The sequence below is a fragment of the Hemicordylus capensis genome, chromosome 4 (genome assembly GCF_027244095.1).
Source record: "Hemicordylus capensis ecotype Gifberg chromosome 4, rHemCap1.1.pri, whole genome shotgun sequence".
In the NCBI taxonomy this organism is placed as follows: Eukaryota; Metazoa; Chordata; class Lepidosauria; order Squamata; family Cordylidae; genus Hemicordylus; species Hemicordylus capensis.
The window spans coordinates 54075268-54219446 of NC_069660.1; the positions used below are offsets into that span (position 1 = coordinate 54075268).

The window sequence follows — 144179 nt, forward strand, 5'->3', positions numbered from 1 at the left end:
CCTAAGAGCCTATCTAGACGCTGCATGATGTTCGCAACCTTCGCACCAGCCAGGGAAGTCACCGTGCAGTCAACACGTGGGTCACAAACCCATCTCTCTATACCTCTAATGATCGAATCACCCACTACAAGGAGGCCCCCACCCCCCAGAGGAGTATCCCCTGTGCGAGAGGATATGGGCTCATCATGGAAGGGGTCCCGTCCAAAGGAGCATTTCCCTCTTCCTCAGACTGATGTCCTCCTTGCCCGAGACCTTCATTCTTCCTGACAGCAGAGGAGCTACCAGCCCTGGAGTGGGATACCTCTACCACATCCCTGAAGGTCTTGTCCATATGCCTCTATGAGCTTCTCCAGATCTGCCACCTTGGTCTTAAGGGAATGAACTTGCTCCCTAAGAGCCAGGAGCTCCTTGCACCGAGCACACACCCATGACATGGGGCAAATAGTCATACATGTGGCACTCTGTGCAATACACTGGGAAGTGCCCCCTCCCCAGCTGACTTTCTACCTTCATACTGTTTTTGTTGGCCATTTACAGTATTTAGAGATAGTTTATCAGAAAGATAGGTCTTAGCTGTAATGTTGAGTTATTTAACTGTCCAAACAGCCTTTCCCAAGAATATGAGGGAGGGATTTGTACTTACGTTCTCTTCTCCACCAGGCTCCTTGTGATCATCAGGGCTTGTTCCAGGCTCCCCTGCACACCTCCCACTAAATTCCTACAAAACTCCAATGTCCTGTTTGCTATGCTCTCGGGAATTCATCTCTTATGTAGAGAATAGTCTTCCAACTGAGACACAGGTTGTGAATCAAAGGAATGAAGGGCCTCCCCCAGCCCTAGCTGACTCCACCTCCTCTAGGCAGGGACAAACTAAAACACTGGAGTTTGCTAGTCCTGACAAATGCTAAACCTGGCAAATCTCTCTCTCTCAGAGAGAGAGAGAGAGAGAGAGAGAGAGAGAGAGAGAGAGAGAGATTTATCCCTTAAAGAGAAAACAGCCCCTGAAAATCTCCCCTCCTCCTGTTAGTTAGTTTGAAGGGCGGGGGGGGGGGGAAGGCTAGATGTTTAGAAAAGCTTGCTCACCTCCTGAAGCTGTCTGCTCTTCACAAAGTAGTCTTCCAACTCTGGACAACAGGACCTCAGGACTCCACAAAGGGCTGCAAAATCTCATCCTCTGAGACAGCGTGTTTGGAAGCAGGAGGGTTGCAGGGATTAGTAGAGGGAGAGGTGTCCACCAGAAGAGTAGTTTTGTGGGGCCAGCTTCCTATGGATACTAGGCAAGCTGGATAGCTCAGTAGGACTGATTCAGAGTGACACGAAAAGCTGGACACCCCCAGTTGAAATGGCGGGTGCACAGCAGATCGTCCAAGCTGTTAGTGATTTCAAGTGCTTTGTAGGTTGCAAGAGAGCACAAGGAGTGCTCAATGGAATCCCAAGTGTAGCACACGATGGCGTATACAAGGCAGCACTGGTTGGAGTCCTGAGTGAGAGGCACAGGGGAGCACTTGTTGGAGTCCCAGGAAGAAAACCCAAGGGAGCACACTGGATCATGTAACTGGGGATACTCATATCCAAATTCATATCCTGGGGCAGAACTCCTACTGCCCTAATTTCCTGATCAGAAGCACCAGGATGGACCTTCATGGAATGCATTGTTGCTGATTACTCTTCCTGAATGTAACAATGTGCCTTCTGTAAGCAAGGCTATTTGTGATTAAAAAAATAAGAGTATGCAGGTGTGTGAAAGAGTATCTGTGCCTGGACAGGCTCTCCAGTAATCCTATCAATCATTTCAATAGATACACCTCTGGGTCTACGTTACTGACTCATCCTCTTTGTGATATGGAGACCACTGCTTCACTACTGTATTTACTTTTCTTCCTGCAGTTCACTCTGAGTGCAGAGTGGCCTTGGTAAAAAGTTAACCTTATTTAACTTCTGGGGTCTGCTTAGATGGGGCGTGCATCTGAACCCCATTCCAATTTGCTTTGTTTGCAGCCAAATCTAGGGGTGACCATTGCCAACTAAGTGACCTGTCCCCATGCGTACCATAAACAGAGAGCACACATTGCTGTGAAGCTCCTGAGCATATCCAAAGTGCAATCTCCGAGCCTGGAAATGCCACTGCAAACAGGGAGGCTACTGGGAGCCGGACAGAATAAGCACAGCTAGCTAGCAACAAGCCCTTTTTCATGATCACGGAGAAAGGGCTCCATGCTGCAGGGGAAGAAGCCTTAAAACGTTTATTATCCCCCACAGACAATCCTGGTCTTCTTGATGGGTGAGTGGATTGCTCGCCCAGACATTTGCTGGCTGCTACTGGCAGCCAGGAGGTTTGGGGGCCCGGAGGCCCCCAGAACTCCCATAATGCATGTGCAAGTACGTGGTGCATTATGGGGAATTTCCTGACATCGGGTGGAAGCCCTGCAGTCTCCCAGTCCCAACAGCAAGCAGCTGGGGCTGGCAGATAATCAGCAAAATGGGGTTAAGAGACACTCGCTTTCCTAACCCCGTTTAAGAGGGTGGCTGGCTTGGATGGTTTGCCGCTGAAGTGCCACCAGGATTAGGCCCAATCCCGGCAGTTCCGGGCAAGACTGGGCTTGGATTTGTTAGCCCGGTTTTGCCTGCACGTGAGAACAGCCTCTGTGTCTGTGCTCAAGTCTAGCAAGGCAAGAGCTCAAAGAAAGAGGCCAAAAACCTAGGAGGAAAACCTGGGTAGAAGTGATTGTGTGAAAGCAAGGTAGGAGGAAAAGCTACCCAGGTTTTCCTCCTAGCTTGCTTCCACACAATCACTTCTGCCCAGGTTTCCCTCCCACCTTGCTTCCACACAACCGGAAACTGGGAGCACACAGAGCTCTCACACCTGGGCAGAACAAAGTTTTTGATTGTGTGAATGACCTCAAGTAGTCAGTTCTACATGATCTAGGGGTTGGGTTTGAAGGGTTTACTTTACAGGCACACACTAAGATACTATCGTGCTTGTTTTATCGCACACACACGCTCCAGTTACTGGGTGTGCTCTAAACATGGTGAATGGTGTAGAGTCGACAGATTGATATGAATAGAGACATGGGGAAATGGAGTGAGATGGGCCAATGTACCAAAATTACCAGTCTGAGCAGTAGAGCTGAACTTGGTTGCTCATTTCATACAGTTGCAAAGGGTCAACAACATCAAGACACCGCTTCTGTGCAATGTGGTTTAATAGCACAGCTTCAGTCTAGCCCCTGTAAGGCTTTATTGTCCATGTAATTTGATCCCCACCCCACCCCGCAGTTGCTTCTGGATAGCATGCAATAAAGAGTGGGCACATTTGGCCACATTTAAATATGAATTCTGCACTACAGCAACTTTTCACTTAAACCTGTTATACTGAACTATTAAATATACATATACATATACTCCAGAACTGACCATTTGTGTTTCTTCAGGAATTTCTGGGAATAGTTTTTGGCACTGCATAATGCTGTATCACATGAACTTCTCAAGGGATGTACAATAAATTATGTTACGGGTGGAAGTACTAATATGCTTCAGGGAAATTTGAAATCATATTATTACACAGCCTTCACTTTCCTATGTCCTTTTGCCTTATGGGTATAATATGAAGAAAATTACCTCAATTCCAAAGTTGGCATCTACAGACAACTCACTTGCTTGTTATCCTACTAGAAATATGTCTAGTAAAATAAAATATCATTGCCTAGAAAGAAGGATTTTGCCAGAAAATAACATTTCCTGCAAGTCAAGACAGACCTCCTTTGTAAAGTAAAACCTTATTGACCAGAAAGCAGAAATTTGCTAACAAATAACTTTCCTCACAAGAAAAGGCTGCTTTGGTCTTTAAGGGAAAAACCTTATAACACCCAGTTTCATTCTGTCACCCTTCTGTGGTCAGCTATAAATAGTTGAGCCAAGGCTTCATGAGGTCACTCTTGCTGCACCTGTATCCTCAGGGTTACTGACCTGCCACGGCACCCAGAGTTTTCAGCCAGCCAATTCCAAATTTTGCACATGCTCTCTTAGAGTGCACCCAGACCACTATTACGACATACAGTCCAAGCCAGTGAATTGCATGAGGAGGTGGGGTGCAATCTACACATTATATGATCTGTTACCATTTAGCACTCCACTTCAAAGTATTTTCCTAGGAAATCTGTTACTTCATTATAGAGGTACAAACCTTTCCACAACTAATCTGTAGTTGCTTGCACTATCTTCCTAGTTTGCCTTTTCCGCTTTCATTTTCAGAGGGGTTCCACCCCCCACCCCCCTTTTCTACATTTATCTTTCTATGGTGAATTCAAAATTTATTAATGGCTTTAAAAAAGAAAACAAAAAAATCCTCCAGCCTGCAATTCCAAGAGGAAAAATCACATGTGTAATATAGGAAACACATATCCTATATAATAAAAGGCTAAGTGAGTGGCCGTGGCTTTGGAACGTTGGGGATCTGCGTCCCTGCCTCCCTGGGCTGTTCTGGGCCTGCGCAAAGCGCAGGCCCAGAAGAGCCCAAGGGACACAGGACCTCAGACACCAGTGTCCCACAGCCACGGGCGGCCATTAGCCGGTGTGTGGTGGCGGGGGAAAGTGGCCGAGGCGGCGGCGGAGCCGCCGCCTCAGCCATGAGCTGCGGCACGGCGAGAGGAGGCCGAGGCAACCAGAAGCGGCCGCCCTGAAAAAGGCGAGGGCAATGGCGGCGGGGGAAGACCGAGACGGGGGACAGGGAAGCTGGGCGAGGTGGCGGCAAAGCCGCCAACGAGGCCCCCGCCCGCTCACAGCCGTCGCCGCCTGCTCACCCGCCCTCCCAGCTGCCCAAAATCACCTTCCCCGCTCCCCCCCCAAAAAGATTAAGGGCCAAAATGGCCCATGAGAAGGTCGCCGCCCCCGCCTATCGCCCTCCCAGCTGTTGAAGACCACCTTACCCGCTCCAGCCCGAGGGAAAAGAGAGGAGCTCACGAGCAGAGCTCCTCTCTGTGCTAAGTCACTGCTCAAACTGCCGCTATGGACGCAAAGGACGCCTATTGCGTCCATTGCAACAGTATAGGCAGCAGCTTAACACAGAGAATAGCTCTGTTTCTGAGTTCCTCTCTTCTCCTTCGGGCTGGAGCGGGTAAGGTGGGCTCCGGCAGCTGGGTGCGCAGGAGGGCGATAGGCGGGGGCGGCCACCTTCTCATGGGCCATTTTGGCCGTTATTCATCCACCCCCCCCCCAAAAAAAGTAAAAGCAAAATAAGGAAGAACAAAAACAGAGAACAACAACAAAACAAAAAACAAAAAGAGAGAGGGGACAAGGGTGGGGGGAGAGACAGAAAGAGAGAGAGAGAGACAGAAAAGACGGGATAGAAAGCTAGCGCCCGTTATCATAACGGGCTTAAAAATACTAGTTCTTCAACAAGCTCTTAAGAATTCTTTTTTAATTCTACTTGACTTTCAATTGCTGAGTTTTAAGAGGTTTTAAATTGACACTGTGCTGGATTTAACAATTTTGAATCTTTGAATTTTTTGTATCTTCTTATGCTAGGAAAGGTTTCACTATCATAAAAACAATCCCATGTACAAAGATATTTTATGTGAACTGAATGAAATTCAGAAATCAACTCAGCCTTTGGCTTTTCTCCTTTAATTTTTGTGGGTTAAAAAAAAAAAAACTATTGTAAAATTTGTGGTGGAGTTCTCTACCATATTATTGTTCACCACTTTGAAAAAAGACTCCATTTAAAAAGTGGGTTATGAACATATTAAATAAAATACACTCATACATAAAGATACTGGGACAGTGAGGGACAAAACTGAAATGAAATGCAACCAGTGCCCTGCATAAAGAGCAGCTTGGCAGGGCAGACACCCAATCCGGCTTTCCTTATCCACACCTCACGGCTTCTTTTCCGAGGTCTTTAGCTGATCTTTCCTGAGCGTATCAGCTTCCCTGAAGAAGTGGAGTTTTGGCCAAGGCATGGAACAACGCAGATCCCCATCAACTGCAGCACTTCCTCATGAATGGTGGGACCTGCATCTGTAACAGGAAAGGAGGATGTCTGTTCTTTCTGTTACAGATGCAAGCCCCACCTTTCATTCCAAAAATACCAAGCTTTACTTACAACTTGCCATTTTATTTATTTGTTACAATATTTACATTCCATGTTTTGGGGAGGGGGGTTTGTTTACCAAATGCACGTTTTCTGTACCTGTATACTCATTGTATGAGTGTTCAACACAGTGTCTGAACAGGGCTCCAGAGTCCCATAAATGCTAGAAAAGGTTTAAAGGCGAATATATGCACCCTTCAATGCACCCTTACTTCCTAGTTGCTTATTGTGGTGTTCATGTAACCAACTAGGGCCCCCGTTATCACTAGCGTTGGGGCATATTAGGAATTGTTTTACCAATATTATGCACTTGAGCAGATGTTCAGGGAAACAGTAGCCTAGTAAAATTCATCTCACCACATGGCTGGATGCTACAGATGATTAATTTTTCCAAGTGGTTACCTGCATGTTATGAAAAGTGATCAGGAATGAACAGAGAGCCTGTATAGAGTGCTGAACATGGACTAGAAAAACCTGGATGAAAATCCTCACTTACCCTGAAGCTCACTGGGAGACCTTGGGCCAGTCACTCTTCCTCGCCTTCACCTGTATCACAGGGTTGTTGTGAGAATAAAGTCCCCATAACAATAGTGATAAAGTCATCTTAAGCTGATCTTAATTTTAGTCCGACTCTTATTCTTATTTTGGTTATTTGGAACTAGTTTTATGTTGCATCTTTATTTTAGTGATAGTAAGGTTTTGTGAGTTTATTGGCTTAATGTTTAAAGTTACTGTGAACCACCTTGAAGGTCTCAGTAAATTAAACATTATAAATAACTTTTTAAAATGGGAGGCAATTCCATGCGTGCAGTTTGGCAACACAGCAAGTAAGGTGGGTGCTAACTGAGCAAAGAGGCACCTTTCAAAGTGGTGATTCTCTTTAAGAAGCGGGAGAGCAACTAGCCCCATTCAATGTCAGCACAACAGCCCTCCAGTGGTTGCAGCTGGTATCCACCTTATGGTTTTTGTTTTGTTTTTAGACTGTGAGCCCTTTGGGGAGAGGGAACCATCATCTCATTATTTTTCCTATGTAATCTATTTTGAGAACTCTTTTGTGGAAAAGTGGTATATAAGTAGTTGTCGTCATCATCATAGTAATGCAAGACAAAATGTGTGGCAAGGTCTTCAGCTGCTGCAATGATTCTCTTCAACAGTGCATACATTAGGCAGGGATGGAGAGTGAGAAGCAAAGTGTATTTGGATATGGGACAGCAGGGGATCTACATTTCTCAGGTCACTGAGGCCAGGGTATCGCATACAAACCGTCTGAGGACCAAGGAGATTATCCAAAAGGAGACATCCATGAACTAAATAGTTCGCTTATTAAACCTGAGTTGTAAAAATTGTCTGTATTATCAAGGAGCCTATTGTAAGCACACTGTGAGCTATGTAGATTTACATGTTTCTTTAAGAGAAGATAAGTATTAGTAGCACAGTAACAGTGCAGTTAAGATTGGGTGTAAGGCACCTGAACCTGACGATGGGAATTACGTGCAGATCACAGTCTGCACTGATGTCCAAACAGCACAGACCTGGTGCCTTCTTCTGCCCAATCTTGCAGAGATATCTTCATGCTTCCATGAAGGAAAGTGTTGTGCCCTCACCTTCCTTCAATTCTCCAGTCAAACAAGCTCTTTCAGCTGCTTCACTGTCCAGTTTGCAGATCAGAACTGGAATGGCTCCATGGCTCTGGGAAACCATATTCACAGCAGCTTGTAACTTCGAGAGCACACCTCCAGTAGTATCATGTGGTACCACCGATGTGCGCACAGGTGGCTCCATATTTCCAGAAGGGTCAACGATAATGGAATCCACAAGCCTAGCACCTGTTCCAGAATAAATACATGATTCAGAACTGGCATCACAAGGAAGCACACCTCAGAATTCAATATGCAAAAGCTAGCCCTAAAAAACAAGAATGCTGCAACATAGAAATAACCATTAATCTTTAAATTTCACAAATGTATATTATCTTTCAAAGACAACCACCAAAAATGATAACCCCTGCTCACTTGGTAAAGAGGCACCTTTTAATGTGGTGATTCTCTTTATTTAGCAGGGGGAGAGTAACTGGCCCTATCCACCCCCAGCACAGTATCTCCAGTGACTGTTGCTGGTGTTTATCTTATGTTTCTTTTAGATTATGAGCCCTTTGGGGACAGGGATCCATCTTATATATTTATTTATTTATTTATTATTTCTCTATGTAAACTGCCCTGAGCCATTTTTGGAAGGGTGGTATAGAAATCAAATAAATAATAAATAATAATGATGCTGATGATGCATATTACTCAGCTTAGAGCCCCTTCTCCAATCACTCTTTAAAAACATAAATGTATTCTCATAAATCACACACTTGTAAGAGGACATCTTTTTATTATTATTATTATTATTATTATTATTATTATTTCTTGTTTACACAGTCAGACAGGTGTTATTGACTGGTTTGTTTTATCCAGACATCGAGTCCTTCCCAAGGACCTGGGATGCCAGAATTTTATTGTCAATGGTTATAGATATCGTCGCAGAATATAGGCTGTTCCCAGTAAAGCTGCTTTTTGTAATTGGCTGATGGTGATTTCTGTGGCCCCTATGGTGTTGAGGTGCTCTTCAAGGTCTTTTGGAACTGCACGCAGGGCAACTTTATTTGTTAGCCACCCCATAACAAATTGTTCTCTGGGTGGCTCACAACACAAAAGCAAAAACACCCAATAAAAACACAACACAAAGCAAACAACAACAAATACAGTATAAAAACATTTTTAAAACTTCTTTAAAATCCATTTCAAAAATCACATTTTAAAAATCAAATTTAAAAAGCCTGAGTGAACAGAAAGATCTTCACCTGGCATCTAAAAGAACAAAGTGATGGTGCCAGGTGAGCCTCACTGGGGAGGCTATTCCATAAACAGGGTACAAATGTTAGGTACAAGAGCTGCAACACTCATTTCTGATAAAGACAATGATTAAGTTATCCAGCGCTCATCTGAGATCTCATTATTCACTGGTCATCATAAACTGGTCATCAGCATTGTACATTTCTGACATTACCATTGCAAGGCAAATCCTTACTGACTGACAATTATAGGCTGAGCTGAAAGGGACAGGAAATATTTTCAATAGTGCCAAAAAGCTCCACCACAACAATTCTGGTGATTTCTCAGGAGGTTGTTGCAAAAATGTTTGAATGACAGTGATCCCTGACTAGCTAGGCTTTCTCCTGTGAGCAGTAAATAAAGTATTGCTTTCACTCTAAATGGATTTTATTTGTCCTTCGTGATATCAGCACATAAGCTAATCTGATTGGCTATATAGTCCAATACATTTGTGGTGGCAGTCAGGCTTGAGGGAGGACTAGGCCACAATTAGAATAACTGCTTGGAGAGTGGGCTTCTCCAAATAACGAAGAAAGCTTGGGAGGATAGGGGCAGAATTTACTGGACAAGAGAGGAGTAGGGGAGGTGTGTGTGTGTGTGAGAGAGAGTTCAGTTCTTCCCTGGAGGCCTCTGAAAGATCAGCAACTACTGTAGGAAAAAGGGAGACTAACACCTTGGGCTGAGAATTTCTTTACTGGAAGTTCCTTACCTGGAAGTAAGTTGGAAGGATAGGGACCAGTTTAGCTAGACAAGTCGGGAATTTATTTTTGTTTAAGCACTTGGATCTGACTGCATGGTTCTTGTAGTTCCTGGGGAAAGGTTTTACTTGAATGGAAGCAGCGACTGTTGATGTCTCTATAATTTTTTTATCATCCAATTATTAATAAATCATTGCTGATGTTATTATAGAGTGTCAGTCCTTATTGGGTCCTGCCCTAGTAGGGTTGCTATATTCAAGCTCTCCAAATCTGGGCACCTCAATTTGCATGCTATGCAAATTAGCTTGCAAATAATTTGCATGTTGTGCAAATTTATTTATTTATTCATTTATTTATTTGCTTTTTATACCGCCCTTCCAAAATTAACTGATGCGCTTTCCAGTTGACTTGTATTTGCTGTGGATATCAATAATAGTCGGGGAGGATCTCTTTTCCTGACCATTTATCTGAGCATTCAACACCCAGACTTTATATCCCAACACTTTCTTATATACAAATTCAGTTTTTAAACCTTGTCTAATTAGCTGCGTACAGAGCTGTCATGGATTCCTCACCAACTGCAGACTATCATCCCACTCCATTTTCCAGTACCAGAATATGCTATTTATTGGTGAATAAATACACTATTTATTGGTTTAAATATGCTAATTTACTATTACATTTATTGGTGAAGATACCAGATAAGATTGGTGAAGACACCAAATCAAAGCTCATGCTGAAGAGCAGTGCTGAGTTCATTTTTGTCACCACTAAATTCTACAATTGTTCCTACAAAACTGGTGCTAGGGATTAAGGCTTTCATGCTTGAGCCTTATCACGGTCACCATTTCCATAAAATGAACAAAATGTAACTCCAAAATGACTCCTTTTGATTTAGAATATTAGTATGGGCTGGACAAGAGCAGGAAGCAGGGAGAATTCATGGTGGCTTAAAGCAAAATTAAAACACACACAAAATAAATAGAAAATAAATATCTATAGAAAATAAACTACACTAAGTTTGAGATACATAGCAGCAATAGAACAAAAAATACAGTAAGCTTTTCAGTTAAGGCTGCAATTATATGCACACTTACCTGGGAGAGAATCTGATAGAAACCAGTGATATTTACTTCTAAGTAGGCGTGCATAGAATGCATTGCACTATAAAGCCATAAACCTTAAACATTACAATACACAGGTAGGCAGTGATTTGCATCAAAATCAAGCTATCCTCTCAACTGCCCTATAGAGATGCTCTGCTAATGTGGAGGAGGGGGGACTTATTGGCTATATTTGCATGTAACGGGGGACTGGAGTTTCAGGGGCCTGAGGTTTCCTTACTGTTACATCTGAATGTGTGCAACTCTGGTCCCGTCCCTTCTGTAACCTGAGGTTTCACTCTGGAGACTCCGGTTTGAACCCTTCGTTTGTAGTGAGTTTTGCTGCTCAAAACCAAAGGTCCACAGAGCCTCTTTTGTGTCCAAATACAGCACTGGAGGCTGCATTTGGCCGGACTGGAGTTGAGGGAGGAAGCTCATTCCTCTCTCCCAACGTGATTGGCTGCATCGGCTATCCTTCAAGCAAGAAGGAAGTCCGCACAGCCAGTTCCCCCTCCTCTCTGCAGTCTTGCTGAATGCGGTCTTGCTGACCAATTGCTACTTTTGCAGTGAAAAGGAATTTGAGAGAACTTTCTGTTCATCTCTACAAGCTTCTAAATCTTCATCTAAATCATCAGCATCTCCTAGTTTATAGGCCATTCACTGAATGCCAGTCAGGCCATGTTTTGGTCACTATCTAGTCAGTTATGCTTTAGTATTCTCATGCAGAGGTGCACTTAGGTAATCTTGGAGCATGGACCTAAAGGCATTTGGAGGCCCCCCTTGCTGCCTCCCCCTGCAAGTTAAGCATCATCCCCCTACAGATGTATCAAACACAGTATTTTTAATATGTGGATTCTTGAGGGCATAAACAGCAATTGAGCTCACAAGAATGTAAGAATATAAAACAGGTATATTTACGCAAATATGCATTAGCAGAAACATTTCAACATGCAACTTTACATATTCCCATCCAACATATTTCTTTCCCCATTCCTCCTTCGGTCTCTAAAGCTCCCAGCACAGGTCATAATCACACTCTGCAGCCTGGCACAGTGTGGGTCAGTGGCGACCACACACCCCAGGACAGACTAAAGAGGATTTGGGGCCCCCAGGGCTGTGGAGGCCTTGGACTTCGACCCCAAAGTCCAGCGGTAAGAGCACCACTGTTCTCATAGTCTTTTTAAAGCCCATGTTTCTTTGTAAATCTTTCAGTCCAATGAAAAATGACATTAATCACATCACTGACCTTTGCAGGTTATTTTTTCAAGCTAAAAAGCAACTGTGGGGAGGGGATTAGGACTGAAGTGAGGGGAAATGCGTTTTAAACTCTTTACCTCTGTACCACATTCCCCTCCTCCAAGGTAAATAGAAACTGTGAGGGGGCACAGTCATCAAGACCAGAGCATAGGAGGTAAAGAATTAAAGACACCACAACCTTGGAGCTGCTGTTTCCTCTTGGAAAACAAAAATGCATAGGCTAGTGATGTGATTACTATCACACTGTCAAGCTTTGATCTGGTTCTGTGACAGGCCACACCTAGGAGTGTCTGACTGTGGATTAATAAGGGTCAAATGGAATGGAGGAAGTAGACATAGCCAAGATAGACAAGGGCCAATTGGGAAGACAAAGCCAGAGACAGAAGATGTGGTTGAAGACAGATGAGCAGTCAAAGACTGATTTATGCAGATGAGATAAGGCAGAGCAAAGCAGGGTGAGGTGGGATATGTCTGTGCTACTGTAAGTTGAGTTACATTGTGAAGACCAAGGAATCAAGCCTGGAGAAATTCTTAAATGGGGCTTTGATTCCTTAGGTCACCTGGGTTGAAGAGCTGCAGTACTGGTCCTGGCCATTATAAAGGTAGCACTGCAATGCACCAGAAAGCAGGCTAACTCACTCTGCCTGGCAGCTGCTATGGCAATGCAGGAGGCAAGGTGCCTGAGCCAGTGTCCTTAGTCCATGGCCTTTGGTGCATTATACACATATAGTTTGGACTATAGTTTGGTCTAAGACCTTGGACCTTAAGCTCAAAAGAAACTGCACATTGGAACTGCTTAAATATATATCTAAAGCTGGATTTCATGTATTCTACATGTAAGTATTTTACACTGACTACAAAAATGTGTGCATAATCACTAAATTTATGGCTGGTTTGGAGACTGGCTTGTTTTGCCCATGGTGTTGCCATATACTGGGGAAATTGTGATATGCCTACATTTTGCATACCTGGAGTGTCAGGTGGACAACTGTAAATTCCTTTCACATCTGTGAGAAACACAACTCGCCTAGGAGAAAATTCCTTAGCTAGAACCTGCAGGAGGAAAAAAATGAACATCAACATTTATGAGGCTGCCTTGTGCAGTCAGCCCATTTGCCAATCTAGTCTAGTTTTCAGGAGCTCCCAGAGCTGGAGCTGGATGCCCTCCATTTTGTGCAGGGCTGCCCGATATGAAAAGCTACCAGGATTACGGATTGGAACATCTCCCTGGACAGTAAATGGTTCCCAGGCTCCAAGGTGACTCCTCCCATGCAGGCTGGCCATTGACTGCCTTCAAGAGGTTTGCAAGAACTTTACTTCAATAGAAAGCAGGCTAGGACTTTGCTTTGACAATGATAGTCCAATGATAGACAATGATAAGCCAAGAGCCAAGGCTCTGGCTCCTGGCTTAAACTCCCGCTTCCTGGCTCCCACTCAAGAGCTGCCTACAACTTGGTTCCGACTGATTGGTAGCTAACCCGGATGGATTTTCGGCACTCTATTACAAGACTGGTTAAACCAATAACTCAGTTAATGAATGAAATAATACACTGTCATAGTATACCTACCACATGGCAAGAAGCCTATATTACATTGATTCATAAAGAGGGACAAGATCCAACACACCCTGAATCTTACAGACATATTTCACTATTGAATGTGGGTTATAAACTCTTTGTGGCAATTTTGGCAGCAAGACTGAAGAGATTTTTAACAGATATAATACATCCTGATCAGACTGGATTTGTTCCAAAGAGATATATGAAAAATAACTTAATATATTTTGAATGCTATTGAGAATATCACTGCAGAGGGAAATAAGGCAGCGATGGTTTTTCTTGACGCTGATAAGGCCTTTGACAATTTGGAATGGCAATTTATGTTAACAGTGCTTGAAAAGATGAACTGTGGGTTAAATTTTATTTCCTGGATTCAGAATATTTACTGGGAGCAGACAGCAAAAGTAATAGTGAATGGGGCAATATCTAAGACATGCACTATAATGAAAGGAACAAGAATGGGGTACGCATTTTCTCCTTTATTGTTTATTCTGGCTTTAGAATCATTAGAGCAAGAGATATGGCAAGAAGAAAGAATTTTAGGAATTAAGATGGCCAGGCAAGAACATAAGATAAAGTTATATGAAGATGATGTGGTACTTACAATTGTCCAACCAAAGGTCTCACTAGACCATGTAATGGAGAAAATTCAGCAGTATGGGAAGGTTTCTGGATATAAATTGAATAACAGTAAGACGCAGATGATAACATGGAATATTAAAGATGAAGAGTGGAAAGAATTGGAAGAAAGAACAGGAGCCCAGTTCAGTGTTAAACCAGTAAAATATTTGGGGATTAATGTAGCGGCAGCTAATAAAGACTTATTCAAAAACAATTATTCACTGACATGGAAGAGTATAATGGCTGATCTGAATAGATGGAAAAAGTTAAATCTTTCATGGCTGGGAAGAGTATCAGCGGTTAAAATGAATGTTTTACCTAGGATTAACTTCTTATTTCAAATGTTACCAATAAGAATTGAAGAGAAGTCATTAAATGCAAAGACAGATCAACTCTTTTATTTGGGCAAATAAAAAAACTAGAGTGAAATTCAAAATCATGCAAGATGCAAGAGAATGTGGAGGACTGGTTATCCCAAATTTGAAATTATATTATAATGCCAGATGTTTAACATGGATTACAGAGTGGATTAAAACTCCATATGGATGGATTACAAATATGGAAGGGTCAGATATGATCAATGGCCTACATAGGTTTTTGTGGACAGATATAAAGAAAACGAATGTAGAAATTAAAAATCACCCTATTAGGAACAGTTTAATGAAGGTATGGGATAAGTACAAAAAAAAAGGATAAGGAAGGAATTCAGGTCGACGTATATAGACTATATTGAGAATCTTTGTAATTGCTGGGTTTGATTGTCTTGTTTCTTGTTTCTTCTTTTCTTTTTCTTCTTTCTCTTTGTTTATATCTTTCTTAAAACAATAAAATAATATTGCAAAAAATAAAATAAAATAAAATTTTAAAAAAGAGAGGACCTTCCTGCCCATGAGATCTTTTATGTGGAGATGCCAGAGATGCAACTTGAGACTTTCTGCAGACAAATAATGCATCCTACCACTCAGGTATGACTAATCATACATAAGATCTGAAGGTCACTTCTCATATTACATTTATTCTACATTGTGCTCCAGTTTCTGAAGAGCCATTAACAATTATTGCTAAAATGGCTACATATTTATCTTTCTCAGAGAGAAGTGCCAGAACTGTAAAATCTGACTCATAAGAACCTAAGAACAGCCCTGCTGGATCAGGCCCAAGGCCCATCTGTAGTTAAAGAGTAATTGCTAGGCCTGTGCACATATTCGACTTCGAAGCAGTGAAGCCAAATCATTTGAACCTCGCCCCTGACTCTGTGTGAAGGAAGCCGCTCCCACACTTGCTTCCATACAGAGTGGCCCATGCACAGCACTAGGCAAGGCTGTTAAAGAGAGCAGAGCTGCGGGAAGCCATGGTGATATTATGGAAGCCATATGATGGTTCAAGAGGAATACTGGGAAATGTAAAGCTCTATGGGGAAAGCACTAGGAAGGACTATATTTCCCAACATTCCATGCACACTATCCTGCATGAATTCACTGGGGCTTCCCATAGCTTTTCTCCCTTTTAATAACTCTGCCTGGTGCTGTGTGCAGAAGCAGGGGGAGTGGCTAGTTTCACATGGCCAGGTGCAAATTGGCACTCTGAAGTTGAACTATCTCTGTATATTGTCATTTTCATAAAAGATTGACCCAAGTTCAGCTAAGGAAATGACATGCACAGTATATTTTACAAAATGTAAACAATATGTGTAGCATCTATATATTTAATTCTCTTGGGACTATGCATGCCCAGGATTTGGTGGCAGAACTCTCGTGACACGCTGTGAGAGTTTGGGACTGAGGGAAATGTCGCTTGGGGGTTGGAGGAGCCTGGAGGAGGAGGCCGAGGGGGTGCCGCTCCAGCGGCTGGGGGCAGCTAGTGAGGGGTGGCAAGAGGAGAAGAGGCGGCACAGCTGAGAGGAGCCGGGCTGGGTGGGTGGCGGGCTCCTGAAAATGGCAAGGCGGAGGCTGGCGCAGCAACTGGGGCTGTTGTGGCGGGCATGGGGGCTGAGAGGGGGGGAGCGGTGGAGGAGGTGGCGGGACCTAGCAAAGGAGGCGGCCAGCGGGCAAAAATGATGGGGAATAGATTGGGGCGGAAGGGAGGGGGAAGCAGTGAGGAGAGACTAGCGGCGCAGATGCTGTGCACTGGTTCAGCTAGTTGCTTATTAATGAGGCTAATTAATTGCTTCTTTTGGTAGTTTTGCTTAGGAACATACAACCAGGCAATCTGAAATCATCTTCTTGTCTCTTTTTGGCTGGTTCCTATGTTGGAGAACATTTGGCCCAATTAGGAATCTGGAACCCAGATGGATTTGCTTAGACACGGGTAGACTATTCACAGCTGGGTTGTTCAGGGGCAGAGCTGTAATTGGACACATGGGTTCAAAGAAACTGTGCGCAGCTGCTGCTGGGACTACCACATTCGCCACAACGGGTGCCCAGCGGTGGCCCCCTGCGCCCCTTCTCTCTTCACTGTATATGAAGCACCACATTTATACCTGCTGTGCGTGTGCGCATGGTGGCAGCAGCCATCATGCTGTGCCTACCACAACTGAGTGGTAGGCACGGCACTCAGTCGCCGTGCCAACTACTGAAATGGCTGCCGTGCATGCATGGTGGCCAACTGAGCAGCAGGAGCAGGGTAGCCTACTCTGGGCTGCTCTGTCAGGAAGGCTGTCACAGTTCATGCCACCACCACATGTGTGGTGGGGAGAGAAGGGGAGCTGCTGGCGGGGGCAGCCCAAACACGGGCCACCTATTCCCTCCCTATGCTACTGGGGTTGTTAAAGTATTATCAAGCCCAGTTTGACGATCCTGAACAAAAAATTCTCATTCTGAAGTATCCACTACGACGACGACGACTATTTATATACCACTCTTCAACAAGATTCTCAAAATGATTTGCATAGAAAAATAAATAATACATATCTTTTGGAGAAATCTGATATTTGTGATATAATATTTTATGTGTATTGTTTCATTTTTATAATTGTTAACCACTTTGGGTGTCCTGTATTTGGAATGGAAAAGCAAGATAGGAAAATATATACAGCTTCAAAGACTACTGAAAGATTAGGCCTGGAAACCACTCATTTCTTGGAAGAAAAGGTGGGGGGCATAAAAATCCAGGCATTTCCCATTTAATCCATAAGAGAATATCTTTGCAAGATGCTTGGCATATATTAAAATTGGGATCAAATTGAGAATAGACAATGGCTAGCAATGAAAATGTCCAACAAGGTTTGGAATTCTCCAGTAAGGCAATACCCAATGCTATTATTGCTAAGAATGAATGTGAACCCCGCCCTCCCCATCTCTCACCTCAGTTATTGTATCTCCGGATAAAATACAGCAGTGCTGTTCCAAGTCCAGGGCACAATCACCATGTAAAACTGGAACATAACCAGAGTGCAAAACATCCTTCACTGCAGCAATGCCATCTTCACTAACATTCTTGAATGCTGTTTTCCAGGTTCCAAAAGGCTATTAGAAAGACAGCAAGGGCAAACAATTCTGTTTGTTTTGATCATCTAAATCAGTATGCAGTGCCCAAACAATCATTCAGAACATGCCTGTGTTAGATCCAACTTCAAACAGAGAAATGAAACTCCATCGTTGTCCCAAAAGATCACTATTCGCTAACAAGCAATCTACCCACAGGTTTCCCAGGACCTGCTGAGGAGTCTCAACCCAGTACTTGAATTACCACAAGTTAAGAACTTCATATTCATCTAACAATATGAAGCTTGTGATCAAACCATTCCATACTTAATGAATAAAGACACTTTACAAGACAGAATGCCAAAACTGAAATAATTATTATGTATAAATTAAGGGGGCTATTCCCACGATCAGGAAAAATCGGGCTAGGAAAGCCTAGCCCAATTTTTTCCAATCGTCAGAACCACTGGGTTCGGCTGCAAGCCCGGTGGTTCTAGAGCGGGTAACCTGCTCAAGAACCCCTGCCCCAAAACCAGGTTTGCGGAGGGAGCGCTCAGCAAACCTGGTTTCCTAGATCGTGAGTAGCCACGGCGCGACTTCGTGCTGTGCCCACTTACCCCGGAGGGGAAACAAAAAGCTGCCTCCTGACTCCGGGGGTCTCCCCAGTATGCCCTGCACGCTTCCTCATACTGGGGCTTCCAGGCGCCACGCAGCCCCCGAGCTTCCCAGCACCCGCCGGCTCCGTCACGGAGCCGGCAATCGTGTGGGTGGCCGATCCGGCCGCCCAGAGCTCCCTCCACACTCGTCTGCAGGGAGAGCGACTTAGCCCGCTCTCCCCGCAGTTTGGGAAAAAGCAGGTCTCACGGACCATGAGACCCACCTCTAGGTATATGAAAACCAGGGATTCATGTTTAATCAATTTAATATGCAATTGCTAATTAAATAAGTTGCTTAATCAGCATGAGCCTGTGTTAATTGGTGGCACTTAAATTAATGCTGGCAGTTAGTTACCTTGTCTTTTAGAATGTTTTGGTTCTTATATGTTACTATAATTACATGACACAAAAAAAATTAAAGATGGCGAAGCTATTCTCAGAATCACTGAAAAGCAGGCTAAGGGAGCTTAGCCCACTTTCCAGGGATCATGGGAACCACCGGGCTCAAAGGTGAGCCCGGTGCTTCCAAGGCTGCTAGCCTGCCTAATTACTCCTCCCATTAGATGAGCGCTCCATTAACCTCATCTTTTTGCTTGTGTGTTGCCACGGTGTGCAGCAACACACAAGTAGACCCCTGACCAGGAGGCTGCAAACAGCCACCCAGGCTCAGGGGTCTCTCCAGGATCCCTCACGCGGCTCCTGATCCCCGCAGCCCCCACCGGTTCCATGACAGAGCTGGCAGTCGTGTGGGCAGCTGATCTGGCCGCCCAGGGCTGTCTCTTGATCATCTGCGGGGAGAGCTCTCCCAGCAGAAACCCCTCCGGAACCTGCATATGAGCAGTTCGTGATCTGTTACACAATCGGCCCCCGGCCACGTCTTTGCTGTTATAACTGAGCTCTTCCACCTCCTTGCAACAATAATGTAATCAATTTGATTTCTATGCACTCCATCTGATGATGTCCATGTGTATAGGTGCCACTTTGGTTGTTTGAAGAATGTGTTAGCAATGAAGATATCATTGGCTTGGCAGAAGCTAAGAAGTCGTTTTCCTGCTTCGTTTCTCTTTCCTAGGCCATATAGGCTGACTGTGTTTTCCTCCTTGCCTTTTCTAACTTTGGCATTCCAGTCTTCAACCACCAGCATTATATCTTGTTTGCATGTTTTGTCAATTTCAGACTGGACTTGAGCATACAACTCATCAACTTCCTCTTCTTCTGCATTAGGGCATAGACTTGAAGAACTATTGTGTTAAAGGGTTCTCCACAAAATCTAATTGAGACTAGGCAGTCACTGACCGCATTGAACCCAAGTACTGTCATTGCTATATCCTTCCTGACTATGAAAACAACACTGTTCCTTCTTTGGTTTTCATGTACTGAGCAGTAAACGGTATGTTTTTCTGAATGAAAGTGTCCCATTCCAGTCTATTTTAATTCACTGATGCCCAAGATGTCAATCTGTAATCGATTCATTTCATCTTTCACTGTGTCGAGCTTTCCCATATTCATGCTTCTTAAGTTCCACGTTCCCATTGTAATTCTGTCTACGCAGCTTCGGATTTTCTTTTCCCATACAGCAACATCAGCTGCTAGACGTCCAAAAGACTTTAGTCTAACCGCGTCATAATCACCATCGGTACTCTGAGAGATCCTCAGCGATTCCTCAGTAGCATGTTGAGTACCATCCCACCTGAGGGGCCCAGCATCCGGCACTACATCGACAATCATTCCATCTTGTCTATCCATGTGCTTTTCTTGGTAAAATATAGGAGTGGTTTACCATTGCCTTCTCCCACGCAGTTTGAAATGATGCCTTTGTCGTTGTCACTGAAGTGATCGTCTGCCTCTAGCACCTTCCTGTATCGCTGCTGCCCAATATAGGTGCCTGCTTGCTTTAGCTGAACAGCTGGGATGACCTTCGTGCTTTGGGTGACCCTACTGGGAGTATACCTCCCGGCGTACTTCGCTCACCCCTCCCAGTAACACCCCCCGCCACGATGAGGCAGCATAGCAGGACTTGGGGGGGGACTTGCAGGGTGGGGGGACTTGCTTGTGGGGGGACTTGCGGGGTGCATTCATTTATTACATTTTAATCTCAACCTTCTCCCAATAAATACGGGGTGGCATACCTGGTCTCTCCCATTTTATCCTCACATCAATTTTGTGAGGTAGGATAAGAGGCAGTGATGGGTCCAAGTTCGTCCAATGAGTGCCAGGGCTGAGTGGGAATTTCAACCTGGGTTTCTCAAATCCTAGACTGACTCTCCCACCACTACATCACACAAAATAACAGGATGTTTCAACAGTTGATTTCGGGCAGCTTTAAGATTTGCATCTACCATAAGAACACTCCATGTTTTCCTTTCCGCTCAAATGCTTCTACCATGGTAGTTTCTTCTCTAGGACGGCATCGTAACCTCACATAGAAAGGAGCCAAACAACAGGTGTCCTTACCGAAATGCCCACTGCTGGAACTCCACAGCTTACCAATTGTTCCGTCACCAGATGGTTCAGCTGAGAAAAGGGAAAAAAAGTGACTTTGAAACCTAAAAAGCTTTCCTGTCTCAGTTTTCTGTACAGTACTCAGTTTGTAATAAATATTAGTTTGGTAACAACGATCTGGACAAGAGGGAGCAGGGGGCGGGGTGGAAGAATGGAAAAGCAACAAAACCAGACATGTGCATTGCTGGATCCATTTCAGTTTCATATGGAACATCTGGAGGCACCAGATTACCTTACTTTGCATTTGATGCCGTTCTTATGCTGCTCCCACTCCCAGACATACAACAGACCAGGCCAATCATCAAGAATGGTCTATAGATACGATCTAGCTCTGAAAGCAAACTGGCTTAAGCTGATCTTTTCTGTTTTCAGTCATCAGGACATTTTAGAGCATAATGACCAGAACAGTGGTGGCCAACCTTTTTTTTTGGCAAGTCTGCCTAGAGATGTGAAGGACTGGAAAAAGACAGAAAGAAAAACAGATTTTTAAAGGTTTTTTTCTAGGGGAAAAAAGTGGTTTTTTGCAGGCCTTCCCATCTCTAAGAGGCTGTTCTCACAAGCAGCTAAGACCGGGCTAGGGCAGTTAAGCCTGGACTTGGCTGCCTATGAGAACCGGCAGAAGCTGCGTAGCTTCTGGCAGTGCTGCAGTGGCAAACCAGCCTACAGAGCCTACTGGGTAGTTGAGGTTAAGGGTGAAGCACACCCTTATCTTGGGCTAACTACTCATGTGCAAGCGCCAGTTGCTCCTAGCTGCTACTGGCAAAGGAGCAGGCTCCTGGCTATTGACGGCGGGATCCCCACAAAGCACTGTGCACTCACACAGTGCATTGTGGGATTTCCAGGGGCTGGGATGACATGTCCCAACTCCCGCACTGTTTGGGACAGCAGTGGGCTACCTGGGCATGTGATCCGTGTGCCCTGACTCTTCCAGATCCAGCAGCCAGATAGTCTGCAGGGAACGCAAGCTTCTGCTGCCTTCCCCACCACCCACCCTAAAGCCCTCTCACGTGATCATGAGAAAGGACTCGAAGTCTGCCAAATGTCAAGTACCAGGTGATTTTGCTCCACTGAATGGGGAGTTGGAGTGGGCCCTGGGACAAAAAGTGAAGATGGACCCCTGCTCCTTCAGGCAGGAGGGGGAGAACAAATCCAGTGGGAGACACTCTCTCCCTCTGGGGACCAGGGACATTTGTGCCCCCCGCCATAACTATGCCCCTGCTCCACTGCATACTACAGTAAACATCCACTCACTCACCCCACACCAAATCCATTGGGGTGGTTTTGATTCTAGTCTTCTGAGCTGGAAAAGCAGGCAGCAATGTCAATCTAATTTTGCCACATCCAGGCCCATATGCTCTTGGTCCAGGTATGCCACGAATTACCACTGTCTGTGCCACTAGTCCATGCACCCTTGTTTCTGGCTGGCTACCCATGGGACAAAACCTATTGGTCTCTTAGACTGCATGGAGGATACAACAATTACAATAATGATGTTTGTACTGGACAGAAATTTCTAAATATTTAAATTTTACAAAATATATGCAGAAACATTAGAAATTGCTGTGTATAAACAATCAGCCATTCAGCCGGCGTTCTAATACAGCAACAGTGGTCCCTCTAATTTTTTTTATCTCTGTGCGGAATGAGTTTTATTCTGGGCGGCAGTATCAAGGCAGTGTGTGCGCATGTGCATTCAGGGTGCGGCCCTTTTAATCCAACCTTAGCGGGATCTAAAAGTAACTAAGCGGACATCCAAAAACTTGTGAGTGGGCACACATTAGCACACCTTAGAGGGAACAGTGTAAAGCATCCGTCCTTTTAGAGTTTCAACTTCACAGATAGCCTTGAAACATGGGATAACAGAAAATGAGCAGCAAGCTTGCTGGACCCTGAATCCAAATATTTCACTGGGAGATTGTGGCAAGGTTAATGGCTGGGTTCAGACAGCATGCTAAACTATGTCTTAGCACTACTAGCATGAGCCTTGGATTTAAACACCTTCCCCTACGCTTTCACACTTGATGAGAGAACATTTGTAGCTGTTTGTAGTTTCAAACAGATCAATACTTGTTGTTGCACCCAAACCTGGCAAATTCCAGTTTGTTCTAACCACAGTTTGTAAACAAGCCAAGATGACCAGCTTGTTCATAAAATGTGGTTAGAACCACCTGGAATTTGCTGAGAATAATGACAAATTGAAGTTTAAAACACACACACACAAACAAAAGCTGCAAATTTCCTCCCCTCATATGTGGAGAGGGAAGCAAGTGAGTAGGAGGCTCATACTAGTAAGCTGACCATGACTTAATCATGGCTTAGCATTTTATCTGAACTTAGCCCATCTCTCTCTGTCTCAGATCCATCACAATGAGAATAAGTGTTTTGTTACATCACAGAGAAAACATTTATTTACTGGCTGTTGTCTGAAAGCAAACAGATCTCAAGATGGCCTAGTGATCTCCAATATCCTGCACAGATGCCAAGCCAATTGGGGGTTAGGATGGATGAGGTTTCAGCCATGCTCTTTAATGCCAGCTTGGATGTAATGTGACCGTGTATGACGTGGGAGAAGCCATGCCAGGTACAGGCATAGATTGAACCAGAGACATCACGTGGTTGTCTGAGGCTGGACTATGAACTATTGCTGAATGGCTGGAAATGCCTTGGACACTACTCAAGGTAGCATCACTGCTATAATATGATGCAACATTGTCAGTCAGCACCATCCCTGACATCCTGTCCTGCTCATTAGAGCTGGAAAAGTGGATGCTTTGTTTTACAGGCCAAAAAATAAAATAAAAAATAATCACAATCTTGGAGCTCTGCATAGAACTGGATTTCAAGAGCAACTGCCACTCCCTTCTCTATTCTCTTAAAAGAAAAGGAGAAAGTGCTTTGCAAATATCAAACTTTGCAACTCCTGCTGAAGGCACCTAAATAGAAAATACCATCTGGATATTCCAGCTAGGAGAATGAAGTGGCCAGAGGAAATACACTGCATGAAATATAGCCTGCCTGAAAAGCAATTTAAAGTAGCATTTAGGTATCTACACTGCTTTAGGTTTTAAACTTGGTTGCAACTGGAATTCTGATTTTTAGACTTGTTTTTATATGGCTTTGCTGCCTACTTTTATGTTGTTCTATAGTGATTTATTTGCTGTAGTGAGTCACCCTGAGCAGCATTGTTGGAGTGTGTGTACACAAAAAGTAAGGTTGTGCTGTCGAGTCGGTGTCGACACCTGGAAACCACAGAGCCATGTGCTTTTCTGTGGTAGAATACAGGAGCGGGTTTACCATTGCCATCTCCCGCACAGTATGAGATGATAAGGCTCTCAAAACGAGCAGTGTGGAGAGCCGTAAGGGCTTTGGCAGGGAGAGTGGGTCAAGCCCGCTCTCCCCACACATGAGCATCTGCCTAGCCCTGGTTGGCCGGAGTGGCCACCCACATGATTACCGGCTCCATCATGGAGCTGGTTGGGGCAGTGGAGATTGGAGGCCGCCTGGCCCTTGGAAGTCCCAGAATGTCCCACACAAGTATGCGGGGCATTCTGAGGAGACCCCCGAGGCTGGGAGGCTTGTTGTAGCCTCCTGGTTGGGGGTTTCCTCATGAGTCACTGCTGCACAATCAAAAGAATGGGATTAGCGGAACACTCGCACCACTAACCATGTTTTAGGGGAGGGGTACTTTGGAGGGCTAGCAACCAGGAGCCACATGGCTCCCGGTGCTGTACACGACCTCCCCAAACTGGGCTAGGCAACCTTAGCCTGGTTTGGGGAGGTTGTGAGAATAGCCTCAATGCCTTTCAGCCTATATCACTGCTACCTGATATAGGTGTTTCCCATAGTCTGGGAAACATACCAGTGGGCAATCAAACCAGCAACCTCTTGCTCCCTAGGCAAGTTACTTCCCTGCTGCACCACATAGAAATAAATGATACTTTCCATGGTTATCAACCTTGCACAGACTACTATCATAATGCATGACTAGCACATGCGGTCAACTTATACTAAATAATGTGCAGTGAGTTACACAACATACCTACTGGTTAAAACCACCAATAACACAACTGTATATGTGGCTTCGTAGCATTACTGCAAAAACACTGGAAGGATGTCCATGCATAAGGATGGCATAACAAAGTGGGAATTGTTTCTGAATCAGAAGCTGGATTGAACCTGAGATTCACAGGGCATATTACTGATATAAATTAGCCCAGGAGAGGCACCAGGTACTTAATTGTGTTGAAAGTTATTAACTCTCTAAGCATGTCCTCAGCAACATTTTGCTGTCCTCAGCAAATCAAGAATTTCCCCACTAGCCCAGTGTTTTCCATTCAGTCTCTCAGATTAGGTACATCTTGAACCAGAGAGCATTTTGTGATTAAACAGGCAGAGAGGAAGAAGAGGTGTCCCTTCCTCACCCCTTGTTACTGGGATGGGGAGAAAGGCTGGAGAGAATAAAACAAGAGTTATTTATCTCTGCAAACTATCTGGAATGAGATAAGCTGTTCTGGTTTAAAACCACTAAGCAATCAGCATGTCTACAGAATGAAGACGTTCTTCGGTAACAGAGCTGGAAGCATTCTTCAAGGAACACATTTGCGGCAATTGATTTCACAGATTTGCGAGGTCATCCTGCTTAACATCTGCCTAACACACGCTTTCATCACATCCATTTGCCAGACTTCTATGTCTCTTCCATAAGGGGCTGCAGCAGGAGGTGTGGAACAGCGTGGAATTGGACAAGTGTTTCAAGAACACTTAGAAGGATGCTGAAGGAAGATATTAGAGAGTGGTTGCTGAGTACCTTGGTGACAGAAAGCCTGGTCAAACATAGCCCTCGTCTCAAGCTGTCACTTGCAGCGAATCCTGCCAATGTTCCAGAGGCAACGCCATGTTCTTTTGCTTGGAAATGTCCAAAGGACCTGGAACAGAAAAAGAACGTTGGATATGCTGAAGAGAGATGCCGATTCTCGTCACAGGTGCCTCACTAGCCATCCACACGTTAGATTGTGTTTCTGGAACACTACTGCATACCCTCAAAAAACACCTGTGCTAGTGTACAAAAAGCTTAATTTTGTGCCAGCATTCATGCAAGTAACTGTCCACAGGCAGAGAGCTGGCAAAATGGCGTTCAAGCCATGAAATGTGAATTTCCATCTTTTTCAATGACATACAATAGTATATTGTCAATTCTTCTTACCACACACTGTAATAAAATATATGCGCAAATAAGTAAAAAATACAACACTATACAAGACAAGTGGGAACCCATAAAAATTTAGAAGGAGGAAAGAAGGGCAGGGCAAAGAAGAGATCTTTCTTCCTTTAACTCACTCTCACAGAATTGCATTTGTGTTTCTTGGTTCCTCCAGTCAGTTCTGGGAACAGCCACTGAAGGCCCTCTTCCTGAACGGGAAAGCAGGTCTAATTCCAGAGACAGCCACAGCAGCTCCTGGCTTCACCAGAAGGAGTCTGACAGATCTCACTAGTCTCAACAGAGTTGGCTATGGAGATATCTGCTTCTATGGCAATAAAGCCCAGCTCCAGAAGTGGTGAGTCTCTTGAGCAGGGTGGGAATGGGCTTGGTGCATCACATCCTCTGGGGCCAATTCCCTCCACCCAGGATCTTTTCACTGGTGAGAGGAAATTAATTCACTGGAAAAAGGGATCTATTTTGGGGAAATGGAGGTGAAAGAAAATGGGTTTTAAGGGCACATAACTTCCAAGGCCAATTCTCTTGTCCCTTGCAGTTATTTAAACTGAAGAAGCAGACTTCCTTTAAACCTACACTCACCATTAAAAGAAAAGATGGTACTGTTTCTCTGAATATTCCCTGAAGGGCCAACTGTCCTCTGCAAAAAGCTTTTTCAAAACATAATCTTCGGCAGGGGGCAGTTAACCATTCAGGGAATATTCAGAGAAATAGTTCCATCTTTCTAAACATGGTAAATTATCAGTCAGATCCCTGGAGATAATTTTATTCTGAAGCGTTCAAAACTATCTTTAATAAAACACTGACCAGTTCAGTTCTTATTTCTTTTCGCATCAAGCATCTGTGTCTCTAATGCGGTCAAGCATGCAAAGAACTAAAGCTGTGCCTTGATAACATTTTCTATTGACCAGGCTGTACTTGAAGGCATCTGCAATTAGAATGCAGGGCCAAAGCAACATGCCGTAGGGGCCACATGAAGCATCCACAGACAACATGTTGTTGTTTTAAATTGTACTGCAGCTGTGCTACATAGGGAGGCCCTCTGAATTTGAGCAGGGCTGTGGTGTGTGTGAGGGGTGGGGTGGAGGTGTAATGGCCCTTCATTCAAATAGCCTCAGGCTATTTTTTGGGATCGAAATCCCTTTAACCTCATTGTTTTGCTCCTGTGTCACTGTGGCATGTAGCAACACATGAGTAGACCCCCGACCGGGAGGCTGCAGCCAGCCTCTCCGGCTCGGGGGTCTCTCCAGGATGCCCCGTGCACTCGCACAGGGCATCCTGGGATTTATGGGGGCCATGTGGCCTCCGATCCCTGCAGCCCCCACTGGCTCCTTGACAAAGCTGGCAGTCGTGTGGGCAGCCGATCTGGCTGCCCAGGGCTACACTCTGATCTTCTGCGGGGAGAGCAGCCTTAGCCCGCTCTCCCCGCAGACCCGACAGAAGCTCTTCTCATGGATCGTGTCTGAGCTAAGCTTGTTCTGAGGAGCATCACATTCGGGCACCATCCAGACATGTAAGAGGGCTTTTCAGTGGCAACACTCTGACTTTGGAAGTCTCTTATGATGACCTTCCATTGTCAGGCAAAGACCTTTCAGTTATTGTGCTGGGGAACTGCTGTCTTAACCTGCCTGATGCTTCTGCTCTGTTTTTAGCTTTTTAAAATGCACTTTCTTCTTTTCAATCAACTTTGCTAGCTGGTTTGCAAGGCTTTTACTTGACAAAGTGAGATATATAGTGAATATATCTATATACACATAATTAAGCCTTTATTGTTCCAATTGTCTTCCATTGTTCCTTTTGTTTTCCAAAAGGAAAGCTGCATTTTTTTTCTTAAAGGGGAAAAAGAATCTTACAGCTTAGAAGGAAAAAGAAAAATGCAAAAGTGGTGGAAAATTACTATATAGCAAGGCCATTTCCAGCACACCTTTTTATTCAATTTTTGTCCAGTACAGAAGTGTGGATCATGGGAGTGTGTAAACAGAGGAAGAAACACTCCTGAGGCACAGAGGAATCTGAAGAAGAAAAGGCTTGTCTCCTATTCTTTTGAAGAGTGTAAGAAAAAAGCAAGAATAAAGAGTTATTGCTATTTACAGAGATACCCAAATGGTCTGATCTGGCAACCTAGACTGTGGGCTTGGGCAATACTCATACAGAAAGATTAATCCACAGGGACACGTAAATAAGGCAGACAAACACTGGAAATAGGCATGATGATATAGATATCAAACACAGGCAAAATTAAGATGGGACAGGTAGTAGAAAACAAATGATTTGTGTGTTGCGATGGAAAACACAAATGGCTTCAGGAAGCAGGTGGAGGCCATGGTGGACTCAGATGGTTTAGTTGGCCAGAAGGTGTAAATCAACCCATGAGAAAGGCAAAATAGGGGAACAATGTGGGTCCCCTTTTGTGGTCCTGTTTCAATGGGTGCAAATCCAAGTCTTTGAAGTAAAGATAATAGCATGCAAACGGTTTTCCGCCTTGGACATTAATGAAGCCCAGCAGTCTCCTGTCAATCTCTTTTATTGGTGGATCAGGTATCCCCAGATGGTCCAGGAGGCCGCCTGTGACATGTTTATCTTCATGACAGTGAATGGATAATCTCACATTGCCTTAGGCTGGTCATGTGCTTTTTAGATTCATTCAGCATATTTTCCATGCATATCTCAGTATATCTTGTATCCTTGAACTTCTCTCTTTTCATCCAGCAACTGCTTTCTAAACTGAGGGGAGTAAACCCAGTTTGGCCCAAGTGGGTCCATTCCTGATTTGACCAGTGAGAAAAGGGTGCACAGTGGAGACACCTAGTGCAACAGTTGCAGCGGGACCCTGGCTGATGACATATTTATGTTCCACGTAGGCTATCTTGTATCCAACAATTCTAAGACGACACCCTTCAGTCTCTGGGGGACCAGTGGGGTCTCCAGGAAAGGATTAGCTCACTCTTCATGGAACCAATACTCTGCAACATTGAAGCTCACTCTTTTGGATGATGTCATTAGCCACAGGCAAAGAAGAAATTTATATCATAGTAACAGCCACAAGACAGTATCCTTAGAGCAGATCCAACAACATGACCAATTGCTATGGCTTGATTTCAACATGCAACTATTCTCCCCCACCCACTTCAAGGGGACTTTGGGCTTATTAACAGCACACACACACCCATGCCACATAGAAAACAGCTTTTGAAAAATGAGGGAACAGTTGCAAACAGTAGATTGTGATACAGCCTGAAGGAAGGCTCCTGTTCAAGCGGCGGAGGAAAGAAAAAAATCCCAATAGCCAGCCTGAGCTTTCATCATACGTAAAGCAGCTCTTTCATTATGTCAGGACTTACGTTCTTTTAAATTAATTTCATTAATGTTCATTTTAAAAAATCAGTTCCATGTTCATATTGGAAACATTAAATATGACTGTGGTTTTAAATTGTTTTAAGGTTTTCATTTTACTTTGTTTTATGTTGTTGTAAACCACCCATAGATGGAGGTTTGTGGAGTCTAATAATTTGAGAAAAGAAAAGAAAAGAAATATGAATTTAGTGGACATTCTAATTACAAGTTTACAACATTTTTTATTTATTATTTTATTTATTAACATATTTTTATACCGCCCAAAACTTACGTCTCTGGGCGGTTTACAACAAAATAAAAACAGAAAGTAAAAGATCAATTAAAACAAAAATGAAAAGTTTAAAACATTACAACAATTTAAAATTTTTAAAAGAATATTTTAAAACAGCATTAAAATAATTTAAAATATTAATTAAAAGCCTTTTTAAAAGCTGTCAGAGATGGGGAGGCTCTTATTTCACTAGGGAGTGCATTCCAAAGCCTCGGGGCAGCAGGGGAGCATCACACTCACACACATGTATTGTAACACACATAGCTCTATTCACACATTATGTTGTGTACACATCAAGTCTGTGTACAGTGTTGACACATTCAGATCTGCTCACATGTAGGTTTGGTTTTTTTAAACACATAATGGCTAGTGTTATGTACATGGTACGCTTCCTACCTGCACCCTGAACATAAGAACATAAGAACAGCCCTGCTCAATCAGGCCCAAGGCCCATCTAGTACAGCATCATGTTTCGCACAGTGGCCCACCAGATGCTGCTGGAAGCCTACAGGCAGGAGCTGAGGGCATGCCCTCTTTCCTGCTGTTACTCCCCTGCAACTGGTACTCAGAGGCATCCTGCCTCTGAGGCTGGAGGTGGCCTATAGCCCTCAGACTAGTAGCCATTGACAGACTTCTCCCCCATGAAGTTATCCAAACCCTTCTTAAAGCCATCCAGGTTGTTGGCTGTCACCATATCTCGTGGCAAAGAATTCTACAAGTTGATTATGCATTGTGTGAAAAAGTACTTCTGTTTGTTAGTTCTAGATTTCTTGGCAATCAATTTCATGGAATGACCCCTGGCTCTAGTGTTATGGGAGAGGGAGAAGAATTTCTCTCTATCCACTTTCTCCACACCATGCATGATTTTATAGACCTCTATCATGTCTCCCCGCAGTCGTATTTTTTCTAAACTAAAAAGCCCCAGGTGATGCAGCTGTCACGCCCTCAATCTCAGATAGCAAGGAGGAAAGGGAAGCTGACAGCCTTTCAGCCGATGCAGGAGTGCCTGAGGGGCAGAGCCCGGCTGTCACTTCCCAAGAGACGGCTGAGGAAGGTCCAGCTGATGTTTCAGAGCAGGCACAGCAGTCTGAGGCAGCAGAGACAGCGACGGACAGACGAGATGAGCTATGCAGGCAACCCCCACTGACTCCACAGCAAAGGCGTGTCACAAGGCGAAGAGCACAGCTGGAAACTATCAGGAGGAGTAAACGCCTCTTGCAGACGGCTGATAAGCCTTGAATCCCTGCCAACTGAGTGTTATCAGCTTGGACTATAAAGCACGTCAACAGCTTTCTGTTAACTGCTGGAAGACAACATTTGTCAACCCTCGTGTCGACAGCTTTCAGCCCAAGCCTGATATAGAGAACTATTCTGAGCCATGTTTCATTTCTGCAGCCCAGTTTGTATTGTGGACTATCTTCCTGGACTTCCTTTCTAGGTGGCCAGATTGCTGACAGTAGCCTTGCCTCATAAGAAAGGTGCTCTAGGCCCCTGATCATCTTGGTTGCCCTTTTCTGCACCTTTTCCAGTTCTACAATGTCCTTTTTGAGATGTAGTGACCAGAATTGTACGCAGTACTTCAGGTGTGGCCGCACCATCGTTTTGTATAAGGGCATTATAATATTTGCCGTTTTATTTTCAATCCCCTTCCTAACGATCCCTAGCATGGAATTGGCCTTTTTCACAGCTGCCGCACATTGAATAGACACTTTCAACGAGCTGTCCACCACAACCCCAAGATACCTCTCCTGGTCAGTCACCGACAGCTCAGATCCCATCAGCGTATACTTGAAGTTGGGGTTCTTCGTCCCAATGCCCATCACTTTACACTTGCTAACACTGAACCGCCTTTGCCACTTTGTCGCCCACTCACCCAGTTTGGAGAGATCCCTTTGGAACTCCTCACAATCTGTTTTGGATTTCACTACCCGAAAGAGTTTGTTATCATCTGCAAATTTGGCCACCTCGCTACTTACCCCTACTTCTAGATCATTTATGAATAAATTAAAAAGCACTGGTTCCAGTACAGATCCCTGGGGGACCCCACTTCTTACTTCCCTCCATTGTGAAAACTCTCAATTTATACCTACCCTCTGTTTCCTGTCTTTCAACCAGTTAGCAATCCACACATGTTCTTGTCCCCTTATCCCATGACAGCTAAGTTTCCTCAGGAGTCTTTGATGAGGAACTTTGTCAAAAGCTTTTTGGAAGTCCAGGTATACTATGTTAACCGGATCACCTTGACCCACACACTTGTTGACACTCTCAAATAACTCCAAAAGGGTCCTGCAAGGAGCCTCTAAAAGGTTCCTGCACCCTGCATTTGAGGGGTCTTTTTAAAATGAAGGCATGTACAGCTATTCACACAAAAACATGTACACGTGTACCAGCATGCATGCACGATATAATGTCTGAACAGGAATTTTTGTGTACTTATCATTGTGTTGAATGTTGAACATAATGTACAAATAACTGTACAGTGCACACACTATATACATATTATCCATGAGTTGAACAAAATGTGTGAAAAAAGCTAGAGTAACTTATACTAGATAATATAAAAGGTCAGGAGAAACCTTTACACAGGGATGCTACTTTTAGTGCCAGTCAGTTATTGTGTGTGTATGTTTATTCAGTGTAACATCAACTCAGACTGAGAAACTCTGCCTTGAATCTTAGTGTGGCCAACCCCTCATAAACAACAGGACTCCTGTGTCATTAGCAACACCAGCAAGATTAGAGAGATAAAGGATAAGGGAGATAAAGATTTGAAAACTCATTTGAAAGAAGTCACAACCGTATTTGTTTTTTTTAAATTTAAAAAGTCAATAAACCAGATCCTTAAAATTCTGAAACTTCATAAAACCATAGGGCATGCACATTTGTTAACAGGTGGCAATTTGTTTCTGTAAAAGCAGTGATCCATGGAAGAGGAGAGGCTCTGAAGCAAGTAGTCAGCAAACTGTTCTATTCCTAACCCCTGCTGGGTAAAGATAATCCAAACCGCTCCTGGCATTCCTGAGGGAGAAGTCCCACAGAGGCTGCCCTTTCACACTGCCAGCAGTAGTATTTGTTTACCATCAACACCAATACCCTTTCTGTGCTGCCAGCTCTAGTAAACATTATTTTGCCACAGGCCTTTGGTGTATGCATTTTATTGGGAACCCATCATGTACTGTTGTAATTGGACCAGTAACCACCATGCTGGCATGTTTAAAGGGTGAATTGGGTGACTGGTGTAAATTACTCCTGGAAATGTTTATCACCTCTTTACATAGTTATTTATAAAAGAGTCCTCAGGCCCTGCAGCTTCTGCTTTTGAACAGATTGGTGTATCACCTTATTTGTTTGTTTATTTATGCATTTCTATCCCACTCCTCCTCCAAGGAGAGGAGAGACCAGAGAGACCTGAGTTCAAATCCCCATTCAGCCATGAAACTCACTGGGTGACTCTGGGCCAGTCACTTCTCGCTCAGCCTAACCTACCTTACAGGGTTGTTGTATCCTCACAACAACCCTGTGAGGTAGGTTAGGCTGAGCAAGAAGTGACTGGCCCAGAGTCACCCAGTGAGTTTCATGGCTGAATGGGGATTTGAACTCAGGTCTCTCTGGTCCTAATCCAACACTCTAACCACTATACCACATGGGCTCACCTTGGTATGCCTGGCTTTCTAGAAAAGAGCAATGATTTCCCTTCAATTACTGATTTAGAATCAGTCATATTCTCATGGAATCTGCCAAATATGTAATTTTTTTCCTATCACAATGAATAAAAAGCTACAGATTCCATTGCCTGTAACAAATAAACATTCATTTTAATCAGCCCTGCACAACATAAGGCCCGGGGTGCAGATCCCGGGGGATTTTTTTGCTGCCCCAAAGTATTGTGGTGCTTGAGTTAAGGTACAAAATGCCACCTTGCCCCATGGACCTGGTGGTGGTCAGCTCTCTTTCAAAACTGACCTTTGAAGGCATTGAAAGTCCATGGGGGACAAGGGAGAGGAAAAGTTGCTAGAAGCTTCCTCTTCCCTCCTCATGGTGTGGGTAACTAATACTTGCTTTCATTAATATTTTTAATAATGTTTAATGTAATAATTAATGTGCTGAAAATTAATGTGCTGAAAATTTACCTCCATCACTGCCTACCACGTCATGGTTGGTTCTGGCACACCAGGGTATTTGACTTGTGCACCCCTGATTTAATTAATGCACAAAATTGTAGATAACCAGGAGGTCCATGGGGGGGGAGGGCGGAATCCAAGCCACAGTTTAAAAAACTAAGAAGAGTTGCATTTGTTTCTTTGTACTAGCACCCCTTGGTCCATCAAAGACAGTCCTCACTCTATGCTCACCCATACAAAATGTGTACTTTACTAATCCAATGTCAGGGTCAAATGCATCCCAAATAAGTTACAGAAACAACCACCACCCAGGTAGGTTGCCTTGAGCATGACACTAGCTGCAAAAGGAAAACCCCCACAACCTTTCATTAATTATTTCCCTTTGGCAGTAAAGGAATAAAACACAAGCAAAAATAATGAGGTCGGGGTTTGTTTTGTTTTGACATCTGAACATGAAAAACCAGGTGTCAACTATAGTTTGACATCCTCTGCGACTAGGGTAAAAATGACCCCAATGACCCCAATACCAGTAGAGTGCACATGACCCCAATACCAGTAGAGTGCACATAGAAATGTACCACCAAGAATTAGAAATGGTGGTGGCATGAACCACCACAAAGGAACTGACTTCAGTGCAGTTGAGGGATATGTGGAGTATGGAGTTCTAAAAGGTTGAAATCAAAGATTTGTTGATACTAGCCAACCCCGCACAGAGCATCTGTGTGCTCTTTGGGGCCACAGTTACCTCTTCTCCCCCACCTTCTGCCCCAGTCTCCACTTCCAGGCCTAGCCACCTCTCCTCCCCACCGCCATTTCTGCCCCCCCCTTTCTTCCCCCACTCCTGGGCCTTGCCTCCGCAGCTGGGCTGGGCTGGGCCCTCTGCTGCCTCTGGCCTCTGCGGCCAGCCTGCCGCTGCCACAGGGACCAATCCTCCCGGGTGCGCCTCAGCCAATCAGGCCCATCAGCCGCCCAGCCAATCAGCTGGGCGCTGGGACGCACATTCCAAGGCACACCCATGAGAATTAATATAATTTGATTTTTTTTTACTTCTCTTGATCAATTTTATCCCACAGTTTGGATGAGGATGAAGGCTATTACAAACTCTGGACTTTGGGGCTTCAACATCATGACCAATCTTCTCCTCCACCTCTGGTCACACAAACATACTTTTCTTTTTTTTGTTAAGCAAAAAACAAAACCAAACCATTTTGATTAACATCCAGCTGGAAGTAAAATTCTGGAGAACTCAAAAACGTGCTTTTGACATTCTTGTTGGTCCTGATATAGGTATTTTCCCTATTGTACCTTTGGGATTAAATAAAGGTATTGTCCCTATTGTACCTTTGGGATTAATTTTAATGTTTACTTTCCAAAAGTGACTGTCAGTAACAGCGGCGCTTATTGCTTCATTCTGAAAGGAATGGGAACCAGGAATTTATTGCTGAGAAAGCTACTCTGTCCCACTGATTTCAGCCAACCCAAGAACACATCTCTCTTAGACCTTTCCCTTGAGAAGCTTCCACAAAGAAGCCTTCAGATTGTTGCAGACAGCCCATAAACTTGCTGATTAGATATCAGACTATTAGACTAATGTTGCCAGCTATTTTTTAAAAGCCTTAAAAAAAATCAGCAGCATAATCAATTACTGAGACAATGTAGCTATTTAAACACAGACATTTTTCCTACCAGGGACCACACAGACAGAGTCCGTCATCTAAAGGTTCTGCTAAGGCACTGATTTATGCCCAAGCACAGCAGGTGCCCCTAGAAGAGGTCTCACACTGACACTGCTGGGGGAAGCTAGCCCATCAGATGTGCCAACATTCGAACTTTTTAAGCCCCTAAGGGAGGATTCTATTTTCATTGTGGCCTTGAAGTTGCCTTTCAGTCATGGGAAGGAAAAAAGAGATGGTGCAGACCAGAGACAAGGGGCCCTTGTGTGGACTGGCAAGATTCTTGTGGAGACTGGGCAAGCAGGGCCTTCTCACTTCTCAGAAAACCTTAATTACTTCTAGTAAGGCTGACAATGTATAACAGCAGAGTTTGTGTGTATGTTCGTACACACACACACACACACACACACACACACACACACACACACACACAGAGAGTCTGGCATCCTAACTAACAAAGGACCAGTGTTGCTGCTAAGTTCCAGAGTACCAGCTGTCATGAACCCAAAGTCTGACATGGAGGAATCCCAGGATGAGAGCTGAGCTGGACACCAGACGCTTTCGAGGTGAAGGGGTTGTGACCCCTGAGCCTGACTGACCAAGAGGACTCACAGGATGAGGCAAGCTTCAAGGGGCCCTCACCCCCACCAATGGAAATGCCAGCACCCGCTGACTCCCTCAATACACCCTCACCTGTGTCCTCTGTATTGGAAGATGAACCCAAAGCATCCAAATTCCCACCAGCAGCCACTCAGCTACACTGCAGCCAGCGCTTAAGAAATAGGATGCAGCCCCTTTAAGATATTCCAGGCTTGGGTGGGGCTGCAGTGCTGGCTCTGTATTTAAGGCCTCAATTTGCCTCTACCATTTGCTGAAGCAACTTTGTTGTGGGTGTGTGCTACCTTGAATCTGCTCATAAGAACAGCCCTGCTCATAAGAACAGCATAAAGCCCATCTAGTCCAGGTTCCTGTTTCACACAGTGGCCCACCAGATGCCTCTGGGGAGCCCACAGGCAAGTGGTATGTGCACGGCCCCTCTCCTGCTGCTGCTCCCCCACAACTGGTATTGAGAGGCATTGTGCTTCTGAGGCTGGAGATGGCCCACAGCCACCAGACTAGTAGCCATTGATAGACCTATCCATCATGAATCTGTCTAAGCCCCTTTTAAAACCATCCAAGCTGGTGGCCATCACTACATCCCATGACAGGGAATTCCATAGATTAATTATGCATTGTGTGAAAAAGTACTTTCTCTTGTCAGTCCTAAATTTCCCAACCTTCAGTTTCATGGGGTGATCCCTGGTTCTAATGTTGTGAGAGAGGGAGAAAGATTTATCTCTGTCCACCTCTCCATTCCAAGCATAATTTTATGCACCTCAATCATATCTCCCTTTAGTCACCTCTTTTTCAAGGAAAAGAGCCCCAGATGCTGTAGCCTAGCCTCATAATGAAGGTGCTACAGGCCTCTGATCATTTTGGTTGCCCTCTTCTGCACCTTTTCCTGTTCTACAATATCTTTCTTAATATACGGTGACCAGTTGTATGCTGTACTCCAGATGTGGCCACACCATAGATTTGTATAAGGGTATTATAATATTAGAATTTTTATTTTCAGTCCCCTTCCTAATGATTCCTAGCATGGAATTAGCCTTTTTCACAGCTACCATGCACTTTCAATGAGCTATCCACCATGACCCCAAGATCTCTCTCCTGGTCACTCATCAACATCAGTGTAATGGCTCAGATCCCATCAGCGTATATGTGAAGTTGGTGTTTTTTGCCCCAGTGTGCATCACTTTACACTTGCTTACATTGAACCGATTTGCCATTTTGTCACCCACTCACCCAGTTTGGAGAGAACTTTTTGGAGCTCCTCAAAATCTGTTGTGGATTTCACTACCCTACATAGTTTAGTGTCATATGCAAATCTGGCCACTTCGCTGCTCACCCCAACTTAGTTTATGAACAAGTTAATCAGCACTGGTCCTAGTACCGATCCCTGGGGGTCCGCACTTGCTACCTCCCTCCATTGCGAAAACTGTCCATTTATTCCTACTCTGTTTCCTGTCCTTCAACCAGTTACCAATCCACACATGAACTTGTCCCCTTATTCCATGACTGTTAAGTTTACTCAAGAACTTTTGGTGGGGAACTTTATCAAAAGCTTTTTGGAAGCCCAAGTATACTGTGTCAACCAGATCGCCTTTATCCACATGCCTGCTGACACTCTCAAATAACTCCAAAAGGTTAGTGAGGCAAGACTTTCCCTTGCAGAAGCCATGCTGGTTCTCCCTTCAAGAAGGCCTTTTCTTATATATGCTTAACAATTTTGTCCTTATGTATGCTTTCCATCAATTTACCCAGCACCGAAGTTAAGTTGACCGGCCTATAATTTCCCGGATCCCTTTTTGAAAATCGGAGCCACATTGGCTACTATCCAGTCCTCTGGTACAGAGCCTGATTGTAGGGACAAGTTATATATTTTTGCTAGGAGATCAGCAATTTCACATTTTAGTTCCTTCAGAACTCTTGGGTGGATGCCGTCTGGCCTTGGCAATTTGTTAATTTTTAGTTTTTCAAGACAGTCCCTTGTCACCTCAAATTGGCTCAGTTCCTCAGCCACTAAACCTGAAAAGCTCAATTCCAGAGAGGGTATATGGTAAGTATCCTCCACAGTGAAGACAGATGCAAAGAACTCATTCAGCTTCTCTGCAATCTCCTTATCCTCCTTAATAATCCCTTTCATACCCTTATCATCTAAGGGTCCAATTGCCTCCCTGACAAGTTTTCTACTTCTGATATATTTAAAGAACTTATATGCTCCTCAAACTCTCTCTTTGCATCCCTTATTGTGTCCTTGCATTTCTTTTGCCAGAGTTTATGTTCCTTCCTGTTCCTTCCATTTGGGTATGACTTCCATTTTCTGAAGGAAGTCTTCTTCCCTTCTATAGCTTCCCTGACTCTACTAGCTAGCCACACTGGCGTCCTCCTGGAGTTTGTTGTACCTTTCCTCCTTCTTGGTATACATTCCAACTGTGCTTCTAGTACTGTGGTTTTAAATAAGTCCCATGCTTTCTGGAGTGATTTGACCCTCCTGACTTTCCCTTTCAACTTCCTTCTTGCCAGTCCCCTCATTTTTGAGAAGTTTCCTCTTCTGAAGTCCAACGCATATGTGTTGGACTTCCTTGATAATTCTCCACTCACATATATGCTGAATTGGATCACACTATCGTCACTGCCACCCAATGGTTCTGCAACTCTGACATCTTACACCAAGTCCTGGGCAAGACTCAGGATTAAGTCCATCAATTGCTCTTGATCCTTGTTCTTGGTTTCCCTGACTCCTGACCTTTTGCTTGTTTGCCTGCAACTAATGGACTGATCTTGGCTTCTGACCCTTTACCTGTTTCGACTCTGACTTGCCTGCCCCTAGTGACTGATCTCTGGCTCCTGACCTCTTGCTTGTTTGACTTCCCCTTTACCTGCTCCCAAAGTATGCTTTCTGCCACACCTGACCTGCCCAGGTAGGACACCAGCACCCACTAGGGAAAGCAAATTTTAGTGAGCTCCCCTTCCCACAGAAGTCTTCTGTACCACCCAAAAATATGTCCCTGAGGAGCATGCAGTCCTCATGGACATATTTTCAGGTGGCACAGAGGGCTTCTGGGGGAAGTGGAGATCACTGAAATTCATACACACACAGAGTCCCTGTGCCAGTGCTGTATTAGGCAAATCTATCAGCAGCATCAGTTCATCTCATATAGCACTGATGCTTTGTTAGTTAGGATGTTGACCCTCGAGTGTTATTTAAATGCATTTATTAAAATATTTTCATACTACTTATCCCAATGTTCAAATCAGTTTATAGGGGAATGCAATATACTTAAAACTAAATAAGTCAAAATAAGCCCTTTTGTAAGAAAAGCAGGGAAGCCTATGCAGCACTGGGAAGAGCTTCCTTCCACGGTTTCAGAGTGGATGCCGTTAAGAACCTTGCTCCAAGCTGCAGCTGTCTGCACTTGCCACAAAGACAATGCAGATAATAAAGGCTGCTAAACTGGACCTCAACAACTGAGCCAATGACTCATATGAGGAGAGACAGTCCTGCAAGTATAAAGGCCGGAGTCCCTGCACAAGAGGTTCTATGGCCCAAACTAGATGTGATGTGAGAGTAGACAATGGCATGAATGAAGGGGGTGAACCCTGCTCCATTTCCCCCACCTCCATCCCATGCTAATTCCCTGATGCAAATTGCCTGCTTCAAGCCTCTCTCTGAGTTTTTACCAAAAGGAAAAGGCATCATCAGACAATCCATTCACAGATCTCTTGGGGCTCTAAGTTGCTTATTAGTGTTCTGGATTCTGAACAATGCAGGATTCTGTCTGATCCAACTACATCCTTTGCAATATACTCTAATAATCAGACCTGCATGGTGCTAATTTGCTCTTCCTGGGTTTTGGAGATCCCCTCACATTCATTTGATTCAAGCCCTCAGAGTCTGAGTAACAGCTAGTACTAATCCAATTCAAGCAGTACTTCATTGGTATAAGCACAGCAGGCTTTTCTTTGGGTCCCAGAGTTAGTCACAGTAGAACAGGTAATGGGGTTGTGTCACGAGAATGGAACTGGTGTGGCTGTTTACCCTTTGCATTGAGAATCTGTATCTTTTACCTACCACTTTCCCTGCTACTCTTGGCAATTTCCCATCACAGCTTAAGTTATCAAAAGTCACATAAACTTGCCTGGCACTGCAGTAAAGAGAGGCGGAGGCACTATAAGGAGGGGGGGAGGGGGAGGAGGAGGAGGAGGAGGCTGGTTGGAGGAGGGGCTAAAAACATGCACCTGTTGCTAGTGAGCAGCCAAGGCTTATGTCAGAGTGCCACAAATATTCTCCCTTCACGAGGGCCCCCGACCTTTTCAAGCATGTTTTATGACAGACTGCGCCCATTAAGTGCTACTTGATCTTCTGCTAATGCAGCAATTACAAAAGGACCACAGGGGCTTGCTTCATCTGCTTGTCAATGGGATAAACACCTTTGCTAGGGAAGGAGGTTGCTGAAAAGGTGCGTGCTTCCCATTCTCCCCAATGACCTATTTGGACTTCTTAGGCAATCAAATAAACTGGATTTTAACCTTAGAGTGCTGGCAACCCTATGCCAATAGTGTGATATCCCTCCCTGCTTACCGGGAGGAAAGAAATAAATAAGCTGCTAGGAGATGGTCATACTGTCGTTCTCAACTTAAAAAAACAATTGCTGCAGCAAGCAAGCAAGCGTGCAATTCATAAGCAAATGTTAAACGATTCTAGTAAAGGAGGAGATCCGGTCTTGTGGGAGCAAGCATAAATTGTTCCCTTAACTAAGCAGGGTCTGCCCTGGTTTGCATTTGGATGGGAGAGAGCACTGTAAGACATTCCCCTTAGGGGATGGGGTCACTCTGGGAAAAACGTCCGCATGCAGAAGGTTCCAAGTTTCCTCCCTGGCATCTCCAAGATAGGGCTGAGAGAGACTCCTGCCTGCAGCCTTGGAGAAGCCGCTGCTAGTCTGTGTACAGACAATACTAAGAGCTAGCACGGCACACATTAAATACATGCATATTAATTATTATTATTATTATTATTATTATTATTATTATTATTATTATTTGAAAGATATGAAAGACAAGAAGCTGAAGAATGAAAACACCAAACAGTATCTGATCCAAAAATACCACCTAGATTCAAGGAAAATTAGAGAAGTCCTGGAAATAATAAAGCAGCAAATAACAGCAGTGTCAAAGAAGATTAGCAGATACGAAGCCAGAATCACACAACACAGGCAGAATCTCCAATTCCATTCGAATCAGAGACGTTTCTACCAAAGCACAGAAGAAGAAACTGCAAGAAACGTAGAAACACCAAATAAAGAAGAAACAGTGCAATTCTGGGGGAAATTATGGGACAATCCAATAGATTATAATAAAAAAGCAGGCTGGATGAAAGAGGTCAAAAAATGTAACCAACAAATGCAAGATCTAATAATAACACCAGAATTAATAAGTGAAAGAGCAAAGAAAATTAAAAATTGGACTGCTCCAGGCGATGATGAACTGCATGGCTTTTGGCTTAAACACCTAACAAGCCTTCATAAAAAACTATCAAAACAGTTCAATCACATTTTGCAAGGAGGTGATATTGAACAATGGCTAACAACTGGGAAAACTCATCTCATCATGAAAGACCCAGCAAAAGGTGCAGTTCCAAGTAATTATAGACCGATAACCTGCCTCCCAACCATGTTCAAATTATTAACTGGAATAATAGCAGATGAAGTAATGCAACACTTATTAACTAACAAACAGCTTCCAGTTGAACAGAAAGGAAATTGCCTGAACACCAGAGGCACAAAAGACCAGCTGCTGATTGACAAAATGATTTTAGAAAATTGCAAGAGAAGAAAAACAAATCTAAGTGTTGCATGGATTGACTACAAGAAAGCCTTTGATTCATTGCCTCACACATGGATACTAAAATGTTTAGAAACAACTTGTGTCAGCAAAAACATTGATATTTATAAAAAAAAGCAATAAGCATGTGGAGTAAACAGTTAACAGTCAATGGCAAGACACTTGGACAGGTTAGCATTAGAAGACGCATTTTCCAAGGGGACTCACTATCCCCTCTGTTGTTTGTAATCGCCATGACCCCACTTTCACAAATACTAAACAAAACAGGCCTCAGATACCAAACATCTAAAACATCAAGTCAAATCAACCATCTGCTGTACATGGACGATCTGGAGTTGTATGGAAAGTCCCAGTCAGAAATCGAATCCACTGCTAAACACTGTCCGTATATTCAGTAGCGATATAGCAATGGAGTTTGGACTAGACAAGTGTGCTGCATTAATAATGAAAAGAGGAAAAATAAGAAAAACAGAAGGAATAGAACTGCCCATGGAAGCAAAATCAAGAACCTGGAAGAGAAAGAACATTACAAATACTTGGGCATTCTCCAGGCGGATAACATTGCACACACTGAAGTTAAAAGAAAAATTGGAAGTGAATACATCAGGAGAGTTAGAAAAATCCTCAAGTCCAAACTCAATGGCGAGAACACCATACAAGCCATAAACATCTGGGCTATACCTGTTATCAGATACACTGCAGGAATAATAGACTGGACCCAGGCAGAGCTAGAGACGCTAGATCGTAAGACCAGGAAAATCATGACCATCAATCATGCTCTGCACCCACGCAGTGATGTAGATAGGCTATACCTCTCTCGCAGCTGAGGTGGAAGAGGAATGCTGCAAGTCCATCAAACAGTAGAAGAGGAGAAAAGAGGCCCTGAAGAATATATAAGGGACAGTGAAGAAGATGCACTTCAAATGGTCAATAACGCGAAACTATTCAACACCAATGAAACAAAGCAGGCCTACAAGAAAGAACAAGTCAAGAACCAAGCAGAAAAATGGAGAAATAAGCCCCTGCATGGTCAATATTTGCACAATATAAGTGGAAAATCAGACTTCACCAAGACCTGGCAATGGCTTAAGAATGGCAACTTGAAGAAAGAAACAGAGGGTTTAATACTGGCTGCACAAGAACAGGCACTAAGAACAAATGCAATAAGAGCAAAAGTTGAAATATCCACCACAAACAGCAAGTGCCGCCTTTGTAAAGAAGCAGATGAAACAGTGGAAACCTAATCAGCTGTTTTAAAAAGATCACACAGACTGACTACAAACAAAGGCATGACAAGGTAGCAGGGATGATACACTGGAACATCTGCAAAAAATACAAGCTACCTGTAGCCAAGAATTGGTGGGACCATAACATTGAAAAAGTTGAAGAAAATGAAGATGTAAAAATATTATGGGACTTCCGACTACAAACAGACAAACATCTGCCACACAATAAACCAGATATAACTGTAGTCGAGAAGAAAGAAAGAAAATGTTAAAATAATCGACATAGCAATACCAGCGGATAGCAGAATAGAAGAAAAAGAAATAGAAAAAATCACCAAATACAAAGATCTACAAATTGAAATTGAAAGGCTGTGGCAGAAAAAGACCCAAATAATCCCAGTGGTAATTGGCGCCCTGGGTGCAGTTCCAGAAGACCTTGAAGAGCACCTCAACACCATAGGGGCCACAGAAATCACCACCAGCCAATTACAAAAAGCAGCTTTACTGGGAACAGCCTATATTCTGCGACGATATCTATAACAACAGCAACAACATTGACTATAAAATTCAGCCATCCTAGGTCCTTGGGAAGGACTCGATGTCTGGATAAAACAAACCAGTCAATAACACCTGTCTGACTGTGTAAATAAATAATAATAATAATTAATAAATACTTAGCATTTAGATAATACTTTAGCATTTTCAAAGAACTTCACATGTATTATCTTGTAATCCTTAGAACAACCTTGTTAGGTAGGACAATTTTAATATTACTGTGTTTTGTTTTATTTAACAAATTTCTCTACTGCCCAAAACTTATGTCTCTGGGTGGTTGGTGGTGAGATTCAAACACAGGGGTGTTCATATGAATTTTATTTGCATTCCTGTTTCCTGAAAATCTTGCCTCATATTGTACAGTAATGTTTAAGATGAATTATCAGTACCTCAAAAATGGCAGTTCCTTCTGTATAATACTCTCTATGGTCATGGAAGTCTATTACCACAGAGATGTACCTTCCTAATTTAGTTCCCATTTTCTCATAATAGAGCCACTAAATATTGTTGAACATGTTTTCAGTAATTAAAAATAACATGCATAGTCCACAATTACAAACATTTGAAAATCCAAACAGAGATATGTGCAGGGTCCTACAGGTGAAACTCGGAAAATTAGAATATCGTGCAAAAGTCCATTAATTTCAGTAATGCAAATTAAAAGGTGAAACTGATCTATGAGACAGATGCATTACATGCAAAGCGAGATAAGTCAAGCCTTAATTTGTTATAATTGTGATGATCATGGTGTATAGCTCATGAAAACCCCAAATCCACAATCTCAGAAAATTAGAATATTACATGGAACCAAGAAGACAAGGATTGAAGAACAGAACAATATCGGACCTTTGAAAAGTATAAGCATGCATATGTATTCAGTACTTGGTTTGGGCCCCTTTTGCATCAATTACTGCCTCAATGTGGCGTGGCATGGATGCTATCAGCCTGTGGCACTGATGAGGTATTATGGAAGACCAGGATGCTTCATTAGCGGCCTTCAGCAATTCTGCATTGTTTGGTCTCATGTCTCTCATCCTTCTCATGGCAATGCCCCATAGATTCTCTATGGGGTCAGGTCAGGCGAGTTTGCTGGCCAATCAAGCACAGTACACTGTATACTTTTCAGAGGTCCGATATTGTTCTATTCTTCAATCCTTGTCTTCTTGGTTCCATGTAATATTCTAATTTTCTGAGATTGTGGATTTGGGGTTTTCATGAGCCGTACGCCATGATCATCACAATTATAACAAATTAAGGCTTGACTTATCTTGCTTTGCATGTAATGCGTCTGTCTCATAGATCAGTTTCACCTTTTAATTTGCATTACTGAAATTAATGGACTTTTGCACGATATTCTAATTTTCCGAGTTTCACCTGTACAAGGATTGGATTTTCAAAAAAGATGCTCAGCTTGTTACTTGTAAAAGCTTTGCAAATAAATCCAGAAAAGTTATTAGCCCACTTTCCCACATATAGCAATGTAAGTAATTTGTGGCACACTGACAGCCTGGGGGTGGGGGTGGGAGGAGAAACAACTGACTCTGCTATTACAGTACTCTTAATAATTTTCTTGAACACATGCGCGAGGAAGGCTTAATACGGTGCAAAGACAAGAGATCTCAGCAGCTGAGATAAATGTCCCCACCTCCTAATGGAGTTCATTTCAAAGTCGTCTCACTTCCTGTACCTGCCAATATTCAAGCTCTGTGAGTGGAACAAAGAGGTGACAAAATTTTCACCCCTGTCAAGCCCATCAGGCACCATAGAGTCTGTCATGGGATAAACTGTGGAATTCAAAATGCCAAACTGAGAAGAAGGGCAGTTGGTAATGTTTGTTTCCATGAAGAGAGAGATTGAGGCTCTCCACATGAGCAGTGTGGAGAGCCTGCAGGGGTTTTGCAGGGAGAGCGGGCTTGACCCACTCTCCCCGCACACAAGCAGGCAGCTCGCCCTGGGTGGCCGGATTGGCCGCCCACATGTTTATTGGCTCCATCATGAAGCCAGTTGGGGCAGTGGGGATTGGGGGCCGCCTTGTCCTTGGAAGTCCCAGAATGCCCTGCACTAGTGCACGGGGCATTCTGGGGAGCCCCCCCCAACACTGGGAGGCTTGTTGTAGCCTCCTAGTCGGGGGTCTTCTTGTGAGTCACTGCATTGTGAAGCTGCGCCAGCACACAATCAAAACAATGGGGTTAGCAGAGTGCTAATTCCACTAACCTAATTTAAGGGTGGGGCGAGTCTCCTGCTGGTTCACACACGTGGTAGAAATTGGGCTAGGCTCCCTTAGCCCTGTGCATATGAATAGCCTCATTAGCTAGATAACCCCTGCTAACTGAGTATACACCTTTTAAAGTGGTGATTCTCTTATATTTAGCAGGGGGAGAGCAACTGGCCCTATCCTACCCCAGCACAGCATCTCTCCAGTGGACGTTGCTGGCATCTACCTTATGTTTCTTTTTAGATTGTGAGCCCTTTGGGGACAGGGGACCATCTTATTTATATATTTTTCTATGTAAACCACTTTGATAATCTTGTTGAAGGGTGGTATATAAATATTCATAGTAGTAGTAGATTTCCAGAGAGTCCAAAGCCTCTAATTCAGCATTTCACCCAGCTCTCTAGATCTTTGGCAGCTCTGAATCATTATGAATGATTAAGTACTTTATTTCCATCTTCAGCGATATTCCCCCCCACCCCCCAAGGCTCTACAGTGTATTGCTACATCCACACTGATCTGCATACTAAAAACTGAAAAACTGGTCTAAAAACCTCCATCAGGACAATAAATGCTCTTGCTGTTGACTTGAATGCCTTCAGATGATAGGAAAAAATGTCATATATTCCCTTCAGAGAAAGTAAGGACACATATTAGGCCCTGGGTAACTAAGTGAATGTCTTCTTCATTATGAGCCCCACTGCCCATTGAGGTCGTCTGGAGAGATCTGTCTCCAGTTGCCACCAGCTTGGCTGGTGGCCACACGGGGACGGGCTTTCTCGGTTGCTGCCCCAAGACTGTGGAATGCGCTCCCTACTGAGATACGATCCTCCCCATCTCTGACAATTTTTAGAAAGCATTTGAAAATCCACCTCTTCACCCAAGCGTTTTCAGTTCTTTAAAATTTTAAGGTTTTAATTTGTAGGTAATTTTTAAATTGTTAAATTGTTTTAAATTTTTGTATATGTTTTAACTTGTTTTATGCTATTGTTAACTGCCCAGAGACTAAAGTTTGGGGCGCTGTACAAATTTGATAGATAGATAGATAGATAGATAGATAGATAGATAGATAGATAGATAGATAGATAATAAATAAATATCAGAAAGCTGACTGGTGTTAAGGGGAGCCCTGGGGTGGAATTGCTTTCTATATCAGCTTTCTCTTTCTATCCAGCCTCACAAAGAAAGATCAGGAAACATTCATGTACAAGAGGGCCTCGAGAATACCGGACTAAGTTAGCTATGTTAGTTCTAAACTCCCATTGAATATTCACCAAGTGTCACTGCAAGTGGAGCCAATCAATCAAAGCCTTCTTGCATAATCAAACATGATCTGACCATGCAAAACAACCACAAGTAAATAGCACAACATCCCTTTTCCATACAATGGACATGGGAGAAGGAGGTCAGCCTTGCTGCTATTCATCCTTTTCCCTTGTTTGTTGTGGACAGATGTGCACTCCAGCACAAAAGAGGCAGAGGGCACAACCTCCAAGAAATTAGAGAACTACTACTTCTGCTTCTTCAAGAAGCTAAGCCTGCAATCCTGAACACACTGAGATCATTCACATGATCACAAACTGTGTTCTATCTGGGTTTCGGAGCCTGTGGGGCGATTCTCACAAGTGAGCAGAACTGGGCTATAGGAGCCCAGCCTGGTTTTACTTGCTCATGAGAACCACCGGGCTTGTGAATGAGCCTGGTGGCTCCATAGCGGCAAGCCTGCCCAAATACCCTCCCCCTTAAATGAGGTTAATGGAGCAAGCACCTCATTAACCTCATTTTCACAATCGTGTGTCAGCTGCGGCTGCTCACAGCCACGGTGGACACATTTGGGGAGAGGGGATCCCAGGAATGCACTGTGAACTTGCACAGTGCATTACTGGAGCTCTGGGGAGTGAGGCACCACGCAGCAGCATTTCCCTTTGCCTGGAGTGCCTGAGCGAAGCCTCCACTTGTCTCAGTGGGCGATCTGCCCGCCCGAGGAGGGGTGATTTATCATCTGTGGGGAGAGCGGGTCAAGCCCGCTCTCCCCGCAGAACCCCTTTCGGCTCTACACACTGATTGTGTGTAGAGCCTTGTGTGTGCTTCCAATTCTTGGTTGTGTGGAAGCAAGGTAAGAGGAAAACTTGGGTAGAAGTGATTTTTGTTGAAGCAAGTTGGAGGGAAAGCTCTCCATGTTTTCCTCTTACTTTGCCTCCACACAACCAAAAATTGAGAGCGCACACAGCTCCCAAACCCAGGTAGAACACAGCTCTTGATTGTGTGAATGACTTCACTTGCAGGGATAAGCAAGTCCTTCTTGCTCTGAGGGGGCAGAGAGAAGAGACAGACGCAGCCAGGGAGCTGCCTCCACTCAGCTCCCTTGCTCCAGATCAGGTGCCCGCTCCCTCCCCAACTGCTTCCACAGAGCACCCAGAGCACCCAGGTACCATCTTGCTCTGAGGGAAGAAGAAAAGAAAGAAGTGATCAAGCCTAAAGGGCTCAGCATTAAATATCTAAACATGTTGCTTAATAAGAATGGTTCCTTATTGAAATTGTTATGTAAACCACTTTGGGAGGTTCGCCTGAAAAGGGGTATATAAATGTCATAAATAAGGAGCGGGAGTAAATATGCAGACAGTTACTTTGCACAGGCATGCAAAATGGAGTTGAAATTGGGATCACAAAGCAAGAGGGCTGGATGGCTGCCTGTGCATGTGCAAGTTCACAAAATGCTGCAGGCATTTACATGGCAGGGAGCAATCACTGACCAGCCCACCTAGCTCTACCTGCCTAATGGCCAGCCTGCAGGCAGCACAGCTCTCGTTGATGCCAGAGTGGGGTGGAATGGGAGAGAGGAGCAACCAGATCTGCCAGGAACCAGAGGCAGTCTCTAAACTGTCCCAGGGATGGAGAGGGTGGACTCCAAGAATATGCCCCTAGTCAGGACAAGTTGGAATTTAGCGAGAAAGAGAGCTAATAGTTACAAGGTCAAAGCAAGAGGGGAAAGTGTTCAGTTTGTATGCCACTTGTGCCAAGTGGCTAACAGAGGTCAAACAAAAGGTGGATGCCAAAGTTGGAGGAATGTAATAGCAAGAGAGAGAAAGACTGGACTGGGGGTTCGGTGGGGAGAAGCAGTGACTTCACAGGGCTTGGGGATAATTTATTAAAGGGAGGGGACCTATATTTCAAAACTATTTTTAATGCAACATAGACATGGGATGAGAACGCCACATGCTCCAAACGGACTGACAGGGCGGCTGTTGCTGTTCTCCTCCGAAAGGTTAGCAAGGGAAAGGCACAAAGAGACGAAACCAAGAGGGGGAAATGCTTGCAGCTGGCTCCATGGGCTGGCACGGCCATATACAGGCATGTCCAGTGACAACACTACAGCCCTGTCTGCAGAGTTGCCACGACATTTATAACTAGCATTCTATATCATTGCTCAGAGGGCATTCCATGCAGTCAGTCATTCCTAAGTACAACACTATAGTGGGTCATCCCGCCCATGTTACCATACAGAAGAAAGCAGCAGGCATGGGAATGGAAAGGCTTCCATAATGTCACCCAGCAACATTATACGGGATTACTTCACATCCCCAGTTAGGACTAGGCTGCTGGCCAAATATGATCGGCTCATTTTGACAGATCAATTGACCACCTATTATTTGACCGTGGTCAGCTACAGTCAAATATTTCATGAAGTCAGGAACAGCAAGTGGCAGTCTATTTTAAATTGCATCATGGAGTCCTCTGATATTCATGATGGGATTGAAGGCCCCTTCATCCCCAGCCCTGCAGGAGTCAGAATCAAACACACCATACCTGCCATTTAGGAGCAGGCATCCCAGTCTGTAGCTCTCTTCTGGGCACTTCTGCTCTCACCCTTCTTGAGAAAGTCACATGACATAGCATCTCCCACTAGCCACGTGCTCAAGCCTGTATGAGGGTTTGGGATGGGTGTGATCCACGATTAGGATTTAAAACAAAAAACTTGCAAGGCAAGCTTTATTTAGTCCTACAAAAGTCCATCTGACATCTACCTTAGTCTTCCTTGAGCTTTTCCATATGTCAGCATCAGCGGGTGGCAAAATACTTCGGGAGGAAATCAAAGCACATGGAATAATCCAGATGGCATCCTACCAGCAACCAGATACACTGGCAAACAGAGCAGAGAGGACACACATGAGGCAGCAACAAGGATGATGAGTGTTTGAGACTCACAAACCCTCTGTGGCATCCCCAGCAGGCATGCGGGTGCAGGTGTTTGTCTTAGAAAGATGCTTCTCAGTTGGGTTGTCACGCTGTGAAGCATTTCATAAAGACGGCTCTGCAAAGTCGCAAGCCAACAGACATTCGGAGGGATTTGCTGAAGAACAGGTTCATATTTCTTGCAGTCAGGAAGATGAATAGAAATGCATCTGACAAGGGGTCTTTAGGGCTGTTATCTTAAAATGATAAGGTAATAGAACACCAGTTTGTTGAGATACTAGTAGTTGGCACAAGGAAACAACATGGCAAACAATGAATATAGGGTTGTATATATGCTAGTGTGTATTTATGCTAATCTCCCCTTTTGGGGCAAGGTGACGTGGTGGTGGCCCAGCTTCAGAGATCCTGGTTGACACAGAGTATCTAGACCAGGCCTGCTCAACTTCGGCCCTCCTGCAGATGTTGGCCTACAACTCCCATAATCCCTGGCTACTGGCCCGTGGCTGGGGTTTATGGGAGTTGTAGTCCAAACACAGCTGGGGGGCCTAAGTTGAGCAGGCCTGATCTAGACCCATGACAATCTGGTTTTCGACCCAGTTATGGGAGTGAAACTGCCTTTGTTACCCTGGTGGATAATCTATGCCAGGAACTGGACATGCCAGGAACTGGATCCCTGTTTATTCTGTTGGACCTCTTATTGGCTTTCGAAGCCATCAACCATGGTATCCTTCTGGTTCACCTCTCTGAGTTGGGGCCAGTGGTCTCTCTAATTTTTTTCATCTCTGTGTGGAATGAGTTTTGTTCTGGGCAGCAGTATCAAGGCAGTGTGTGCGCACATGCATTCAGAATGGGGCCTTCCTGATTCAACCTGAGTGGGATCTAAATTGAACTGAGCAGACATCCAAAAACTTGTGAGTGCGCGCACGTCCTCTCGCCTTAGAGGGAACAGTGGTTGGGGTGGAGTGGTCCGTCTTGGACTGGTTCTGGTCCTACTTGGAGGGCTAGGTCCAAAAGGTGCTATTGTGGAACTTTTGCTAAGCCCCATGGCCATTGGCCTGTGGGGTTCCCTCAGGGTTCGATTTTGTCCCCCATGTTGTTTAACATCTACATGAAACCACTGGGGAAAATAATCTGGAGATTTGGGCTATGATAGCAATATATGGATGACACCCAGCTCTATCTCACTATGTCCTCCGATCCCAGGGAGGCAGTGGGAGTTCTGAACCATGGTTTGGAAGCCTTGATGGGCTGGATCATGGGGGCTAACAAGCTGAAACTTAATCTTGACAATACAGAGGTGATGGTTGGTGAGTAGAAGACTTGATTAGGGGATGAAGTTTCATCCTGTTCTAGATGGGGTTGCACTCCTTCTGAAGGAGCAGGTTTGCAGCTTGAGGGTTCTCTTGGATTCAGCGCTGCTCCTAGCAGGTAGTCACTGTGGCCAGAAGTGCCTTTGCTAAGTTTCGACTTGTGAGCCAGCTACCACCCTTCCTTGAGAAGACTGATCTGGATTATCACCCATGCCTTAGTCATATCATATTTGGATTATTGCAACACACTCTATGTGGGGCTGCCATTGAAAAGTATTCAAAAACTATAGATGGAGCAGAATGCAGCTGCCAGACTGATTTCTGGGACCACACACAGTGCGCATATTACACCAATTTTGAAGCCACTGCACTGGCTGCTTAGTTGTTTCCAGGTGCAATTCAAGGTGCTGGTTATTACCTTTAAAGCCCTAAACGACTGGGCTCTAGGTACCTTAGGAACTGCCTGCTCCCAGCTAAATCTACTCACCTGACTAGATTGGCTGGGAGGGCACTGCTCCACATGCCAACACCTGCTGAGGCCTGGTTTTCGAGCACTTGGGTCAGGGCCTTGTCAGTGATTGCCCCCAGGCTGTGGAACTCGCTCATGGCTGAGATCCACATGGCTCCCTCTCTCCCAGCCTTTTGGAGGAAATTGAAGACTGCCCTTTTATTCAGGCTTCTGGCCAATGAGTGGCCTCCATATCCTTTTAATGTAGCTGTATTTTGTTTTGTTGGGTGTTTTTTTTTTTGTAATTGAAGTTTTGTTATTGTTTTTTACCTTGTTGTTAACCGCCCTGGGGTATTTGGCTAGAGGGTGGTATAAAAATATAAATATAAATAAATAAAATGACGGCAGGCAAATAAGATAGGAGTAACATTTTAATACTGAGCCAAAAACAAGATGGCTAACATTCAATGCAAAAAAAATTACAAATCAGATTTGTAAAAATTCAAAATCAGATTGTTTTAATTTAAATGGAGTGTGTGTGTGTGTGTGTGTATTGTAAGTGCTCCTTTAAAATCACCTAATACAAACATGCATATTTAGTTGCTGTTGAACCATGTTAGTGTTTTAGATCTATTGTCGGTCTTATATTTTAACTGATATATACATACATCTATAATATGAAGCTACTTTGTCCTGACTGGCTGATTGACATGAAATGCCTAGATCAAACCACAAAAGATAGAGACATGATGTTTTCACAGGTAGATTCTAGACCAAGACTACCAAAAAACTCTAGACCAAGACTTCCAGACTACCAAAAAATTCCAAAATCCCAGAAAAAAAGCATGAATCTCCTAGAAAATGTGGGAAACCTCTCCCATTAGACAGCATGGGGAAATGAGACCTGTTAGAGCTAGGAAAAAACTAGAGTCACAGCAATATAAGACGTTAATATGCTTGCAAACTGTCATGTAGTGGTGGTATCTATATCAAGCTGCTTGAGCCTTACTGAATGATTCATGTCAATCAGTACTCACTGACTGACATGAAACTCGCAGACCAAACCACAAAATATAGAAACATGCTGTTTTTGCAGGTAGGTTCCAGACCTTGCTCAGACTACCAAAACAATCTGAAACCCTAGAAATGTTCATTACTTTCTCGGAAAATCTGGGGAAACTCTTCCATTGGAAAGCATGGGGAATGAGACCTTATAAAGACTGAAAAAGACTAGAGTCACAGAGAGATGATGACTGCAAACTTCAAGCCCTTTTACTAAATCACACACAAATATATACATATACACACACACACGTAGTTTGAAAGCATTCCTCTTGTACCACACAATGACGATGCACTCTCCCATCACTCATTGCTAGTGATATCCAGACAAGATTATGTATTTAGAAAAATGTATTGATATCTGCAGAACTTAAGCTTTTCTGGGTTTCGTGGTCATCCAGCATGGATTGTAATGCAGTGAACTGAAAAAATATAGCTTGTTGGTTGCTTCATAATTCAGTGAAAGTCCAGACTTTCTTTCTCACAAAATACACAAGAAAATGGCCAAAGTTTGTTGGGCCCCATTCCCCATGCTTTCCCAATGTGTGAGTTCTTCCAGATTTCCAAGCAAATTAATCAATTTTTTTCCAGGATTTCCAGTTTTTCTGATAGTCTGGGGAAAGTCTGGAATCCATCAGTGAAAATAGCATGTTTGTTTATATCTTTCATGGTCTGGTCTGGGATTTTCATGTCAAAATTTTGTTTTACAGTTTTTAACATTTTATACACTGTTGTGGTATTTTTTTAATGAAGAAATCTTTAAAATAAATACCTATATATTGAAATCTATAGGCTGATATCCTAACTAGCACTGCATGCATGAAGCCAAAGAATGTACGCCCACAGTGGTGAGAAAGCAGCTGCTGCCATATATCCTCTGGCTGCACTCACACAGAATTAGTTAAGATGTCAACATATAATCTTTGAATCCATAATTCTCCATCAAATATACTGAATTAAAATTGCTTTTATAGGTAAAAGGAGGAATGAGGGACAGACATATATGCCTTTTGAGGTTAAGCATGACTCAGTGAATTATGTATTCTATTACAGTGTAAATTGTGATTATTTAGGCTCTGTCAACAAAACAGCATTACTGTATTACAGCAACATTGTTCTGACACCTAACTAGCAACCCTCGCTCTTGGGAAGTTCTGGGCTTTCAGTCCAGATATTGAGGCGCTTCACAAAATCGGTGTGAAGCGCCGGAGGGGGTTCTGCGAGGAGAGCAGGCTTAATCCGCTCTCCCCGCAGATGGTCAAGAAGCAGCCCTGGGCAGCTGGATCGGCCGCCCACATGACTTCCAGCTCCGTCATGGAGCCGGCAGGGGCTGCAGGGATTGGGGGCTGTGCGGCCCCTGGAAGTTCCAGGATGCCCCGCGCAAGTGCACGGGGCATCCTGGAGAGACCCCCGAGGCCAGGAGGCTGTTTGCAGCCTCCCGGTTGGGGGTCTACTCGTGTGTCACCGGGCGCTGCGGCAACACACAAGCAAAAAGATGAGGTTAACGGAGCGCTCGCTCCATTAATCTCGTCTAAGGGGAGGGGTAATTAGGCGGGCTAGCCGCCTTGGGAGCAGTGGTTCCCACAATCCCTGAAAAGTGGGCTAAGCTCCCTTAGCCCGCTTTTCAGTGTTTGTGAGAATAGCTTCGTTGTCTCACTTGTTATCCTTATGGGTACACAGAAAGAACCAAACAGAAATACTCAGTTCTATAATTGCCTCCCTAAGCAAATACTCTTTTGTACAAAAGGCATGTTTTTAAACTGTAAAGGTTTGGCCTGGTTTTCCAGGGTTTTAAAAACTGTTTTGATTGTTTTAATAAAGGTTTTATGTGTTTACAAGTTTCAATTTTAACAGTTAATTGATTTTAGTGGTGTTGTTTTTTTAATTTAAACCACCCTGAGCCATTTTTGGAAGGGCGGTATAGAAATAAAAGCAACAACAACAACAAATAAATAAATATTATAATAAATGTGAGCTGCACATCCAAAGGTTTTGGATTATTCTATCAGGGCTTAATTCAGATGCTAACAGATATGTAACCAACTGGTATACATGCTTATTCAAGAAATATATGAATTAGAAAATTGTGAACTTGAAATTAATTTTAAGCCATCTTGATTTAAATTTACATTGCCAGAAAAAATCCACTGCTAGTTTGAGACCAGATTTCATGGGATTGTTCCTAGCGCGAGTTAAAAAGGTACTAGCAAGCTCTGTGGGTTAGAAGTAAACTATGTACCTGACCCAATGGCTCAGGGCATCCCATTATCCTTTGCAAAACTTATTTTAAAGAATCCCAAATGGGATAGAAACCCACACTTTAGTCTGCAATCTATTCATACATCCAGGAGCTATTCAGGTCCTTGACTCCCATCTATATGTTGCAACTGGTAACGTCACTCATCATTCCAGACAAGAGTTATAGTGCTGTGGGACAGCCTAAACAGCTGCCGTTTTCTCTGTCCTCTTCTATCTTATATTTATTTCTGAAAGAGCTGGAAACATTATAAAACTAATGGATGAATAACTGGAGCACCTGGGAGCAAGTGGGAGGTACCAACAGATTCCAGGTGACCCACAGATTTGTAAGCATTAAAAATAAATCTGAAGGGGAAAAAACCCAAGGGGCAGAAAACAAACAAACCCCAAAGAGCTTCCATGCTAGTCAATGAGATGTAATGTCTGTGGCTCAGAGTGCCTTTAAAAGGCCAAGCTAATGGAACTCTGTAGCAAGGAGGGGAGAGGAAGGCTTGAACAAAAAAAGCGGGAAATCTTTCAGCTTGCTCCCTCAAGGCAGTCACAATTCCTTCTGCTTCTGAGGGGGGAAAGTGTGTTTTATTTCCTCACCAGACATTTCACAGCTTTGAGTTTCTAAGGGGAAAGGGGTCTGAAAAGGAGCTGGGACTGAGCACCAGTGTCCCCCACACAAACACACCCAGAAAACTGAAGATGAAGAAACTGCATATAAAGTTTTAAAAAACCCCAAAACCAAGTTACAGCAGGGACTCCTGTCCTTGTTGCTAAGTTTCGTTCTTCCACCATAACCAGCCACAGGCTCACGTAACACATGCCCACCAGGGATATGCTGCAACATTTTGTTGTGGGTCCACACTTGTGCTACCAGACTATTCATTCCCTCCTAACTCGGAAGGTTAGATGCCCCATACTGGAAAACTCTCCTTTAATTCTGTACACTGGATTGCAAGAATATTGCACAGGGGAGACTAGTTTGATAACCATTTTCAGTTATCCCTCTAAATTTTCTCTTACGCACACTGTGAACCTTACTAAATAACCACCAGGCAGGGAAAAAGAATTATCACCTTCCTTCCAACTATTCCTCGACTGCTCTCACATCTCTCTGTCTCATTGCTTAGGCAAGCTACCACAAATATTTCGCTCTTTTAACCTTTCATCATGGATCAAGTGCTCTTGGGTAAAGCAACACCTAACGTAAGAGAAAGCTAGCTCATACATTAAATGTGCTGCTTGAAGGATAAATGCCTCCTGTTTCTGATGTCCTGAAATAAGTTAGTGTTTGAATTAGGACGTGCTTATCTCACAGGGTCACAGGGCTTACTATGCGTGAGATTTATGAGGCCTACTTCAAATGTTACGTTAATTGCAAGGAATTGGAAGCACGAAGCACGCCTGCTTCCTTAAGCTGCACAAGGCAAGAACCAGATGCACCTGCTTAAAAGCTTTCCTTCAGGATTCTGTAGGTCTAGGAATACTACATGAATATTTGGGGGACTCTTACTAAAACCTTGCAGCTAGTTTTTCAAAAATAAGAACTGATTTCTATAAAATGATGAAGCTTACTCCTATCTAGAAGCTGCTATATTGTTCTTCTCCAAGCTACCCAATTCTGTTCCTTATAAATCCGACAAACGAAGGAATACCTAATGCAACAATCCTAATAGACATCTCATCACAAACAAGAATGATCAGTGCTCCTATCCAATAAATGTAGAACACAAGAGACCTGTGGGCACCCATTTTAACATGTTGTAACTCTGGGAATCTCAAACCTGAGTTGCCAGATATTGTTGGACTGCAACCCTCGCTAACTCCACTGAAGGCCATTTCGGCTCCCTGGTCATTTTTGAGGATTTGATCACTTAGCACAATGTAATTTGTGAACCAGATAATCACTGATAAGGCTAGTGCCATTTCCATGATGGTGGTTGCAAAACAGATGGTTACACAAAAAGCACAAGAAAATAAGAAAAGCGCTGCTGGATCAGGCCCAAGGCCTATCTAGTCCAGCATCCTGTTTCACACAGTGGCCCACCAGATGCCACCGCTGGAAGCCACAGGCAGGAGTTGAAGACATGCTTTCTCTCCAACTGCTACTCCCCTGTGACTGGTATTCAGAGGCATTCTATCTCTGAGGCTAGAGGTGGCCTATAACCCTCAGACTAGTAGCCATTGATAGACCTGTCCTCCATGAATTTATCTAGACCTCTTTTAAAGCCATCTAGGCTGTTGGCTGTCACCACATTGTGTTGCAGAGAATTCCATAGGTTGATTATGCATAGTGTGAAAAGGTATTTCCTTTTGTTGGTCCTAAATTTCTAGGCAATCAATTTCATGGGATGACCTCTGGTTCTAGTGTTATGTGAGGGGGGTGGGACACGGATTTCTCTCTACCAACTTTCTACACACCATGCATGATGTTATAGACCTCTATCATGTCTCCCCTCAGTCATCTTTTTTTCTAAACTAAAAAGCCCCCAAGTGTTGTAGCCTTATCTTGTAAGGAAGGTGCTCTAGGCCCCTCATCATCATGTGTGAACTGGCTGTCAGTGCAATTACATCTCCACTTTATACCAGAACGTGGTTGACATCCTAACTAATGAGGTACACATGGATTATTAGGGTGTGTGGGGATGCAGCGGCTACCCTCACTCAGTCTCCTTATGCTTGTGCAAGAATACTAAAACTCCCAAATGCTGCTCATGCTCTATTAAAGCAGGAACACATCACTGAGGACCAGCACCATGTTTTCACTCTTACAAAATACTTCCTGTGCAGTATTAGTGCTCTTGCACAACAGTGTGAGTGCGAGAGGATTGGGGGAGTTGTGTGAGGGCTCCCACTGAATCCCTGCAGACCCTACTAACACATATATTTCATTAGTCAGGATGTCACCCAATGTCCTTGCCCATCCTAACAGCATAATTTGTGACAGCAACCTTAGAATAGCTTTTATTTATTTATATTTGCCACTTTGGGCTCCTCCAGGGAGCCCAAAGTGGTGTACATGCTTATGTTTATCCTCACAATAACCCTGTGAGGTAGGATAGGCTGAGAGACACATGACTGGCCCAGAGTCACCCAGTGAGCTTCACTGCTGAATGGGGATTTGAACTCTGGTCTTCCCGGTCCTAGTCCAACACTCTAACCACTACGCCATGCTGGCTGGGAATGCTGGGAAGAAGAAGGGGGAAGTGAAACAGGAGAGTGCGGAGGGGCAGGGAATCCAGCATGGAGTCTGCACCCATATGGTGACTCTGCAGATCCTTGAAAGACAGGATTGCAGGAGGATTTTCAATCCTCAGGATTTTTGGAGATTTTTCAAGGGGGAATGAAACCCAGGCTTTGGGGGCTTCAGAATCTAGCGTAGGGGAAAGTATGTTTAGTCAGATGTTGTGTTAGGAATTATATTTCTTTTCTGTGTGCTTTGCATTACTAAATATCTGTTCTTTGTAATGAGTAACTAAGATTTCAATGTGTGCTGCCTAAGTAAGATCTGGGCATTTTGAAACATTCTTGTAACCAACCTAAGCATTTTCAAGTGCATCTAAAGAGCTTAAACCCCAGACGAACCAGTCTGCAATTTTGAATAAACTGTTTTTGTTCTTTTCTTTTTCTCAAAGTTGAAGCCTCTCAAAGTTGGCTATTAACTCAGGAGAAGGTGGGGGGACGCACTAGTGCACAGCATCTCTAAGAGCTGGGCTCAGCTATCAGTAGCTCCATGTGCAGGCAAACGCTTGGAGAGCAGGTTTTTATTCTGGCCCAATAACAAGTTCAAGTGAGACCCTGGACTAAAGCACTCAAGTCCAGCGGTCCAATCTCTGAAAGTTTAGAGTGCTTGGTAGCAGCGGTAAACTACCAGAACCTCTGTTTACCAGAAAACTTTCTTTGGGGGCTTTTTGGAATTTAACCAACCAGGCAGCTTCTCAGAGCGGTGACTCAGCTGATAAGAGTCTCCCTCAGGAGTAAGCTGACTGAGAAGGCTAGTCAGAACTGGCCAGTCAGGTATTCTTCCACCTGGCTGAGTCAGAGATCCTTACATGGTCATAATGATCCCCTGCCCCCAGAATAACTAACATGACCGATAACATAGGAATCTGTGCTACATGTCAGTCCTCGGAAATATGGTTATAAAATCCAAGAGGGATGGTGGATACATGGTATCCTGAACCGGACAGCTGAATGCTATGAATTATCAGTTGCCAACTGTCATATTTACCACAGAAAAACAGATAACTGGGACTCTTCTACTGGGAATATGGCTTCTTCTGCACTAGAAAGTAGTTGGTATAATACAGCTTAAAAAGTAGAAAAACATTACCATTGGGAGATAAAAAATAGGGGAGCCCTTCTCACGATCGGCTTTTGCGGAGAGGAAGACCAAAAGTGCAGATGATCAGAAGCACATCGCTGGGTGGGCAGGTCACCCCCAGATGAGTGGCAGCTCTCCTGTGGGGTACCCGCTCCTCGCTGTGCCTTACCTGGATGCTCTGGGAGTCAGCTCAGGGAAGTGCCGCCACGTGGCACCCCACCCCCTGGAGCAGCACCCCACCCCCTGGAGCCCCAATAATGCACCACACAAGTGTGCAGTGCATTACAGGGAGAAGCCCCCAAAGAGTGTGTCCAAACAGTCAGTTAACCTGGTGTTTGTGCCCGCTCACACCCAATACCTGGGTTAAGTGTGGCTCCGCATGGCTCCCAGCGGTTCTCACGAGCAGCAAACACTGGGCTGGGCTTCCCTAGCACATTTTCTGCTGCTCGTGAGAATAGCTTCATAGTCTCTAATGCAGCATAATCCCATAAACTAGAAATTCAAAAAATGATTTTAGCGTTAGAGCAAAATTCATTTTCAGTGGGTTTGACTAGGAGATTCTCATCCATTAGCTGCTCTCCAACAGCCATACCTTAGCTTACATTTGTGTTGACAAAACCAAACAACTGAGCAAATCATTTATTTTTCCTGGAGCAATTTATTCCGGATAATTTGGCAACTGCAGAATCCCCCTTGAGAAACTACATCCACTTAAGTGGGAGAATAAATGAATCTATTCCCAGATACACACCATCTCTAATCCTGGGAGTTTATCAGTGGCTGGTTACAGGGGATTTTTAAAAAAAATCTAATGCTTGTTGGCTGAAGCTGCTGTATAAGTGCTGGCAGCATTTACTTCCCATAACGCCTGGTAGTGGTTTGCAGAATTTGCTTCAAGTCCCAACTGAAATGGGGCAGCTGTTTAGCAGTGCATGGCAGCTCTGTATTAATGGGACAGAAATCAGAAGAATCCCACAACCCAGGAAAGTATAGGGAAGGAATTTCAGGGATGCCAGGCACAACTGCCTATGCTGGAAGTCAGCCAGATTGCATAGGGTTCACCCTTCTCATGCAAAACATCACTAATAATCACAAGTACTCAGAGAGCCATTGGGAAGACAGTGTTGACAACAGCAGAGCTTCCACAAGGCCCAAATCCAGGTATTTGCCAAAGGAGTACTCTAGACCGGGGTACTCACCCTCAGCCCTCTGGCTGTTTTTGGATTACAGCTCCCAGCAGGCCCAGCTACAGTGGCCAATAGCCAGGGATGATGGGACTGTAGGCCAATATCTGCAGGAGGGCCGAAATTTAATAGTTTTGCTATAGGCAATATGTTTCCCAGGCTATGGGAAACACCTATATCGGGCAGCAGCAATGCAGGAAGATAGTGAAAGGCATCATCTCATATGCGCGGGAGGAGGCAATGGTAAACCCCTCCTGTATTCTACCAAAGACAACCACAGGGCTCTGTGGGCACCAGGAGTCAACTCGACAACACACTTTACCTTTAGACAATCAGTAGCTGACAACACAATATTCGTTCCACACGCTACCAACTGGCAGGGAATGGAAGAGACCACTGCCACTGGTAATGGAACTACTGTCCCATCCCACTGAAAAGCACTAGAGGCCAGACATTGTGCATGTGCAGAATTGTGAAGACTCTTCTCCTGATGTACTAGCTTTTTATTTGCAGGGATTTGGATTTAATTTTATTGCTTTGTGCATGTTGTAACACAGTGGGCACCCATCCCTAGTACAGCCATTATTCCCAACTGCAGAAGTACAATTTTTGCATTTGCACAAGAGCACACTTGCACAACTGCATGCACACAGTGTTTTAACACACAGAGCACCTTATGCAGTATGTGAGCCAGTATCCCCCTTCCCACTTTCTCAAGTGGTACCATTCATTCCACCACATTTGGCTGTATATGTAGACCAGGCCTAAGAAAAAACCTGCAATCCCTTCTGAGGTGCTCGGGATAATAAACCAATCATTGCACCTCACTCTAGGGCTGCCAACTGCTAGTTCCTGGCCTAAGGGCCGATTCACATAGGCACGTTCATCACTTGGTGGCTCTCAGCTGAACATGTAAACTGTCTCCACTGAAGAGAGTGTTGCGTTTGAGGGAACAATGGGGGATACGGAGGTTCTATCTGCTGTGATGAATCTCCGATACACACATGCAAGTAATCAAGGGTAGAGCTATAACTGGGCAGATGGGTTCAAAGAACCAAAGGCTCACACCTCACTCCTCCGCTGAGCTCCAGCCTGGCCTCATTTCCTGCTGGCTTCGTGGTCTGCTGGGAGTTGTGTTTTTTTTTCATTCTCTCCCTTGCTCGAAGGAGAGAACAATGAAAATTCCCAGCCGGCTTTGTTGTCAGCTGGGAAATGAGTGCCAGAGGGCAGCGCGGGCCTTTCTGGGTGCTGGCCATGCCCTCTGTATGTCACATCACATGCAAAGGGCCTGGCTGGCACACATGAGGGGCCACCAGGGAGGGGGCAAACATGAGCCCATTCTCCCCTAGCTACGTGCCTGCAGGTCATCTCTTGAGGCTAAAGTCAAATAAAAATGAGAACAGCCTTTAGTCGCTGAATCCAACCAAACCTCTTTCCCCTCCTACACTGCCTGATAGGCACAACTGAATGTATTCAGTGTCAGAGTGAATGCAACTTGCCTGCCTTTGCACTCTGCCCCACGCCAGTTGATATATTGTAGTTGAGGGTGATTAATAAATTGTTACATTTTAATTCTATCCTTCTTCAAAGGAACTCAAGTATGCCCCTGTCCATTCAAAGGACAGGGGCCTATCCTTCTTCAAAGGAACTCATGCATTCCCCTGTCCATTTTATTCTCACGACAGCCCTACAAGGCAGGCTAGACTGAGAGAGAGTCCAGGGTTACCCAGTGAGTTTCATGGAGCTTTTTGTTGTTTCTGCACTTACATATCTTCTCTTTGCCTGTGGAGTTGCCAACTTTTCTTGCTGGTGCTGTACCCCTGCCTTTAACATCCATCTTGAAACAGGCATTTTTTAAAACAGAAAATATAGCTTTCCCCACTATTTACCAACTTGCTTTCCATGTGAAACTGAAGCCATAACTGGATATTAATCGGAGGGTCACATGGTTGACTCTGATCTGTGTCTCTCGTTCCCATGTCTCCTCAGTAAAAGAAATGCATCACATGATGTCATACTCTGTACACATTTCTTGATGTCTGTACACGTGTACACATTTTTGTGTGGATGACTGTATATGTGTTTGTTTTTAAAATGTACCTCGGTTCAGGGTCCTTGAAATACAGGATACAAGTCCTAGCTGGACATTATGTTGTACAAGTGTACAGATGTCTGTACAATGATACATGTGAATGATTTTATGTGAATGATTGTACCTCTGTGTGTTTTCAAATGCTCCTCAAATGCATGGTACAGAGAGCAAGTCTGCTGCTGTACCTGTGTTCAGTATAATGTGTGAATAACTATACTTCTGTACAGTCCTGTGAAGCTGTGCCTGTATACACTGTACATTTGTATGACTGTTGAATATAACATGTAGACAGGGCTTAAGAGAGACAGACACAGCATATCAAAGGCCCTGATTTAAGAGTGCAACATTTTGTTGTTTGTTGTATAACTTTGTATTGATGTTTATCATTTTAATGCTTTTATTTAAACTGCTTTGGGAGGTTTGGCTGAAAAGCAGTCTATAAATGAAAAAGATAAATAAGGGAATTTTTTTTTTTAAGGAAATAAATAAGGGAATGATCGGAACAAACAAGGGAATGATTCGTCTCTGAAAGGAGCAGCATTTGTCCAATAAGATTTTCTTCACCTTATTTTCAATTCTTATATCAAGCCCTGAAATAAATATAAATATATATTCCTCGGTTCCATCTTTGCATCTGCCCTGCCAAAGATTCAGGAGGCTTTAAAGAGCAAGCAAGTTCCACAGCTGCAATCCTTGAGAGTCAATACTGAGTTCCAGTGTTTAGATTTATTTTGTCATGGCAGTTAAGTTAATGGCTGTTCGCAGCCTGCTGCTGCTGTGATGGGAGCTGTCTCCTGACACAGGACCCTTCGTATCGCCCGTCTGTCTGCATGTAACCAAAGGCTGGTCACTGATACTATAGCTGCTCTCTCTTCTGCATACTGGGAAATCTACTTCCCCCTCCCACTACATGAGCAAACCACCTGCCCCTGATCTTGATTAATGGCAATTATGCATTATGAGTTTCTGGGCAGTTTCCAATGGGATAATGGACTTTGACTATCTCCAGGGTCTTGGGGAGCAGGAATGCAAAATGCCTTGACAAACACTTACTAAAGACATCTCCTGGTGGTCCTGAAAAGAGTTTCCAAGTGAGGGGAACCAAAGAGTGGAAGATTTCAAGTAGTTTGGCCATGGCCCTGCAGTCAACCCTTTAACTGCAGGGGCAGGCAGTAAACAAGCTGCATGTGAGGCTCTTTCCCACTCAACTCTGCTCGCCCTGGCTGCCTCATTTGGCCCCTGCTCCCCCGCCATGTTAATGCTCAACTAGAGCAACTTCAGCCACATTTTGACTGAGTACAGCTTGCAATGAAGATTGCAGAGCAGACCAGAGCAGTCAGTGAAGCACAAGTTAGTCTCAAGGCCAGATGTGGAGCTCATCACAGCAATCACCAAGAAATATTACAAACACAAACACACACACACACACAGCTGCCACTGTTCATTTCTTGCCACAACACTATCTCACGAACAAAACAAACCACAACTCAAGGCTCACAGGCTGATCAATCTCCCAGTTCTCCAACCCAGGTGAATGAGCCACCTGCGCACCTGGGGTTAACGTGACAGCGAGGCTGGGAAGGCAAAATGAGGCAGCCAGGATGCAGAGGGGTGAGTGGGAATGAGTCTCACCTGCGGCTTGTTTATTGCCTCCCACTGCTCCATCCGTACAGGTCACTGCTGCTTATGCCAGTTGTAAAGAAGTGACATTCCAACATGTGGGACCAAGGGTAAAGGCTGTGGTTTGAAAGCATATCATGGAGCACCCTTGCTGAAACTAAGAGGGTCTGGGTCTGGACCATGCCTGGATAGTATACTAACCGAAAACCCCAAATACACCCAAGCCTGACCTAAACAGTGCCTGAAGCAGCATGGTGTGTCACCACCCCTACGATCTCTCCTTACATGACAGTAGAGCTGCCATGTGCTGTTCAGGCTCCTCCTTCTCCTCCCTCTGATCTCATCCTGCTCTCTGCCTTTGAAAAAACAAAGGGCAGGGAATAGGGCAGCAGAAGTGTGGGGGGAGTCTACCCTTCTTGCTGCTCTATTTCCCACCCCATGCCTTTTCAAAGGCAAGGAGTGGGAGGAGATTAGCAAAAAGAGAAGGAGGAGCCTGAGCCAGTTCTAGCAGCTTGAGTGGGGGTGGGGAGGCCTCTGCCAATCCACCTACTAGGGCAGACACCTCACCACACCTCACTGGTGAGCCGGTCCTGGGTACACCTTGAGCTTTAGTCAAGATATGGTGGGTCTAAATCAGGAAGTCAACTCATTAAAAAAACTGAGTTGAGGTCAAATGCATCAGTATCTGGTATCACTCTGGTTCCAACATTAACTTTTAAAAGTGGTTTGGTAACATTTTGAACTAATTTAGATAACATGTTGTGCAATGACACTTTCGCTCTATAAAATGAATACAAATATGATGGAACCCAAGAAAAAATGTCATTTTGAAAATTGTTCATTTTTGAATTTTTAAAGTTTCCTCCCAAAGTCGATTTTTAAAAAGTTTTCCCCCAAAACCAAATACACACAACAGGATAAAAACAAGAGAATAAAACAAGAATCATACAGCTGAAAGCTGAGTGCCTGATTATTGAACCATTTTCAATAACACTTGTGTGTTATGGGCTATGTTCCAGATTATGTTCAAGATAACCCGGAGATTTTAGGTTTGGGTTTAGTTCCAGTTTGGGTGAGAGGGACACTTTCTAATGTTCCCCTTAGGGTATGGAGGTGCTTTGGGAAAAGCATCTGCATGCTTGAATGCAGAAGGTTCCAATTCCCTCCCTGACAGTGTTCCCTCTAACAGGGATTCCCAGATGTTGTTGACTACAACTCTCAGAATCCCCAAGCAAAAGCCACTGCAGCTGGGGAATTCTGGGAGTTGCAGTCAACAACATCTGGAAATCCCTGTTAGAGGGAACACTGCCCCCTGGCATCTCCAGGATAGGATTGACTCCTGCCTGCAGCCTTGGAGAAGATGCTGCCAGTCTGTGTAGACTATAGTGCAATAGATGGACCAATGATCTGACTCAGTATATGGCAGCTTCCTATGTTCCTAACTAGTTTTTGGGTTCTGGTGCAGTTTGACACCCTGATACAAATGTACTAACTAAATAATGAATGGACACTGCCTTTTGTTCAGGACTCAGTTGCTGATCCCATCTCCCGATTCCAGAAACCACATGAATATACCTTTGGCCCACATGGTCTCTAGCACCTAGTGACAAAGATTAGATGTAACCAACAAGATCCCTGTAAACAACCACAGATTTTAAATACACAATTTGAAAAGTACTACTATAAGGACTGAATTGGAGCATGAAGGAATCCTCCAGTAATTCATAGGCTTTATTAAGATGGAAACAATGGACCGGGTCTCATGATCCGTGAGACCCAGTTTGGGGCGGTGAGCGGGAAGGGAGCCCTAGGTGGCCGGATCGGCCGCCCACACGATTGCCGGCTCCGAGATGGAGCCGGCGGGGGCTGGGGAGCTCAGGGCATACTGGGGAGACCCCCGGAGCCAAGAGGTGGATTTTTGCCTCCCCTCTGGGGGTCTACTCATGAGTAGGCACGGTGCGAAGCCGCCCCGTGGCTACTCACAACCCAGAAAACCAGGTTTGCGGAGCGCTTGCTCCGCACACCTGGTTTTTGACCAGGGGTTCACGAGCGGGTTACCCACTCTAGAATCACTGGGCTCGTAGCCGAGCCCGGTGGTTCTCATGAATAGCAAAAATCGGGCTAGGCTCTCCTAGCCCGATTTTTGCTAATCGTGTGAATAGCCCCAATGTAAATTCAGCTTTTTCTACAGAATCCCTATGCAACCTTATATTGAAGGGGAAATTTCAAAGGCAAGACATAGTGCACTGGGGCTAGCCTATGGAAAACACTGCCCCAACAACTGCTCCCTTCTGAGCATTTTATCCCTTCCTTACATGTCAGAGTTTTCACTGCAACTGCATCTGAGGCCATTTTGTTTTAGGGCACAGAAGACCCTTCTGGAGCATTGACATCTATGAATGTTGGATTGATCAAGTGCCCTCCAACTCCCTGGGATTCCACCCCAAGCCCAGGGGGGTGGGGGTTTAAGCTCTGTCGATAAGTGGATGGTGGCAGCGGCAGCCTTTAGAACCTACCAAAAAATTACAGGAACATTTGAGGAGAAGCCTTGCTCAGAGGTGATGATTCAGCATTTTTCTTCCCTTCATGTGAGCTTGCTCTGAGGCAAAGGCTTGTAATTCGCTACATCCTCAAAATCCCCATAGGATCCTATGGGGGTTTGGGGAAAAGGTAAAAAAAAATCTGTTTCATGCACGTCCGTAATATGTGATTCACCTTCACAACTCTGTATCTTGTTACAGTCAAGACACATACTTTAATGTTAATAGTTATTGAAGCTTTTCTATTTTCACTGTCTACCACAAATGTGCCCGAGAGAGTGATCTAGTGATACTTATTTAAATGGGCCCTGGTTTTGTGTTTAATTACTGTGACACAATTCAGGAGTAATTGCTGATCCTTCACAATAGGAATATGCTGAGACATAAGCAACTCAGAGGGTGGAGCCACCACATGGGAGAAATAGCAAGAGAAAGCAAGTTTGGACAAGATGCAGCAGGACCTTAAAAATCTCCAAGCATTGGCGCATCACGTAGTCCCTGTGCCTTCATAAAGGCTTTTTTTTTTTTTTGAGCGGGGGGGAGCCTTCTTTATCCTCTTTGCAGTCCTATAATCATCATTTTCTCTCAAGATACATTGGAACTATAATTCTATGAGCCCTTTCTCAGTCAGTCATCCTTTATTGCGGTCATAGACCAATACTTAGTAAAACATACATACTTACAAAAAACTCAGCATAATAAATCAAACAGATTGTAACGCAATACTGACAGGTTAAAATTAAGACAGTTGTGGTGAACTCCAGATAGATCTTACTGAAAGCCAAAGAGAGCAGAGCACCCTCCATTACAATCATAAAACAAGAATCACGGAAAAAAGAAAGCAAAACATTATTGAAAACCTAAGCGGATGTTGCAAATGATATAACAGTACCTTGGCATTTTGCTAATTAGGTCGTCATCAAGACTGGACAGTAAATACTTCAAATAGAAGTCATCCAAATGCCCAGGAAAACGTTGCAGCAAAGGGGACACTAGTCTTAAGCGGGCGTCCCTATAGAAATCACAGTATAAAATGGCATGCGCACTTGTCTCCACTTGACCAGACCCGCAAGGGCAAAGTCGAGCAGAGAAAGGGGTACTGTACCTTTAAATCTTCCCTCCATAACAGCAGATGGAAGCACATTTAGACGGACGAGCATGAGCCCTTTCACATGAGCAGTGAGAAAGGGCAAGAGGGCTAACAGGGAGGAAGCCCTAAAGAGCTTACCTCCCCACAGACAACCTGGTGTTGCCATCTGGGGATTTGTCTGGCAGAAGACGATTTCCTGCTGCTGTCAGTAGCTCTGAGGGCTGGGGTACCAGGATGTGTCCCCCCACACACACACACACGAGTTCCAATAATGCACCATGTGAGTGTGCAGTGAATTATGAAGACCCCCCTCCCCTCTCTGGAGCTAGCTAGGATCCCTGCAATCTGCAAGCAGATGATCTCAGAAAACGGCGTAGGGAGAGTGCTCGCTCTCCTAACCTTGTTTTGGAGGATGGCTCTGTAGGTGGGTTTGCTGTTGCGGTGCTGCTGGGATCAGGCCCAATCCTGGCAGTATACACACACACACACACACACACACACACACACACACACGTGCAAAAACAGGCTGGGCTTCCTTAGCCCAGTTTTGCACACGCATGTGAATAGCTTCTATGTCTTAACATAAAAAAGCAGTTGACAGTTAGCAATGACAACACTCTGGCCTAGTTATTTAGCCACTCATGCTTCATTGTACATTTGAAATAAGCCCTGCCAGCATGGACATTTCACGAGACTTACTGTCTATTGCGAGTTCTTCCGCTTAAGTTCATCGGTTACCTTGGCCTAAATCTGGTAGCAGTGGTGGAAGAAAGGGAACATGTTTCCTATCTCCATAAATATAATGAAATAAGCTTACTACCTATCACGAGATTGCCTGCCAATGGGTCACACCTTGCTGCAGTTAAGATGCAACTTCAGGGGTGGGACTGTAGCTCAGTGGCAGAGCGTCTGCTTTGCATGCAGATTGCAGAAGGTCTCAGGTTCAATCCCTGGCATCTCCAGGCAGGGCTGGGGAAGTCTTTGGCCTGAAACCTTGGAGAGAATCTCTGCCAGTCAGCACAGACAAGCCTGAAGAAGAAGAAGAAGGGTCAATGGTCTGACTCAGGAGATGCCAGCTTCATATGCTCAGATTTATACTTTACCCTACAGGTGCCCAAGATCAAGACATGGGAGAGGAGCTTTCTGCATTTCCCTTAGCCTCAGAAACAAGAAATTACTTTTTTTTTTTTAACCTAAGCAGAATGAGCATGGCCAGGGAAGCTGATGAGGCCAGTTTAAATTTAACCATAACTTAGAGGCGGAAGACATGCTCTACAAGCAGAAGTCCCGGGTTCAATCCTTGATATCTCCGGGTAGCTCTGGAGAGCCACTCCCGTCTGTGCACTGCACTAGGTGGGCCTGTGGGTTGATGCAGTATAAGGCAGCATCATACGGTCAACAGATGGCCAAACCTGACATCTAATTCATGCCAGCTGAACACCATGCCCAGCACTCACGTGCGTCTCAGTCATGGTTTGGCTCTTTAAAACCTTTGGAAGATTTTGCAGGGCGGGTGGTAATTGAAAGATCTTCACACCTGTTCACAGGGCAAGTTCAGAGCATTGGGCTAAGCCCTTGTGCATCAAAGCACATTGCTCTCAAGCACTGCATGTTACAGATCCTCCAGCCGGCTCCAGGACATGCCACGGATGCTTCTGTGCCTATGCAGAGCCATGCTCTGCATACTAAGCCTCAGCGTAACCCAATCGCAGGAGACAATGCCCTGCTGGTCCCCATACCAACAGCATGCCAGTCATTGCAGGCCTTGGAGCTGGGCTTTGCTCTCTCCACAGCTAATCCACGCTGATCCGCAGCAAATGAGAAATGGCAGGCTGAGGATGGCAAGAGTGGGTGCAAAAATAAGACTGGCACGGGAAAGTGAAGAACGCTCTCTGGAAAACAAGACTGCTTGGTCAGTTGCCTGCTTATTTAGCAACCCCAAGGTTTTCCTGTGTCACCAAATGCAATTCAACCACTTGATGCCGCTAAAGACATTTTGAGACCTGAAGCAGAAAATCCAGCTGTTTGCAACCCATGAGTTTCAAGGATTAGGGCAGTGGTTCCCAACCTGGATTCCTCCAGATGCTGCTGAACCCCAACTCCCAGATTCCCCAGCCACAATACATTGTAGTTAAAGGCAGGATGTCTCTGAGTACCAGTTGCAGGGGAGTAACAGCAGGAGAGAGGGCATGCCCTCAACTCCTGCCTATGGCTTCCAGCGGCTTCTGGTGGGCCACTGTGCGAAACAGGATGCTGGACTAGATGGGCCTTGGGCCTGATCCAGCAGGGCTGTTCTTATGTTCTTAAGTTGGGGATGCTGGGAGTTGGAGTTCAGCAACATTTGGAGGAACCCACTGGATTAGGGACTTCATGTCTTGCACACTTGGCTGATACCCTGCATGTTGGCTAAACCAAAACAAGCAACAAAACATGTGAACCTTACAAGACCAGCAACCCCCGTTTGTGAGCTCATACCCTAACCCCTTCCTATCTAGTCCTCCCATTGCATACAGTATGGACTGACGAGGGATGAGTAGGAGACTGACACAGGATGGAGTTCACAGACACACGGAGACTGTGGGAACTTGGATATATACCCAATGCCCATCTGTCACTCTTTATACCTACCATCCAGGCACACCATTACGTCAACCAGAGTTGGCATTGGGTTGTGGGATCTCTGAGGCCTTGACCATTTTTCTTTGGATCATGGAGCCAGCCCCAAAATTTGGGAGCCAGATAATGGACACTTAACAAAATTACCAGACTTAGTGATAGATCATGAGGGAGGAGGAGAGGAAATTGGATTCTCTTGGTTTCCTGATACGAGAAACCTACTTAGAACAAAAACAGGGCTGCCTTGGAGAGATAAAGATTTTATTAAATAACTGCCCCTGAATATCCTACTCCACAGTAAATTTCTAGGTGCCATGGCTTCCTGGCACCTGGGATTTGCAAGCCCTGCCCTACATCTGGGCCACTGAACTGCCATGTAATGCAAGTGCACGCTGCCTCCACTGCCAGATGAAGCTAAACTGGACAAATCCTCTTCCTTCGGTTCCATGCTTGGAATCATTAAGAAGGGGATTGAAAACAAAACTACTAATATTATAAGGGCATAAAACCGCTAATATTATAATGCCCTTATACACAACAATGATGCGGCCACATTTGGAGTACTGCGAGCAGTTCTGGACACCATATCTTAAGGAGGACACTGGAAAACTGGAGAAGGTACAGAAAACGGCAACCAAGATGATCAAGGAATATAGGAGATGATCAGTACCGTCCTTATGAGGTAATGCTACAACACCAGGGGCTTTTTCATTTAGAAAAAAAGACGACTGAGGAAAGACATGATAGAGGTCAACAAAATCATGCATGGTGTGTAGAAAGCTGATAGAGAGAAATTTTTCTCTCTCTCATATAACTCTAGAAACAGGGGTCATCCCATGAAATTACCAAGAAATTTAGGACCGACAAAAGGAAGCATTTTTTAACACAACACATAAATTAAACTATAGAATTCTCTGCCACAGGATATGGTAACAGCCAAAAGCCTGGATGGCTTTAAGAAGGGTTTAGATAAATTCATGGAGGTGTCAATAGCTACTAGTCTGAGGGCTATAGGCCATCTCCAGCCTAAGAGGCAAGATGTCTCTAAATTCCAGTTGCAAGGGAGCAACAGCAGAAGAGAGAGCATGCCCTCGTCTCTTCCCTGTGGGCTTCCCAGAGGCATCTGGTGGGCCATTGGACAGGATGTTGGACTAGATAAGCCTTGGGCCTGATCCAGCTGGGCTGTTCTTATGTAACTGGACAGTAGATAGATACTCCTTCAGTGCCACGGCTGTCTGTGGGCTGAAAAACTGAAGAAATATCCACTGCTGCTACATCTGTACACTCACATCACACGACATCATATCTCCAGGAGTCAGCTGAGAGAGACTCTTGCCTGTAACATTGGAGAAGCTGCTGCCAATCTGCATAGACAATACTGAGCTAAACGGACCAGTGGTCCGACTTGGTATAAGGCAGCTTCCTGTGTTCAAAGGCCAACCAATGAGTCTGATGGCCACTAGATCACAATAAATTTCACGTGTCATAGCAAACTGCTTCCAGACTGAATAACTCCAGAGATACTTGATGGATTATATGCTCGGAGGTCTGTGAAGGCACCTGGCACAAACATATAGGGAACTTTAGCTACATCCAAGACCTATGCACTATGGAGCATTATGACACTACATGGTGCCAGGAAACCTTTGTTGCTGCTGCTGATCCAGCATGAATGAAATAGGTCCTCTTCTGCTCCCATGGTGAGGCAAGCGGTCACTGCTGGGCACAGTCCTCCCCAGGAAGGTCATGGCAGGCATCAGCAGTGGGCCCCCAAGGGTGCTGAGCTCTTGGCAGATGCCCAGGAGAGTCTGTGGCTCTGGCAATAGCAAAACAGGGAATGGACAGGGCTTAAAAAAATGTATCTTGTGCAATACAACTTTCACAACCTTTAGGCCCACTCCCTGCTCCCAGATTCTGCCGCTCCAATACAACGGATGTGGCTCTCCTATATTCCATTCATACGCAACAGCCAGATCTTTCTCTCTCAGTCTGCAATCTATAACATGGGAGACATAAGTGTTGCAGTGAAAGCACGCCTGGGCTCAATGGATGGAACAAATGAAAGCACTGTTTTGTAAAAGAGAAGCACTACTGCCACCTGCTGGAAATGAAATGCATAATATTTTGATATCTATGCACACACTTGCCTTTGAAGCAGTAGGCAGATAGCAAGATCAGCACAGAAATTCAGAGTTTAGACCAGAACTTTTCCATGTTTTCCTCAGAATCTGCCCTATGTCAGGAAAAACTTTCAGAGACCCCCAAAAGACCATTTAAAAATAGTCTTATTACTGCTGCTGTGATTGGCTGATATACTGTGCGAAGCCCCGTGTGCGTTGTAATGCAACATGCATGAATTGCTCAAGTGTGCTTTTGCACAACAGTTCAGCTCTTTTACAATAGCTGTACTATCATGCAACTACATTTGCCTAAGACCGCACTTGCACAACTGCACTGTGTGTTACAACACACACGGAACTTTGTGCAGCGTGTCAGCCAATGTTGTGATTGTATTGCTCCTGCTGCTAGCGTGTTGTTTTATCTTAGATATTCTCAACTCTTCCTATCTGTTTGTTAGCCATCCTGAGAACATCCGGCTAAAGAGTGAGATATAATTTTCAAATCAATTAAAAAAAAAAGATAAAAATATGGAAGGCCAGGTCAGATAGCAATAGTGGAGCACCCCAAGCCAACAGGGGTATGTATATTTATTTATCGTAAATTTTTATACCATCTTTCATTAAAACAATCTCAAGGCAGTTTACAACACATTTAAAATCACCTTGATAAAGTTTTCAAGCAACCTACTGTTCATAAGAACATAAGAACAGCCCTGCTGGATCAGGCCCATGGCCCATCATAACAGCATAAGAACAGCCCTGCTGGATCAGGCCCATGGCCCATCTAGTCCAGCATTCTGTTTCACACAGTGGCCCACCAGATGCCTTCTGTCTATCTACTCTACACCAGAAGTTCCCATCCTTGGGTCTCCAGATGTTACTTGATTACCTCTTGCATCATCTGCAGCCACTTGCCCAAAGCAGAGGGATGATGGGAGTTGCAGTCCAACAGCTGGAGAGGCAAGGCTGGGAACACCTGCCGTGCACCATACAGTAAAGAAATGAGTACCAGACTCTGAGGCAGATTCTGCTTCAAGCGCTGGGCCAAAGAATACACCCATCATATTATATACACAAAGTCATCATTACCAATGGGAGAAGACCCAAGAAGTAGTGCATCACAGGCTGTGTCCCTTGAAATGTCCCCGATTTCATCTTACTAGCAAAAAAAGCAATGTGGAGTTGGCCCACAAAAATAGGCAGGTAAGGAACATAGGAAGCTGCCATATACTGAGTTGGTCCATGTAGCTCAGTATTGTCTACACAGACTGGCAGCGGCTACTCAAAAGGTTGCAGGCAGGAATCTCTCTCAGCCCTATCTTGGAAATGCTGCCAGGGAGGGAACTCGGAACCATGGAAATGGAGTTCCAATTGCAGATGGAACTCCAGTTCATTTAAAAGAAAGGGATTACCAATTCATTAATTTTTCTGTTTTTATCACCATGGCAAGGTGGGAGAGGTGCCATTTGGATTTGCTGCCTCAGACACCAACATGCCTCTGGCTACTTCTGAGAGCAAAGTCACTCAGCTAAAGTAAAACTCTGTTTTGCTAAGTAAGCAACAAGCTTTGAGAGTGTTCAGCTCAGCACATGGAAGGAGACCTTGCCACTCACCAACTCTGTGTCCATCATTCTATGTACAGGAGAGCTCTTTTTAAAACGGAAAATGAAAGGTCTCCTGAAATGATGCTAACACCGAACTCTCAGGTGTCCATACTGTTTGTATCCAATTAAGGGGGAGAACAGAAACAAGAAGGGCATGTTTGACTAGATGGGGCCTGTCACAAGACACAACATTCCAACCATTCTCTGGAACCAACTGCATGAGCAATGCAGAAGATATTTCGGTTCAGACGAGAAGCAAACAGAGCGGCTATCCAAGATGGCATAAAAGGGAAAGAGGAAATGATGACTCATCACATCATCAATAGTACCTAGGGAGCCAGTTCAGACTATATATTCCCCAACACACACAGAGACACACCACAGGCCACGTGATTAAGAAGAGGGACATGCCCTTTCTGAAACCTTTCTGGGACATCCTGATATCCTCCCAGCATCTGAACTGCCACTCTATGGGAGGAGAGCTGGTCTTCTGGTAGCAAGTATGAATTGTTGCCTTTGATAAGCAGAGTCCACCCTGGTTGCATATGAATGGGAGACTACATGTGTGCGTGCAGTAAGAGCACTCTCCTGCTAACTGGGCAAAGAGGTACCTTTTTAGCATGGTGGTTCTCTTTATTTAGCAGGGGGAGAGTAACTGGCCCTGTCCACCCCCAGCACAGTACTTCCCGTGACTGTTGTTGGTGTCTATCTTGATGTTTCTTTTTAGAATGTGAGCCCTTTGGGGACAGGGACCCATCTTATTTATTTATTATTTCTCTATGTAAACTGCTTTGGAAACTTTTGTTGAAAAGCAGTATATAAATATTTGTTATTGTTGTTGATATTCCCCTTAGGTGATAGGGGGTGCTCTGGAAAGAGCACCTGCACGCTTGCATGAAGAAGGTTCCAAATTCCCTCCTTGGCATCTCCAAGATAGGGCTGAGAGAGATTCCTGCCTGCAACCTTGGAGAAGCCGCTGCCAGTCTGTGTAGACTATACTGAGCTAGATGGACCAATGGTCTGACTCAGTATATGGCAGCCTTCTGTGTTCCTATGTTCTATGTACGTGTGACGCAAATACTAGAGTCACCTCTAGAGATTCAGACAAACCTCTCCTTCAACACACAATAAAGGAACACACCAGGAGGATGCCAGGACATCTGGGAAAGACATCAGAATAAGAATGCTCCTAGCACATCCCATTCTTAATCACATGGGCTGCTTTCTGAAGGGAGCAAGGGAATTTCATTTGATTCAGCCCAGGATCTGCTTACGAACACAAGCTGCTAACTTGCAGGTCCTATTCACACATTATGTTCAAGGCACATACAATCTGTGTAGTGTGCACATGTCCAGATCTGTATGTAGCTAGTCATGTCCAATGCACATACAGTACTACACTTGCTATCTGTACCTTGCATTTGAGTGGGTCTGTACCCAGGCAAGTACTCACACAAAAACATGCACATGTGTACTGACCGCTATCTGAACAAGGCTTCAGCCTTACTTGTTTCATAGCTTTGTTATAAGGAGAAGAGGTGAGCTGGACATATTGGCCAACTTCCAGTGAAGAATGATGTCTTCATAACACTGCAGGGCTGCTGCAAAGTCAGCATCAGGGCTGCACAAAGCAGGCAATTGCACAAGCCGTGCTTTTGCAGATTTCCCCATCGATTTTGTCTTTGAAGCGTGCAGAGGTCCTGCAGTGCAGCATTATGTCAGCCAATATATTATGTCAGCCAATATATTAGGATAACCAACCTTAAGAAAGAAAGAAACTAAATACATAAACATGAGGGTTTACACCCTGACAGTAAAGTAGAAGTAAGCAAAGCCATGATTTTTTGCGTAGCAGGGTCCACCCTGATTGCATATGAACAGGAGACCACATGTGGAGCATGCAGAAGGTTCCAGGTTCTCTCCCTGGCATCTCCAAGAGAGGGCTGAGAGAGACTCCTGTCCTATCTTACCCTTGGACTTCGGGGCCAAAGTCCAGGGCCTCCACACACCCTGCCCCTCACAATCCTCTTTAGTCTGTCCTGGGTGGTGTGGTTTGTGTCCTCAAGAACCTACATGTTAAAAAATTATGCTTATCTTGCAGGGGGGGGGGGCCTCCAAAGGCCTTTAGGTCCAGGCTCCAAAATTACCTAGGTGCACCTCTGCTCCTGCTTGCAACCCTGGAGAAGCCATTGCCAGTCTGTGTAGACAATACTGAGCTAGATAGATTAATGGTCTGACTCAATATATGGCAGCTTCCTATGTTCCTATGCAACTCCAAAAAACCTTAGTCCATTTTTATTATAAACAACTCATGCTCATGAGGGACAGCAGCATTTGGAAAACAGCGCTGAAACTGCCTTAACTCAACCGTCTGCTCTTAAAATGATATGGTCTCGCTTGGCGGCCACTCGAGTCGGGAACGGGCCTTCTCCATTGCTGCCCCTGGACTTTGGAATGCACTCCCTGTTGAAATAAGAGCCTCCCCATCTCTGGCAATTTTAAAAAAGGTGCTGAAGGCACATTTATTCACCCAAGCTTTTAATTAGATTTATGGTTTAAATTTTTAATGCTGGCTTTAAATGATTTATTGTTAATGTTTTTAATGTTTAAATGATTTAGTTTGATTTAGTTTTGATTTTAACTGTTAATTGATTTTAATTGTTTTTATTTGTTGTAAACCTCCCTGAGCCATTTTTGGAGGGGGCAGTATGTATGCATGTATGTATGTATAAATAAATAAATAGTCTTTCATACTTAAAATTAACATAACCACTCTTCTCCTGCTCTCAATAAATAAACCTCATTATAAGAAGTTTGACAAGCTACTACCTTAAAGTTAAGCCTTTTTCTTGAGCATCAGACACACACCAGTCATCAGAAAAATAGTGAGGGAAGACAGTGGCATCATATGGGGGTGTGGGGGGGGGATCTATTCTAGTTTGGATTCATTAGCAGTAGGGTTATTTGCAGTAGTGATCGATTGACTTATCTCCGAGTATAAGGATCATACAGAGTGCAGTGCCATCTTAAGCAGGTTTACTTGGAAATCCCTATGAACCTGAAGGAGTGGCCGACCTGAGGTTCACCTGTTGTCGACAGACTACAGTTCCCATAATCCTTAACTGCCATGAATTGCAGTAGAGATGATGGGAGTTGTAGTCCATCAACTGGACAGCCTCAGGTTGGCCATCCCTGTAAATAGGACTTCCACCCAATAAATGTTCATAGGATTACAGTCTTAGATTTCTGCCTCTACGACTGCCTGTGACGTGTCTGCGAACTCCGTGACGGCGAACTCCTCCCCTGTGATAGATTCGCACAGACAGCCTGTGACTCTCTGCCATGCACAGGTCTAGGATTCAACTCCACGTAGGCGAGACAGCTCAGGTATGACTCAGTTTACAAAGCCGCATCGACACACAGCGCGACAACAGGCCCTGTAGCAAGCCCAACCCACCACCGCCTCCCCACTATTGGGCTGGAGAGATCCGCTCTGGGTTCCTACCCTGCGCCATGCACGACAATGCACCGCCTCCCTCCTGCCGCGTAGAGCTGATGCACTAGAGCAGCCGCCCTCTGCAAGGACTCCGCTTTCAGCGTCTCCAGCTGGTTTTTCTGCGTCAGTGCACTGCCTCCTAACTTTACGATGCAGTCCACGGCAGCCATCGCACCGGTAGAGCGACCCAACAGGGCACACTCAGCAAGTGCGTTCGCCCGCCCCGCTGCGTGACATCACTTCCTGCCTATGTTAACACTTTGTGGGCCACGCGGAATCGCGAGCAAGTGCGCAAAGGCTCCCTTTTAAACCTTTGCGGCATCCCCCCGTCCAAACGGAGTTGCAATGCGTTAGCGGAGGATTCAGTCAGAAGCGGCTTGTATAGCCGTAGGGGGTATGGGAGAAGCTTCGCCTGGTGGATGCTGCTCTCCCTGCGATCATGAAACTCCTGTGGGCTTCATGATCCCAGGGAGTTCCCCGTTGCCGATGCGGAATTCTGCGTTGCCGATGCGGAACCTCGTTGCCGATGCGGAATTCTGCGCTAGATCTTCACTAGATCTTTAAAACCAAAACATAAGTTGGCTCCTATTGTAAGGGAAAGACACTCTGCACATGGTCAAGTACTGTTTTCTTGGGTTCATTTTCAAAACAGAAGCTGGCTTCAAACCTAATCCCAACTGACACACAGTCCTGTTAGTCCCGTTAGTCTGCTGCAGCAAAAGGCACAACAGTCTTGTGGCACCTTAATGACTAATATATGTAGCATAAATGTTCATGGATAAGAAAGAGCCTATTCCATCGCATACGCAAAGTGTTAGCCCTTATAGTGTCTCCCTTCCCCTTACGACACAAGCTCCATGGAGCATCAGGGTCCAGTCCGGGACCTGTTTTGTGTGTGTGAAGAGTTTGCTTATTACAATAATACACAGCATTTGGACATTGCTTTTTGCAAAGCGCCTTACATTAATTATTAATTTATTTTGATTTATATTTGATTTGTGCCTTCCAAAAATGAGCCTGAGCCTTCCAAAAATGGCTCAGGGTGGTTATCTTCATAGATGTATTCCTTACAACCACTCTGTAAAGTAAGCATTATTATTTCCCCCATGCTGTATTGCTGCTGGAAGCTGAGGCTCAGGCTTGCCTAAGCTACCTTATGAATCCGTTGCAGAGCAGAGACCAGATTCAAATTGGGGAAGTCCTGATTCACAGTTTCTTAACTACTATGCAACACTGCACCAGCTCTCTAATGCAGGGGTGCTTAGCCTTGCGACCCCAGATGTGGATAGCGGACGACAACCGGTGATGTTGTTGCAAATTCAGAAGTGCAGGTGCTCGCCATGGCAGCCCCCATGGCCATGCCCACTAGGGTTGCCAACTGTCCTTCATTACGCACAATGTCCATCATTTCAGGGATTAAATGTTGGTCCCTATGGGGACAGCATTTGTCCCTCATTCATTCAATAACATATACATCAGTGATACTCAGGTTCTTGATTACCACTACATACACGTCCCAGCACACACCCCCCCACAAACTTGTGTCCCTCATTCTGGAACTTGCGTCCCTCATTCTGACAATGAAATGTTGACAACCCTAATGCCGACCCCAACACAGCCAGAGAAGTACCAATGCTCCGTCCCTGTGCGTCTCACCACTACTCCCTTGTCTTCAACTCCCATCCTCCCGCAGTCAAAATTGCCACAAGGGGACCCGAGGCTGGGAACCCTTGCTGTATGTATGTAGGAGGTTATTCTGTAAAGTTTCATATACGTTGATTGGAGCATCAGATACATTCAATATACACTGAACAATTCAGTGGAGAGCTGGTCTTGTGGTAGCAGGCATGACTTGCCCCCTTAGCTAAGCAGGGTCTGCCCTGGTTGCATATGAATGGGAGACTAGAAGCTTGAGCACTGTGAGATATTCCCCTCAGGGGATGGAGCCTCTCTGGGAAGAGCAGAAGGTTCCAAGTTCCCTCCCTGGCATCTCCAAGATAGGGCTGAAAGAGACTCCTGCCTTCCACCTTGGAGAAGCTGCTGCCAGTCTGTGAAGACAATACTGAGCTAGATAGACCAATGGTCTGACTCAGTATATGGCAGCTTCCTATGTTCCTTTGTAATTACAAGGGGAAAGCATTCTGCACATGGCAGAGCCGCCAGGAGAATTTAGGGGCCTGGGGCAAGTGTGATGTCGGGGCGCCTGTAAAAGGAGGTATGCATGTGTGTACAAAGCTGGGTGACCATGAGCTGAGGCGAGCGGGTACTTGCTTTGTGGGGACCCGGAGCAGATTGCCTCAGTTAGTTGCCCCTCTCTCCGGGCATCTCCCTGGTACAGGCTCGTTGATTATCTAGCCAGAGCGCTACGATTTTTAAAGGTGGGGGGGAATGGGTAGTAAGGCTAGTATGTGTCCTTTTTAATTTTTGCAGCTTTTATAATGTTCTCTTGCACATAGTGTGCACTGCAATGGAATAAGGACCACAGAACATCCAAAAGCATCGAACAACGAAACGCCTGCTGTCCTCGAGGAAGTCACTTTAAAAAACCCAAACTGGACTGATGACGCAGTTAGAGGTGACGTGACTTTCCCAAGAATCTTACGGGGGGGAAGAAGCAGATCTAAACAAGAAACCATTCCCCCTACTGAGTCTAGCTTTTTCCTGCCTCGATAAAATATATCCACACAGCACAGGAAAAGCAGTCGACTCTTTAATTCACAGGGGCGCCTCTTTTCTTCTCTTTCTTGTCCACCAAAGGATACGAAATTATTGATGATCCCTCAGTATAGCCGCTGGAAAAGACGATTGGTTGGTTGAGAGCCGTGTCTATTATGATGATGTCAGCATAGAACAGCTTTGGAGATTAGCGTGGATTCTACGGTTTCTAGGAGCCGATGCTGATGGGGTTGGTATTTTATAATATAAGAATCCTTGTCCTTAATTTTGGAAGCTTACTTTGCATCCTTAATTTTGACAGTGGTGTAGCTTGGAATTGCTCAATTTCTGCAAAGCGAGGCAGTTTGTTGTGTGATGAATGAGCGAAAATGGATTCGGACTGAGTATAAATTGTCGGATAGAATATTCTCTGCAAGTAAATTGCTGCCTTTTCAATGTATTTATGTAGGAGACAATGCACCATTGCGTAGTCGTATAAATTCCCTTTTATTTGTCCTCCACATCAGAGATATACCTTCTCACATAGAGTCACCGTTTAGCTGCCATGGATTATGGCCATTGACAATTCTATGCCTTATGAATTAACCTGTTCCTTTTTCCCCCCAAGCCATCTGCACCAGTGCCCATCACCACATTTTGCAGTAGCGAACTCAGTATGTGTTTTACACATTCAGTTGGTTCACATGTAAGGCCAAATCATGATTTGGAGTTACACGACTGAGTTTTGGACTGCTGCAACCCCCCCCCCCCCCACGCCCCTTACATACTCCACTGAATTCTTTATATCCTTCCTCAGCCAGGAATTCATAAGGTTAGGCCTAGACTACTAGCCAGACATTATTTGTGTTTGCCACCAGTCCTTTCTCTCCCCTCAGATCCTTTTCTGGCACTCAGGCAGAGGACTCGGGAGAGAAATGAGTCTTCTCTCTTTTGCACTGAGATATAGAGATGGTAAGAAACAGTGGAAGCCCTCTCCTTCTGCTCAGAAAGAATTCCTGCTGTTTCATCTTAAAAATGGCAGTGGAAACGAAATCTCTGGTGCAGAGATCTGTGTAGTGCTGCGTATTCTGCTCCCTGCAGGGCTGGGGGCACTTGCCACTGGCAAGCTGCAGGTGGTTTTGTATATGCCTGACCTGAGTCCTGTTCAGGTGTTGGGTGACTGTGTACAATATACACACTTCCAGTACCACTTGGTAGCCTCACAGTGACATGCTGTGTAGTCCACCCACCCACCCCCATGACCATCAGTACAGCATTTGTCTGAAGAGACGTAGGGAAGACTTCAAGGGGCGCAAGGGGTAGTGGATGCTCCCCCCCCTCAAAAATATTTCTAATTCCCCAATCCACCAAACTGGAACTTTACAGCAATGTGTCGGACACTACTGTTCTGGAGGCTTTTCAGATAGCAGGCTTTACTGTGGGTTTACCGTGAGGCTTTACTGCAAGTTCAGGGCACAAAGGATACTCCGGTGGAAAAAGAGGATTTTTTTTACCCCAGGCTAGATTGCACACAGTTGCCGGATGCATGAAGAAGACTCAGGTTTGTTGCAAATTATAAACCCTGTTCAGCTGACCTGTAACCCAGGAAGCCCTGCCCCTGTACTGATGTGTTATGTAAACTTTCTTCCCACTGTTCCACAATGCATACAGTGTTTGTACGCAGGGAGAGATCCTGCACTGTACATGGTTACATAATGACTGAATAGGGCTATCATTTGCATCAAAACTGGCAAACTATGGTTTGTACTTGCCCTCTCTATTCCACCATGTTTCCATTACGCCCACTATATCAATGTTTTCATTAGCAACCAAGCACTCCAGCTTGCCCATCGTGGCTTACATAAAAACAGCCCTGCAGGATAAGGCCCAAGGCCCATCCAGTCCAGCATCCTGTTTCACACAGTGGCCCACCAGCTGCCGCTGGAAGCTTACAGATGAGCTGAGGGTATGCCCTCTCTCCTACTGTTACTCTCCTGCAACTGGTACTCAGAAGCATCCTGCCTTTGAGGCTGGAGGTGGACTATAGCCCTCTGACTAGTAGCCATTGATAGATCTCTCCTCCATGAAGTTATCCAAACCCCTCTTAAAGCCATCCAAGTTGCTGGCTGTCACCACCTCTTGAGGAAGAGAATTCCACAAGTTGATTATGTGTTGTGTGAAAAAGTACTTCCGTTTGTTGGTCCTAAATTTCCTGGCAATCAATTTCGTGAGATGACCCCTGGTTCTAGTGTTATAGGAGAGGGAGAAGAATTTTTCTCTATCCACATGTCCACACCATGCCTGATTTTATAGACCTCTATCATGTCTCCCTGCAGTTGTCTTTTCCCCCTAAACTAAATAGCCCCAGGTGTTGTAGCCTTGCCTCATAAGAAAGGTTCTCTAGGCCCCTGATCATCTTGGTTGCCCTCTTTTGCACCTTTTCCAGTTCTACAATGTCCTTCTTTAGATGTGGTGCCCAGAATTGTATGCAGTACTCCAGGTGTGGCCGCACCATAGTTTTGTATAAGGGCATTATAATATTAGCAGTTTTATTTTCAATCATCTTCCTAATGATCCCTTGAAGGTTTCTGGCATTGGCAAATAAGCATCTATACACTGAATCTCTCACCTGGTGTGTGCTTTCTCTTTCTTAAGGCCATTTGATCTTTTTGACCAGCTAGCACATCCTTCTGTCTGCTCTTTACCTGGTTCTACTCTGTCGCCTTCTGGTTTATCTGAAGTATTTACACCCTTACACCTTAAGGGATGGCATTTGCTGAACCGGATACTGCCCAACTCCTGTCGGCTACACCCCCCACCCCCAGGCATCATTTTAAAAGCTGCTCTGCGACCTTTTTGATTTTAAGCGCCAGCAGTCTGGTTCCATTTTGCTTCAAGTGGAGCTCGTCTCTTCTTTACAGGCTTGTCATGTCCCAAAATGTATTCCTGTGGGCATTCTGACAGTGGGGGATCGGCTGCAAGGACAGTGTCAACTGAGGCAATTCTGAAGAAGTGTGAGGAAGTTACTCTGTCTGCCAGATAAGAGAGGATGGAAAAAGAGGAAGAAAAGGATGCTGCAATCCTGGGCAGACGTACTCAGAAATGATTCTCCACATTGCTTCTCCCTCACACTACTCCAACTATCCACCTGGCTTTCCCCAACTGTCCATTAAGTGTCTCCTCTTCTCTAAAAGTTCACATTCCATAACTAATAGAATAAGTATTGCACTTGCAATAGAATCCACTACTAGCTGTCTCCTCAAACATTGGCTTCATAATAACTGGCCACTTTGCCTGGACTTAGTAGCCATAGGCTTTAATGGGGCAGGAACACCTTAGTAACTTTTGAAATGCTGCTCCAAACTTCATCAGATGAACAAAGGATTGCCTTCCTAGACAAGCCTGAAAAGATTGCAACCATAATTTCTGCCAGTGGTTGAAAGAAATATAAGATATGCCTCCTGGATAAAATTTGGGCAAAAAGGTCTGTGTCAGTTTTCAGCACTTTTTAAACTTGCTCTAGCTGTGGCAGTTTTTATCAGATCTCCTTGAAATTAAGCACCTTGTAGACCTCAAGTAGATCATGCACACCAAGTTTCAAATTATTAGCTTAACAGTTGTCATATTTTATAAGCATTAGAATTTTGAGGCTTATAGTGGCAGAAACCTTTTTTTTTTTTTTGCTTGCTTGCTTGCTACTCTTAACGAAAGGGGCACTTCTGTGCCCTTTTGATTTGGAAGAGAACTGTTTGCAAATTGGATGTATGTGCTTCACTTAAATATTGTTTGTTGTTTTTAAATGAATGTGTGATTCATTTACAGATATGGATGGAAGGTAACAACCAGGCAGCAGAATAATTTATTAATGTATCACTTCAAAGCCCGCCTGATGTTTTGGGGGGAATGCTTGAGATTGCCAGCATTAAAAAGAATGCTCTATCCCTATGGTCAGCTCTGTACCGTAAATCAAGCAACATGATAAGGCTATTCACATGACAAGAGCTGCCTGCGTTACCCTAGTCAGCTCATGTTGTCTGGAGTGCTGGGAGCCCTCAGCTCCTGGCTGCTCCAGACCTGGGTAGCCCAGTTGTTCTACCCAAGGTTTTACCAAGGTAAATGATTGCCCCTGGTTACCTGGGCTTCCAACCATTTTGGGCAGCAAGTGGGGGGCGGAGCAGCCGCAGTACTAAAAGCAGCTTCTCTGCTGTGCACATGCAGCATTCTGGGTCCATGGAGGACACAGGGCACACTTTCTCTTACCCTACAGCCGGCCAAGTGCCAATCGCTGCCTGGCATGGATTTCTTCCGTAGTTGATCGTCTGCAGGTAGGAGCCTGCCTCCCCACCCACCCATGCGTACGACCTTCATGTTTTGCTTGGGGTGTGTGTCAGATAACCTATCACAATTACTCTAGAGCAGGGGTGACCACCTGAGGCTTTCAAGTGGTTATTGGACTGCAACTTCCATCAGGTGGCTGGAGATGATGGGAGTTGTAGTCCAGCAACAACTGGAGAGCCTCAGGTTGGCCATCCCTGCTCTAGTATGTTGTTATGTGTGAGTTCTACAAGGAAGAGCTTGCTGATTTCCCTCCTTTCTTTGTTTCAGGCACCTGTGATGCTCGCATAGCCCATCTGAGGAATCATGAAATTCTTATCCCTTGCAGTAGTTGTCTCCTGTGTCCTGGTAGTGTCACCATCGGAGGCCAGCAAGGTGAGGAAGCAAGAGGGCTGATAGAGGTGGGGAGATGCACAAAATGCAATCAAGAAAGGCAACAGTGCTTTGAGAAGCAATTGATTCTGCCAGATTTTTTCCTGGGACTGCGTGCAATGTACATATTACTCTGATCATGAGGGCACTGCGCTGGCTGCCAATCTGTTTCTAGGTACAATTAAAGGTGCTGATTATTACCTTTAAAGCCTTAAACGGCTTGGGCCCCAGAAACCTTAGGGACCACCTGCTCACAGCTGAATCTACCCAGCTGACTAGGTCCACGTGCTGATGCCTACAGAGACCCATTTGTCACACACTCAGGACAGGGCCTTCTTGGTGATTGCCCCTAGGCTGTGCGGCTCGCTCACAACTGAGATTCACATAGTTCCCCCTCTCCCAGGATTTAGGAGGCCATGGAAGACTGCCGTTTTTGTTCAGGCTTTTGGCCAGCGAGTTGCCCCTTGCTCTCTTTTAAAATTGTACCTGTCATGTTCTCTTTTTAGGTTGTTTTTATTGAAATTTTATTGTTGTTTTTACCTTGTTAACCACCCTGAGGTCTTAGGATGAAGGGCTGTATGGATGAATGGATGAAGTTCCAAGCAAAGTCAAATAGTTCTAAATCCTGTTGACTTCAACCTTACCTCTCTCATTGAAATCACTGGGATGTAAACATTCTCAGCTTTGTCTGCAATGGGCCCTACTTGTTTTATGATGGTTTTTAACAGGCATATATATCTCCTCTGCTTTTTTATCCCTTTTCATTATGTCAGTCAGTTCATGTTGGCCTGGTTCAGATGATCTAGGATGCCCAGCTGAGTCCAAAGTTTCCTGGTTTGTTAAACCACAGTTTCCAGTGATGTCAAACCAAGAAACTGTGGTTTAAGGACTTTCTAAAAGCAGGACCAAACTGTGGTTTAACACAATAGGAAGCTTTGAACACAAACTAGGAAGGCTTGAACTAGGAAGCCAGGCATGTGAGTGGAGGGGAAGGAAGAGAAAGTGCATGGGCATGTAGCTGGACCACTGTCTTACCTCTTTCATGAGTTTATGTAAAGTTAACTAGGTTGTTGAAAAAGTATGTGTAAGGCTGCAGTCCTTTACACTGTTATTTGGAAGTAAACCCCAATTTGCTCAGTAGTACTTGCTTTTTAATAAACTTGCATAGGTTTATTGTCATGGGTTTCTGCTGAGCGCACTCTAGTTGTGTTCCAGTTAATAGCAAACCTGAGCATTTCAGTCTACCAGAGTGCTGAAACCATGGGTTGCAAATCCCCTCCATGAGAAAGATCACCAGTGGCTTCAACTGATGATCTTGCCGCAAATATCTCCCTCTACAATGGCACCGGATCTTTCATCAAGTGCTCCTTCTTCCATTCATATCCTCTTTTGCAACTGTAGAACTCTGAGGACATCCGGTGCAAATGCGTCTGCCCCCCTTACAGGAATATCAGTGGCCAGGTTTACAAGACAAATGTGTCGCAGAAGGACTGGTGAGTCAACCTTTTGCAATGTTTTTACAGCTTCCAAGCTCTTAGCAAACCACTTCTGCAAGTTGTAAAACCTCATTCCTCCTCTGTTTATTCCTGGGCGCTTTCCAGACTGCATGCTACCATAATGTCACAACTTATCCCTTAAATGTCCTTCTGTGCTGCCTTTGTCTTGACATCACAGTCCCTGCACTGTAAGCAAGGTGCTGCTCACATTTCCAATGCCGCCTTCTGTGTTTTATTGCTGCATTACATCCCTATAACATCACATCTGCATTGCAAAAGAAAAAAAGAAAAAAAAAGCTGTATTTGCCTGTTGTAGGAGGTAATGGATTTCAACTGCAATCCATTGAAATCAGCACCACAAAACGTCACAGTTTACACCACTTTTTGCAGTGTAAAGCTGGCTATCTGGAAACCACCCTGAAGGCTCCTTGGCTCTCAGAACCAGATTAGAGCCTTCATCAGTGTGAATGGCCAAGATCTGTAACTGCTCCTTACTGAGGACCAAATGAGATGTGACAGGGCAGTGGTGTGTACTTTATCCATATATCTTCCCTGTCAACATGCAAAGTAAGATGGGAGATTATTTTTTACATGAAAAAGAGTGAATGGGGGAAGAGAGTGAAACCCACCTCACTGCACTGCACTTGTTGCTGTAAGCATTTTCTCACAGCTTGGCTGACTTCCTGTATTGGAACTTGGCTGAAAGAAAATTGCTTTTTAAAAGCAGAGCCCAATGAAGTAAGACAGGAAAGTGGGGGGCAGTTTTGCTCCACTCTACCTTGCATCCTTTTCATGTAAAGATAGATACACATACACACACTTTTATTGCGGACAGCTGAAATTCTGGAATACAAGTAGTTTGGCTGTGAAGCTGAATTGTATGTTAAAAATAAACTCAAAATCACAGATGTAAATTATACAGTGCAAAATGTCACAAGAGTAAAGAAAATGAGTTGTAGTAGTTAAATATTGAGGCTGAATCAGGGAGTTTTGAATTCTGGATTTTGGGTTGGTGGGAAAATGAACTCAAGTGTCATAATTTCTGGCTGTTTGATTTTTGACAATGTTGTGTGTATAAGATTTATCAAACTTGTTAGCCCCATTCAGACATTTAAAAAAGAAACTTCACTCACAGTTACAGCGGCTGAAAGCCGGTCAGAAGCAGTGTTCTCTCCATTTTTTCCCATCTGTGTGCAGAATGAGTTTTATCCTGGGAAGCAGTATCAAGGCAGTGTGTGTGCACACGTGCATTCAGAATGGAGCCTTCCTGATTCAACCTGAGCAGGATCTAAAATTAACTGAGCAGAGATCAAAAACTTGTGTGTGCATGCGCGAATGCACAGGGCTTAGAGGGAACACTGGGAGGAAGCCCCATCCTGCACTGCCACTCACTCCATCCACCTCGCCCTTCACGATTATGGTGCTGTTTGTATGAAGGGGAAGTGCAGTAACTGTGGCGACTGGCGCTTCCATGAGCAGCAGCCTCAGGCAATCCAGGCTGCCCCTCACAGAAGCATCGGCCATCATAATTATGACTCTTCCCTCTTCACACAAACAGTGCTGTAATCGCGAGCAGCTGGCTCAAGGGATTGAGTGATAGTGCTGGGGTGGGACTTCCTCCCCGCTTTGGGGAGCTGTAACTGTGAACACTGCTGCGCTCAGCAACATCTGAATGGGACTTTTGTCTAATTCTAGAAGCATGACTGATCAAGGGAATGCACTTGCAATGATTGGGGTGAGAACTGGGTTCTTTGGTGGTGCTACATTTCTCTGCTGGTGTTTTGAAGGTATACGTGGGGGAGCAACCAAGTAATGGCTGCTCTGCGTTTACGGAACCTACAGCTGCAGCCATTTTCTAGCCCATACCTAATGTACGTATTCAAAATGCTGATGGGGCAGGTAACATTGGAAATGGTGAGCTATGTGCCCTCCTTTCTCAGAGCCTACACACACACACACACACACACACACACACACACACACACACATGCTTGTGTTGGCTCATATTAAAATCAGGAAGGATGTCCCTGCTCTCATTCTTGTTAGAGAGACTGAAAAATGCCTTTATGGCTGTAACCTTGGGACTGGTGGAATTTACTTGGAAGAATTTCTATTGTGCCCTGCTTTGGTAACCTTTTAGGGTACATTCTCATGATGATTCCAAAAACATCCATGGCATAATTCATTTCTAAAGAAAAAAACTTTTAAAAAGCCCTCCTTTAGCTTTCTTTCAGATGCATTCTCACAGTGATCCAAGCCTGTGGGAAAGTGGGAACCCTAGATCCAAGCGGCATGCATATTCCCAGTTTTGTGTCATGAGAACCCAGAAATGTAGGGCTTGCAGTTGTACCCAGCTCACATTGATCCCAGAGCAGCCACCCTGAATCAAATCCCAGATCACTGATCTGAGGTCAGTGTGGGCTGAGTGCAATTGCAGGCTCTACTTTTCCAGGATCTTGCAACACGAAATCAGGAACATGTGATGAATCCATAGAAATCCCCATTCAGCCATGATTCTAGCTGGGTGACTCTGGCCAGTCACTTCTCTCTCAGCCTAAACTACTTCACAGGGTTGTTGTGAGGAGAACCCTAAGTATGTTGTACACCGCTCTGGGCTCCTTGGAGGAAGAGTGGGATATAAAATGTTAAATAAATAAATAAATAAATAAATAAATAACACCTGAGAAATATAAAGGAGGAGGTTTTTCAAGGTTTGTTTTTTCTTTAGAAATTAATTATATCATTGATGTTTTATATAGTTTTAAATTTCATTTTAAGAAGGACTTTTCAAACTTGTTCATTAATGTGCAGCATGGTTCTGAGTGTGTTTGTTCAGAACGAAGTCCCATTGGGATCTGTGTAAGTATACATAAGATTACCACCTTAGTGAGTCTTTCAGTGGCAGATAATTTATATTACATCATATTATAAAATGAGCTGGGCCTTTAATTTTAAACTTTGAACGTTTTTCTTCAGGTCTTTCTATGCATTTTGTGTGACTTCTGCACGCAAACATTTTCAAAAGACAGGCAGGTAACTGGTACCTTCAGATGCTTTGGAGTGGTAACTGCAGTAGTTCAAGCTAAGTGACCATAGAGGAAAGGCTGACAGGAAATAACTGAGGTTGTAACTGATCATATCATGAGAGGGGTCTGCTGCTACCAAATACTTGTCCTGTAATTTATAGCCAGTACCATTCTTTTATTTGGGTATTATATCATCAGGAGCAGGTATCTGGATTGGGAGCTGCAACCAGGATTAGGAGACCTTTGAGATCCATGGCTGATATTTCTTTCTTGCTGTTACAGTAACTGTCTACATGTGGTGCAGCCTATGCCAGTGCCAGGAAATGATGTTGAAGCATACTGCCTGCTGTGTGAGTGCAAGTATGAAGAGCGAAGCACCAGCACTATCAAGGTATAAGACAGACCCATCTTCTGCAACAGACTTCATGTCCCCTTTTTCCTCCTCATTGTATTCAACAGAGAGTTGCAGCTGTTGGCAAGTTCTCCCAAGACATATGTGAAAAGGGCTGAGGATGTACCCATGAAAAACTGCAGAGGGGCCATTCACGTGACCTGGTGGGCGGGGGGGGGGGGAGGCTATCCAAACCTAGCCTCCCCCCACCACCGCCCCAGGATGATCCTTCGTTGCTCAGTGGGAGTGTGGTCCATGCTCCCACATGATCAGGCCTGCTCCATGCTGTGCAGAGGATTGATCTGACACAGGGACTCATCCCGACTTCCGTGAAGCCCACAATACACGCACGCTGCATTGGGTGATTCTAGGCACCTGTCTCTGTGGGCGGCTGGGCTGGCAGCAGCCTGTGCTCACACATGAGCAGGTAGCCGAGGGTAAGGGAAAATTCACTCCCTTAACCTTGGCTAACAGCTGGGCTTCAAAGCCAGGCTAGGTGGCACTGGACCACCGGGATCAGGCCCAATCCCAGCGGTTCTCACATGTAGCCTAACCCGGGCTGGGCATCCATGGGCACATAAGAACGACCTCAGAGTCTGTGTCCAGTGTCTGTGTGAAAGGAAGTGCTGGTCCAAAAGAAGTTTAGAGTGGGTGAATGCCTATGTGCCAACTAGGCTGGGAAAGTTTCAGAAACAGTTTCTGTATTTCTGAAGGCCTAGATTGGTAGCTTGCATATGGGTCATTAGCAGAGTGGCTGCAGATGTGGCTACAGCAGAGTCAGGTCCCATACAAGTCAATGGAGCCAGCTGGTGCCTTGATTGGCCATGTCAAAACTCCCTGGTGCTCACGTACAGCCACTGCAACACATTGGAGAAATCACAGTCTAGTCTAATCTTACATAGGCAGCAAATAAACAATTGCGCTAACTTTTTAGTTAGTTGAATGTAAGGTGGATTTGGATCTTGATTCTAAGCTGACAGCTATCTCGGATCAGTCACACCATGCTTCTTATAGTTCACAAGCCAGACCCACATATTTTATCCATTGGTACCATCGGAGAGGATGAATGCTTATAGTGATTTTTGGCAATGTCTAAGATGGAAAATACTGTAGGTGATAACATTGTTGCACTTAAAGCTTTTTCTGTGCCATCATCCCTTCTTTATCTCTACCCCCAAACAATTAGGGTGAAATTGCAGCCATTTTGTACAGACTAAAAGGTTAGGGTAATAAAGAACAAATTGTACTCTCTCCATGGAGTAAGTCTTTGGAGGACATTCCTATCAATTTTCATTCCTCTAACAACTTCAATTAGGGATGTGCGAAACGTTTCGGATACAAAACGTTTTGTACCCAAAACAGCCTGTTTCGGGTGTTTTGTAGACAAAACAAAACACCCATTTTCCAGATCCAAATGTTTTGTATACAAAACAAAACGTCCCTGTTTTGGCTACAAAACGTTTTGTTGTTTCGGACCTCCATTTTGTACTGATCTCTGAGTCAGTCTCCATTTTGTGTTTGACATCTCTTTGAATTTCCCACCCTTCCAGCCTTCTGATCGGTGACCTAAATCATGGGCTGACCTGCTAACAATTCCCTCCTTGTTCCCCATTGGCTCTTTTGCTTCTTGCCACTTTTTACTGACCCCACATTGGCCGGGGGAAGGGTTGCTAACCCATGGGGTGCTGGGTTCTGTTGTTTCTGTGGTGTTCTGAGTGTAGATTCTCTGGTAGCATATGGGAGTGGATTCTTGTTTTTCACTGAAAATCTCATATGCTACCAGAGAATCTACAATGAACACCTCAGAAACACAAAACCCAGTACCCCAAGGGCTTGTGGGTATGGAGGTGGTTGGCACCCTATGTGCACTACACAACCCCTCGCTCTGGGCAACCCCAGTGCCCCCCAAGTGGAATTATGGGGCTGCTGAAACCTCCATTATTCCCTATGGGAGAAATCTTAAAAGACACGTAAACTTCAACTAATTCCTAATTCCTAAATTCCTAGTTCCTAATTCTTTTGAGATAATTCTGGAAGTTTCCTTGCCCCCATTGGGCACTACCACCCACCACACTCTGCTCTGAGTCATCCCTTTCCCCTTGATTTGAAGTGATACATTTGCTGGAATCCCCATTATTCCCTATGGGAAAATTCTTAAAGATATGTAAACTTTAAAAAATTCACAAAAAATCAGCCCTTTGCCTAATTCCTTTGAAATTTGGGTGGTAGCTTCCACCCATTGGACACTACCACCACCACCCACTCTTTTTGCCCTGGGACCCTTTTTAAAAATCCAAATCGATTCGGATTCAGAAAATTCAGCTACAAAACAAAACAGGGCTGATTCAGATTCAGAAAATTTGGGTACAAAACAAAACAGGGGTGTTTCGATTCGGATACAAATCGAAACAAGGAAATTCCAAAATGCACACCCCTAACTTCAATAACATTTTATGGTAGTTTTTGTGTTTTTAAAACCTTTAAAAGCTTTTAAAATACCATTGATGAAAGGATTGCAATGTTATCACCTATTTTCCAAAGTGTATACTTTGTCAAAAATCACAACAAGCATTTACCACCACGACCCCGCAGATGGTACTGACCACCCCATCTGACTCATGTACTACTAGTAATTTGGAGATACGCACAATGCCTGACATGAAGCGCCATCCTAAAGGTGATGTTGGGACTTGCAGTGCCCCTGCTACAGACCCAGAAGCAGTGGCTCTGCTGTAGAGCACCGGCGGTTGCATTAGCAGCATTAGCATATTTATCCCTATGTTGCAAATGGGTAACCTGTAGTAATGCTGCTAGTGCAACCACTAGTTCTTTATTGTGGCACTGCTGCTTCCACCATCACAATTAGGATTGTGCATCACATCAGCCCCTAGTCTTAGCCTTGATTGTGCCCCTGATAGCCTGAGCTGATTTCTCTTATTGTAAGAGAAGCTTGGGAGATCTGTGATTTGTTAGAAATGATCAGTTAAGAATTCAGTTCCATGCAGAACCCTTTGCGACTGCTTGCTCCTGCCTCCATGTAGTTCATTATCATCGTTTACCTCTCTGTGATTGGAGCCCTGCTGTTCTACATGGCCTTTCTGATGCTGGTTGACCCCCTGATCCGCAAACCTGATGCCTATACCCAGCCCCTACACAATGAAGAAGAGAATGAGGTAGGTGTAATGCTCTGCAATAGGGCTGCTCTTGGCAGTGAACAGATTCTGGTTTGCCACAGGGAAAATTGGATGGAGTGGAGAAAATAATTAACTAACCCCCAAATGGGTTAGCAGCATAGAGCTGCCCATGATTTCCCCCAGGTTATAGATACAACTTCCTGTCCACCAAAATCGCAGGTACATCTGTGATTGTTGACCACCTTATAGCAAACATACGTGCACCTTAGGAAACATATTTTCAGTAAAAATTAGGAACATAGGAAGCTGCCTTCTACCAAGTCAGACCACTGGTCCATCTAGGTCAGTATTGTCTACACTGGCTGGCAGCAGCTCTCCAAGGTGGCAGGCAGGAGTCTCTCTCAGCCCTACCTGGAGATGCCAGGGGTCGAACCTGGGACCTTCTACATAAATAGCAGATGCTTTGCCACTGAGCTACAGCCCTATTACAGCAAAGTGCTCACATGCAGTCACCCATCAAAATGCAAACCAGAATGGGCCCTGCTTAGCAAAGGGGGACAATTCATGCATGCTACCACAAGAATTGCTTTTAGGTGAGCTCTAAAAATGATTTTATTTCAGCAGGAATTTTTTTTTTTTTTTTTGCTCTTAGCACATTGCTCATTAACTGCTTCTTTTAAACTTTGCCCCTTGTTTTTACTGTTTGTGATTATGTTTTGTTTTGTTTTGTTTTATTGTTTTTGTATTTTAAACCTCCTGTGAGCCACCCCGAATATCTCTTGATGTAGAAGGGTGGGCTATAAATCATAGAAAGGGAAGGAAGGAAGTGACATTTATTGCTCACTCTTTCAAGGCTTTATAAGACAGGGGAAATCCTCCTAGCCTGCCCAAAGTTCTCTGGTTGAAACTTGAGGCCCTTCTCCACTGCCACTATGGTTTATGATCCTTTCCAAGGCACTGTGCACACCTTTTTCAATCTCAGATTGCACCCCATACCATGTAACATGCTTTAATGCTGAACTTGCAAACACAACAGAATCAATACCACACTGACTATGAAAAACCAGAAAACATGTTCATGAATGTATTTTCAGTTTTCAAATGCTGCTGTTCTGGACAAACAGGCCCTTTAAAGGAACTTTAAAGGAGGCTTACGGGTGTGGAGCCAAATCCATTTTAGGGTGCTACAGCAATGGATCAGTTAACATCAACATTTGTAGCTGCCTTTTCCCAACTTACTGCTTCATCTGTCTCGAATCTATACTGATTGGTAGCAGCTCTGCAGAGTTTCAGACAGGGGATCTTTTCCTACCCTTAGTTAGAGATGCCAGGGATTCAATCCAGGACCTTTTGTATGCAAAGCATATGCTCTGCCAGTGAGCTGCCTTCTCCAGCAGGAACTCTTATTGCTTAAGGTGAATGTATGTGATCATTACTGTCAGTGGGGGAAGTCACCAGGATATGTCCTCACCTTTCTTCTGAATTGACTCCCATATAATGGGATGCAGTTATTATTATTATTATTTATTCGATTTCTATGCTGCCTTTCCAAAAATGGCTCAGGGTTGTTTACACAGATAAATAATAAATAATTAAGATGGCTCCCTGTCCCCAAAGGGCTAACAACCTAAAAAGAAACATAAGATAGACACCAGCAACAGTCACTGGAGGTACTGTGCTGGGGGTAGATAGGACCAGTTACTCTCCCCCTGCTAAATAAAGAGAATCACCACATTAAAAGGTGCCTCTTTGCCAAGTTAGCAGGGGTAACTGCATACAGTTGATACTGTATTCTAAGTTGATAGTCTGTCAAAACACAGTTAAATATTTATTTTCACTGCATAAATTTCCGAATGAATCAGCTGCTCTTCACCATTGAAGAATGAGAGAGGAATGTTACTAGATAGTGATGTTTCCTTATTGTCCATGATGTTATAGTTTGCACTTAATATCTTTTTATTTATAAAATTGTTTCTGTCCTGCACCTTCTATCCCATGGGAACCCGAGGGCAGCTCACAAATAAAATATCTGTCAGCAAAACACTTAAAATGATCAGTCAGACAATTCACCAGCAGTAATAACAAAACTAAACAGCAACCAACCAAACAAACAAAAAACCCAGGAGGGATTAAGGTCAGTGGACTGTTTCATAAAGTGCACCCTTAAGCAAGGTCATTTTGACCTGCCTTCTAAACACCCCCAATTAGCTGATCAAACCAGGACTCCTGGGAAGCCAGCCGATCGCAGCCTCTCTAGGCTGCACGGCTTGTTTGCCCTCAGCCCCACCTCCAGGAGCAGGCACCGGGAGCTAGCTCCCATTGCCCCGGCTCCGTCTCGGAGGCGGGGCTAGCAGCAGCGAGCCGGAAGCAGGCCTGCGCCGGCTCAGTCCTGAACGCGGCCGTGGCACGCTTCATCGCCGCGGAAGGGGGCGGGTGCATTCCGCACGATGACATTGTGTTCTCGCTCCCCCAGCTCTTCAGGGGTGACGGCGTGCACTTGTCCCCCCTGGGTATGAGGTATTTTCTTGATGATCTGCGGCTGGGGTTGGCAACAGTGCTGTTTGGCCTGTGGGGTGGCGGGGCGTCAAGCTAGGCTGACGCCCGCTGTGGCGGGCACAGTGCGGAGGTGAACGGCTAATGCGGTGCAGCACCTTAGGTAAGCTTTTAGCTGTAAGGTGGAGGGGCGGGTCCCTTGAGGCTTTACAGATCAGGGATGCTGCCTTGCTCCTACCTCTCTGCAACCGACACCCTTCCGTATGGCTTGACAGCGTCGGGCGGGTTACGTCAATTGCTGAGACCTGACCTTAGGTCGGCGACGAAGGGCGCCCCCTTCTGGAAGCCTGGAGCCAAGGTGTCTGTGCCATGAGCTTCTAGGGCGGGGGCAGCCACGTGGTGGGCGCCCCATTCGGGTCCGCACTGTTGCTGCTGTGAATGCCAACCCCAGCGGCCGTACCTCTGCAGGCACTGTTTAAAAACTTGTACCCCTAATAAAGTGGCCAATTCCTCCATAATGCTTTGTGTCCATGTCTCCTTGGGTCTGGGTGCAATGAGAATTTCACAGTCTGAGCATGGCAGATAACAAAACCCTATCCTGTGGCTCATCCTCCAGTTATCAGAAGGCAAAGGGATGCAGAGCAGGACCTCTCCTGATGACCACAATGCTCAAGGAGCTTTGTGTGGGAGGAGATGGCCCTTCAGATATCTGGGTGCCTAAAATTTAGGGCTCTAAAGGTCCAACACAGCACCTTGCCTTAGGCCTTAAAACAAACTCCGTGTGTGCGCGTGTGCATGTTCTGCTGCATATCTTCCCATGTAGCACTTGTTTTCCAACGTGCGGCATCACCGTCATGCATCTGAAATGCCGTTCCTTGCCCTGGTAACTTTTGATGTTTATTTTCTCTTTTTGGTGTTGCAGGATGCCCATTCATTGGCAGCCGTGCAGCCTTCTGCCAGCACCAGGCCAAACACGGTGCTGGAGAGAGTGGAGGGAGCCCAGCAACGGTGGAAGTGTCAGGTGCAGGAGCAGAGGAAGACTGTGTTTGATCGACACAAGATGCTGAGCTAGTAGAGCTCACCAAGAGTGGAGTGAGCAGCAGCTGCTAGTTAGCTGGGTAGAGTATTTCTGTTAGGCAGTGCACACACTCCAAGGTCTAGTTTGAAGTTGTTGCCCTTTCTAGATTGTTTTTTAATTTGTTCACCCGAGAGCAAGCTAGGTTGATGCAAGAGACTCTGGCTGCACATGCTAAACCTTTTTTAACCCTTAAAACAGGTGCATCCTCTACATCTGCCCCATTGGCTAACACTTCTCTTCACTCACAGAGCTATGAGTCTTGCCACCTGATTACTCTATTGTTTGCGAAAACACAAAAATGCAACTTCTAGCTGCAACGTCTCTATTTGTTTTCAGAAGCTATAAGTAGCAGCAAAATCTGCTGGGTCCTGTAATCTGCTGGGCACATGTCTTAAGTTTAATTATGAGGCATGTGACAGGGAATTTCCTTTCTTTTCTTTTTAATTTACAGTTCAATTTTCAACTGGAACTGGATGGATTATTGGTATTATGCGCATGGCAAGATCCTTTCCCATTCCCTTGCCTTTGCTAATTTAGGACTCTACTCTTGTGAAAGTAACTGTTTTATGTAGAGGGGATTGACTTGAAAATCTGTCATTCGTCAGTAAAAGGTATAGTATAATCAAGGAAGCTTTACTTTTACTTTTATATACTTCCTTTCTGCCAGGGCACTCAAGTTAGTTTACAATTTACATATATGAAAACAAAAAAAGGAAGCATACTTTTTTTAAAAGCAGAATTGTCCCATGCCCTTGGAGTTGCTGATAGTATGGTCTCCCTGCCCTGGACCTTGCTGCTGCTTCTTCCTTGCCCTCAGGCCACTAGTAGGTCTCTTCAGGAACTGTTGAAATTAGCCCACTGGCCTAGGCTGCGCTTCATCTGCCTTTCCCTGCCAGGCACACAGGTTTTAATTAGCAAAGGGAGCTATTGGCCTCTCATCACGAGCCCTCCCAGCCAATTCCTGTAAGGATCTTTTCAGCTAGCTAACCTTGCTTCAAACACAGGGATGTGAGTTTAGCAGAACAGTTAGGAAGTCTTTCTAAAGGTGACGAATGCTGCAAAGCTCCTGAAACCAATAATCTATTGCAGAGAATTGATAAAATTCAGCAACACATTAGGAAAGAAAGCAGAAATTGGAGAGTGCATTTGGTTTTGATTCCATTGTTTGTTTTGTGCATGTCAGCACTTGTTTTTCTAGTGGCCAGTCTGTCTGTGTCTTGCCATCTGCCAACTGCAGTACAGACAGGTTGGGACTCAGAAATTGTACTTAGGTTCTTCGATGTTTCCCCCCTCAACAAACCTAGAAATTTCTGTCTGATATCTGCATTCCAAATGATGCATGGGATGAGAATCACGGAGAGACAAGGCAGGGCATCATACACAGGAGGAGTGGACGATACATACGCATCCACACCATAATTAATTTGCTATCTAAGTATATCTGATTTATGCTAACAACAACAAATATTTATATACCGCTTTTCAACAAAAGTTTCCAAAGCAGTTTACATAGAGAAATAATAAATAAATAAAATGGCTCCCTGTCCCCAAAGGGCTCACAATATAAAAATAAACATGATTGACACCAGCAACAGCCACTGGAGGGATGCTGTGCTGGGGCTGGATAGGGCCAGTTGCTCTCCCCCTGCTCAATAAAGAGAATCACCATGTTAAAAAGGTGCCTCTTTGCCCAGTTAGCCAAGACCAACAGATTTGCACCTGCATCGTCCACATGCACATGTATATCGGTTGCAGAGAAGAAGGCTATAATGTATGTGCTTTGATGACAGTAATAGTTACCAAACCAAATCAAGTTTATTACAGTCCATGACCAAAAAAAAAAAAAAAAAAGGAATAAAAACAATATAATACAATAAAAATATACAACATCAAAAGAATAAATTACATAAAACTGAGTTACAAGCATGGTAAGGTAATACACAGCTAAGTTTATCTCGTCTCATTTTACATGCTGCAGCACAAAATCTTGCAATCCTCTCTGTAACCTCCGTGTGGCGATCCATTAAAAAATAAGAAACGTAATAATCATCAGAATAACCCGATTTGTCTTTTAGAAGAGGTTCTATCCATATAGGGCGAATAGTCCTATAAAAGGCACAGTGTAAAAGGAACTTTCTAGTTAGTTAGATTAAGTCCAGAATAGAAGCTGGGTTCCAGAAAACTGCGAGCAATAGAACGAATGATGTTCATGTACTTCTATCTGCAAATGCACAATGTTTTTCATATGTGATTTCGCTTAGTGGTGCATATAGGGCAGTTTCACATGACCACTGCTAAGTCGGTAAGAAACATGTCAGGGAAATGTCAGGAATTTAGAGTGCACACTCCCAGTGGGCATGACGTCTGAACCTGCCCAAGTCCAGTTCCTGCACAGAATTCCGGAGAGTCTCTGCCAACTTGTAACCTACACTGAAGACTGACATTTGGTGGAGAGTCTTGGGAGAATGTCAGGTGCATCTTGAGAATCTGATGTGGGAATGGGACTTGGGTGGTTTCAGACGTGACACCCATTGGAAGTGAGCACACTTAGTTCCTGACGTTTCCCTGACATGTTCCTGGCTTACTGACTTGCTGGCAGTCATGTGAAGCCACCCAGAGATGTGGTAAAATATGGTGCATCTGTATGCAAAAGGTGCTCTTTGAGTGTAACTTGATTTTCCTTATGGAAGCTGCTTTCATGATCAGCCTGCACAGGGGGAATAGTGATTCTGCACGAGGAAGTCAATTTCAGTGTGCAGAAGCTGATCTCTGTATCCCAGTCTAAGGGCCAAATCACATGTTACATGAAGTATGTGCTTAGTTCTGTGACTGGCTTTTAAAATATGTATACAGTAAATAGCAGCTGGATTTGGGCCCCTTTGCACGTCAGAACTGCAGGGTAGAATGGGAGTTTAACTCTACCACGCTGTACTCCTAATCCAGATTGAGGAGAGGGTGGTGCTGTAGCTGCTATTGGTCAAAGGGGGGAAATGCTCTCATTGGCACGGTTGACACTTGAAAGATTACAGAGAATAATTGTCTCCACAAGGTGCTAGTTCAGCTATTCAGTATTTAATCACAGTGATATACAAGTAGCTAACTTGGCAGTAGCCAGTTTCTTTTAGCTTGACTTGACAACAGATTGCCCACATTTGACACCCTATAATATGTGACTGCTGCATATTTGACATCGTGCATATATGCTCTTACAGTACCCACAACAAGAGTGTCTGTTGTTGTACCAGAGGTGAAGGGGAAGCAATGTGAATCTAATGCACTTCTGCAATGTACTGTAGTAACGGTTTCTCCAATGAAAAAACCAGCAGCGTAAGATACTTTTTACTGAGGGCCTGTGTTCCTGCTGCATGAAAGTGAGCCCATTTATTACCTAATCAGTGTTGTTGTTTTTTATTTCCCTTAAGGAATCTCTGGCAGTGTGGGCCAGTATTGGTACTATGCAGCATCTTTTCATTAAATAAAGAAACTGGTGTGTATCATAAGATGTCTTTATCTAGTAATGTGGATGCTTTTTCTTTGGAAAGTGTTATTGAGAAATCACACACTGCTTCAGAGAATAGGTAGAAACATGTGGGAAAGAAGACAGGGATATGAATCCATCTTGAAATATGCAGGTTTCCAGATCATCACTAAACACTAATCTCTAAATAATTAGTTTCCGCTTAAGTAGAAGGGTAGGAGGAAAGTATTGAATCTTGTGATAAATTTAAAGGAATATCTAAATGTGAAGAATAAGACCAAGGTGCAAAGACATCATGTATGTCCCAGGTACTCATACTGGAACAGAAAAATGTGGCCGATTCTGAATTGCACACAAGCATGAACTCTTGCTAGTATAATCTCGTCCAAGGGATTAAAGTAATCCCACAGCTCTGCTTGTGTGTGATTCTATTCCTATGATATTAATGTATGTGTATCAGGGGCGTAACTACCATTAGGCAAGGGGAGGTGGCTGCCTGGGGGCCCCCACGCCTCGAGGGCCCCCCCAGAGGCAAGTCACATGTGAAGTGAGTGTGTGTGTGTATCAGCGAGGGGCCCATTTTAAAATTTTGTCTCTGGGCCCACTCCAGCCTCGTTATGCCCCTGATGTGTATACAATATATATATATATATATATATATATATATATATATATATATATATATATACACACACTTTTATACAATGCCTATACCTATTGCTTCCTAAGGTCCTTATCAAAAGTAACACAAGACCCCATCGACATATATATTATTGATAGAAAGCCTAGGCACAGAAATATAGAAATCCATATGATAGAAAGCCTAGGCACAGAATTCATATATCCACTTACTGCTCTTGAAGCACAGAGTACCCACCACAGGCATCAGTACACATTAAAAATGTGATCACCAGAACTGAAAAATAGGGGTAGACTTTTTCAGGAATTCTAAACAAAATTTCTTAAATAGAATGCAATTACAAATATTAGCATTTACATTCTTCCACCACCACCACCACCACCCCCCCAGTAATCTCTGTTGTGTATTTAAGGATTGTAGCGGGGGAAATAAAGTTTTATTGAATCTGACAAGTTGATACTTAATGTTATTGCCTTTAAAAAAAAATACCAACATGATTTTTTTAAAAGTGTCCCTCAAACTATAAAATGTAACACTTTTAAAAATTCCAAAAACCAGTTTCAAATGCTGACATTTTGGCAGATTACATTTCAGGATTACGTTTCATGGCCCTAGTTTTCACCTTTTTCTCCTGCATGCAAGGAACTGAACTGTGTTGTCTCCAGAAGTCCCAATTAAATCTCTCTCTCTCTCTCCTCATCCCCACTTCACAATCAGCCATTATCTTACTAAGTGTGAAGGGGTTAATCAGGCAGCTTGAGATGTGGAAGGGATCTGAAAAGAACAGGGAGACTCTCCCGTGCTTATCTCTGCTTCAGAAAAGTTTCCAGATGTTGCTTTTCAAGTGTGTCTTGGCATGGTGCACCGAAAGCTTCTCTTTGAGGCATAGCTGGACTCTTTCGTAATGTTTTACACAGGCCAGGTACATCAGTTCTTACATTCCTAAATAGTAATATAAGAAGATGATTTTTAAAAGAAGAATCACAACATATGTTCATAATGGAAAAAAATGGCATAGAGTTTTAAAATTTATTTTATTTTTAATATTAAGGCAAAGCCTCTGTATGGATGCCAGCTATACAGGTATTGCATTTGGAATGGAGTGGCAAATTTAAGATGGCTTCCGCTGGGCACTCACATGTTAGCAGTTGGTGTTTAAGTCCTGGCAAGATGGTATGAGGTGGGAGACAGTAGAGGGGGTGAATGAGAGGGAGCATTAAACAATTAAGGCAGGTCCAATGGTGGTTTTATTTTTTTAATTGCTTTTATTGAGTTTTCATTTTATATTTACATAATACAACCAACATTTACACAATACAAAACCAACATCAGTGTCCTGGCCCTTGAGGCAGCTCCCCCAATGGGGGACAAGGGAAACAATTCAGGTTTTGAGACAGAGTAGGAGGATCCTATGACCAAGATGCAGGCACCCCGATGCCTAGAGGATTCATCATAACTGGGCTACCAGAGCCAGCATAAGAACATAAGAACAGTCCTGCTGGATCAGGCCCAAGGCCCATCTAGTCCAGCATCCTGTTTCACACAGTGGCCCACCAGATGCCGCTGGAAGCCTACAGGCAGGAGGGCACGCCCTCCCTCCTGCTGTTACTCCCCTGCAACTGGCACCCACACACTAATCCAAGGACACAGTCCTGCCTTCTTTCTGACTCAGAAGAGTCCCACAAGGACCTGCCAGTCCAAGGACAGGTCCCCCAGCATTGCCAGCACTTACAAAATTGGACATGCTTCCTTTAAACTACGAAACCTTCCCCAGTGAAGGGGTGAGGCCAATCCACTTTACCGGCACAGTAGATACATAAACCTACACTCATTTCCTAGAATCTTTTGTTGTACCAAACTCACGTGCCCAGAACTGTCACCAGCCCTGACCCTCTTAACTGCTCTGTTTTCCTTGGAGCTGTCTAAGTATTCTGTTGTTCCCAGAATCCCTATCAGTATTCCAGATCCCTACCTCAGTGGAGGTCTCGGATTGGCCATTGGCTCTCGCCTGGAACAGGATAATTACAATAATATTGGATAAAGAAATGAATATAGGGTAAAATGGGGGCTGAGGATAGGGAAGCAGGAAAAGGCTAGATTGGGAATTATCCTGCTATTTGTTTCATGACAAAGTTTTAGCATATGGGAAGGTGGGTCACCTTGAAATCAAAAGTATCCATGTAGGCTTTCCATATGCCTTGGTCTTCCATATGACTTCTATGTGTTTTGCTGCCAATTCATATAGGGAAGTCCTCAGTAGCAGATCCCATGTTGAAGTTAAAGGAGAGTTTTGGGGTCTGAAATGCAGAGGACCACCAAGTTAAAGAATTTGCATTTACATGGGTGGTTCACACTTCATACCCTCCAGCTGCATCTGTTTGCACAGCTGATATTTGTTATTTATGTATTTATTGTATTTGCACCCTGCCCCAAACTTCCGTCTCTAGGCATAAACAAATTAAAACCTTAACCTTAAACATTTAAAACCACAGATCTAGTTTAAAATATGTCTTTAAAGTGTTAATGGAACTGTTCCTGGGGACTTGGCGGGGACCCCAAGCTTACATTTTAGACTTGTGTGGGGGAATTAGCTATTTTGAATTGAACAGTCCCACCTTCATAATAATTTGTTCAAAGCTTAGATCACGGAAAGGACTGAACAGATGTTCAAGTTCACGAATACAATAGGTGTATTGAAGGATTGGGGGTACAGGAAAAAAGGATTTGATTAAGACAATATTACTACAAAAATACGTTACAGAGATAAACCAGATAACTTACAAAGAGGCAATTTAGCTTGGTGTTAGAATTAAATGAACTCCAGGCTGGCTAGAGAAAGAAGGCTGTATAGAAACAGGTTTTTGGATTTAAGAAAGAGAATGAATAGGCAGAGGCCCAGAAGGGCACAGGGATTATTATACTATCTCACTCCTTATGCCTTCCATGCAACCGAAGGACCTCTTTCCTCTGGACCGGACCGGGAGTTGGGTGGCAGAAGGGAACTGAATTCCGTTCAGGGTTAGGCAGCAAGGGTAAATTCAAAGGGCGTCTGGTCTCATGTAGCCAGCTTCTCGTAGCAGCGAGGCGTCCTGGGGAGATCAGGCCAGAGAGGAAGGCTGATCTGGAGGCTGAGAGCAGGAATGACGCAAAGAGCAAGACACGGCCAGATGTTATGGCGGGTGTCAGGTCAGTCGCCTAAAATGGATGACTCCCAAGTTGTAGAGACCAAATGAAGCACACTGGTTAATGAAACCATGGCTAGTTATAGCCCAAATTGTGCCTTGAGGCGAAATGCTGATTCTTCCTCCTCCCTAAGTTGAGGTATTCCTGTGGATCTCAAGATAATCCATTGTCTTTGTAGGGTGTGCTAGAGTAAGCACAATTGGTGTGAAAAAGTCAAGAACAACCTGTATGTAAATGGACTAAATGGATCTGCAAGGACTTATCTGTCAGGTTGGAAGGACCAAATAAATCAATCAGTATTTTTAATGAGCACATCTCCTGAGTTCCTATGGCCCATCGACCTCTTTTGTTGGGGAGGAGAGTAGCGTTCACAGTGCCTTATCTTCTTTTCTGCTGAGATGCTTAATTTTGCTTTTGAGGCAACCAAGGAGGGGAGGTAAAGGAGTCAGTCTGTGGACAGAGAGACCTTGGCATTCACTCGTAAGCTAACTCAGGTCTGCTTGGACAATCACAATAGAGGGAAAGGTGCCCTTTCAATTTGCTTGTTAGCTTTCCCTTTCAATCCCCTTTCAATTTCCTTGATAGCTGGTGAACATGGGGGCGGTCATCCCACTGCCCGCTAAGTGAACTGTCCCCATATACTGACAAGCAATGAGCCCATGATCCCGTGAGATTCTGAGCATGTTAAGAGTGGGAACTACAAGCCTATAGTCCCAGACATAGAGAGGCTTTTGGGAGCCCGCAGAATGGCAGTACTAGCAACAAAAGACTTTTTAAAAGTCAGAGATGGGGATGCTCTTATTTAATCTGGGAGAGCTTTCTGGAGTCTAGGAGCAGCAACAGAGAAGGCCCGTCCCTGTGTAGCCACCGGATGAGCGGGTGGCAACTGCAGTAAACCTCTCTGGATGATCTCCGGATGTGGTTTTAGCCTGGACTTTTAACTTGTTTACTTAATTTGGTTAATTATGTTAGTTTTATTTTACATTGTATCTATTTTATTGCTGTGATCTGCCCCAAGCAGTAGTGTACTGGAGGGGCAGGCTATAAATATTTTAAATAATAATAAATTAATCATCATCATAATCTCAATGGATAATGGGGCTCATAGTGAAGAATATGTTCTCTTAAATGCCCAGGGCCTAAGCTGCTTAGAGCTTTATAAGTTATATTTTGCCCAGAATCTACTGGTAGCCAGTGCACTTCGTTTAATATAGGAGTAATATGGTCTCTTTGAGATGACTCATTCACACCCCACATTCAAGTGATCAGGTTGGCTGGACCGGTGGTAAGGGAAGGAGTACAGTCAGTGGGGTTTCTGCCTGCTATGAGAAGAGCACCTTCTTTCACCTTCCTTTCCAAAGGCTGCACTAAGGGATGAGATTTGCTGCTGCCTCGGGAGCTCTCCCTCCTCATGTTCCTGTGGGGAGCAACAGGAAATACCTGAAGAGTAATATCAAGTGTCATAGAGTAGAGACAGGTAGAACAATTAGGAAGATCCGTACTCACCATCTCTACTCCCAGTGCCCCTAGTGGTCATTAAGATAGTTGGTGTGAAAGATCAATGCTCTGGAACTCCATGTCCAACACCCCTTCTCATCACCTGTCACACTTGCTCATGACTCCCATCTTCTCATGAAACATCTGGAATTTGTCTCGGGACAATGGCTTGGTATACTCTGCTTGTGCCTAAAATCCTGTTGTTGCTCCTGCTGGACCCATAACCCTGTTGGGGGTTGTAACTTTTGCCCCCAGAAGGTAAACAGCAGAGCACTAGGGAAGAGCACACACTCCAGTTACAGAGTAGTTAGCACAGAGTTTAGTTGTTGCAGCTATTTAGAGAAGACACATGGAGATTCTTGTAGAACTAAATTCTAAGTATTTATTGGTTGAGTACACTTTGGATAGGGAAGGCCTGATCCTAATCTAAAGGACTACATAATGAACAGGTAAGGAGGGAGAGGGATGTTGCTATCTATTCTCTAAGAGGAAAGGAGGGATTGTGAGACTCAACAGGAAATACCTGAAGAGTAATATCGGGGGTCATACAATAGAGACAGGAAGAACAGTTAGGGAGACCCTTACTCACTATCTCTACTCCCAGTGCCCCTAATAGTCATTAGGATAGCTGGTGCAAAAGGTAGACACACTGGAACTCCATCTCCAACAGTTTCTCCCCCCACCCCACCGCTCTCTCGCCTTTACCCCTGGTGCCTTTCCCTCCTCTGTCTTGAATTTTTCCCTTCTTGTACTTGTCTCCTGTTGCACCTTCATTTTTTCCTTATGGTGGACAGAGGTCATCAGCTTCTTAGTCCTGGGTTATCAGTCTTCACATGGCTCCAGACAGGATCAGGTTAATTTTTAAACACAAGGCATGCTCACTTCCTGTTAGTCCATAGGAGGGGCCAGAAATCCATTTCCGGTCCTGTCTGGCTCCAAACAGCAGTGATTAGATCATGCTCTGCTTCTCATAAATTTATTACAGGCTAGTCCATGTTTCCTCTACCTTTTTTCTACGCATTTCTCCTCTAGATGGTGCAAGGGTGGGAATAGAGTCATTTTATTGCTTTAACAATAAAGCAAAACACCTTTTTTCTTCATTTCCAATGTGACTTATTGGGTTAGAGTTACTTTTGCCCCCCCCCACCCCCCGCTTGTTTGCATTTTTTGTTGCTTGCAGTTTTCCCCGCCTGCCTTCTCGGCCCTTACCTCCTTGAAGTGATGGAGGCAGCACATGTGGGGGCTATGCTCGTGGATTCTCTCTCCAAGGGTCCCCACTCTAACCCTAAAGAGTGAAAATTAAAGAAAAAAGCCAAAAAGGGCTCAATAGGCTCCCACTCTGCCTCACTCTCTCCAAGTATTCCCACCATGGCCTACCAGCTGATCACTGCAACAGGAAGCCCCAGGCAACACAAAAAAGGCAGCCAGAAAGAGCAAGCATTTGACAATGGATGAGCCTAATAAATCGGGGGGGGGGGACCTCTCTCTCCTGGAGTAAGGCTGAGCGAAAGGATTTTAGTGCAAGCTGTGTGCCAGCAACAGCAACCACAGTATTTACCACCGCCCTCCCCCACAAGGTAGCTTGCTCCGTGGGGTAGGAAATAAGGGCGCCATTTTGGAAGCTGTGGTAAATCCCTCCTGTATTCTACCAAAGAAAACCACGTGGCTCTGTGGTCGCCAGGAGTCAACACCGACTTGACAGCACAACTTTACCTTTAAGGTGCCTGTACCTACCCAGCAGAGAGAGGAGTCTGCGATTTCACTTTTTCCACTACCCTCAACAACAATGGCAATTTCCCAGGTGGTGTCAGTGCTAAATCAGGGTTCACGCTCACTGCCTGGCATGGCAGCACCTCTCGATCCTCCAGGGGTTTACCCTATGGAGGTCAATCAGATATAGACTCTGACCTCAACTGTGAGGACATGTTCTGGGGGCACGAAAAATCCATTTACTGCTGATATTGCAGAGTGGTTAGGAGGGTTCATTGCTACAGAGTGCAAGGCTATAATTTCTCTTCCAGGGCAGCCCATGCTTTCACAACTGGCCCCTCCACCAGGGCTAGATCCAGGGGGAGGAAAGACCAAAGGGTATTCTATTCCTCCTCTGACTCCTGTCAGGCTAGGGGAGCCATTCCACCTATGGAAAGGGGACATTTCAGACCCAGATCCAGGGCCCAATGGGGAAAAGGAGGGTGCACTGGGACCCATCTTCATCTTCCTCGGAGGAGGAATTCCCCCCTTCCCAGAAACCTGCGTCCATACAATTGGTCCCCCCTGCCACCCCCACCATGCCTCCAGTCCCTTCCGCTCTTCAACTGCCTCATCAACAAAAGGTGCCTCTTATGCCTGGGCCTGAAGCCCCTGTTCCCAAGGAGTCTTCTCAGGAATCCTCTGCTTCAGAGAAAGAGGAGGGAGAACTATCAGAGGAAGGCTCTGCATCACAGCCACCTACTCCCTTGCGTCTCTTTACTACTTCAGATTTCAAAATTATCTTATCCAAAGCTAAGAATTATCAAGGATGTCTCTTCTCCAGAGACTCCGCAAACCACTTCTGGATTAGACCTTCAGGTGTTTCCATCCAAACTGACTCCGTCAGCCATGGTACCTTTCCCACCACTATTTAAAAACACTATGGTGGCAGAATGGAACAATCCAATGTCAGCCAGACCTTCTACTTCTTTTCCTAAGAAGCTGTACAATCTCCCTCCTGACATTACGGACTTGTGATACCAAAGGTGGACTGAGGATAAGTGGATTGAGTCCACTGAGGATAAAAAAATGTGAGATCCTGTTAAAAAGACTCATGAGGCCTCAGCCATGGTAATCAATGCAGCCACTACTAATTCTATCTTTGCATGCACATCTATCTTCTGGGTGAAGGTGCTTATGCAATATATCCCTCCTGAAAACAAAAAGATATGCCAAGGAGTGAATAAGCTTGCAACGGCTGCTGCGATAATGGCTGACTCCAGCCTGGACTGCATACAACATGCATCCAGAGCCATGGCATGTAGTGTGGCAGTACGTAGGAGTCTGTGGCTGAAAGCATGGAACAGACTCAATATCCAAACTCAACCTAGCAGCCACCCCCTTCATGGGGACCAAATTATTTGGGGAGTCCCTTGAACTCATCTTGGTGGAGACCAGGGACAAGAAAAAACTATGCCCCTGGGGCGGAGGGATTCCCGACTTCCCTTTAGGTTCAACAGCAATTCCTTTCACCCCAACAGATCCTTTTCCAGAAACTCGCACTCCGGCTTCAGAGATCAAAGAACTGCATCTACCAAACCAGGTTGCGACCCCAGTGGCAACACTGGACCAGGGAATCAGCTCGACCACAACAATCTAGGCCATTTCCAAACTCTCCCAACAACAATCTAGGCAATCTCCAAACTCTTCCAAACTCTCCCAACTTCCAGACCCTCAAGCAAGGACTCAGTCCTGGTCAGGAGGGACCAGGTTCAACACAACATCAATTGGTCAGAGCTCTGTGCAGTCCGCCTAGCATTGCTCCACTTCTGACCATACATCAACAACAAACATGTCCTCATCAGGACAGACAATATCACAACAAATTCCCACATCAGCCACCAAGGAAGGACAAGGTCATTAGCACTCATGAAAGAAACAGATTGCCTGTTCACCTGGGCAGAACAACATCTTTAGTCCATAGTGATGGAACACCTCAGCGGGATGTCAAACATACATGCAGATTGGCTGAGCTATCAGACAATAGACCCTGAAGAATGGGCCCTTCACCTGGACGTGTTCCTCCAGCTGACCAGAATTCTCGGTCAACCAGTAGTGGACCTGTTATAGGAAAATGCCCTCAGGAAAAATGCCCTAGGGTTGGAATAGAGCTATAATCATCCCAATTTATAAAAAATGGTCCCCTACTAACCCTGAGAATTATAGACCTATTAGTTCATTGTCTAATATGGGGAGATTGTACGCTAGGTTCTTAAATAATAAGTTAACTCCATTCTTAGAAAATGGATCAAAAATTACAGAAGTACAAGCTGCTTTTAGGAAAAGCTGCTCTACTATGGACCATTGTTTGGTCCTGTCTCATATTGCATAAAAATATTCCAGTCCTCCAGGTGGAAAATTATTTGTTGCATTTATGGACCTGAGAGCAGCTTTTGATTCTGTCCCTAGACTTCATCTTTGGCAAAAACTTGATGAGCTACTGCCCGATAAGTGTTTAGCTTTTCTAATAAAAGCTTTGTACAAAAATAGTAAATTGCAAATAAGATGTGGTAGCGAGGGCTTTCTCACAAATGATATTTCTATGGACAGGGGAGTATGACAAGCTTGTATATTGACCCCAACATTATTCAATATTTATCTTAATGATTTGGAGTCATCTTTGAATTGTGTTGAGGGCCATTTTCCTTCTCATGGTCATAGGAAAGTATGCTTGTTACTTTATGCTGATGAAGCAGTTCTACTTTCTCATTTAAGATTGGGCCTTAAACGCCTTTTAAAAGCTTTTGTCGCATTTTCCAGGCATAATTCTCTTGTAATAAACTGGGATAAATCTAAGATCCTGGTTTTTGAGAGGAAATTTAAATGCCATAAATGGCTGGTTTGCGGTCACCTGATTCAGTAGGTCAGATGTTTTAGGTATCTTGGTTTGCTGTTTCATCATTCCTTAATCTTGGTCAATCCATCATCACTCTGCTGTACAGAAGTCTGATGCCATCTTCTTTGTACTTCTGCATTTTCCCCATTCTAACAGCAGATGCTATATTTCAGCCGCAATTAAAGCATTTGATGCTAAGTTGTCCTCACCAATTTTATATGGTGTCTCTGTATGGATAAATGTAGCATCTTACGGGCTTTGTAATATTCACGCCCGTTTTTTAAGAGCTTTGTTAACTTTATCCAGTTGTGAATCAAATGCTGTGGTCCTATTAGAGACAGGGCAATGTCCATTGGAACCAACTGATTGGCAGCAATTAAACTTTGGTTTAGCATTTATGTGTTTCGAAACACTTCAGGGTTACTTTGCCATCTTGTTGAGGATTCTTTTATTAGCTCTTGGTTTAAAGCTGTTTCCCAGAAAATTAGTCAAATTGGTCTGTCTCCTGGCCATTTGTTTTTGATGGGACGCACTTCAGCCTTCCCTTTAATTAGGCAAAGACTTTGGGATATAACTTCTCAAGAGCTGGTTGGTAAAGTTAGTCCATCCTGCTCTTTAATCCATTTGGGAATTAACTATCAGAATAATTGGTGTATGGCTTTATACTTAATTAATCTTAATAATAGTTCTCATAGATCACTTTTGCAAAGGACTGTTTAAATGCTTTTCCTTCGCAGAGACACCAGGGTGGCTCTGCCTGCTTGATTATTTAAAAATTAATACTATTACTAATTATTATTAGTATTAAAAATAAAAATTAATAAATCATCATCATCAAAAAGAACTGTGAATCAGTGTGGTATAGTGGTTCATATGCTGGACTAGACTGAAGAAATCCAGGTTCAAATCCCCATTCAGCCATTAAACTCACTGGGTGACAATGGGGCAGTCACTTATCTCTCAACATAACCTTCCTCATAGGGCTGTTGGGAAGATAAATGTAATCATGTGCACCACTCTGGGATCCTTAGAGGAAGTGCAGATTATAAATGTAAAGTAAATAAAGTAAATAAATATGTATAAACCACAAGTTAAGCAGAGACCAGCTATGAAAGTAGAGAGCAAATGCATTGTAAAGTTACAAGGAAAATTCTGTCTGCCTATTTCAGAGATACATACATAAACAATAGAACACTCAGAAATTTTTCAGCAATGCTTGCTGCAGCTATGAATCATATGCTATAGATTGCAGGACATCATAGGAAACAAAGATGCATGTGAGGACACCCTCTCCCTACTCCACACCAGCTGAACAGCTGGGTGCCACTCTCTGCCCACCTTGGGTGCTCATTACTCAGCTTGCAAGCAACAATGTGTTTTGTTTTTTAAAAAATAGAGATCACTTTCTTAATTCTTGCCCCAGTGGGAACAATCCCCTATGGGCATATTGATGTTACAGATACTGGCCAGAGAACAACTTGGTTAGCTCTCTGCAAGGCAAATGGATTTTTAAAATTATTTTTCTTCCTTCTCTGCACCACACTAGCATAGGAAGCCACTCCTGCAATTATTTGAAGAGCAGTTTAGGCCATCCATGTGCCCTAAAATAACTTTATGGCCTCTTATCCCAGTTTCTAATCCAATTAGTCCAGTCTAATTATATGTCCATCCACCCTCCATTCTTTCTCTTACCAAGCCTTGCCAATCCATGCTACCCTTCTCTCTCTCTCTCTCTCTTTATCCCCAGTTATTTCCCTTCCATGTCCCCCTCCCTCCCTCATGTCAAGCCTGAGCATCTGGAGAAGAGAAAGTACTGGGGAGCAGTGTTCCCTCTAACAGGTATTCCCAAGTGTTGACGACAACTCCCAGCATCCCCAGCTGTAATAGCCTTTGCTTGGGGATTATGGGAGTTGTAGTCAACATCTGGGAATCCCTGTTAGCGGAGACTTCTGGTTGGACTGCTAACGAGGCTGCATGCTTCCCAACAGGGGAGACCGAAGAGGAGTTATTTTGGGGATTTTGAGTCTTCACAACCCCACCTCTTGTATCAAGATTGACCATTGTATCCCCCGAAGCCTGCTCCTTATCTCAAGGCTGCGCTGGAAAGTACAGCTTTGATTTAAGTCGAGTGGTGGGGGCTGGGATTCATCAAGCTACACTCCTTCATCGGAAATCCAGTGGACAGAAGCCGGTCTGGTGTCCAATCTCTTTCGGTTTAGATTATAATTAATGGTTTCAAGTTCAAGAAGCTCACCTCTCAGCGTGATTAGTGATAAATTGCTGGAATTCTACTGCTTTTGCTGTAAAGATTGGACAGATCACAAGCCGATGCTGTGAAGTTGTCGTAAGTCTGCCAACTATAAATTAAGGATGGGTATTCAATCTGTGTACTAAATGCTGGAATTTAAAAGTTGAACTGATGGCTAAAAGTTCTAAAACTTAAAAAAGCAAAGCAGTTGGAATTATTATTTCCCCCCAGTACCTTCTGAGAGAGTTTAACTTAACAAATAAGTGATTTGATGTTTGCTGTTGAATATGTCTATCATGAAGTGCACCAATTAGAGCAAGAAGGCGGATTATTGAACCGTGGGGAAAATTTAACTGGTGGTGATAAGACAGAAAGGTTGTGATCTGGAGCTGAGTTTATTTGGAAAATAATTGCAGGCCTCTACTTTCTTGGACAACAAGGAAGCTGAATCTTGCTGTAAGAGCTGTGTTGCTGGAGGAGTAGTAAATAATGCAAAAGGCAAAGCAGCAGAACCAAACACAGACCCAAACACAAAGTAGGAGACTTTCTGTTCCAAACCCAGGCCCGGGTGAAGGGAAAATGCCTTCAGAGTTAAATGAGACACTAGCTGCTATAAAACAGTTACTAGAAGCTAATACTGGCACCCTCCAACAACTAAGTCAGGATATACAAACACTTAATAAGAGAACATCAAATATTGAGGAGACAGTGAAAAAATTGGCAGAAGACAACAAAGAATTTAAAACAAGGGTGGAAAGCCTGGAGCAAGATGTGGGATTACTAAGAGATGATAGGGAAAAATTATTAGATCAGATGGCTTTGTTGGAACTGAGGCAAAAAGAGTGTTTCCTGAGGTTTAGAGGAATCCCAGAAAAAACTGGTCAAGACATCAAAAAAGTGCTTAGGGAGGAACTTGCACTACTTTTGGGAATTTCAAGTGAAGACATGGAACAACAAATAGATGCAGTTTTCTGTGTGAATTCTGAATATGCCACAAGAAACAAATTATTTAGGGATTGTATGGTTCAGTTCAACTCCAAATCAATTACAGAGCAGATACTGCAAGCACATTTTGTTAAAGCCCTTACCATTGAAGCTCAACAGATAAAAGTTCTGAAAGAAATACCATCCAGGATTTTAAGGAAACGTAAGGATTACAAATTTTTAACAGATGCTTTAAACACCAATGGAATATATTTTAGATGGGAAATACCTGAAGGGGTCTCCTTTTTTTACAAGGGGAAGAGGAATAGATTCACAGAGCTCCTCAAAGCGCAAGAATTTTGGCGGAAATACAAAAAAACTTTAAATTCTGAGCACCCAGTGCCTTCAACACATAATTCTAACTAGCCAAGATGGATTATAAAATAGCTTCATGGAACGTGAATGGATTAAATAGCAAAATCAAAAGGCTAAAAGTTTTTCATTTTCTTAAAAAACAAAGCTTGGACATTGTATGCTTACAAGAGACACACATTAGAAAACAAGACAGAAAATATTTGGTTAATAAGGCCTTGGGACAAGAATTTGTTTCCTCTGACAAGAAAAAAAAAAGAGGGGTAGTATTTTATGTGAAACAACAATTTGAACCCAAGTTGATTTTTAAAAATGAAGAAGGTAGGGTGCTAGCTTTGGAAATCTTAGTTTCCGGAATCAAAACAGTGATAATTGGAATTTATGCACCCCATGAAAAAAAAGTGGAATTTTATAAATATCTAGAACAGAAGATGGCTGAGGTATCGAATGCTAATTTAGTTTTACTGGGAGATTTTAATGGGGTTGTTTCTACATCCTTGGATAGAAAATCTGATACGTCTGAAAGGAATCTGCAAGGCAGGCTACCTAAAGCTTTTTTTGATTTAGTAGAACATATGGATCTCTACGACTTGTGGAGAATCAAAAACTCAAATGCAAAGGAGTATACTTATTTCTCTGAAAGATACAAATCTCATTCAAGGATAGATATGGTCTGGACATCTAAATCTATTACACCATGTATGAAAATAATGGATATCTTGCCCAGAACCTCTTCAGATCATAATGCAATTTGCTTTACATGGAAGAAGAAGGGAATGGTTTCCTTTCGCTGGAGACTGAATGAATACTTGCTGAAAAAAGTGGAAGTTGTGGAGAAAGCCAAAAGGAAGTTAAAGGATTATTTTGAACTGAATTTAAACCAAGGAATGGACAATATGATAGTTTGGGATGCAGGAAAAGCGGTTATGAGAGGTTTTTTTATACAACAAAATGCATACTTTAAAAAACAAAGGGGATTGAAAAAAGAGGGATTATTGATGGAGATTTCTAAAAAAGAAAGAGAACTTCTACGGGCTAAGGACAAAAAGAAGATTACTCAAGTCATTAAAGTGCTTCAGCAGCAGCTCTCTATGTTACTATTAAATGAAGTTGAATGGAACTTAAAATATGCGAAGCAAAGGTCATTTGAATTTGCAAACAAACCAGGCAAGTTGCTGGCTTGGAAAATTAGAAGTGAGAAAAAGAATAAGTACATATCCAAGATATCAACAAAAAATGGCCTTTCCTATGACGAAAGGGAAATAAAAAGGGAATTTTAAAGATATTATTCTGAATTATATAAAGGAAATAAAGTAGAAGATATAAAAATCGACAAATTTCTCAAGACACAAAATATTCCAAAACTTTCTAAGGACCATATAGAAATTATGAATGCACAAATATCAATAATGGAAATAACAGAAGTAATAAATCAAATAAATCAAAGCAAAGCTAATAAGGCACCAGGGCCCGATGGGCTACCAGCTTCTTACTACAAATCTTTCAAAGATCAAATATTACAGCCTTTGCAATGGATGATGAATGATATTTTGCAAAGAGGAATTATGCCGGAGTCTTGGAAGTATGCTAATATCGCAGTAATTCCAAAACCGGATCAAGATTTAACGCAAATCAAGAACTATAGGCCAATCTCACTCTTAAATAATGATTATAAACTTTTTGCTGCCATTTTGGCAAGGAGAATGAAGGTTGTATTAAGACTTTTTATTCACGAAGATCAAGCAGGTTTTTTGCCAAAACGGCAATTAAGAGATAATGTGAGAACAGTTCTGAATGTACTGGAGTATTATGAAAAACACAGTGATAAACAGATAGCTATGATCTTTCTGGATGCAGAGAAAACATTTGACAATGTCTCCTGGCAGTTTATGTGGAGGCTATTGGATGTAATGGGAGCTGGCAATAATTTTATTAGGGCTATCAAGACAATATATTCGGAGCAATACGCTAAAATTATTATAAATGGGGAATTATCAGATAATTGTAAAATACAAAAAGGAACTAGACAAGGCTGTCCACTTTCCCCATTACTTTTTATATTAGTACTGGAAGTGCTTTGCAGAAATATTAGAGAAGATGATCAAATACAAGGCCCGAAAGTTGGGAAACAAGAGTATAAGCTTAGAGCCTTTGCGGATGATGTGGTGTTTTTTCTAGAAAATCTATTAGAGAAGATCTAAAGAAGACTTTTGCAAAAAATACAAAAATTTGTCCAATTGGCCGGGTTTTATATAAATAAGACTAAAACCAAGGTGTTTACAAAAAATATGGACCAGAAATCTAATGATAGATTTTTTGAAATAAGTGAACTGAAAGTGGAGAAGAAAATTAAATATTTGGGCGTCTGGTTGACAAATAAAAACTCTTTGTTGTTTTCAAATAATTTTATCAAAATATGGAATACAGTAAAAACTGACTTGCAAAGATGGACTAGAATGAACTTATCTTTAATGGAAAGAATTTCAGTTGTGAAGATGAATGTTTTACCTAAAATGCTGTTTCTTTTTCAGACTGTTCCTATAATTAACACCTTAACTTATTTCAAGCAATGGCAAAAGGACATAACCAAATTTGTTTGGCAAGGGAAAAGACCAAGAATTAAATTTAAAAATTTAACAGATGCTAAAGAAAGAGGTGGTCTTACCCTGCCAGATTTAAGGTTGTATTTTGATGCTGTTTGTTTGATGTGGTTAAAAGAATGGATAACATTAAGAAATCCCAGAATACTCAATCCCAGATCTGGAAGGATTCGATAGAAGGTTTGGATGGCATTCATATCTGGGGTACGATAAAAGTAAAGTGCATAAAGATTTTCTTAATCATTATGTAAGAAGGAGTCTAATGAGAGTGTGGGTAAAATATAAAAAATGGTTGGAATCTAAAACTCCATTATGGCTGTCCCCGATTGAAGCTTTAGCACGTAAAGAGGTAAATATGCAACCTGAATGGGGTACCTACAGGGATTTGTTATGTTTCCAAGAACAGGGCTGTAAATTAAAAAACCTAATTGATGTACAAAATTTGGTTAGTAACTGGTTTCAGTACCATCAGTTAAATGAAATCTATAAGAAGGCTCTTAAAGTTGGATTTGAGGATCAAATATCGAGATTTGAGAAGGAGCTGTGTGAAAATGACAAAAAAATAGTTTCTAAGATGTATAAGCTGTTGCTTTTGGAGGAGACAAGAGATGAAGTGGTTAAAGCGACTATGATAAAATGGGCTCAAGATGTGGGTCATAATATAGATATGGCAGCTTGGGAAAAATTATGGAAAATGGATTTAAAGTTCACTGCATGTTATACTTTAAAAGAAAATTATTACAAGATGATGTACAGGTGGTATTTGACACCCAAAAAATTAGCATTAATGTATAAAAATGTTCCAAACAAATGTTGGAAATGTGGACATTGTGAAGGAACCTTTTTTAATATGTGGTGGTCTTGTGGGAAGGCAAAGGCCTTTTGGGATATGATATATAATGAGTTGAAGAAAAAAATTTAAATGACATTTCCTAAGAGGCAAGAATCCTTCCTGCTGGGAGTAACGCAAGGAGAGTTTTCCAGAAAAAACTTAACATTTTTAATGTATGCAACCACAGCGGCCAGAATAGTATATGCGCAGAAATGGAAGGACAATGAATTGCCCTCAAAAGAAGATTGGTTGATAAAATTTTTAGAACATGCTGAGATGGCAAAACTTACAGTATTGATAAGGGATGAAAACTTGGAATGTTTTAAAGAAGACTGGAAACCATTCTTACTACACTTAAAGAACTATTTTTCTAATATCGACTTTTCAGCAGGGTTTGAAATTTAGTAATAATAGCAGGTTGGGTAGAGTAAAATCAAGTTTGCAATGTGTAGGATTTGAATTACTATAGCAATGGTTGACTTGTATAGTTAATGAATCGTGTTGATTCGTGAGCGGGAAGTCAATATTTACTTAATTAGATGTAATGGGATTGTTAAGATATTGTAAAAACCAATAAAAATTTTAATTTTATTTTTTTAAAAAAATTATTTTAGATTTTTTTATTTTAAATTTTAAAAATTGCTGCATCTTAAAAATGCATTTTAAGATGCAGCAAATTTTGCATATAGATTTTCATTTTCTCCTGGAAATTGTTATGTTAAATTTTACTAAACCGTATATTCCTGCAAAACACACTGAACTTTCTTTATATATGATAATGGCAGCAAGAATCCATTATGCTTCCTGTTGGAAAACTAATCTGATTCTGACTTTAGGTGATTGGCAACCTAAACTTTGGGAATATGCACCAATGGCTAAAATTACTGCATATCCTAAGTATAAATCTGAAGACTTTTTCTTTCAGACATGGGAACCATTTATTCAATATAATATATTGCAGGGTTTGGTACCTCCTCCGAGATTTGGTTTTTCTTTGTAGAGAAATTTAATGCAGACTGTTGTTTTTAGATAGCAGGAACATCAATTTTATTATTTTTCAATTTTCCAGTTATACGTTTTGCAGAATAGGGGAAAGAAGGGAGAGAGATGTTGGTCGAAAGAATTCAGGTTGATGTATACAGATTTCAATGAGAATCACTGTATTTGCTTTGCTTGAGTATTTTATTTTATTTTATTTCCCTTTCTTTCTGTCTTCTTATATCTCTTTGTTTCTGTTAAAACAATTAAAATATATAAAAATAAAAAGAACCCTTCATGGTAAGTTCCAATGTTTCTTTTTCCTTATGGTGGACGGAGGTCATCAGCTTCTTAATCTGGGATGTACCCAAGCCAGCTGAACTGAGAGGGAGTTTAGCAGATGACCTAAACTACCTGTTGCAGAATTGTGTGTTCCCAATGCCACCTGGGCCACATAGAACAATGATATCTTATAATGTTTGATAAATGGTGAGATGGAAGCCCACGTGGCGGCTTGGCAAATTTCTAGAAGAGGCACCCTAGCTGAAAAAGTGGCTGACGTAGCCACACTGCATGTGGAATGAGCTGATATCCCCTTAGGAGACAGCAGGTCAAGGGATTCGTAAGCTAACCTAATGGCCGCCATTATCCAGCATGAAATTGTGATCTTGGACACCTTTGTTCCCAAGGAGGATGGTAGGAATAACACAAACAGAGAGTCTGTCTGCCAAGGGTGGCAGTACACTTCAGGTAAATTTTTAAGGGCCCTTTGCACATCCAGGGTATGCCACACCTTCTCCATAGGATGCGTTGGGGAAGGGCAGAATGAAAGGAGGACGATGTCCTGTGCCTGGTGGAAAGTGGAGCCACCTTGGTGTCTTTAGAATTTATTTGCCTTCCAAGCACAGCAGCCTTTTATAGATCTGTGCTTTACTTGTGGACTGTACCATTATTTTCCTGTGTGTGTGCTTGTGTTTTGATTCTGCCATGTTAAATACAAATCTACACACTACTGTAGACCTGTTAAACACTATAAAGCAACTGGTGGTTTCCATATTTCTCAGTATCTCTGCTGATAAGCAACTGAGCTTTGTGTGCTTGTGTGCGTGTGTTTTGATCCAATCTGTGTTAGGTACAAATATACACTTTGCCGGTTATTGCTAAGGCACCTGCCTAGTCCTGGGTCTGCCTCCGCTGCTGCCCAGAATGGGTGCTGCCTCCTGCACAGTCCACCTCTCACTATCCCTAACTCCACCCATCACCTGTCCTGCCTACACCCCCTTCCCTCCACCAGCCTTTGCATTCTGGATTAACTTGTGTAATGTATGCCAACTAATGTATTGCTTGGCAAATAGTAAGTATACCAATATGCACAAAATTTAGAATTAAAGCAGTCTGGCACAATATTGCCCACATTTCTCTCTCTCTATCCAGGGTTTCTGGTTCATTTCCTGGTGTTTGGTAAAACTTTCCCCATAACTCAACAGGGACAAAAGAGAAACAAAGCTCTTGCACACATCTGCTTATTCCGCTAACGACTATTGGAAGGTGTGGACATGATTCTAACAGACCAAAAATGCTTCAGGGCATAAGAAATTTTGAATCCACCTAATTGTTTTTTTATGAAGGGAATTGTACATTTAATATTGCAGTTGTCAAAGGATTCTTCCAAAACAAGGGTTTTCCCCAGAGCAAGATTATTTCCTGAAATGTGGTTTTTAATTAATTACAGTTTTTCTCTTCTTCTTCTAACCCATTAAATACTTAAATGGCTGTTTAAAAGAAACTTACAGTGATAAATTTAAACTGGGAAAAGAGTTCAGTGTTGGAATGAGAGATTTATAGATGAAGGAAACCATTTCTGGTTTTCTAGGTTTGTTACACTTTTCTTTTCCCTCACAAGCTTTTGAATTTCTACTTAGAGTGCCATTCTAAAGGCCAAACTGGACAAGACATTAGACAGTAGAAACGTGTGGATAGATCTTTGGTCCTGTTAAACCATTGCAAATAGCAGCCATGTGGTGAGGGGGAGCAATGTTCTGGTTCACAACACACAGGGGAGGGGAGGGAAGGTGTAACAATCAGGCCTTTCCTTTCCTGTAAAGAGTGAGCTGGAAGTGAGCCCTGTCCTGACTGACAGGCAGTGACCTCTGGGGAACAGCCACTCAGCACAAGGTGATTGGGACCTAGAGGGCCTGGCGGCAGGAAGTGAACGGGGTCTTTGTTCTCAGAAGGAGCCAGAAGGGAGGTGAGAGAGGATGGGGAGCAGGCTGAGTGAGCACCAGCCATGAAGTCTGGTTGCAAACAGCCAGCCTGGAGACTTCTCTCATGGAAGGACATCTGCAGTTCCTTGAGACAGGATTGCAGGAAACTTGAATTATCTTCTGGAGTTTGGGGTGAGTTCAATGGGGAAAGAAGCCAAGGGCTTGGGGGGCTACTGAAAGACTTAGACAGGGGATAGTGTGATAGCTAGCATGCGTTAGGCTATTTTCTTTCCTTTTGTGCTGTTATTTGTCGAAATTTAGCAAGAATAGAAATATATTTATATGTCTCCATCTTGTCCGGTTTGGCCCTAAGAGCATCAGCAACAGCATGGTCTTATTGGGCTGAATGAGTAAGTAGTCTAGAGCATCCTTGTATTATTGTAAATACACTTTGTGTTCTGTTTACATTTCTTAATGGGGATCTACTCCAAAGTGCAAATTAGAAATGACATGAAAATCATCCGAATACTGTCCTAGGAATTGTTTCTGTGATCACTTGCTCAGCCAAACTTTGAGGGTTTTGTGTAACTATAGTATTCCCAAATATAGCCTGGCATTATATAAACTCCTCTGTTAAATATCTGTGCTTTACTATTACTAGTATGGCCATGCTGTTCAATTGTGCAAAGTGCAGAGATGGCCATCTGTCTAGGTTTTTGCACAGCTGGATAGCTATAGCTGCTTGCTTAATAGATACTGAAGCTTTTCCCATGATCACTGGAAAGCGGGCTAAGGGAGCATGCGAGCCCAGTGCTCCCAAGGCGGCTAGCCTACCTAAACCACCCTCCCCTTAAATGAGGTTAACGGAGCAAGGGCTCCGTTAACCTCATTTCGTTGCTCGTGTGTCACCACAGTGTGCAGGGACATATGAGTAGGACCCCCACCCCCACCCAGCCAGGAGGCTGCAAGCAGCCACTTGGGCTCAGGGTCTCTCCAGGATGCCCCGCACATTCGAACCCCGCAGCCCCTACCAGTTACATGACGGAGCCAGCAGTCAAGTGGGCGGCTGAAATGGCTGCCCAGCTACGAGCGTCTGCTCGTCTATGGGGAGAGCGGGCTAAGCTCAGGCACTTCACTGTTGAACCTGGAATGTAGACCATGTTTTCTGTGAAAATAATTGTTTCCCTTAGGCAAGTAACCAGTGTGGCAAGGGAGGCCAAAAGACTGAAACTGGCCAGAAGTTTTGTGGGTTGAATCTGGCCAAGAAAAGAGAAACAACTTTGAGTAGGTGGAGCTGGCTGGCAAGAAGCAGCCTTTGGAGATGCAAGGGTGTGCTGTTTTAGGAAAACTGCTATTCTGAGGCTAGCACCATCTATTTGTGTGCCAGACTGATTCCTTCAGTTCTATTATTTGTAAATAACGGTATTACCAAAATAGCTGGTAGAATCTACTGTTCTCTTATCTAAAAGGAAGCTGAACTTGTGGCTCTTCGTGGGGGGAATTGGGAATGCAATGCAATACTCACCCTTGAACTAAGGATGAAGAAGACACATATACCACTGAGTATTTTGTACCTTATTGATAGTACTGATTATCTTCCAAGCACCAGTGCATAACATGAGGTGATACTTGATAGAAAGGTAGACAAGAGAAAGAGGGCAATTCAGAAATAGCTGCTAACACTCTTACACTGCTGGTGCTGGGTCTTGGCCTATTGCTTTTTGCTTTGGGGGGTGCTTGTTTGTTGCAGTTTGCTTTCTTCTTGTCCTGTCTGGTTATTTGTTAGGGTCCTTGATTTCAGATTTTCTGTGCTCTGTGTGTTTGCTTGCTTGCTTTATTTTATTACTGTAGATTTACTGCCACTTTCCTTTTCCCTTTAGCTTGCTGTTTGCTTGTTGCAGTCTCCTCTCAACCCTCCCCACTTCTTATCACCCCCCTACACACACTTCGTAATTTAAAAATAAAATAAAATTTAAAAAAACCTTCTGTATTCCTGTTTGCTCTGTTCCTTGTGTCTCTTTGTTTTGAGTGTTTTGTGCTGTGTTCTGGCAAAACACATTTTCAAATCCAAATAAAGTTTTTTATTCCCTCCCTATTCACTTTAGCCCCCCTTCCATTCAATAGTTTGTGCAGCAAAGCACCACACACACCCTCCCTGAATATTATCCATATTTTCTGCCTGTTCCTGCCTTACCTTCAAGCCTACAATATTATATATGAGTTTCATACATTTTCATTTGAATTTTTATTTTTATCAGTTACTTAGTGCAGTGCTTTGTGCAGTCCAGGCAGCAAAACTGTTTCTTGCCATTATGTATAAGGCAGCAATGTCAGACAGAGGAAGATGACAGGGCACTATTGCGGTTGCTGGTGTGATTTCTGTTCCCGCCCCTTCCATCTAAACTGAGGCTCACCCTGTTCTCTCACTCTGGCAGGCAGGGGCGCACCAAGATAATTTGGGCACCCAGACTGCCCAGACCCCCCCCGACATGAGCCCCCCCCACACACAAGCACGAGGCCCCCTGAAACCTCCTTTGGGGGGCCCACCCCGCCAACCTCCGCAGTTTTTGTTTGTTTCTTTGTTTTTGTTTAAACTTCTTACAGCGGCCGGGGGGGGCTGTGGCGGGGGGGGGAGCAGAGCAGACCTTCTCCCTTGGGCTTGCAATGATTTCTAAAATGTGTGTTAAAGATGCTGGCCCAAACGGATGTGGCCAGCTTCTCTCTGGTCTCTCCGACGCTGGGGGAGGAGGAAGAAGGGAAAAGGACTGCTCCCCCCACAGCCACAGTAAGACTTTAAAAAAAACCAACCCAAAACCAAATAAAAAAGTGGAGGTTTGGTGGGGTGGGCGTGGAGTGATTGCCACCACACACACCCCGGCCATTTAGAGCCCCCCCAGACCTTGGAGGACTGGACCGGGTCCCCAAGGTCTGGGGGTTAGTGCAGCTCTGCTGACAGAGAAGTGGAGGGATTAGGTGAAGGAGGGGATGTGGCAAGCCCCTCTGGATTTCAAGCCCAGCCTATGCTGCCACCAGTGCCAGTCGAAGAGGCATGTGGCAGCCCATCTCCCTCTTGCACTTCTGCAGGGGCAGGCATGGAACTTGTTAGGTGGAGTTGGGTGTCTACCGTCCACCTTGAGGAAGGGCAGCCCTCCTAGCCAGCACGGTAGTTCTTCTTCCTCTGAGGCGGCGGAGGTTCCTGCACCCGCCGCTCCTTCTGTCCTGCAGGAGTGGAAGGCATCTCTTTACAGCCAGAAAAGAGTCGGCATGGTGTGGGGCCACTTCTCGGTGATCTCTGAGGAGCCCACCTTTGCCCTGAGCCACATTTGCAGGGTGAAGGTCAGTCACAGCAGGCAGGTGGATCACCTCACCACCACCGTGATGCTCCTTCACCTTGGGAACCACTGCCTGCTGGCTCTAGAGGCTGCAGAGAGGGCCCCTGGACCCTCTTCCTCAAGCTCCTCCAAGGCCCCCACTCTGATGAAGCAGCAGCCCAAGAGCAAGCAGTTGACTCTTGGGCAGTGGGGCAGAGGGTTTGGTGGCAGTACAGAGGCCACCAATATCAGTACAGTACAGTTTGGTGGCAGTACAGGGGCCACCGAAAAGTTGCATCAGGGAAATGTTGGCCACCAATATCACTACCATCATCGCTCTCTGCCTGCCTGGGCTTCACTGACCAACACAGGGTGCCATGCTGCCTGCCTGCAGCACCGTGCCAAGCCAAAGCACCTCCAGGTCTCTGCCTACTTGTCTGAAGCCAAGCTCCAGCCCCTAGCACCACTACTACCACTGCTTTCCAACTGCCTGGGCGCCACTAACCAACTTTGAGTCCACTCCAACAAAGACGGTGTTAAAGCTTAAATCGGCGGTGGGGGGTGGGTGGGTGGGAATGCTAGTGTGGACTTAATGAGTGCCAGACTTCATAACTCTATGCCCAACCATTCCAGAAATATAAGGGAGTGCAAGGGGGGCATGCTGTTACCCCTCTTCATGAAGGCAAAGGACAGATTCTTCCACATGCTGGTGGAATGAAGGTACAAGGAGGGTCTTCAGTTTCAGAGGTTTTTGTAAAGATATGGCTTGAAACAAGGCAGATTTCACCATTTTTAGCCATTTACACCAAAATTTCAAAAATTAGGGGCTTGTCCAATTCTCTTCAAATTCAGTACAGCGGGCTCTGACCCTATTCCCCATATGTGTGGCAAGTTTCAAACTTCTAGGACCAACTGGTGGTTTTTGGTGGTGTTTAAAAATTTTCCCATCCACCTTTATGGGGAAAAATCCTATTCCATTTTACTAATTCCAAAATTCCAAAGTATTTTCAAAATTAATTTTGATATTTCAGAATTAATTCCAACTTTACTGATACAATATTTTTTTAAAAATCGGACTTGGATTTTACCGATCTTTTCCAATTTGTGGCAATTTCAGATAAAATCTGATTTTCCAAATACGAATTTGCACAGGCCTATTTGTAATGTAGGGCTATGCATATATATGGATGGTATCTAGGGTCTGTAGTAAGCTGGCTTTTGAAAACTAATGACATCTCCACTTAAATTTCCTTAATGCATTTTTTTGAAACTTCAAACTTTGGGGAGATGTAATTTAAAAAAAAAAATACTGAAGGTTAACACACTTCCTTACCTTTAATTATTGTATTGTAACAGAAAGCTGTTCAGGAGTTTTGTAACTTTAAAAAAAATGACATTTGAATCCATTAGATAAACACAAGCGCACAGCCTTGGCCATATAGTGTTTTATTTTCCCCATCCACTTTAATTTAATTGGGATATAATTGACCCCAAGTCCTTTTGGTGAAATTCTCAAATATTAATATGTCTTGAGGAGGGTGATTTTGTGGGAACTGAGTCTCCCCTTGAGGAAGTATACTCGTTTCCATCCTCCCTAACTGCTTTTGATGTTTTGTCTTATTTTTAATCGCAGATTTGATTAGTAGATTCCTATATCTATGCTAATGATATCAATGGAAATATTTTCAAGGGCATTCATCTTATAGAATATTTTCCAATAATGTCAGCGAACAGCATTACATATTTTTCTCTGTCTTTATTTGGATACAGGTCCTTCCTCTCTCTAAGACACATCCTAATGACCATCATATATTTCACAGAAACGCATACTAAAGGTTACCCTAGAGTAACATATTCCTTAATATCTCCATAACAGGAAATCTCATTGTGAGGAGGGATTACAGTATGAACCATAAAGATGTTGTCCTATACAAGTAAACATGTTTATGTGTGCAAAGTGGAAGCCAATGGCTGCAGTCCAAACCACAGCTTTGCATGAGGTCCCAAATCAATGGGAATTAAAGAGCTGTGACTATGGCCTGGACTATAGCCATTCACGTCAAGCAGAGTTGGTGAGGGCACTAGTATCTGCTCCCCCTCCGTTGAAACAGAATTTGGAGTCATCAGTTACCCGCTGCGATGTGTTTAAAGAGTTTTTCACAGATAAAATCTCTTGGATTTGGGCCGACCTAGATGAAGACTTCACAATTAATTTGATGCCTGAACTGGAAGTGCCCAACTACTCCTCTTATGTGATTCGACTGGATCAGTTTAAGTTTGTGACTCCTGAGGATGTGGACAAGCTGCTTGGAGTGGTGAGGCCTACCACTTGTTGTCTTGTCCCTTGTCCAACATGGTTTGTTCTATCTAGCAGGGAGGCTGTTGTAGATGGCCTGGTGGAAATCATAAATGCTTCTTTGAGGGAGGGCAGGATGCCTCCTTGTCGTAAGGAGGCAATCATTAGACCTCTTCTAAAGAAGCCTGTATTAGATCCCTCAGAGCTGAGCAATTATAGGCCTGTTTCCAACCTCCCATGGCTGGGCAAGGTAACTGAGAGGGTGGTGGCCTCTTAGCTCCAGTTGGTCTTGGAGGAAACTGATTATCTAGACCCATTTCAAACTGGTTTTCGGGTGGGCTATGGGGTGGAGACTGCCTTGGTCGGCCTGATGGATGATCTCCAATTGGGAATTGACAGAGGAAGTGTGACTCTGTTGGTCCTTTTGGATCTCTCGGCGGCTTTCGATACTATCGGCCATCGTATCCTCCTGGAACGTCTGGGGGTGTTTGGGGTAGGAGGCACTGTTTTACAGTGATTCTGCTCCTACCTCTCGGACAGATTGGAGACTGTTGCTCTTCAAAATCTGAGCTTAAGTATGGTGTCCCTCAAGTCTCCATTCTTTCTCCAATGCTTTTAAACATCTACATGAAACCGCTGGGAGAGATCATCAGGGGATTTGGAGCTGGGTGTTACTAGTACACAAATGACACCCAGATCTACTTCTCCATGTCAACTTCTTCAGGAGCTGGCATATCCTCCCTATCCAGGTAAGACAGAGGAACTTATTGTGCGGGATCAGAACTCTAGAGATGATTGTGATCTAGCTGTTCTAGATGGGGTCACACTTCCCCAAAAGGAACAGGTTCGCAGTCTGGGAGTACTTCTGGATTCACACGTATCAGCTCCGGCTGATATGCCGGAGTACTTCTGGATTCACACGTATCAGCTCCGGCTGATACGCCAGCTGTGCCTATTTCGAGATCAATGACATCAAAAAGGTGGTACATCTGTTGGTAACCTCCAGACTTGACTTCTGTAATGTGCTCTATGTGGGGCTGCCTTTGTACATAGTCTGGAAACTTCAGTTGGTTCAGAATGTGGCAGCCAGGTTGGTCTCTGGGTCATCTCGGAGAGACCACGTTACTCCTTTACTGATGGAGCTACACTGGCAGCCAATAGGTTTCCAGACAAAATACAAAGTGCTAGTTATAACTTTTATGAAGCCCTAAATGGCTTAGGCCCTGGGTATCTAAGAGAGCATCTTCTTCACCGCCCATTGAGGTCATCTGAGGAGGTCCATCTCCAGTTACCGCCAACTCATTTGGTGGCTACACAGAGATGGGCCTTCTCGGTCGCTGCCCTGAGATTGTGGAATGTGCTCCCTGCTGAGATACAATCCTCCCCAATCTCTGGCAATTTTCAAAAAAACACCTGAAAACCCATCTTTTCGCCCAAGCTTTCTCAGCTTCCTAATTTTTTTTAGGTTTTAATCTCTGGTTTATTTTTAAAAAAATTTAAAAAAATTCTGTATATGTTTTTAACTTGTTTTATGCTATTGTTAGCCACCCAGAGACGAAAGTTTGGGGCGGTGTACAAATTTGATTATTAATAATAATAATAATAATAATAATAATAATAATAATAATAATAATACCGGATCGGTCGTCACCCGGGTCAACAAGGACTGCGCCAGGTGCTGGAGTCCCTGGACATCTGGTGGCAATTGGGCAACAGGACTCAGGATCTTCAGCTGAGCAACCCGGGCTGGAGACTGCCAAGTTACTGGAAGAAACGTAGCTTAACCGAAAAAAATATACGAAAAATGCCAACAAGGAAATAATGATCTGCTATTACAAGTCTAGTCCAACTAGAAGAGGTTATTTTAAAAGAACGTAACAAATTTGGAAAGAGAAGCATCCAGATAAAGAAATAACAGAACAAAGGCTAGCAGACCAGAGAAGATTCATAATAAGAAATAAAGTATTCACAGGAGTTGAGCTGGAAGAACTGAAAAGAGCAACACAGGCTCAAGATATGGAAGAAGAATTACCACCAACTGAAGCAGTTGCTCAGGTGCAGGTGGAGGAGGTATTGGAAATAGAGGATGCCACTGTTGCTGAACTGTTTCGAAATCAAAACCAGGCAACCGCCCCTTTGCCTTCACCTCAAAAACCCGAATGCCATTTAACAGAAAAGCAACAAGAACTAAAGCAAAAAATAACCGAGCACATGAACCAAACAACCACCAGGGTTTGACTTCCAACTCTAAAAACAAAAAACAAGCAAGTTGCCAAAAAACAACTTGTTCAGGCATTAAAAGATGCCAATGCTGCACTTGCAGAAATAACAACCAATAATTTGCAAGAAACAAACCAACTAATGTACAGTGCAGCAACAATAACAACACAAGAGCTTGGTTATAAGATCAGTGAACCTGTAAAAAAAGAAAGTAGTACATCACCTAAATGGAAGATTCGATTAGAAAATAAAATCTCCAGGCTTAGATCAGATGCTAGTAAATTGAAAGATATGAAAGACAAGAAGCTGAAGAATGAAAACACCAAACAGTATCTGATCCAAAAATACCACCTAGATTCAAGGAAAATTAGAGAAGTCCTGGAAATAATAAAGCAGCAAATAACAGCAGTGTCAAAGAAGATTAGCAGATATGAAGCCAGAATTACACAACACAGGTAGAGTCTCCAATTCCAGTCGAATCAGAGACGTTTCTACCAAAGCATAGAAGGAGAAACTGCAAGAAACCTAGAAACACCAAATAAAGAAGAAACAGTGCAATTCTGGGGGAAATTATGGGACAATCCAATAGATTATAATAAAAAAGCAGGCTGGATGAAAGAGGTCAAAAATGTAACCAACAAATGCAAGATCTAATAATAACACCAGAATTAATAAGTGAAAGAGCAAAGAAAATTAAAAATTGGACCGCTCCAGGCGATGATGAACTGGACGATCTGAAGTTGGAAAGTCGCAGTCAGGAATTGAATCACTGCTACACTGTCCGTATATTCAGTAGCAATATAGCAATGGAGTTTGGACTAGACAAGTGTGCTGCATTAATAATGAAAAGAGGAAAAATAAGAAAAACAGAAGGAATAGAATTGCCCAATGGAAGCAACATCAAGAACCTGGAAGAGAAAGTGTGCAGTTCCAAAAGACCTTGAAGAACACCTTAACACCATAGGGGCCACAGAAATCACCATCAGCCAATTACAAAAAGCAGCTTTACTGGGAACATCCTATATTCTGCGACGATATCTATAACAATTGACAATAAAATTCAGCCATCCCAGGTCCTTGGGAAGGACTCGATGTCTGGATAAAACAAACCAGTCAATAACACCTGTCTGACTGTGTAAACAAGAAATAATAATTTGTCCTTTACACTTTTGGCATTTGTTCTGCTTTGGATAACTTTCTAGATTACTTTTATTTGGATAGTTTTCTTTCTTACAGAACTGGATGAGCAAGATGGGCTTGGAACATGTTTTGATTCTTCTGTAATTAAGCCTTATGCATGGGTGTGAAATTGTTAACATAAAAGGCTCATGTACTATTATGATATCTGTTGCTTTGAGCTTCACAAAGGAAGCATGGGTTTTCTTGGTGGTCTCTCTATTAGGCAGTTGGGAGTCTGTAATAGAAATGTTCCCAAAAACAACAGCAGCAATAAGAAATCACTAGCAAAGCATCTGCAAAATGATGAAGGGTGTGTAACAAAACTTAGGTGGGCTTCTCTTAATGGGCTGAATGGCTCTGTCTATCTTGAAAAGAAATTAACAATGCAGTTAAGGAATGCTGGCCAATATGTTGGGCAGCCCTCTGTTGACGATAGGAACCTGCCAGGGCTGCTGTGCATCTTGAAAGGCAGCTCCAATTGTAGCACGACAGGCTACTGCAAAATACTACCTGGAAGAGGTTTTAAGTCATTCTGCAGCAGGTCACCATGCTACACCATTGCCTTTCAAGTTGCACCATAGCCCTGGCAGGTCCCTAAAGTTGGCAGAGGGCTGTACAGCATGTCGACCACTGTGTCAATCACTGCAGTAGATTTTAGGGGGTTGTTCTTATCACACACACAGTCTCTCTCAGACTGACAAAGAAGATTTACAGAGAGAATCACATAACAAGGCTTCATTCAATAGACAGCATCACTGTTTTCTCACTTCAAATTGGATATAGAAATGGACTGCAACCTAATGGAGTTGATATTACAATGGAGTCGCATGATCTGAATAACTGACCCTGGTCAAAACTCTGACTGTGGACTTTTGTACCAGCTGAAGTTCCAACAGGTTTCAAAGACAGCCCCAACTAGAGTGCATTACAATATTCCTGGGGTTCTCAGACGTGGGTCCCCAAATGTTGTTGGGCTACAACTCCCATAATCCCCAGCCAAAACGGCAAAATGGGCCTAATGGATATGATGGGAGTTACAGTGCACTAATAGCTGGAGACCCAAGGTTGAAAACCCCTGCAGTAATCCTACACAACTGTAACTAACATTTACTCCTTCATCTAATTTCTGCCATAGATTATCCACCAAACCTGTCTTCATCCCAAGCCCAAGGTGAAAGCCAGAATGGAAAGGGCCGTGCAAACCTATATCATCCAAGATCATCTGCAGCTGAGATGCCACCTAACACTCTTATCACCTTGCCCTAGTGGAGATGATTAGGACACATGATGAAACATTGCCCTTTAAAGGGCAAATCTTTATGGTGCAACTCAGGAACCTGGTGATATCAGCATACCTAGCAGCTGGAGTTAGCCTAAAGTCACTATGAAAATTACTGTACTAAATATGTACACCACTGACCATGATAATTAATCAACATACATTCAAAATAAAAACACATGGGACTGAATATGTATGTGCACCAGAATACCTGCACAGAAGTTGGCCCAACGTCTTAACTATTTTATATTATACTGTAAGTATGATTTCAATAATGGATTCAGCTAACAGGTTTCAGCAGTTGTTTGCTGCAGCAAGGAAATTGGCAGGACTATATGCTGAATATGTAATCCACCCACTGCTCACAGGCTCTCACTGAATGCATTCAAACACATCCCCAAATGCCTTGGATTCCATGTAGGTCAAGTAAATTTATTTGGCATTGCCAAGATAATGCAGTCCAAAGAATACAGAGACGGTTCAGACCAGAATCGGGTCTCCATATGGCAATAACAAATGGTCAACATATTAACGTTATTCATTTTGCTTTCCTAAATGGAAACTCTTACTTCCCTTTTGCTCTTTGTTATTGAATTTTCCTTCCTGCGTGGAAGATCCTGGAAACATCAGCTTGCCCCTACCACAAAATGATCACATCTTGCCTATATTTTTTATTCATTTAAAAGATGTATTTAGCACTTCTCTTTAAAACAACCAAAGCAGATCACAATAACTTCTGGGTAAAACAGTAAACCACAATGAAACCATCAAAACACAATCCATAATAATAAAAAGCATACAGTAAAACAATAAAAGTAATAGACAGGAGCTGCCAATCACCTATCGTCTAAATGATAAATAGCTGGTGCCAGATGAACTTGCCTGAGGAAGCCATTCCAGCATCAGGGGGCCACCACAGAAAAGGTCCTGTCACCAGTAACACTCTAACTCACCTCCAAGGCAGGGACATGAAACTGGATCTTTGACACAGATCTTAAATTCCAACTAGCTTAATGTGGGAGGAGGCAGTCTTTCAGTTACTCAGGTCCAAAGCTGTTTAGGAGTTTAATGCAGGGGTTCTTAATCTTTTTATACCTGCAACTCCCCCACCCCTGATCCTGAAAGATTATCCATGGACCTTCATCCCATTTATGTACTATATTTTCATAAGGCTCCAATAAAAATTAGAGGGGAAAATAAGTACTGAGGGCAATCATATTCAATAACATTATTCTGGCTCATTAGGAAAAATTAAACTGAGTGCACCAAAGATGTTCAACCTGTAGGGGAAGAACAGAAGTTCAGTCCCCAAATAGCAAAGCAAAACCAGTTTGGTGAGAAAGCAGCAAAGCAAGATGTCTTGAGGCTGTTCTTTAGTATTGAAGAACTACAAGGATTTATTTAAAGAAAAGATTACAAATGAATGTGAAAAAGCCTGCAGCTTAATTTCAGCTGTAGCTTATGGCTGAAGAGAGAAACAAAATGGAGACTAACACTAGAAGAACAAAGAGGGGAGGAGTCCAGCACTTTTATCCATAACCCTTAAAAACCCCAGTGGTCACTTGGAGACATTGCAGCTGAGAGCTAATGCTACCAGGTTCCTAGCTCCACACAACCTACACCATGGATCCCTCAACCTATCCTAACCTAGCTCAACCTACCCCATGGATCCCTCGGGGACACCAATACTATGGACCCCAGGTGAAGAACCCCTGCTTTATTGATTTTAACCAGCACATTGAATTGTGCCCAAAAGCACAGTGGAAGCCAATGAAACTTCTAACACAGGCATAGGAACATAGGAAGCTGCCAATTGGTTCATCTATCTAGCTATTGTCTACATTGACTGGCAGTGGCTCTCCAAAGTTTCAGGAAGGGGTCTCTCCCAGCCCTTCTTGAATATGCCAGGGATTGAATCCGGGACCTTCTGCGAGCAAAACAGATTCTCTGTGATTGAGTGATGGCCCCATTTCTAAGGCATGATATAGTTAACGCTACTGCCCACTGAGATCATCAGGAGAAGTCCATCTGCATGTGCCACCAGCTCATCTGGTGGCTACTCAGGGACAGGCCTTCTCTGTTGCTGCCCCGAGGCTTTGGAATGTGCTCCCTAGTGAAATAAGAGCCTCCCCATCGCTGACAGCTTTAAAAAAGTCTTTAAAGACGCATCTGTTCACCCAGGCTTTTAATTAATATTGTTTTGTTTTAATGTTGTTTTAGAATATTGTTTAAAAATTTTTTAATTGTTGTGTTTTAAATTTCTTGTTTGTGTTTTTAACTAATGTTTTACTTTCTGCTTTTATCTTGTTGTAAACTGCCCAGAGACGTGAGTTTTGGGTGGTATAAAAATATCTTGAATGAATGAATGAATGAATGAATAAATAAAAAGTCAAAAGTTCATTCTTGCAAGTCAATATACATGTCTGAAAATGTGCAGAGATGTCATTTGGGAATAATGATACATACAAACCAGCTCAGAGATGCTCACACCATTATGCTTTCATGAGCAAAGCCTTGAATTATCCTGAGACAATAACCCAATCTAAACAAGAAGGAATTCTGGAAATGTTTCAGCTACATCATTTTGCTGAGTATCTTGGATCATTATCAGATCGTTGTGCATCTCAATGGAATGGTGAACTTCAGCCATCTCTGCAAATTCAATTATGGTTGATATCATTTAGTGTGGAATTAGGCAGCTATGATGGGGTTGATTAAAAGTAGAGTGAACTAAAATTACTTACCTCATTACTTACCTCATTTTGTGTTCATTTTTATCATAACTGCCAAGAAATGCTTCCTGTTTTCAGCGATGTTCAGCATTTGTTGCAAATATATTACATTGTTTCAATACAGTTCAGTGCCATTTTCCTCTTTCTTCACGCCCCCCACCCCCACCCCTTATACCTGCCTGCCGTTACCTCAACTGTTATTTAATCCTATGGGTTGTGGCCCTATGTGATTGTGTCAAATGATTCACAATGCTACATTTGGTGTGATCATGTCATGAATTTGCATGAGCTGCCATAGCCAATATGTTTGAAAAGCAGTGTGGGCCAAGGGCGGGGTGGGGGGGAGAATCACTAAGAAGCAGTACGCATGCAGCAACGAAAACACATATGCAGTACCTGCTGCATTCCGGAGTAAAGCAGGGCCATGCAGGAGGTGGGATACTTTTCACTGATCTCCCCTTGCCTGAAGTGTTCTGTGCCAGGTGGGATAAAAAGATGGCAAGCAGCAGCAAAATAATGCAAATATTTAATAAGGTGGTGTGGGGGTTGGAATTGTTCCGCTGCACTGAATATAATGGCCACTATCTTGATTAACACAGCACATGTGCAGCAAAGCAAGTATGTGTGCAGCTGCAGTACTCCAAACCAAAGCATTGTGGGCGCTTGTGTGGAGGGGATTTTCTCCAGTCTTCCCTTCCCACTGAAGTGCTCTGAGCCACCCAAAAATATTTCCTCAGGGGTGTGCAACCCTCGCGAACATCGGGGGAGGGGGGATCCACAAACATCACCTCCCCCATGTGAGTGCTCACACTGCTTTACTCTGGAACACAGTTGCTGCATGTCCGCTGCATTAGTAATTAGTCATGCTGGTAATTATCTTTAAAGCCCTAAATGGCTTAGGCCTGGTTTACCCAGGAGAGCGCTTCTTTCTGCATGATCCCCACTGCACATTAAGGTCAGTGAGAGAGGTCCATTCCATATGCCGCCAGCTCATCCGGCGGCGACTCGGGCCTTCTCTGTAGTCTCTCCTGGGCTGTGGGATGCGGTCCCTATAGATATTCATAGCTTAACACCTTTATGAGCCTTTAAAGATCCCTTCAGACACATTTTTTAGCCTAGCTTCTAGTAATTTTTGAATGTTTTGATTTGTTTAAATCAGTTTGTTTTATTTTGACTTTATTGTATTTATTGTTGTGAACCACCTAGAGCCTTGGAGTCAGGCGGTATATCAAATCAAATCAAATAGTTAGAACATTGGCTGCTCTTCTTGAAGAAAATAGAGAATATTCATTGCTTAGAATGTGCACATGTAGTAGATCTAAAAGCATGGAGAAACACTTGTCAGTAGGCTCTGCCATAGTAGGCCTAGCATGACTCTTCCCCCACATTTTCAGTTTTTAAAATAGGTTCTGGCCCACAGTAATGCTTGGCTCACATGTTCGGACCTTACAGGCCACCAACTCTCCATGTATTTTCCGATGCTACCTGGGGCTGTCTGATTCACATTCATACACAGATGACAAGAATATGATTCAAGATTTGTCATGGCTTATACTGCTTTCTTCATTCTCTTTTCCCATCCTTTAACATCTAAACAAATCAGAAGTTAATGTCAGCCAAAGGAGTGTTACCCTGATTAACATAACCTCCTAATAATATGTGTTCCCCTCCTTATGTTATTCCCATAACATGTATTTCCCTTAGAGATGTGCACGGTCCGGACCAGTCCGGACCGGCACCGAAGGGGGGCCCTTTCTTTTAGGGCGGGAGGGCTTTCTTACCCCTCCTGCCTCTTCACCCCCTCCAGCGCCCGTATTTAACTGAATAACGGGGCGCTGGAAACCAGCCGCCCCCGCCCCCACGAGCAGATTTACATACAAAAGTACCCATACCCCTGCCGCCGCCGTCGCCCGCCAGCCAGCCCTCCCTCCCTCCCTCCCAGCTGCCCGCCCGCCCGAGTCCTTACCCAAAGCTTCAGGAGGAAACGAGAGGAGCTACCGAACAGAGCTCCTCTCGTTAGGAAGGCCTCCAGCAGACTGAAGGCGCTTTGCGCGCGTGCACATGCGCGCGCCGCAAAGGACACCGATCGCCGGAGGCCCGGTCTACCCGCCGGGAAAAGGCCGGGTAGACCGGGCCTCTGATCGCCGGAGGCCCGGTCTACCCGGCCTTTTCCTGGCGGGTAGACCGGGCCTCCGGCGATCGGCGTCCTTTGCGGCGCGCACATGCCCACGCGCGCAAAGCGCCTTCAGTCTGCTGGAGGCCTTCCTAACGAGAGGAGCTCTGTTTGGTAGATCCTCTCGTTTCCTCCTGAAGCTTTGGGTAAGGACTCGGGCGGGCGGGCGGGCGGGCAGCTGGGAGGGAGGGAGGGCTGGCTGGCGGGCGGGCGACGGCAGGGGTATGGGTACTTTTGTATGTAAATCTGCTTGGGGGGGCGGCGGCGGTGGGGGCGGCTGGTTTCCAGCGCCCCGTTATTCAGTTAAATACGGGCGCTGGAGGGGGCGAAGAGGCGGGAGGGGTAAGAAAGCCCTCCCACCCTTAAAGTTATACCCCCCACCCGGACCCGAACCAGCCAGGGCCGAACCGGTCCGGCAGTTCGGCCATTCCTTAGAATGGCCGCCGGACCGGTTCGGACTCACCCCTAATTTCCCTCTGTCAGACTCCCAGGGGATGGGGTGGACTCCTAGCCCTTCTTGAATGCCAGAATGACTGGGTAAGCACCCCCCACCCCCCCAAAAAAGGTCAGCCTCAGGAACAGCCAGGGGAGGAGGTTAGCTTGTCACCTGCTTCCTCCTCCTGGCTTGCTGCATTCAGCCAGTTCCCTCTCCTGGAGAACTCCTGGTTCCCATACTCAGAAGCAGCTCCTCACCATCAGCTGCCTTGTCTTTAAATACCCCCATGCAGAGCTGACAGGGCTTAAAGCCTACTTCCAGCCCTGCTCCCTTCTTGACCTTGCTCCCTGTTTCCTGCCACACCCAACCTAGCTGTCTCCCTGGAGTGGTTTCCTGCAGCTCTCCCTGGCTTGCTCTCTCAACCCCGCTGGGATCCAACCAGTCTAGACCCTTCTCATCCCTACTGCCCCCTGAAGGGAACAAAAGCCCCACAGGATGCCATGCCCTTCTCCAGACGTCACAGGCCCACACAAGTGACCAGGTAACATGGCATTCCGACACCCTCCTTATGTGTTTCCTTTCCCTAAGAAGGGACTTATGTGTTTAAGAGACTTATGTGTTTCCTTCCTTCTGGGAGGGGAACAAACAACAAAATATCCCCACAGTGCTCCCCATGGATGAGCTGCCATGCTTGCTCAATGTTAAAAAGACTGCATTAAAATATGTACTGTGAGGCATACTACTTCCAAAGAAGAAGTATGGATGCCTCAGTTGGAAAGTGGATACTGGAACATAGGAACACGAGAATTCTTAATTTGCTACGATGACTTTAAACTAGTATGTTACAAGAATGTGCATGTAAGAGATTTATGTGCAGAAAATATCATGTAAAAATGTATGCACTGACAAACATGGTGTGACACCAGCAAAGATACTGAAGTATCTTTAACAACAAAAATTATATAGGGAAATCTTTGGCTTATATTTTTCTATCTCCAGCTTTCCTAATGGCACAAAAAGGACATTGTGATAGAAGTGAAAATAAAAGGCAAATTACAACTGGATAATGTATCTAATGAAAGACAAAGAAGAAAGGAAGAACCAGTAATTTTCTGAAGGACTTACTCCCCCAAACACAATCACTTCATTTTTCATCAAGCCCTGACATCAATCCTTAATAGCAAGACTTGACAAGCATTTTTGCCTGTTGGGACTCTTTGTGGGTTATTTTATGGCCTCTGATAAAGCCCGCAGTGTTAGGAGTTTAATACTTACTGTTCGATCCATGCACTGCAATTTAATCTGAACAAATTAGTTCCAACAATTAGAAGACAATGGGAAAAATGATGTCATTCAGAGTGATTTCTATCAGTATGGCAAAATGAAACAGAATAAAACTAGTCTGGAAAGTCTCCCACTGCAGCCTTTGAGAAGTTCATATTTTGCAACGAAGGGCTATTTCACACATCACATAACAACAAAGCTCAGTTTGCTCATCTCAAAAGGGAGGTACAATTAATCTCAGCTCTCTAACATTCCTGAATAATACACATATTGTCAAACACCTGTGTGTCACATTTTTAAGTGAATACTTAAACCTTAAGTGTACCTCTAAACAATATAATGTGTGAAGATTCCCTCAGGAATTGTCAGGGCCTAGTGCGGTCAGCCACATGCTCAGGTTTTAGGGCCATGTCAGTCCGAGGGGGCAAACGTCAACAGCCTGATCCAGACGAGACACAGGCCACGTTCCAGAGAGGATAGACAAAGAGACCTGAGGCAGGTAATGTAGTTCAATGTAGGGAAGAGAGTCACATCATGAAGGCAATAGGGAGGCTGCTCCAAAAAGTCAGATGAAGATTACCCATTCTGAAAGAGAGAAGTACAGGGAAAAGTTGCTGAAATAAGAGCCCCATTCAGATATTGAGCCTGTTCTCACAACCATGTGGGGGTGAGCTGGAGGGGAGGCATGCTCCTGCCGTGTGCCACCCAGATGACCCCAACCCTTGATTGTGTTAACTTACCAACGCCCAGACGATCAGGCTGCTGCATGCTCCAGGAGGGAAGAAAACCCGAGCTGGGTCCTCCACTATCCCACAACGCATCACATGAGCAACGGAGAGGCAGCCCTCAATACTGCAGCAGCTCAGCTCTGCTTGGCCCTGTGTGGATTGGTAACTGGTTGAAGGATAGAAAGCAGAGGGTAGGTATAAATGGAGAGTTTTTACAATGGAGGAAAGTAAGAAGTAGGGTCCCCCAGGGATCTGTACGGGGACCAGTGCTTTTTAATTTATTCATAAATGGTCTAGAGGTTGGGGTAAGCAACGAGGTGGCCAAATTTACAGTTAACACCAAACTCTTTAGGGTAGTGAAATCCAAAACAGATTGTGAGGAGCTCCAAAAGGATCTCTCCAAATTGAGTGAGTGGGCAACAAAATGGCAAATGCGGTTCAGTGTTGGCAAGTGTAAAGTGATGCACATTGGGATGAAAAACCCCAACTTCACATATATGCTGATGGGATCTGAGCAGTCAGTGACTGACTAGGAGAGTGATCTTGGGGTAGTGGTGGACAACTCATTGAAATTGTCAACTCAATGTGCGGCCAATTCCATGCTAGGGATCATTAGGAAGGGAACTGAAAATAAAACTGCTAATATTATAATGTCCTTATACAAAACTATGGTGTGGCCAAACTTGGAGTACTACGTACAGTTCTGGTCACCACATCTAAAGGAGGACATTTAAGAACTGGAAAAGGTGCAGAAGAAGGCAACCAAGATGATCAGGGGCCTAGAGCATCTTCCTTATGAGGCAAGGCTACAACACCTGGGTATTTTAGGTTAGAAAAAAAGACGACTTCGGGGAGACATGATAGAGGTCTATAAAATCATGCATGGTGTGGAGAAAAGTGGATAGAGCAAAATCTTTCTCCCTCTCACATAACACTAGAACCAGGGGTCATCCCATGAAATTGCTTGCCAAGAAATTTAGGAACAAATGGAAGTACTTTTTCATACAACACATAATCCAGAAGCCTTGTAGGAAGGAGGAGCCTTTAACATCTGCTTCCCAGAGACAGTAGCTGCCCAGTGGTAAGAGCCTGTGTGATTGCTATCTGCTGTTGTCAGCTTGCCAGCCTGTGCGCCCCATAGCGTGTGGGGCTGTGGCTGCCCTGCAGGTGAGTCTGTGTGGGATCGGGGCCAGAGGGGGTGAGTCAGCAGTTCCTGAGGGTCAGCTCCTCCGATTAGCCATCTTTCTGGGCTTATAAAAGGTCTGCTGCCCTGTGGCGGTGAGCCCACCCCTGAAGGGGTTGCCACCGAAGGGGCGACACCAACGGGGGTCACCCCTTTGGGGAGCAATGAGGGCAAGAGCCTGATGATATATTTTGGCTTCTGTTGTTTTCAGATCCTGGGTGTTCCAGATGTGTCTTGGTTTGTCTGGAGATGGAGAGAAAGGTGGCATGTCCACTGACTATGTGGTGGCTATTCTACTGGTGTTGTGGAATAGTAGAAGTAAAGTAGATAGGTCCGCGGGTTGTTACAAGGGAAGGGATGTCAGAAATCTATTAGCTGTTTCCCCTTCCAGCTGCCCTGCCAGCTCTTTGACCTTGGGGAACAGTGCCAACTTCCCACAGACTCTCACCTTGCTCCTCTGTAATGCCAGGTCTGTCCAGAATAAGTCAGAAACCATCCATGATCCGATTCTGGATGAAGGGGCAGACCTGGTATGTATTACAGAGACTTGGTTGGGGGAGGCTGGTGGCCCAGTCTGGTTCCAGCTTCTCCCTCCAGGGTACTCTGTTGAGGCGCAGGTGCGGGAACATGGGTGGGGAGGTGGAGTGGCTGTGGTCTATAAGAATAACCTCTCCCTGACCAGGATCCCTGTGGAAGTGTCTGACCATACTGAATGTGTGTTTGGGGACCAGGGATAGACTGGGACTTCTCTTGGTGTACTGATCGCCTTGCTGCCCAATGGAGTCCCTAACTGAGCTGATGGGCTTGGTCTCGGGTTTGGCATTGGAGTCTCACAGGCTTATGGTGGACTCCAATGTCCACTTTGGGACCAATTTGTCTGGGGCGGCTCAGGAGTTCATAGCAGCCATGACAACTATGGGCCTATCCCAAAGGGACTTATATACCTCCCAAACTTTTGTCTCTGGGCGGTTAACATAAAATAATTAACACATATAAAAGTTAAAACAAATCAACAGTTTAAAATCAACCATACAATTAAAACAGTTTTAAAAAGCTGAGAAAGCTTGGGTGAAAGGATGGGTTTTCAGGTATTTTTTAAAAATTGCCAAAGATGGGGAGGATCGTATCTCAGCAGGGAGCACATTCCACAATCTCAGAGCAGTGACCGAGAAGGTCCTTCTCTGTGTAGCCACCAAATGAGTTGGCAGTAACTGGAGACTGACCTCCTCAGATGACCTCAATGGGGGATGGGGTTCATAGTGAAGAAGGCACTCTCTTAAATACCCAGGGCCTAAGCCGTTTAGGGCTTTATAAGTTATAACTAGCACTTTGTATTTTGTCTGGAAACCTATTGGCAGCCGGTGTCACTCCATCAATAAATGAGTAATGTGGTCTCTCTGAGATGATCCAGAGACCAACCTGGCTGCTACATTCTGAGCCAACTGAAGTTTCCAGACTACATAAAAAGGCAGCCCCACATAGACATTACAGAAGTCATGTCTGGAGGTCACCAACAGATGTACCACTGTTTTGAGGTCATTGATCTTGAGAAATGGGTGCAGATGGCGTATCAGCTGGAGCTGATAGAAAGCACCCTGGCCACCGCCTCAACCTGAGAAACCAAGGAGAAACTTGTGTTTGGGACAGTATAACAATAGGTTAAACAAACAAACAAACAACTTGTGGAATTCTCTGCCACAAGATGTGGTGACAGCCAACAACCTGGATGGCTTTAAGAGGGGTTTGGATAATGTCACAGAGGAGAAGTCTATCAGTGGCTACTAGTCTGAGGGCTATAGGCCACCTCCAGCCTCAGAGGCAGGATGCCACTGAATACCAGTTGCAGGGGAGTAACAGCAGGCGAGAGGGCATGCCCTCAACTCCTGCCTATAGGCTTCCAGCGGCATCTGGTGGGCCACTGTGTGAAACAGGATGCTGGACTAGATGATCCAACATTTTGGGCCTGATCCAGCAAGGCTGTTCTTATGTTTTTAAGACCAGAACTCTATGATAAACATGGTCACCAGCAGCCGGAGCTGCATTTATTGCAGATCATGTAATGGAGTGGAAACTCAGGCTTGTTAAGTTTATTGAACAAAGTCATTAAGTTGTATTTCTTAACTATTAAAGGTAAAGTTGCGCCACTGAGTCATTGTTGACTCCTGGCGACCACAGAGCCATGTGGTTTTCTTTTGTAGAATACAGGAGGGGTTTACCATTGTTATTTCCCGCACAGTATGAGACGATGCCTTTCAGCATCTTCCTATATTGCTGCTGTCCAATATAGGTGTTTCCCATAGTCTGGGAAACATACTAGCAGGGATTCGAACCAGCAACCTCTTGCTCCCTAGGCAAGTTACTTCTCCGCTGTGCCATTAGGTGGCTACTTAACTATTACCAAATCATAAACAACAGCCCTACTCTAAGTGAAAGATCATCCTAACAGAAAAATAACAGTCTCAAGTAAGAAATACAAACTGACCAATCAGTCTACAAAACTGATGACTGGCACAAACATTCTAAACTCTACCCAAGCCTATATACAGATAAACATTCAATACATCAGTGGCAAGAACAAAGATACTCATAAATCTTAACAGATCACACACAAGTATGACCATAAAAGAAGGTAGGACAAGCCTGGTTGTTCTACCTCACTTTCTACTTAGGAGTGAATCTGGGCTACCCTTGTTCAGCATGGCTGGGTTAGGAGAACTCCCAGGTTCCCAGATGCCCAGGGATCCCTGATTTAATCCTCACCTACTCAGCGATCTCTGCTTGTGTGAACAGCTTCATTATGAAGTATGTATGCACATTTGCACATGTTTTTGTGTGAATGACTGTCCTGTGTTCATTTTAAAAGTGAAGCTGGGTACAGGACCCCTTAAATGCACAGAACAGATAGGAAGTGTTCTGCTGTACCTGTGTTCAATGCAACATGTGAACAACTGTACCTGTGTACAGATCTTTAACTATGTGCACTCAATATTCATTGAACATAACATGTACATTCATTGAATATAACATGTGACTAGTACTAAGGTTTCAAAAGTCAACAACTCTGGCTGACAACTGCCACAAACTGAAGAACCAAACTGGCAACGGTTACATAGGAACATAGGAAGCTGCCATATACTGAGTCAGACCATTGGCCTATCTAGACCAGTATTGTTTTCACAGATTGGCAGTGGCTTCTCCAAGGTTGCAGGCAGGTATCTCTCTCAGCCCTATCTTGGAGAAGCCAGATGGGGAACTGCTCTTCACAGAGTGGCTCCATCCCCTGAGGGGAATATCTCACAGTGCTCACACTTCTAGTCTCCCTTTCATATGCAACCAGGGCAGACTCTGCTTAGCTAAGGGGACAAGTCATGCTTGCTACCACAAGACCAGCTCTCCTCTCCTGTTATCTAAGGCCAAGAGAGCCCTAATGGCTCCCCTGATTACCCAGTCTGGCTCAGTCGACATACTGCAGTATATTTTCCAGTTATGATTAGGATGGCACTATGAAGCCATATGGATTAGTTGCCTCCACTTGTCAGCTACCTCAGTGGTGGAGAAAATAATACACCTGGACATGCTGCAGAGTCTCCAGATGAAGCTTTCTGGCACCCAGTAGGAACCAGCTATCAGCCTTCAGAGGCTGGGTGACAAGTTACAGCATGGTGTCCTCTTAGTACAGGTGGCCTTCATCTGCAGACGCTGAATCTGCGGTTTTGCAAATCCGCGACTGGGTCTTAAGGACCCTGATGCATTATCAGCGTGTAGAAAAATAGGCAGAATTCTCCTGTATGCAGTAATCTGAGTGGCCAGAAATGATTTCCGATGTAATTTCTGGCCACCATTTTCCAGCAGGGAGCTGTTTTTTGGCTCTTAAAATTTTTTGTGTGTGTGAATATTCAACCATTTTCAGGGGTAGGGGCATTGCTAGAGCACTGGAGACCTGGAGAATAAGGTACTGTCCTCTTATTTCTGACCCCCTTGTGTGTGTCCCCCCACCCTGCTTTTTATTTTGGTTAGGAAGCTATCCCCAAATTCCCGTTGACACAAGATTTCATTATTCATGGTTTCTCTATTCACACCTATAGCTGAGAATGAAACCCCTACGAATAACAAGGGTTACCTGTACATTTCTGAAGCTGGTAAATTAGAAAGAAGAACACTTTCAGAACAGAACACTTTCCCCTTCTCTCACCAGTCTATAACATTAGATAGGTGAGAACAGCAGCCTACACGAAACTTTTCCTAATAACCCAAGGATGTATTACTTACAAGTCACTAAAAAGGCTCAAGGTGGAAAAACTTAGATGAAATAACAAGTACAACTTATTTGAGTATTATCTCTGGTTACCCATCCATCCTGGGTCTAGGACTATTCAGGCCCCTGAAGAAATTGGGGATCAGCCTCTGTTGCCAAAATTGAACTGTTTCCTCTTGTTCTTCACCCAAGGTCTTCTGGGCTTGTTTCTTAAAGGGGCAGTTCACAGTAATATCTTACCACAGCAGTTCCCAATTTTCCCTTTTTGCAGGCCACTACACCCTCACTGAAAGCTTCTACATACCACCATGTAAGCAAGCTGTTAATTTTTAAAAAATAATATAGCCTATGACTGACAGGAGTCAAACAAAGGGTATTAAAACACAGATATTTAGAATACTGTATTATGGTATATTACACAAGAATGTTTGTGAAGCGGATTACATTGTGAATAATGTAATATTGTATATGAATGATATCACCACTACTATTACAAATATTTACATATCACTTTTCAAGAAATGTTTCCCAAGCAGTTTACATAGAGAAATAATAAATAAATAAGATGGTACACAGGATTATATTATTATGACATTATCTCCCCCACCCCTGCCAATGGACCACCTGCAGCACCAGGAGTGGAGCGAGGCTGGCGGCAGCCTGTGTGCGGCCACAGCCATGGCCCCCTGGCCCCACCCCCCGTGTCTGATGTTAGACACAGGGGCCTGGCTAGCCATGCCCCCGCATCTGACATCCGATGCAGGGTGTGTGGTCTCTTTTCT

General features: G+C 44.0%; 2 protein-coding genes across 5 annotated transcripts; one reads left to right on the forward strand and one right to left on the reverse strand.

The window, feature by feature from the left end:
- Positions 1-5401: 5401 nt before the first annotated feature.
- Positions 5402-78015, reverse strand: LOC128323006 (uncharacterized). Of its 3 annotated transcripts, none has more exons than XM_053245466.1 (8): positions 77810-77952; positions 72225-72396; positions 25590-25707; positions 20735-20794; positions 17505-17666; positions 12991-13075; positions 7693-7914; positions 5402-6015 (listed from the first exon to the last, which is right to left on the reverse strand). In XM_053245466.1, the coding sequence occupies exons 1-8, from the start codon at positions 77817-77819 to the stop codon at positions 5897-5899; spliced, it is 948 nt and encodes a 315-aa protein (XP_053101441.1). In that variant the 5' UTR covers positions 77820-77952; the 3' UTR covers positions 5402-5896. The 3 variants fall into 3 exon arrangements, with proteins under 3 accessions (XP_053101441.1, XP_053101442.1, XP_053101443.1); XM_053245467.1 differs by having other exon boundaries at positions 5402-6634; XM_053245468.1 differs by lacking the exon at positions 72225-72396 and having other exon boundaries at positions 5402-7914; positions 77810-78015.
- On the forward strand, positions 77569-100282 carry TMEM9 (transmembrane protein 9). Of its 2 annotated transcripts, none has more exons than XM_053245470.1 (6): positions 77569-77691; positions 85061-85165; positions 86564-86655; positions 89967-90075; positions 93117-93248; positions 96625-100282. In XM_053245470.1, the coding sequence occupies exons 2-6, from the start codon at positions 85097-85099 to the stop codon at positions 96772-96774; spliced, it is 552 nt and encodes a 183-aa protein (XP_053101445.1). In that variant the 5' UTR covers positions 77569-77691; positions 85061-85096; the 3' UTR covers positions 96775-100282. The 2 variants fall into 2 exon arrangements, with proteins under 2 accessions (XP_053101445.1, XP_053101444.1); XM_053245469.1 differs by lacking the exon at positions 77569-77691 and adding an exon at positions 80400-80705.
- The last annotated feature ends 43897 nt before the right edge of the window (positions 100283-144179 follow it).

What these genes read in the sequence shown, in the direction of transcription:
- LOC128323006 (XM_053245466.1), bottom strand. An exon ending in TTCCAGCAGTGGGCATTTCG is followed by an intron (nt 17,667 to 20,734) that starts GTAAGGACACCT and finishes TCTTTCTAATAG; the next exon opens with CCTTTTGGAACCTGGAAAAC. An exon ending in TTGTCCACCTGACACTCCAG is followed by an intron (nt 7,915 to 12,990) that starts GTATGCAAAATG and finishes ATTCTGGAACAG; the next exon opens with GTGCTAGGCTTGTGGATTCC.
- TMEM9 (XM_053245470.1), top strand. Translation starts at nt 85,097, where the DNA reads ATGAAATTCTTATCCCTTGCAGTAGTTGTCTCCTGTGTCCTGGTAGTG. An exon ending in GAAGCACCAGCACTATCAAG is followed by an intron (nt 90,076 to 93,116) that starts GTATAAGACAGA and finishes GCCTCCATGTAG; the next exon opens with TTCATTATCATCGTTTACCT. An exon ending in ACAATGAAGAAGAGAATGAG is followed by an intron (nt 93,249 to 96,624) that starts GTAGGTGTAATG and finishes TTGGTGTTGCAG; the next exon opens with GATGCCCATTCATTGGCAGC.